We start from the raw sequence: 121,896 nt of genomic DNA on the forward strand, positions 1-121,896 counted from the left end.
CCATTGTAGTGACAGCCATTGTGTGAATATGTTTTTGTCACTGTGACCTTGACCTTTGACCTAGTGACTTGAAAATCTATAGGGGTCATCTGGCAGTCATGATCAATGTACCTATGAAGTTTCATGATCCTAGCTATAAGCGTTCTTGAGTTATCATCCAGAAACCATTTTACTATTTTGGGTCACCGTGACCTTGACCTTTGACCTAGTGACCTGAAAATCAATAGTGGTCATCTGCGAGTCATGATCAATCTACCTATCAAGTTTCATGATCCTAGGAATAAGCGTTCTTCAGTTTTCATCCGGAAACCATTTTACTATTTCGGGCAACCGTGACCTTGACCTTTGACCTTGTGACCTGAAAATCAATAGGGGTCATCTGCGAGTCATGATCAATGTATCTATGAAGTTTCATGATCCTAGGCATAAGCGTTCTTGAGTTATCATCCGGAAACCATTTTACTATTTCGGGTCACCGTGACCTTGACCTTTGACCTAGTGACCTGAAAATCAATAGGGGTCATCTGCCAGCCATTATCAATCTACCTATCAAGTTTCATGATCCTAGGCATAAGCGTTCTTGAGTTATCATCCGGAAACCATTTTACTATTTCATGTCACTGTGACCTTGACCTTTGACCTAGTGACCTGTAAATCAATAGGTGTCATCTTCGAGTCATGATCAATCTACCTATCAAGTTTCATGATCCTAGGCCTAAGCGTTCTTGAGTTATCATCCGAAAACCATTTTACTATTTTGGGTCACTGTGACCTTAACCTTTGACCTAATGACCTGAAAATCAATAGGGGTCATCTGCGAGTCATGATCAATCTACCTATTCAGTTTCATGATCCTAGGCCTAAGCGTTCTTGAGTTATCATCCAGAAACCATTTTACTATTTCGGGTCACCGTGACCTTGACCTTTGACTAGTGACCTCAACATCAATAGGGGTCATCTGCGAGTCATGACCAATGTACCTATGAAGTTTCATGATCCTAGGCCCAAGCGTTCTTGAGTTATCATCCGGAAACCACCTGGTGGACAGACCGACAGACCGACCGACAGACCGACATGAGCAAAGCAATATACCCCCTCTTCTTCGAAGGGGGGCATAAAAATAATGGAAATCTTTATACTCACTCCAAAAATAGGAACATTTTGAATAACATAGTTGAAAACTACAATTTGATGGCATAATACTTCGTGCACGGGCACAGCATGTTGGACACAATGAAAACAATACAAAATACTTTGCAAACAATGAAAAACTTACAAACGAACAAACAACTACACAGAAACTAGTAGTTGATGGCAAATACATTACAATTAGAAGTCAAATACTAGAAGAACGCATATTTTTTAAACGATCTATAAACAAAAATGTTGAAAATAACACCCTCTTAAGAAATACACATCATGCTTTAATTGAAGAGGAACACACAATAATTTGATGTGCCTGCACTTCCAGCTTGTTAAGTGAACAATCAATCGTGTCACATGTTATCTCACATGATGACTCGAATAAACAGCCTCAGACAATGAACAGGAGCAAAATTGAAGTGTACAATTTCGAGTATTGAAAGTCTCATTCTTTAATCAACCATAATCTAATCTAGAAGTAAAAGTGCACTTTTGCCTTTCATAGATGAACTTTCAAAAGGACTTTTCGGCACTACAACAATGGATCAGGTCAATTTCCTTGCTGATCACATGAATAAACTAACCATTTATAAGAATGGACAACTGTATGTCAGGTATTAAATATAACATGCTACCAAACAAATTTATTGACTGTGGATTGCAATCAACATCCTCAAATATGCACCAAGTCATTGATTATGTTACAAGTATTCTTATGGATCAAATAAGAGAAACCAGTAGCATACATCACGAATTAGAAGAATTTAAGTTAGGAGTTCCAGATTTAATCAATGGAAAGACATGTACTCAATGAATGATTTTCTGTTTGCAAGAAATGAATCAAGCTTGTTTGTAACTTTAAAACTTCTAATTTTATAACTGAAAGATCTTTTGCATTTATACAAGGTCGAGTCTTTTCCTGTACCTATAAATGCTACATCTCATGATCTGTAGATGAAACTCAAATATTAAATCTCCCTGCTTTCTTATTGATAACTAATGAGTGGCTAGACCCAATTAAACTGAATGTGTAGGGTCCAGCCTCAAGTATTGTAAAAATAATTTTGCCTAATTACTTCTTGATGTTGTATATTGGCAATCTTTGCAAATGACAAAATCAAGCAATTTTATGCGTAATTTCAGGTATGTTAAAAATGCCATTATACCTACAGCAAACACAACTATATTTAAAACACTATGAATACATGTATACATATCCAGGTGACATCAAATTAACAAAACCAAATTATTTTTTTTGCCCATTAAAAGTTTTTAAGACTTGTTACTTGAAAAAGAACAAGGGCTGTTTGTAAAACATATATGCCCCCCATATGGGCTGTCAGTTGTAGTGGCAGCCATTGTGTGAATACGTTTTTTGTCACTGTGGTGGTAGTGGAGGTGGTGATGGTTTCATGATACCAGGCGTAAGCCTTCTTGAGTTATCATCCGGAAACCATTTTCTTATTTCCAGTCAACCATTTTACTGCCTCATTTTACTGTGACCTTTGACCTAGTGACCTGAAAATCAATAAGAGTCATCAATGCCTTTATGAAGTTTCATGATCCCAGGCGTAAGCCTTCTTGAGTTATCATCCGGAAACCATTTTCCTATTTCCAGTCAATCATTTTACTGTTTCAGGTCACTGTGACCTTGACCTTTGACCTATTGACCTGAAAATCAGTAGGGTCATCTGCTGGACATGACCAATGTCCCTAGGCGTAAGCATTCTTGAGCTATCATCCGGAAACCATTTTTCTGTTCCGAGTCACTGTGCCCTTGACCTTTGACCTAGTGACCTGAAATCAATAGGGGTCATCTGCCAGTCATGATCAATGTACCTATGAAGTTTCATGATCCTAAGCGTAAGCATTATTGGGTGATCATCCTGAAACCATTTTACTGTTTCGAGTCACTGTGACATTGACCTTTGACCTAGTGACCTGAAAATCAATAGGGTTCATCTGCTAGTCATGATCAATGTTCAAATGAAGTTTCATGATCCTAGGCCTAAGCATTCTCGACTTATCATCCGGAAACCATTTTACTATTTGGAGTCACTTTGACCTTGACCTTTGACCAAATGACCTGAAAATCAATAGGGGTCATCTGACAGTCATGATCAATGTACCTGTGAAGTTTCATGATCCTAGATCTAAGCGTTCTTGAGTTATCATCCGGAAACCATCTGGTGGACGGACCGACCAACGGACCGACCGACATGTGCAAAACAATATACCCCCTCTTCTTCGAAGGGGGGCATATAAATTAACAAACAAGTGATGTCATCATCCTTCGAAAACGAGAAAAATTGCCATATCTAGTCACGAGTCTTTTTTTAAATAAATTGTCAAACAAGAGCTGTCACCATAGAATGACATAATTATGCCCCCTATAAACGGTTTGATAGAAGTTATAGCATTTTTCGAAACCGAAACGCAGATTTCGAAACCTAAACGCGGACCCTAAGTTCAAGGTCAAGGTCACAGGGGTCAAAATGTTTGTGCGTATGGAAAGGCATTGTCCATAAAAACATGCACACCGAATATGAAGGTTATATCTCAAGGGACATAGAAGTTATAAGCATTTTTCGAAACCTAAACGCAGATTTTGATAGCTAAACGCAGACCATAAGTTCAAGGTCAAGGTACAGGGGTCAAAATTTGTGTGTGTATGGAAAGGCCTTGCCCATATACACATGCATACGAAATATGAAGGCTTTATCTCAAGGGACATAGAAGTTATGAGCATTTTTCAAAACCTCAACGCAAAGTGTGACGGAAAGATGGACAGTCCGATCACTATATGCCCCCTTTTCTTCAAAAAGGGGCATAAAAAACATAGGCAAAAGGAAATTACAATCTTCGAACATAGAAATCATCAACAATGTATGCTGAATGAAAAATAAAGAAAACAAGAGCGTCAGAGGACAGCGCGCTCGACTATTCGAGTGCTTGACAGTATAACATAAGCCATCATGGGGAAATTAATCAAATTAATCAATTAGGTCAAGGTTATTGTTCAGGTATATTTTCAACAATCTATTGAGCATTTGTAAAGACATAAAACAAACTAATAAGATTTTTTTTCAAGTTTGATAGCAATAGCTTGGGTGGGATGTTTGGATGGTCCTTCTAAAATAAAGTAAATAAACATTTGTTTCTTTTTTTAAACCATATTTCAAAGAAAAAAATGTGGGTTGGGTAGGGGGAGGGTTGAGCGGGGGTATAATGTGGGGCGTGGTCATTTATTAGAAAGTTTTCAAAAATATAAAAGGAAAACAAAATTGTTTATTTATTTTTTTTTTGGGGGGGGGGGGTGTGCAGGGATTCTGAGTTCGGGCTTGGGTAATTGTTTTGTTTGGGTGGAGTCAATTGTGGTATTCAGGTAAGTGTCGTATTGTCAAATTATGAATAAAATCTTATCATACATTAAGAAGTTATGAAAATTTAACTAAAATTTATTCTTGTGACCTTGAGAGTCAAGGCATTCAAAGGTTGAGGTACAATTTAACTTGCCAGGAACAGTACCCTCATGGTATTAAGTTGACTTTAGAAGTCAAGTAGATCTAAACACAAAATTTAAGAACATATTCAGTTACATGTACTTAGACAAAAAAGGGCCATAATTCTTACACAATGCTTGATGCAGTTGTCTGCTCTTGTTTATAGATTGGGATCATGTTGGTAAAACAGTTTGCAAAATATGAAAGCAATATGTCAAGGGATATTGAAAATATTTGAGGTGGTACGCAAACTTTAACATAGATTTATCAATAATATGCATATTCTAAATGGCCATAATTTTACAAAATAGCTTCATACAGTTGTCTGTTTTTGTTTATGGATTGGGGTCATGTTGATAAAGAATTTTGCACAATATGAAAGCAATAGGTCAAGGGACATTGAAAGTATTTGAGGTGGTACGCAAACTTTAACATAGATTTAACAATAATATGCATATTCTAAGTGAAAAAAGGGCCATAATTTTTACAAAACGGTTGATACAGTTGTCTGCTCTTATTTAAAGGTTGGGGTCATGTTGGTAAAGAAGTATGCAAAATATTAAAGCAATATGTCAAGGGACATAGGAAATATTTGGGGTTGTACGCAAACTTTAACATTAATAATATGCATATTCGAAGTGAAAAAAGGGTCCATAATTCATACAAAATGCTTGATTCAGTTGTCTGCTCTTGTTTAAAGGTTTGGGTCATGTTGATAAAGAAGCATGCAAAATATTAAAGCAATATGTCAATGGACATAGGAAATATTTGGGATGGTACCCAAACTTTAACATTAATAGTATGCAAATTCTAAGTGTACAAAGGGCCATTATAATTCTACAAAATGCTTGATACAGTTGTCTGCTCTTGTTTAAAGGTTGGGGTCATGTTGGTAAAGAAGTATGCAAAATATTTACCCCCTAAGCAATATGTCAAGGCACATAGGAAATATTTGGGTTGGTACGCAAACTTTAACATTTGTACGCTCACGCTCACGCCGACGCCGGGGTGAGTAGGATAGCTCCACTATATATATTTCATATATAATAGGCTTTATAATAATAAGCTAAAATGGGGGTCACCAGTGAAAACGAAAAGTTCCCGCTTTACAATCAAGGTTACCCCCCTTTTCCAGAAACGCTATACTGAATTTGAGATTTTTATATGTGAGCATTAAGATGAGCTAAATGTTCAAAAATTATTATAAATAGATAAAAAAGAGGAAAAGCCTATAATAAACCCATAAACATACATACATCTCATATATCATGTGTGAGATGGAACCTACTCAGTGCAGTAAGATTTGCTAACCTTGTTTGAAATTGCACGTGAAATGCGTTCTTCTATAAATAAGACTTGAAAATGTTATAGGGAAATTAGAACATTAATAATTTAAGTAACAAGGCACATATAATCATTCAATCAAACACGTTTAAAGGAAAATAGATTTATCAATGTATCAATGACTAGTGATACTAGTGATATTAAACATTAAACTTATTATGACAAACAAAACAAATACACGATTGTCATGGTAATTCTTTGAAGAACTTCGACAGGTTGGAATAAGTGTCTCCAAAAGACGCTTGGCATTGGTGACCCTGGGCTGACCATCAAAGTTATTCATTATAAAAATGTTCTTGAGACCATCGCGTTCAAAGATCATTTTAAAATGCATAAGGTTGAGTCCAGAGCCAGCTATAATATTTATGTTGTTGCAGCATTGAACACATGACTGTAAACAAGAACACTCAGTTACTGCAAGTTCCTAGCTTTTTTATGGGTTAAATTTGAGTCCATAATCTGTCTGGTTTCATTTCCTCCTGCACAGGTAATCAGCATACAATGTATCACTGAAATGTTGAAGTTGATATTTGACTAGTACATGTACTTATATTCAGACAGGTTCATAAGATCATCAATAAGTTTCAGTCGAACAAAATTATGCACAATTGCAAATTGTGTATGAATAATTTTAACCATTTGTATTTATTAAAATAAAAATATTTGGTCTTTTCTTATTAATTTGGCTTCAATAAGCCTTCTCAAAGTTGTTTCTATAAATTGACAACATTTTCTTCAAGTTATTTAACAAAATAAATATATACAGATGTCAAATACACAAGCACTTGTATAGGAGTAAGAACTGATATTAGTGTTTCATGAGAAGTGTGAAATGATCCATTATGATATGCGTCATCGTTTTTATTTATTCAAACATTCACGACATAGCATGTCATTACTAGTATTTTATATGATAAACCCCTTTAAACTTGATTAATAAGTAAGTGTAAACACCACATATCCAGTAGGGATAATACATGTATTTGGTATTAACATTTGGATGAAGAATGTATATACATGTATACATTCTTCATCCAAATGTTAATACCAAATACATGTATTATCCTTACTGGATATGAAACTGACTATTAACGTTACAATTTATTTATTACTTAAACCATTGGTTCTACATTAACAATCACATAAATCAGTGAAATATCTACTTCGTTTCCATCTTATAAGCCTGTCTGCTATAAAGGAGATAGTTGAAACTTGATGAATGAACGTCCTTCCCGTATGTATTTCCATTTTCTTTAAGTTTAATTGATCATTGGAACATACAGTGTTGACAAAAAGTAATTAACCGTTCCTGGACCACCAATGGTATTGATCATTGCTGAAAAGATAATAAATATGCAGCATTTTAATTTGAATACCCATAATACATAATTTAGGTGATCACACAAAAAGTATATCATTTTCAGAATAGTAATTTTTGTATTTGGGACATAATATACTTTTTTGTTGTTTGTTTGAGGAAAACATCAATACTCGGTCATAAAATTCAAATATGCTGTCCTTGATTTCCATGCATTTACAACACAACTTTTTCCTTACATGGCACATTTTCGGTATCGGGTCCGTTCGCCCTAGTTACACGTTCGCCCTGGGTTCGTTCGCCCTATATTATCATTTCCATATCGGGGTATGAACACAATGTACACAATATAAAGTGCATCATTTATTATTTTATATATAAGCTGTATATATTAAATTAATAAATTATTTGTACATTAATATGTGTATTATAATCATTAAGATTATGAGATTTTGAGTGTAACTTCTTGCGTTGTTTATGGTTCTTTCATTCAGCAATATATAACCACCGTCTGTCGGATTATCTATATTCTTGTAATCTTATCGATCCCTGCATAAGCAAATAAATTTAAAATTCATATAAACATCATTAAATCTCAATAAAAACATCATCAATATTCAATTTACTAAACTGATCAATTTCCAATAATTCTCGCGTGTATTGCGCTGTGTGAAGTAGTCGATTAATTAAGAGATTAAAGAGATAACGGTCTGTGTTAATTGATTGATTGAGTGTCGTTTTAACCTAATTTAGTTAACATTGAGAACAATTACTAAATCATATAGAAATTAGTTATGTATAATATGATTATTAAGTTGAAACTATTAGTATTATCCTAAAGAGTATACTAAATATTGATGCATGCATAAATCATGTTTATAAAACAGAACTGTTATTTATTTTTTTTAGAATTTATCTCTAATATGATTATTACAGAGGCGTATCCAGAAATGTTTGAGAGGGGGGGGGGGGCTCAAGCGGGGAGGGTGCGGGAGGGGTGCCCCCTCTCGTCGTTGATTTTTTTTTGAAATCGCACATTGAAATGATGCAATTTCCTGCTATCTAATCAGCATTTGGATGATAAAAGTGCATGTAAAACAAACAAGAAATTGAGTTCAGACATCAAGTGTGACAGACACACAGACAGACAGACAGACAGACAGACAGACACACAGGGTAATTCAAATGTTTCTCAAACCAATAAAGTGGTGGGAGACATTAATCTTTATCCAGAATTTTTTAACAGTGTTAGATGGGTGGACCTCCTATTTAAATGATAAAGTTTCATAAAGTAATTCTTCATTTTTGAGTCCTTTTTAATTTAAAAAACTATGGATGAACATCAAAGCAGTTACCCGGTAGCCCAATTTGTATAAAAAAATATATTGCCATTCATTAAGTGTGCTGTTGAATTTCACTGGCAATAACTTGTTACTCATGAGGATTATCACTCTCAAGAGCTAATACGAATTATATTCATCAAATAAACTTACCGAAAAATTAATGATGATTGTCCATTGCATTCGACTAAACTCTTTAATTGCTACATATTGAAATATTGTATTTCACAAGTCCCATGTGGCAGCCATTTGTAAACATTTACCAATTTAAATTCATCATAGAAACTTACCGAAAATATAATGATGTTTGTCCAATACGTTCGTCTAAACTCTCTAATTGCTACAAATTGAAATATTGTTTTTCATAAGTCCCATGTGGCAGCCATTTGTAAACATTTACCTATAGCAAAATGTATCGATGAATTTCATTAGTTGGCAATAACAACTATGTATGAGTATTGGTGTTGCTTCATTCTACAAATTCTATATCTTATATACTGGTATATATATTCATTCTACCATTCATACCCCCACTCTCACTGTATAACATGTGTTGTTGTTGTAAAAATTATAGGAAGTCTAAATATTGTACTTAATATTGTACTTTGTCATATTGCCAATATTGTATTTCTTATATACGTGGGTGAAAATAAAGTTCTGTTCTGTTCTGTTGAATGTATCTCCTTTAGCCTATCAAATAGCGCAGTTTTTCAGTTACGGTCAATGAAGCGTGCAGTTAAGCTAAGCTGGCGAAGGTTAGATCGTCTGTACACATGCCTGGGGGCTAATCACACAAATCGACAGCTGTTTATGGCCTAATTAGGGGCAAATGACAGGAAATACACAAGTTGATTGAAACTGTAAGGGGCTCATTTTTGTAAATCGTATCTAGCCAGCCAGCTGGGGGGGGGGGGGGCTTTAGCCCCCTAGCCCCCCCCCCCCACCTAAATACGCCTCTGTATTAGCGTATGATTAAGTAAATAAACATAAATTATGTAAATGAAACAGAGCGGTATATTTGAAATTGTGTAGAAATTGGCCTCAAAGAAAATGTTCAATTATAATAAATACATTAAGGTATAAGATTATTATTTTTTAATTATATAAATATTAAAATGGTAAGCAGCGCAACTTAAAGGCCAATTTCGTAAATTATGTAAACGGTCTCCAAACGGAGAGATACAGGTAAAATGTCAATTTATATTATAACCTTAGTCGATTTCGTCCGCCTTTTCAGTTAAAAAGACCATTTATTGTATAAGCAAACCAAAAAGACCGATATATATGATAAATGACGTCTTCGGTTTTAGGTTTCTCTTCCGCAATGAGGCCTATCGTCAGGCCCAACGGAATGATGGTTTGCATTTCATATGCAAACAGTGTGAGGAAAGAAACTGGCCAGAAATCACCGACACCGATGCAGATGAAGATGAAAGAGCACTCACCAACACTGACCAACAATCGATGGGCAACTCAATTTACGAGAACGCTTCATTAATGATTATGAATTTCATAAAATGTGCTTAACTATATTATACTCGATTGCCATGTAAGATAATACACATATTTCCAGAATGCTAACAAGAGTTCCACATTCTGGCGGTGTAACGTATTGTTTTAACATATTTAAATTATTCATTAAAACATGGGACGACAATTTCAGCTTTTATGGAATTTTTCGTTTAAATGATGTCTCCAGTTAAGTAGAGGCAGAAAGTGTAGTCCCTGATTAGCCCGTGCGAACTGCACAGGCTAGTCTGGGACGCCACTTTACGCACATGCATAATTCCCAGTAAAGCATTATCGTATTTATGTTTTGTTATAGGTCAAACAGTGTATCAAGGAACAGCCTCATGCCCGGGCAATAAAGGTGTAACATAAAGTTTTCATTAATTAATATAATAAACAATTAGAGAAAATTACTGGCCTTTGACGGCTTTGTTACAAACACGCTTACACGTTAAAGAGCGCCGTCTTGATTTTGTACACATGTTGGCAAGTGTGTAGCTTAGTTGTCATTTATATATTAAAATGTTTAAAAGATAACAAATTTCGTTATATCTATTGCTTCCCTGCTTTGATAATAAAATTTAGGTCGAACGGACCCAGGGCGAACAGGATTGAGGGGGAACAGGATTTAGGGCGAACAGAAATATTCAAATAAGGGCGAACGGGCCCGGATTCCACATTTTCTTTTTCAAAATGAAAGCAAATATGAGCATGATTATGTGGTAAAAATCACTGACAGGGTGCGCTTTTCCTACAAAATCTACTTTACTCTAATTATGAATAATGAAACTGTTATACTTGAAAAAAAAGCAAAATCTATGTACCTTCGGATTCCTGTTTCGAGCTTTGTGTTGACAGCAAAACAAGGCATTCCTGTCTTGAAAAGTTGAAGACTCTTCTTTACGTGATGGGTTTTGCCGTACGATAACCCGTTCACATGGCTACAGTCATCACACAAGCATAAATCCACTTTATCCCCTTTTACTTCTCACCAACAATATAAAATGTTGTAAGTGACACGGGTTCTAAACGTTATTCTTCACAGTGGTCAAAATTTTCAAGCGTTTCCACGAATCGTTTTTTTTTTTCATAAATATCAACACTGCCATGCATTAATTGACGTTTATCATTAACTCCAGTCACATTAATATGAACGATAATAACACATTTATTAATCTTTCTCTTTCAACATAGCAAATTGCTTTTTCTTTAAACGACCAATCTGGCAGGTACAATTTCGGCCATATTTGTTGTCTTTGTATTTAGCGGATCCTACATTTAGTATTTATAGAATATTCGTAGTTTTCAGCACATTCCCGGATAACGTTCAGATTGACGGATATGTACGAAAGAGATATTGCACGTAGTTCAATAGAGTGCTAATACCTTAAAAAATGTATCAGAAAAAATTATTCGTACTGTCTCCGTAGACACTCGTATATTTTCGGCCTAGACCGTCAAGTGAGGAACTTATTCTCGCATGAATATGCAAACAATAATAAAAACTATGCCGTACCCAATGCTTAGGAATTTTGCTTCTATAATATTTTTTTAGACGTTTTATGACACTGTCATGTTATATAGTGATGTTCTGTATTCACAATGCGGGTTATTGAGAACTTCTTTGCAGGGACCTATTTGTTTGTATAGGTCCCTCTTCTTTGATTGCGCATGAATGACCGCCAAGTGGTAAATCGGACTTTTCCAAATTCATTCATTCGTGGTTGTTTTGGCAGCCAGCCAAGTCAGCTTATCTCAAAAAACGGTATTGAGTACTATGGCCTAGGGGCTTTCGCCCCAGGCCAAAAATCATACATACGTTGGGAATGAAGCAGATCATAAACCATCAAAAGCGGGACCAAATATCATTCGCCTTAAAAATAAAGGAAATGCTTGTTTACCGGACGGGTGTTCGCCTTTGATTTGCAATTTGCAAATAAAAAAATAGTTTTGAAATTATTTCTAGACAAAGTTAACTAATCATTCTAAAAATCCATCAAACTTGTAATACAACTGTGAAGCTACCAAAGGTGTATAGATGATTATGTACACTAATTTGTTAATGGTAAAATGTGTAGTTACAGTAGCATTGATGCGAATGTGTCGGGTAAAATTTTCGAAACGTGGTTTACTCTCATAAATTGCTGCCGTCTGTCTATTCTACGTAAGCCGTTGAAAAAGTCTAGTTGTTTATAGATTCTTGTTTCATATTGACAGCAGTAAACCAGTTTCAAACTACTCTTTACGATAATGAGAAATATTAATATTGTGCAACGTACTTTGGTTGTCGAATATTGTACACCATTATAACGGTATTTTTTGCTGGGATATTTTACGACCAAAAGGAATTTTTACTTTATGAGAATGAGTTCTGAATTTTTGTCAACAAAAAACTTTCAGCTGATACTCGAATTTAATTCATTCTAAATTGGTAATTCTGTTGCCTTTATGAAAAAATGAACTTTTTTGGCTCTATGATTTGGCCTGAAATGCAATGTGGTTGTTTTTGTTAACATGTGTGTGCTCGAGTGTGTTTTGTTATAAATAATATGTTATACCTAGCCGTTTCAAGTCGATGCCTCTATGTTTTATAGGTTTTCTGTGGTCTATTTTATGTTGTCAAATATCGTGTAGACAAATGGCCACTTGGATTTTAATAAACGACATGCGGGTGTTTACAATATTTTTTCTCCTGATTTTTTTCTTTGGGGTTTCACTGTTGTTGTTTTTATTTTTAAACTTCAGAGCATTGTTAACATACCGCTAGAATGATTTACAGCGTTCAATATATATAGGATCTGGCACGAGTTGTCATATCATACCATATTTTATTAAATGAGTTCAGGAATTTTGTTAGTAAGCGAGCCTTTGGCGAGCTTACTAACGAATTTCCTGGACGAGTTTTATAAAATATGGTATGATATGACAACGAGTGTCAGATCTTTTTTATCACATGCTTTTAAATGAGCAAATTGAATAAATATTTACGCAAACATAATGATAAATCCCGAATGTTGTTTACATTTCATGACGTCATTTGACGTTGCAACGTCATTTCAGCAAAAAAACAAAATGTGATTGGTCAATAAACGAAAACTAAGCCAATGAAAACGCTTAAAAATGTTGTATTAAACATGTGTAATATAAAAAATATGTAATGGTTGTATTACATGGGAAACAGGGTAAAGCATGTGATAAATATTCAAAATATAAATAATTACTACTTTTCAGACAACGTCTCCAACGCTTTAATAGCCTTCATTGCTACATGTAACGTTAATGAATAGCGGAAAACGATAACAAATATGTAATGCACACGGGTATTTAAACATTACTGATTTTTTGCGGTAAATATGCAATTCAATTAATCGTATTTTATTATACACAACATACGAATTATGTTCATTCTCAAAACACTCTTGACGTTGCAAATCGTACGCACACTTTGTTAAATATATTAATTAGCGTGTTAATCGATTTATGTTGACATTTAACCATGCGCCACGCGTTTATTTTACAGTTTTCGTCACGAGGTTATATGATTTATTTGACATTGTTACGGCATAGTTATTGATCATTATTAATTGTTTTAACCTTATCCAAATGGAAATAAATCAATCGATACAAAATTTACTTTTTATTTAATACATTTATTAGTTAGAACTGATTCTCAAAAATAACACTATTTTCTGTACAGTACGTTTGACGCTTGCTATTTATATACTTAAGTTTAACGGAAGTCTCAACACACAAAATGGAAATTGTATTGTCTTAGTTAAAATTGATAATGTTTAATTTTATTAATTTAACCAAAGGAAGCTAGAAAAGTGGCAAACCTCTTAGTACAGTCACCCACAACAAGTGTATATTGTATTTGTTATATGTATAATGTATCTTATCACCTGCCAAAGAATCACACCGTACGTTTTGCTAGCTTATTATGTAGGTGTTTAAAGGGATCTTTTCACGCTTTGGTTAATTGACAAAATTGAAAAAAGTTGTTTCAGATTCGCAAATTTTCGTTTTAGTTATGATATTTGTGAGGAAACAGTAATACTGAACATTTACCATGGTCTAATATAGCCATTATATGCATCTTTTGACGATTTTAAAACCTTAAAATTATAAAGCGTTGCAACGCGAAACGATTGAATAATTTGGAGAGTTCTGTTTTTGTCGTTAAATTTTGTGAAACTACGAAGATTGCTTATATAAGGTATAAAATACGTTATGTTTGTGTACTCGGCGGAATAGCTCAGTAGGCTAAAGCGTTTTTACTTCATGACTCTGGCAGGACTCCAGGGGTCACTGGTTCGAAACCTGGTCCGGGCAATGTTCTTTTCCTTTTTTTAATTTTATTCTTGATTTTTTACTGGAGCTTTTACGATCCAATGTTTACATTTATCGATATAAAGCATTTAATGAATAAGTTAAAAAAAATGCCAAAATCTGTGAAAAGGCCCCTTTAAATCTCATTTTGTAAATGTCCGGTCCTTTATGTATGCGCTTAAAATACAATATTGTTCGCAAATCTTTATGATATTATGAGTGCCTGAGAAAATATATACCGGGTTTAATGTTTACTAAATAAGAATATATACATATCGTTTCTGACCTCCTCGTATTTCAGTTACCTTTCTTTCAACCAGCAAACGTGATACGTTTTGGTGTTTACTCGTCGCTCAATATAATGCGAAAAAATCTCATTAGTTTTTCTTATATAATTTACGATGACGAGACACATTAAATTTGCAAGTATAATAGCGTATATTGCATGATTTAACGTATCAAAAAACCTCTGACATTAAACTGTACGTATTTTATATCATAATTATGTTATAATTATTATTTATTATCCTTCGTGGTTATTTCAAACGAAACGGTTTTTATTTGCATAATTGATGTACATCAGCACAGCGTGTTCAGTCAAAAATTGTCCAAATTTATCAAAAGGTTATGTGTTGGCCTTTCTGAGAAGTAGTTTAAATAATTTAATAAACATTACCCAGCAGAGGCACGTTGGAGAATTGTGATTATTTCAGCCGCTAATTCTGTCATGCATGACTTCTCAAATTAAAATATTAAAATCTGATTTGGACCTAACATGTTGATCATCTGAGTATCACTTTCTTCTTGTTTGTCAGTTATATAGAAAAATTAGAAAGGAACATTTAAAACCATATTTTCAAAGGTGGCCAACGTTAAATAAATTTTAAATTCTAATGCAGTCGGCAAATAAAAAAGACAGTATAAACCTTGCTAAATATATTTTAATGCTTATGAAATGTGTAATGTACGGCGGCATAGAGGTGACATTCACTTCTCTTTTTTTAAATGCTCTCCTCTTTTTTCTATCTCGTGGCCACGAGTTAGCTATGTCGTGGCCACAAGATAGAAAAAAAGGAGTGCAATTTAAAAAAAGAGAAGTGAATGTCTCCTCTATGCCACCGTAGTAATGATATAGAAAATCAGTTATAATTGTTAACTTTTACAAGACTAATAGCCATCTTAATTGATTTTTCGTTCAATATATTTGTATCATTTAAATAATTCTACAATTTCCTCGTGTTACAGTTGAAGATATTATTATATTGATAAATGCTGTATTACTGTTTTTTATGCAAACTTCTCTCATTGAATCAATGTATTTATATTATTATACACACAGCGTAACTTTCTGTTTTATGGCAAACACGCATTGTATTATGCTTATATGCTAATAAAGGTTATTGTTGTTGTTGTTGTTGTTGTAAACCTTGATCCTCAACATCGCTGGATTGTAAAGTGATTAATTTCCTTCAAAATTATGACGAGTAACAAATGAGGACGAATAATGAACCTTAAATTGATTATAATCCCCTGAACTGGGGGGGGGGCGCTATTTTGTTTTCATAATGTGCCCGTTGTTAAAGGAATCTTTTTATGTTTTGGTAAATTTACAAAATAAAAAAAATGTTTCGGATTCGCAAATTTTCGTTGTTGTTCTTATGATATTTTGTGAGGAAAAAGTAAAACTGAACATTTACTATGCTCTAAAATATTTTATATATACATCTTTTGACGATTTAAAAACCTGAAAATTATAAGGCGTTTCAACGCGAAACGATTAAATAATTTGAAGAGTTTTGTTGTTGTCGTTAAATATTGTGACACTACGAGAATTGGTTATATAAAGTATAAAATACCACAGTCACAGTATGAGCACGGATGGCCGAGTGGTTGAAGCGATATTTGTATACTCCATGGATCAGAGTTTCGAGTCCGGTTAAGGGCTACTTTGTTTTCTTTCTTTTATTTTATTCTTGTCTTCTATGAGAGCTTTTTAGATCAAATGTTTTTATTTATCAATATAAAGCATTTAATGACAAACTTCAATACATGCTAATATCTGTGAAAAGGCTGCTTTAAGCGGCCGTATTTAAGGCGAACTCATTAATCTTACCACGTTTTATATTCGGTTAAATACCATTTTAACTCAACTAAGTGTTTCTTGTCATTCAGAGTGTCATATTGTGACATTTCCAGTTACTCGTTTCATAATTGTTATTACAAAATGTTAATTAACCCCTACAAATAATTGTTAAGTTATAAAAGTGACAAGCAAGGAAAAAACTTAAATTTAATAGCAACTGATCATTTCCTTTTGGTGAATGGTAATATCCACACCAACACTATAATTGCACTGGAACACGGAATTTATTCATTTCCATACATAGTACTCAATTTGTTCTCGTGTAAAAACACATATATTTTACTAAGACATTTGTTTTCTTTAAATAATACTCTCTGTATACTATTTAAACATTTTTCTACATGCCCGTCTATTTTATAGACCATTTATTTGAACATGTAAGGTTACACATAGCAAGCATTTGTGTTTGGTCTTATTCAGTGTCTATGCTTTACAAGAGACCGTTGTCTTTTTAGGAAAACAATGTTCTTTGATCAATTTCGTTTTGCTTTCAATCGCAAATTATTGTGAATATAAGGGCAAACTTAAAGAAACTCCACAGATTTTTCCGAAGTCCACTAGAGTATGGACCCAATGTACACATCATGGTGTATATGGGGGTAATATAGTGTGTGCTTATGTGAACTGGTTTCGCCTTTTACACGATTAAGCGTTCTAAATCACTAATCCTTCTTGAATACTTGTAGCCTTTATTAGTGCATACGTACAGCTAAAAGTTATTCCTTATAAAGCCAAAAGCCATGTAAAAAATATTTCTCGTGTATGTCTATGAAATCGAGATACCTGTTACATCGACATCAATTATCGTGTATTTTGTGGAGAAATGCTCAAAACAACAACAAAACCTTAATCAAAACCGATATCAAACCGAAAGCGGAACTTTTGAATTGACAATTCAATCGATCTTATGGAGATCCCGAAGATAGTCGGTGTTTCATGATTGGTTGATTCGACACGCGATCTATCTTGCGGAGGATTCTGAACATAGTCGACGTTTAGTTATCGTATATATTTAAATTCGAAATACTCGGAGCTGTCCGTTGCAAATACTTCCACTTTTTTATACCGATGGCAAATTTAAACTTCAATAAATATTTTTATTTTGAGAGCGCAAATATTAAACGTCACAATAAATTAACATATTAAGTTATTTTAATTTCCACATTAGGGATATATGTAAGATTTATTTATGCAAGAAAGTAGTTTATGTTGCTCATATCACAGATGAAGTGCCGAATGTATGCCAGGCGGCGAGTGTAAATGATAAAAACTGTATCAGTTGCAACTCTCAAGAATCAAAGGGTCAATAGCTGGGAATTGGATAATTAAATCACATCTTATACAATTGAAGTATGATTCATGGATGTCACATTACATCCGTTTTGAAATAACGGGATTATATCTGATTCACCATTGGCGTCTGTATATCCGTCCGCCCTTCTATCTATGTCCGTTGAACTGTCCGTCTGTCCTTGCTTCTTTCGGCTTTCTTTCCTTCTATTTATGTCTGTTTGTCTGTCAATCCTTCCATCAGTTGGCATTAACTTGCCCCACGTAGAACGCCTGCATTGCCTTTGTACACAATGCATTGTTTCTTGTGTTTAAAAAGTGTCGTCTCGAAATGTTTATAATCTACAATAATACAATAAAAATGCCTCTTTTCAACCAAAAATATGTATTATATGATTGTTATTTCTTCAATTATAAACACATTTAAGCTTGGGATATTTGTCACTCACGTGACAAGCTCTATCTGATAATGAACGTCAATGTATTAATTTCGATGAAGCTATTTACTTGATAACAGTGTTATTACCCTCTCACTATCAGTCTTGAGCAGTTTGCCTTATATAACGTCTTTGATTCCATTGGATACCAAGTAACACAAGCTTATAAAGATGATTTCGCTAAGTGAAATCAGAATAAATTACGAACACGTCAAAGCTTTTTTATGTTAAATGGTTGTAAATGAATACCTTTACATTTATTCTTAAATGTTGAGTTTCGATCTTGTTATTATATTGTTGTACTATGTTAAACGTGAACAAATATTGTACAAATGTATTTTGTATCGTGTATCTATTTTCAAGTTGTATATAATTGTAGTAGGGCGATTTCCATAAAACCCATTGAATGTTTACTACATTTTGGCATATGAAGGTATCTTCCCTTATAATTTGTCTATAATTTTTAAAAATCATATTTTCAGTATGTAATTTTTTATACATGATACATATATTTTATTCTTAACAACTCACACACAATTATATAAAATCAACAACTCACACACAATCATATAAAATTACACATATAATCCCGACATTATATACACAAATCTTAACACATTTTAAAAACATCAAAGATGTTCAAGCCATGGTTGTTTTATATGTGGAGACGAAAACGCCGATCATAATCTACTGTTACATTATGAAGCCTGTCATATATGAGACTACATTTACGTAGAATGCCTTTTCGTATAGGTTTTCTTAACCTCGATAAATTAACAACTAATTTTCCAATAAAAAATACCAAAAACACGCAATATCAAAGAAAACACAATTATTTGCGAAAATCTCAGAATGAAAACACAAGATGTAACAGAGTTATTGAAAAACTTTTGTTTTTATATCATAAAACTGTTTGATAAAAAAAAACTATTTTTCCTTTCAGTTATCGTGTAAAACAACATATGTTTTGAAAGATATCTTCATAAATGAGTTTATTTAAGATAACAAAGAAAGTGACATTAAGGAAGCATGTAAAAAGCATATTTAAAAAATTGATGTACTCTTACACAAAGGTTACACATGACATAGCAATTAAATAATATGTTAACGTATAAATGTGTAACCCAAGGATAGCAACAATTAGTTTAGACGTCTAATACAGTTGTTAGTCATTCGCACATGTAAATACATATCTGTTGAATACCAAGAGCACCTTCACATTTTTGTATTCAGTTGTCTTTATACCATGCAGCACATTTTGTGTATGTTCAAATAGTTCACTCAAGTATAAGCACATGTTCATCGCATCTCGCACGTATTCTTCGTGTGTTTATTCCAGACGGAAATCACGGGGTATGCAAGTGTATATTTGGATCTGAAATAAATGTCATAACTGAGGACCATTGAATGTTGATAGAATGAGTTAATGAATCGTAAACATGATTTTGGTGATTTGATGAATTAATACAATTCTTCACGTATTTGTTTCCCTATGATTACAGGCAACACGGTGAATTGAGCACTTAATTATGCACGTAATTATGCACGTCGAATGCTATTTTTGTCATTGTCATCATATGATTTAGTGGACATTGTTACGGCATATTTACTTGTCATAACTTATTATGTTTACCTCAACCTAATTGACATCTATAATAAATTAATAAATTAATGACAAAACTTCCTCGATATGTCAATAACGACAATGAAGACGTGTCTCTAAAATACGTAGACACATAAGTTATAACAGACGGATTGGAAAACGTTTGCTGTACAAACTCAGTCAATTTGATGTGCGATATCTTTACATATGCACACAAACACCGAATGAACATTGTATTCTCTGTGGACCAAATGACAAAGTCGTAAATTCTTATTTAAAACAAAATAAGCTCGAAAAATTTCCAAACCGTTTGTCTCATACACATATACAACTATTTTGTCAACTTCGTTCAAATCACAAAATAGTTTTATTATAGCTTGTACGTTAGTTGTGTAAATGAATCACGATGTGTACGTTCCCAGTGCTTTATTTATTCGCCGTTATTCAAGATTCGCCAGCAATACTAATCATATTGTCTGCTTTATATGGCTTTACAATATACAGTTAAATTTATTGAAAATCTATAAAATTGTCAAGAACCCACGATACTATGGCATTAATATGAATTCGTAAAATTATTTATTGGTATTACATTATATCTCACCTCCTACAAAAATGACCTAATCCGATTGGCTTAGAGCGGTCACGTGCCCATGGTGTATTTTCATACATCACATGTAATTTCCATACACCCCGAGTAATCGAGTTGTCTGTCGGTTGAGATATAATCGTTACACGGTTAGTAACTGATGGTACTATATAAATCAGAATGCTCGAGTATGGTATGAAAGTACTGAGGGTGTATATCCCATACCCCATCAGTTACTAACAGTGTAACTAATAGTATCATATGCACGTTCACTGTATACTTACGTCAACCATTGCGCCTATGTAACTTCCATACAACGGACATTGGCCTAACGTCACCGCAGAGTCGCGGATTTCAATCAAACCTGAAAGAGTACGCAAATGATTTTATTAGCAAGTAACTTGAACACTAGAAATATGTCCAAGGATTCTCACATGTTCCAATTTTTACATAAACCCAAATGATGTCGAAAAACATAGACCAAAATAACAAGGTGCACAATTTCACATGTTGTTTTATATAGTTACACATGCTGATGTTTGTACTGAAGCTTTATCATTCTAGTGGTAAGCGTTTTATTTTAAGTGCGCGCATCACAAAAAAAATGGGCAGACGGCTTACTATGTATATGGTATATGTGAGAATGCATACTTTTTTGCTACGGACTTCTATGTTAATGGTATATGTACGAATGTATACCTTTGGTTGATACGGGCTTAGTTTAGTTTAAACATATTTTATTTCAAGAACAATCATATTATATACAAAGTATGCATACATAGTTACAATTGATTTACATGTTCTGAAAATGGATAAGAACGAAAGACCAAATCTTGTATAGTTCTTCTCCGTACATATTGTTTGCAGGATTGTAACTTTACGATTCAGTGGGTGGTTATAATGTTTAGTAAACATACAATAAGACCTTGTAAACAAAAGAAGGAAACTTGTAATATAGAAGGAAAACTATAAATAAAGGAAACATTTTGTAATACAATTATAAGAAGCGAAACAAGACATTAGGACCGGGATCGGACGAAGGAAGCTAATCAAACGTACCGATATAGTGTGGAACACAGATGTTTGAACAAATGCCTTTTGTTAGTTTTGATTGTATTTTAATTTGATGTTTTTGATGTGACAGATAACTAGGTATCAAAGCGTTTACTTTGCTTAATATACTCATGAACTGCATCAAAAATACGAGTGTTTTTCTCAAAGTCAATACTTTCATCTCCATACAATAATGTGTTAAGAGATGTAGGTGCCAAAGGGGCAATTGTATTGATTAGAACTTCACGTTGTTGCCTGAAACGGTCGCATTCTAGAAAATAATGATATACGGTTTCGATAGATCCACAACTGCATAGGGGTGACTGAACAATATTGCACATATAAAGGTCTTGATTTAATGGACTACAACGTATGGAGCATTTGTTGGCGTCTTTCACCATAGTAGTACAGTGAATTAGATTTAACAGTATCGCTAGAAAGGAGCATTTTAAACGAGTGAAGAGAATCAGCATTACGTGTTTCTAGTGGGAGATTGTTCCATTCTGTTATTGCAGAGGGTACGAACGAGTTTGAGTATGAGTTAGTGCGAGCTGTCACATTTCTAATGTTTGCTCCATTACGTAATGGATACGAGCTATTGCTTTGGACTGTGGCAGGAACTAAAGATATAAGGTACGCTGGTGAAAGGTTTTTAGTAATTTTGTACATGAGTATAAGTTTATGATTTCGGCGCCTTTCATTTAGTTTCTCCCATCCTACTTCTTTATATAGCTCGTTTATGGACACAAGTTTGGTACAGCCGGATACAATTCGCGCAGCTTCAGTTTGAATTTTTTCTAAATCGTCTTTTTCAAATTGGCAGCAATTATCAAATACAAAATCTGAATATTCAAGTATGGGTCTTATAAATGAGCAGTATATGACTTCTAACGCTTTCCTGTCAAGAGTATGTTTAAGTCGACGCATAATATTTATACGAGTCCATGCTTTGTCCTTTATATGTGCAATATGTTCGTGCCATGAGCAGTCATTAGTCAAGTGGAGTCCTAAGTGTTTATGAACACAAACTTCAGGGATAGTTACGTTTTGCATTGTAAGAGGTGGGTGAATTGGCTTGTTTAGTTTTCGAGATATGATGAGGGATTCTGATTTGGACGGATTAAATGTTACTAGCCATTGTTGTGCCCACGTATTTATTCGGTCAATATCAGCTTGCATTAAGGTTGCTGTTTGATCAGGAGAATTGACAATCATATACAGGCTTGTGTCGTCTGCAAAGAGATTAACACATGAGTGGATATTCGACACAATGTCATTTATGTATATTAAAAACATAAGCGGTCCAAGAATAGATCCTTGTGGGACACCGGCAGATATATTTGCGAATCTTGATTCAACCCCTGGAAGAACCACTTTCTGTTTTCTGTCAGACAGATAGTTTGATATCCATTTTAACAAGTCCCCTCGTATGCCAGCGCAGTGAAGATTGTGTAGAAGTCCCTTGTGCCAAACCTTGTCGAAAGCCTTACTTATATCAAAGAAGACAACTCTAACTTCGAGGCCATTGTCCAGGGCTTTACAAAATTTGTCATAGATGTAAGTTGATTGATTTACGGCAGAGTCACCTGGGATGAAACCAGACTGGGATTGGGTGAAGAAAGAGTTTCCATGTAAAAAGTTAAAAATGTGCTTGTAGAGTATCCTCTCAAAAACCTTTTCAAGAGTATTTAACAGAGATATAGGTCGATACTTAGATAGCAAAGATGGATCACCTTTTTTAAATACTGCACATACATTTGCTTTTTTCCAAATTTCTGGCATTTCACATTTGGTCAGACTAGCATTGAGAAGAGCACAAATCGGGGTTTTCAATTGTTCCATACATTCGCGTAAAATTCGATTGTCAATTCCATCAGGACCTGAGGCTTTCCCCAATTTCGAATTCTTAAAGGCGTCTAATACTTCATTTGGCGTTATAGTAATATAGTTTAATGTATGTACACACGGGTTATTACTTGATGGAAGTTCATGATTATTATCGTTAATATGTGATTGAGATGCAAAGTATTCATTAAGCATATTGGCCTTATCTGTTTCATCACTGATAAGATCGTTTGTTCTATCGTCACGTAGTGGTAATATTGTTTTATGTTCTTGGGGAGAAATAAAATTTCGCAATAGTTTCCACCAATCTTTTGACTTGACATTAGATGATTTTAATTTGTTGCTAAGGTTTTCAAAATATTGTGTTTTGGCATCTCGGACGAGATAAACAACTTGATTACGAACAGTTCGAAAGTGTTCCCTATGAGTACAGGACTGTTGACTTAATCACATGATTCATCCACGGGGCATCACCTGTTCGAATACAAACAATTTTATTCGGAATAGACTTTATAGCAGCATCATATATAGCGTGCGTGACATTTTGTGTATATATATTAATATCCTCATCTACTAGCTGTCCCCATTGTATGCCTGCGATGAATGTTCGCAATTTATCATAGTTACCTTGATATGGGCTTGATTTCTGCAACGATTATGCCGAGCGGATATTGGTCTTTACTATGTGAATGGTGAATGTAAGAATGTTTACCTTTGGTTGCTACTGACTTGATTTCGCCTCCAATGATGCCGAGCAAATGTGGATCTTGTTTTGAAACATATCTTCTAACGCCATTCACGATTCCTATAAACTCCATTCCGTCATAAATGTATGTGACATCATTCCATTCGGTGGGCTATTTACAAATGGAAATTGTGGGATATTAAATAATAATAACAAGCTGTGACAGCATTTGTTAATTGAATACAATTAATAAATTTTGTTCGAAAATAGATGCGGTTTTAACATTATAGATGCTCTAGTAATTGATCTCATGCATGCATGCGTGATTCGATTAATACGTCTCTTATAATATTTAACAATTTTTTTAATCCAACAATATTAATGAATCGTGTATACGGTTAAGTTTTTATACAATTCGGTGTTTGTGTGCATGTTAGAACGGTCACAATAAATATGTATACAAATTCGTTATGTCTAAGGCATTTATGTATTTGGGAAAATGTGTTTACATTCTTATAATAAAAATATTATGAAGGAACAGTACATATCATCACGTAAACCTTTTTGTTCGCCCTCGTCTTCGGTCCGTTCAATATTTAGGCATTGACTGATAGATAATCCGAGGAGGTCATAAGTGCTCCATATGTTTTCATATATATTGGTAAAAGCATGTGTTACGATAAATACTATACCTGAATAGTATAAAAATAGTATAGAAAATAGCCATTTTCTAGGAAGAGTCTCACGTTATAGGTAAGCATAATAGCAGGTAAGGGACCATTTTTCGATTATGGCACAATAAAAACCATTGACATTTAAAAGTACTTATCTTACATCATAAATCTGTTAAACATCGTGGCATAAATTAAAACAGAAAACACTCCGTATGCTATAACATGAATAGGTTGTCTGCATTATTAATATTAAAGAACAAAACATGCTAATTGGGTATGCTTTCCGAATTTCGTATGAATCGTAATTGGTTTCCGCGGTATTATTTGAAATAAATTATAGGCGAATAACCATTGGTCGGATACTTTTGTCCAAACTTTGATTGCCAAAAAAAGATTAATAAAGTCACATTACGTACGTCTATCTTGAATCTAAGGTCCTTCTGTGTGTCATTATCTGTCTTAAGAATAAGAACCGCTTCCTTCATGTTGGTATCGTACAGGATGGCGATCGAGGGGCTTTCACTTCCGCAGTTGGAGATGAGAGTCTGAATCCGGTCCCCACCAGGACCCGGTCGGAACTGGACCTTCAGCATGATGTGGTTCCTAGATTTTTAGAACATAGAGTTGGCCTTAACGTAATAAGCACATACACTGGCCTCAACGATGTTATCCTCTTCGGCACATATAGCTCTTCTAGGTGCATACAACACTGGCATATAATGTTAATCAATGAGTGTTTCATTTGAACAAGTATAATTGATAAGGTATGTGGTTTTGAAGGGATCTAAATTAAGCAGTTGTGATTTACAGTCAGATTTAGAGTGTGTGTTGGTTTATATATATCACCTTCCGGTCTTTTTATAAGGCACATGACGCATAGTTTATATTTAAACACAAACTAATCATAAAGAATATTCAATTGAGGTTATCGTAAAAAGGGATAAACACAGTTTGAAAGACCGTACCTCAAAGTAAGACCATATTAATTACAAAGAGTAATTCACCGGTAAATTAAAAGGCTATTAAAGAAAATATCAATTAAATATTATAACATTCACCAGATCTAGGACAGCGCATATGTCCGCCCCCAGCGAAATTAAATAAATACAAGTATAAGCACAATTATACTGACATATCGTTTTGGATTAAATCAGACTATATGAGACGTCAGCGTAACGTGTTGTCTGAATTTGTCGAGCAAAACAATAGGCTTAGGCTAAAAACAGTAACATTATTTCTATGCATATTTTTCACACACAAAAACATCCGACAAGTGATGAAGATTGATGCGTCAGTCGGGCTTGTATTTGTTTTTTTTACCTGAAGTCGTAGTTCTGGTACCGCCAGATTGTCAGCTTGCCATCTCCTCCGAATAACGCGATGCCTGCGAGCGGACTTGAGCTGTTAGTGATCTCCACGTTCTCGTTTCCGATGGGCAGGTTGTTCAGGGATGAATCTTCCACAACGCCGTTGTTGAAATCCATGTGCACCTCTAAGCAATCGTCTGTAAGATGAATTCGTTCATTGGATATGAATGATGAGACACAATTAGACGTTAACATTATATCATACAACCTTTTTGGGGCAGTTTACGAAATTTCTTTTACGCTTATTGACTGTTATTTAATTTTCAATTAAATTAAATGAACAATATCCAATACGTCACGGCAAAACACCGACATAAAGAAACTATTATTATTTTTCTGTAGTGAAAAATCAAAACCATCAAACTATCATTATAACGTTGTTTTGAAAGAAAAATATATTAAATTAAACATGTATTTGGTCTCAAATGTTATGTGTAAGAATGTTCACCTACCGTGGTCTGACACCCTGATGGAACATTCGCAAGTCATCTCGTCAAAGGCGGTGCCCAGTGCACATCGGAAGCGATGTTCTGTTGCCCCGTTCTTGTAAATAAAGTAATACTGGCTTTGTGGGTCGGGCTTGTATCTGCATTCACTTACTGGTCCTAGAATGCCCATTCTCATCGCTTTAGCAGGCTTATAACTCCTTTCCAGCATTCTGTTGACGGCCCTCTCGTCGGCCCCGTTGGCAGGACCAAAGGCAGCGATGCGATTGCCTGACGTGAATTTAGTTGCTTCAGCTGTGGAGCCACTTGCCGCAATGGCCGCCCTTTGTACAGAACTTAAGGCTTTATTGACGACTGCAGTATCTCTTGATGATGGTTGTTCACCGGAAACAGCAGTATTTGCATTTCCAAAGTCTTGCGTAATGACTAGACCTAATGTGCTACTGGTTGGATTCACATTAGGTGATTGTACGCCTCCTATGCTCCTAACTGATGTGAAATCATTACCTTGGGTAACATCGGATCTTGTCATGACAACAGGCTCTCCTAATCTAAATCCAGAACTCGCCATGTTTTGCAGATCCGACGTAGAAACCAATGATTGTTGAGTGTCTTGAACAAAGTTTGGAATAACGCCATCAGCTATCAAAATCGATTTTCCTAGCTTAAAATCAAAGTGATCAGCAGTTTTACCGGAGTTTACGGGACGTCTATCCACCCGAGTGTTACTCTGTTGCTGTACACTTAAACTAGCAGTCGGGACAGGTGCAGAATCAGCCGTTCGCGTTGCTTGAGCTACTAAACCTGTGTTCTGTCGTTGAGATACACCATTGAGCGAAGGATCATTTCCCTGCGAGCCAATAAATTTCTCGAAGAGTCGTTTTTGAACATCGATTGTGTGTTCAAATACTGAATCTACGGATCTCGAAGATCCAGGTGATAAAATCGACGATGACGACATCGATGACGATCCAGAATCTACGCTATGTGTATTTCTGCTCGTGTCCGTAACTATTCTATTTGTTCTACCCGCAGAAGATGATGAAAGGACTGCTACATCTGGCCGAGTCATTACCGTGGGAATAGGGATTGACCTATGGCCGCCTATACCCGGTGCGGCAAACATTGTGTTGACAAAATCTGGTCCTAAATTTGCTCCTTGTCCTTTTCCAGAATTCAATAATACAGAAATTGACGGATTGCTTGATACCATAGGTTTCGGATCGACTGTAAGAGATGCAGTTGGGTTTGATATAGTATTGATATTTAAATCGATGGCATCTAAGGGTCTTACCGCGGATGAACTCAGAATGTTTTGTGTTTGGTAGGGTACATTATTTCTGCGAGTGTTTGAATCTTGAGAAATAGATTTAAGAAAAGTATTCCATTGATTGGCATCTAATTCTTGCTTACGTGTGTAAACTTCTGATATTCCAAAATCAGTAACCGATGGTTCGAAAACTGATGAAGCTTTACCACGACCTACTATGAACATATTGTTGGCATTTATGTTGGCTTTACTCATGTCGGAGCCTATGGGAACAATCTCGACACTTTGTTTTCCAAGATTCAGGGTTCTTAAGGGACCATTTTTAGGATTAAGAAATGAAGCCATAAAATCTCTTGAAGGTTCTTGGTCAATGCTAGATCGATCAACGACATTTTGATTGATTGTTTGGGATGACCCTTCGGCACTGCCGAATATTGAACCTACAATTGGTTGGCCGCGTGGTGCCCCAACGGCGATGCTATCAAGACCTCCTGTTATATTTGCTCGAGACATTTGCCACGAGCTTGGCATAAAGGGCTTACGTGTTTCCGTGGATGCAGCATTAATTTGCTCTGTGCTTGTAGCAGACAAAAGTGGTGTGTTATTATTAGAAGACACTGACAAGCCACTACCGGTGTTAGACATATTAGACCAACTCCTCGCAAGATTAAATGTATCAACACGACTTACACCGTTTGATGGTTGTGTAATCTGCTTACCTACATTCTCTCCAGCAACCATGTTTCTGTTATTGGAAATTAGTTTTGTGTTAGATACACGAGAACTGGAAACAACATTGTTAACCACTGGATTAGGTACTGCAAACGAGTTCGCCGTGTCCTTATTTCCTTTGGATAATTCAACTGTTACAGATTTGCTGTCAACAGGTGAAACTACGGTCGGACCTTCAACTGGTGGAGGAACAAAGTTGCTCATGTCCACCCGAGTTTGCTCTTTTTTGGTTGAAACAATTGAGATTGTGCTTCCCTGATTTGTTTCTTTCAGAGCTTTTTCTGGAAGCGATATTTTACTTAAAATGCCATTTACATTTGATGAGCCTATCGCAAATCCACCGCCGGCATCTGAGTTGACACTAGGTCTTAAAACTGACGATGATGGCTGTAAGGAAAATGTGTTCATCGTTTCCACAGTATTTTCTCCTCGCCCTCTGCCTATTGCAACGGAGCCAACATTTTGGTCCAGATCGGAAAATCCCATTTGAACGCTATTAGATTGAAAAGCCGTTGGTTTGAATTCCGTAACAGAACCGAATTCTTGCACATTAGCTCCCATTGCCCCTAAAAGATAAGTAACAATCATTAATACAGTAACATACAGTTGTACGGTATCTGGTCCAGAAAAAAAGTTTATCAATTCCGTTGAAAATAGATTAAGTATGATTAAATACTAATTATTGTTGACAATGGTTACACGCTCATAATGATAAATGTTGTGAATGAGGTTCGTGGATTTAAAATGAATGAAAATGAAAACTGTTAGTGAAACAAACTATATCCATAAAGCGGCGTTATAAGTGTAAGTATTTTTAACAAATAAGGCAAAAACACATTATGATTGTTCGCGCTGCAAAACATATGTTGACAAGTATACTTGGCTTGCAAAAATATTAAAATACATTCAATCAATAAGCGCATATAAAAAGCAACTTACCGAATTTATGTTCGGTTCTGTTGTTTGCAGTGACCGAGGAAATATTTTCTAAATGAAGTGTATCGTTGACCGTTGTCTGTGTCTCAATTACATTATTCAAGTCCATTATTAGTGGTTTCCCGTCTTGGAGAGTCGCATCTCTAGCAGAAAAGCTTCCTTCGAACGGGAATATTCCTCCTGAGGACAAATCATTGAGGTGAGGTTCGTTTATCTCGGTCGTCGCGCCCGCTTGCTCTACAACGGTTGAACTTGTGCTGTTCGATGAAATGTGTTCATTTGTTTGAATGAAAGCATTTGCGATAGGATTGTCTATATTCTTTGTTTCTATTTTTGCGTCAGAAACTTTGTTGATATTTGTGTAGTTGGCTACTTCGGTTAGATGCTGGCTAGTTTGTACGGATAATACGTCGCCGGTTTTATTTTTTGAAGATTCTTGAATATTAATGTTCCTGCTTTGGTTCGATGGTTTTTTTCGGAATAAAATATTGAACTACTTGTGTTGCTAAACATAGCGCTTCTAAAATCATGAAGCTGTGTTAGTGTTGGTTCTGCAACGTTCCCCGAAGCTGTAATTATCGATTGTACTGTTGGCGTTAACGTCTTTGTTACGACACCGGAAGAAACCGTGTTGACGAGCAATGATCCGTGGTCGTCTAATGAGTCCAATATAGACGGTACTTTACCTAATGGTTTTGATGTAGAAGAACCGGTCTTAATTTGGGGTATTTTTACATCATTAACCGTTGTTAGCGGCAGTTGTACAACGTTCCCAGAAGACTTAATGTTTGACTGCATTGTAGGAATTAAAATCTTCGCTGCGATATCAGTAGTTACCGTGTTGGTGATCAATGATCCGTGGTCGTCTAATGAGTCAAATATGGACACATTAAGTAATGGTTTTGGTGAAGAAGAACCGGTCTTAATTTGGGGTATTTGGTTAATTGTCAACGGTGATGGTGTCCCAATACGTATTCTATTTTCACGAGACCCGCTTAGTATACCGGTAGCAGTAGTTGGCTGTTTTGGCTTGAGTTTTGTATTTGAGGAGAGCACGGACGACTGCGTAACAGACAACATCCCACTCTCCATGTTACTCTCAGTATTTATATTTGTTGAAAAGTCAGCACCGTTCATCGTCATGGAAGTGCCGCCAAGCTGAACGGATGAGTCGCGACCGTCAGTCATCATAGATGCGCCACCACTGATCAATGATGTTTCGCGTCCAGTTGTTATAGATTTGCCGTTTCGCTCTAATGATCCAAATCGACCGCCCATTGTTAAGGATGCACCGTTAACTAATTTATCACGACCCTCACTATTCTTGTTTTGGCCGATGTGACCAGATAATGTGTCTCGTCTTTCAGTTGTAATAGATGCACCGCTTCTCTCAAATGATCTATCTCGACCGTCAATATTGATAGATGCACTGCTACCCTCAAATGATGTATCTCGACCGTCAATATTGATAGATGCACCGCTTCTCTCAAATGATCTATCTCGACCGTCAATATCGATAGTTGCGCTGCTTCTCTCAAATGATGTGTCTCGACCGTCAGTATTAATAGATGTACCGCTTCTTTCAAATGATCTATCCCGACCGTCAACCGTCATGAATTTTTCACTCCGTCCAATCGATGCATCAAGACCGTCAATCGATATTGACGGACGATTCAAATTTCCGATTATCTCTTGCATAAATGCCCCTTTGTTGTCAATAGTCAGTGTATTTGGTTCTTTTACCAGCTCAATATAATTCTTTCTATCAGAAGTCTGTATGTTTTCCTGGATATTATTTGTGGACCTTACAGTCCCTAAAATCCCAGACTCGTCTTTTGTAGCTGTTAAAGATGACTGTGGTTTCGGTTGCGTTGATATTTTTAACATGGTCTCTTCAATTGCAAGTAAGTTGTCGCCTGATTTATTTGTTGGTAACTGTTGCAGGGAAAGCATATATTCCGTACCAGAGTGTGCCACATCTCCAACTGTTGTGCTGTTTGTTTGTTTTATTTGAAGAGTATTCCCTGTTCCTGTGGAAGACTGGGCACTGATATTTTCGCTTGAAGTTACCTTCACTGATGGAGAATTTCCATCATAGTCCACTTGCATCGACGTCTTCATAACTGACATGTTTTGCTCACCGGAAATCATGACTTTATTCGGATTCGTAATCTGATTCTGGTCAAGTCCGGTTCCTAATCCGCTACTCGTGCTTGCCGTTTGCTTAGTTGTTGACTGAGAGACGGATATAACACTATTACTCACACCCGTATTACTTTGCACAGCATTGTTCTTCATCGGCATTTCTATTGGTCCTTTTGAGAATATGCTTGCATTTTGGTTTGAAAAGGTGTTCCTTGTATCCATAGTATTAGCTTTGTTCGTGTCGGATGTTAGTTGACTAACTATTGCCTCAACTCTCTGAGATGTAACGCTAGAATCGGGCCCTTGGTTCAAAATATCTTTCACCTGTTTTTTAACGGAAAACGTAGGTCTTGGGTTTTCTTGTACGTCGGTCGAACCTTTAGACTGAAATGCTATTCCCATGCCTGGTACGTCTGATTCAAAAGGGGGCGGCTCAAAGCTCGACATATCAACTGCGGAGCCGAGAAGTGCAGCTTGCAAGACTGCAAGTTCAGAGGCATGCCCCGAGCCCGGATTGAATGACATCATGGAAGGGTTTCCAGAAATATCAAGCTGACTCATGTCAGCAACGCCGATTATTTCCATCGCGTTGTTTCCTGTCCCAGCATCTGTAAGATGGAGAGTGTTGATTGCATCTTTATTCGCGATTCCTTTAGACTGTTCGATTGTATGTGTAGAGGAGATTTCTTGTTTAGAATTAGTATTTCCAAGTAGACTCAACGTATTGAAATCGGCGATACCTACTATGTCAATGCCACCAGTTGCAACAGACGTTCTGTTATTACCGATCAATGATGCACTTTTTAATAAACTACCGGCGCCGATGTTTTTAAGTTCCTTATTTATAGTCGATGCCTTTGTGTCTATAAGTCCTATTTGACCAAACTGATCTAGATCTGCAACCCCGACTACTTCAAGAGGTCCGTTTGTTGTCATGTCATGTGTTGTTGTCTGCGTTGCATTCGAATCTTGTACATTAGTATTGCGTGAAACAGTGCCGTTGGCAATTACATTCTTAGGAACAAGAATATTATGTCCAACGTTCCCTAGTAATGTAAAGGGCTCATTCTGAACGGTGAAAGCTTGGTTAGAACTTGTTAACGCTGTGTTAGTTGTTGTGCTTAAACCGCCCACTCCACTTAAATCGGTCAAAATGTTTATTGGTAGCCCGTCTAAATATTGATTGCCAAGTGTTCCCGAAAGGTAAATGGTTTGTCCATCGGCAATTCCAGCTATACTGGATGGGTCCAATGCCAATCGGATTGCTCCAGTGGTTTGATCAATAAGGAGATTATCAAACCCAACACCTGTAAACATATACACATAAAGCTGTGTTAAAGGGGTTAATACGAGTTAATTCCGTCCGCCTGCACGCAAGCTAAGCTTTAGTAAAACAATTACAAAACGTACGCAATGGGGTTTTTTTATATCAAAATTACATATTTGCATGTTTTATCGTAGCCTCGCTTATGTGATTCCTGACATGTAAACAATCGATTAATAAATTCAAATGACTTGATGTTAACGAATAATTATAGATGTTTTAACTTTATATCAAATAAGATTACCTATCAGCGTTCTAGTTGTCTGTATAAAAGACAGACAGAAGTTCTTGTTGTTTGTATAAAAGACAGACAGAAGTTCTAGTTGTTTGTATAAAAGACAGACAGAAGTTCTAGTTGTTTGTATAAAAGACAGACAGCGGATACATGTGTTATTTTAGTATATAACATGCAATTACATTTTTGTTGCTAGTAACATATTATCTATAAATATGTATTTCCACGCATGTTTACGAAATATTATACATGCACGTCAATCATGTGTTATTATAATTACAAACACAAATACTATGGTAAGGTGGGACTGATGAGTTATTGACAGTTATTGACAGCCGTGCTGTACACACGACTGAAATTCAACCGTTTGGTCTTTGTTATGAATCATATTTGTGTCATTTCCTAAAATATGTTTATTGAACTCGTCCAGAAAAAGCGTAATTACGCTCGCCACTAAATACAATATTATATAAAATTTCAAAGTCCTACAAAAGTATTCGTTTTGCGTGCCTGTTTCACTATACTTGTGCAGTCCTTTCTGATAAATATCGTATTCAGATATATAGCTACATCTTCATTTGCTTCTTATTTTGTGTTTGCCTTTTTTCTACAAATAGTATAACGACTATGACTGTTTTGGCTTTTAGTCGTTTTGACTTGAGATGAAACACATCTATACAACAGCAACAAGGTCACGGTCAAAATTAAAAATGTATAATTATGCGTTTGTAAACAATGTGAAAACGAAGATGTATGTTCCATAAATGCTAAACAGTCTGATATGTACGGTGGAACAGTTTTCTGAAATAGATTACTCATAGGTTAATATGTGTTTCGCTCTTAATTTAAAAATGTAATTGTAATTTATTTGGAAAGGTGACACGGAAAAGACAATGGCGGATAATTTAACGCCAAACGCAAAAGCTTTTTTTATTTAAAATTACTTTTTTGATGACTTATAATGATGAGCAGGGACATGGCATGCACCATAGCAATATTTCAAATAAATTTGACAAAAAAAATCAAAAAGTAGTTCCTTTTCAAGTAAGTGCGAAAGAATTATGTTATTATTTCCTAAATAATTTCTATATATAATCACCTAGCATTGAATAAAGTTTACTTTCAGACCTGTGTTCTGGCCGGATTGTTGGGTCATACCAGGCTGTGCCGGGGCTGTGCCTAGACCTGTTGTGAACAAAGGGTTGAGCATTTCGCCCATAGCTGTGTCCACCATCAAGTTTTCTGAAAATAGAGGACATCGTAATTAATTTTCATTAACTTGAAACGGTACATCGTTCATATTTTTATAACTTCCAACCTTCCCGATTCACGATGGTTTATAGAAGATTGTGTTTACATTGTTCGCTCTGATGCGTGTTCAGTCGTTGGTCATTTTCAAAAAACTTGTTACATCACAAATATTTTTTTTAATATATGACTTTGAATCATTATCAACACAATTATTAACCTTTGGTCATTATATAAGTTGCTTTTTTCAAATGTTTATCTTCTGTAATAATAATAAAAAAATCATGTGTTGATATTGTCAAATCGCCATCTTGAAAATAGATTCTTGTTGAGCCGTGCTTTCTGATTGGCTATCTCAATTTCAAGATTTGCATACTATAAATAGCCTTAAAACTGAGATTGCAGTGGAGGTTAACAAACGTCAACAGACGATTAAGTATGAAAAATACTGATAAACAGACGATTTTGTGTTACTTAGGAACACTTTATGAACAATACATAATAGAGGAAATATTTGATGAATTACTATATTGACCTGTTTCGTCGCATTTTATCATTAGCAAAACGATGGTGACCGTGTCAAAACTCTTTCCGTTACGGACTGCATCATATGCAAACGATCAATCAAGGGAGTTCACGCAATCTCCATACTCACGACTCAAAAAGAACCCACGACCCAACAAGCATATAGCATACACATTCCTGCACCTATTGCATATATTCATAGGATGGTAAAATCAGTACATTTTTTTAAAGATTGTGATTTGATTGAATGAATATGCATCTTGTTGTACGCAGACATAGAATAGTATTATAATACGACCATAGTTACCAATCTCATTTTGTTCACTGCTACTACCATACGCATAGGTAGTGTGGTCGATAAAACGTATATTGTCAAAGAACAATAATAACTTTACTTAGAAGAAACAAAGACAACGTTTTGTTATTATTAATTTAACACAACCGATAAGCTTTTTACTACTTTTTCTTTTTATTCCCTTTAGTGGGAGGTTCAATGGCCATTTTCGCTAATGGACTAAAATGCAAAAATGACCAAAAACAATGCCAATAATGCGTGTTTAACGTTATCTTCATGTGGGTACAACCGCATGCGATGTTCGACACTTCTCCTAACCAAAACACAATTGAGCCGCGTTCTGAGAAAACTGGGCTTAATGCTTGTGCGTAAAGTGTCGTCCCAGATTAGCCTGTGCAGTCCGCACATGCTAATCAGGGACGACACTTTCAGCCTTAATTGGATTTCTGTTAAGAAGAGACTTCATTTAAACGAAAACTGTTATAAAAGCGGAAAGTGAAGTCCCTGATTAGCCTGCGCGGACTGCACAGGCTTATCTGGGACGACACTTTTCGCATATGCAATAATGCCCAGTTTTCTCAGAACACGACTCAATTTAATGTACTGTAGCCATTGTTAAGGAGATCGGTCAACTATTTCCACGTAAGAGACCCATACAAGAGGTTGTTTTTTCTTAAGATCCGACATTTCATAAAACTATAAATTATAAGCTTATAAATACATGTCGTAATATTCATACAATGCAAACATAGTCAAACAATCTAAATATTCCTTTTTACAATCATAGAATTTTTACAGATATTTTGATTGCTTTCAGGTCATAAGAAACTAAGGTGGCATACAATCTCCACGCAGAGTTGTCGTTCCTTGCTCTCACATGCACCTCTGCGAAAGGCTCAGCATGCCATATTGCCCAGACACTGGGTAAAACCGAACAAACGCATTCAAAGTATCTTTGATTTGGATTTTTTAGGATCAGAGGCGTAAAATAATGAAATAGGAATTTTAAATTTACGATACATCGTGCAAAAACTTGCGAGTTTTAATGAAACTTGTTGGAACTTTTTTATTGCCCATTTACGCAGATGGAATCATTCCACGCACTTCACAAATATAAACATTTGTACTAGGTGCTATACACCGGGCACTAAAAGACCCAGGGTCACCTCTGGAACGGGCTGTCTTCTGTATCTTGCACTATCCCCCGTAACCAACTAACACGTCTTTCTGGGGGCGATGGTCATATGGGAGACAATCCCGGTGCACTCGATAAAAAAACAACAACAACAACTTTTTTTGAGTGACGTTAGGCATTGCTTCGACGTATGTATTTATGTAGGTTTGTTAACATCAAGAAAACCATATCAATTTTGTAATAATGAATTAAGACTGATATAAGATATTATTGTATGAGATGGTTTTCTTCAATGCAGTGAATGTAATGTAACCGTCGTGCAAGAGATCGTTTAGTATACTGTTACCTCCACGATGAACGCTTGGAATGATGATGACATGAATGAGACGCTTTCATAAAAATAGTCCGTTTTGAGCCCATCACAGAGGTGAATGTAATGTAACCGTCGTGCAAGAGATTGAGGTGGCATTTAGGTGACATTCACTCCTCTTTTTGTGTAATTGCAATCCTCTTTTTTCTATCTCGTGGCATCGACTTAGAAACTCTCTGCCACCGTCAGTCGTAAAATATTATGTTTCTCTTTTAAATAATCTTAGTTTCGGTGCACATCCAGCGTCATTTTTGGTAGTCGCTGTTGCGATTATTATATAAGTTGTTATCGCGGAAATATGTTTGCATATTAATAAATATATATTTCAAGGAGATTGTGAATATTCTTTTCATGAATATCATCGTTAAAGTTGAAAAAAATCTTAAATATAGTTTTAAAAAAACACGGAAACATAAGTGTTACTTAAAATAATCACACCAAATAAATAAACCTGCCACTTTTCTGTACATTTTCTAGACAAAAGAAAAGTAAACCATACTTCGACTTAAAATATGCAAACGTACAGCAGACAGAGCGGTTAAGATTTATCGATTAATTAATAATCAATAATATATCAATGTCATGATATAGCCCATGACTGCATCGCGATATTTCCTCTTAACACACTTTCTTGGTAATGTCAATTTTTCTCTCGTTGTCGTCTTATTGATTTTCTCTTTTGTTGATATTTGTAACGTTGGGTTGAAAAATGTGTTAAATTTGATGCTAACAGTTGCTTTATTATGTTAACGTTTGATGTTTGCACACAAAAGAATGCATATACTTAATTGGTGAGGTATAAACGAAGTTACATTGAAAGCGTACACTTTTGTGGTGTTTTGCGCCCTTTTCTCACATAAATGCGAACATTTTATTATCAACATGTGAATTCACTGTTAAATGTATTACACACATTCAAATATTTGAAAACATTTAAGTGTACGCGCATACCTTAATTGTATGCGTATAAAACATTTGCATTTGTTAAATTGATACATTCATTTAAACAAATCAATGCACCCTTAAATGTTAGCACACAGTTTATGTCTGAACGCATTATCATAAAAGATAAATGAAATTATACAAATGAATTAGTGCGCATATTTTAATTTGTTCATGCATATACAACAAATCTAGCTCCACTTTTTTGTTGGACAGGATGACGCATATTTATATACTTACATGTTCAAGCGCAACTAAACTAATCTATGAACACGATGAAATGTATTTTCGAACACCTCAAAATCTATATATGGAAAGAATGACATATATTTGCAAACTCCACTAGGTCTATTTATGGACAGGATTACATATTGTTATCAAATTTCACTAGATCTATTTACGGAAAATGCTTCATATATGTGTAGCGTTCAATTTATATAATCATTGACAGGATTACATATAATTTTGGACACCGCTTAATCTGTTTATAGAAAGGAGGACATAAATTTAACATAAAAGTCCATTAAATCTATTTAGGAATGTCATTTGTTTATAAACTAATAGATCTATTTTACGACAGGATGACGTTTCGCCACAAAAGTAATTATGCACAATTCATCAGTAAATGCATTGTTTTATACGCATATATGTATGAGAATACCTTACATTTTATGCAGTCTGTCTGAATATGTCCACGGTCGGAATATATTATGATACCGTGTCTACATGACATAAAAACAACGTTCTCTGGTAACCTCGAAGCACCGGTTTTGCATGTAAATGATTCCTATTTTTTTTGCGATAGGGAAAACGTATTTTTCCAGCACTCAAATTAAAATTATTAAGATGCATATATATCCTAATGACGATATTGTTCTTATAAAACAGATCGGATTCTTTCATAAAATACCTGTCTGAAAAATCGCTTGCGCGAATAATCTACAGAGGTTTCGTCACTATTTTTGCGCGAATGTCAACCATGTCATTTCATTTTTTTTTTAAGTTAACGCAACTGTATACAGGAACAAACCGATTTGGAATTAAAAGCCGTACGGTTGCATTTTGATAGAGGAACGTATAGGAGCCTTTAAAGGATGGGCAGCTTCCTTAGCAGCCACGGTCTGGGAAAACCGGGCTTAATGCTTGTCATTTCATATTAGCTTGTGCAGTCCACAAAGTTCAATCTGGCACGACCCTTTCCGCCTGGACTATATCGCGGACCATAACGTTTCGATATGTAATGATTACTAAGTAACGTCTAACAACTTTTTCTTAAATAACAATATGTGTTTGTGAAATACTATGCCCCCCCCCCAAATTATTTGAAATTTGACCTTGAACTTGACCTTTCACCACTCAAAAGGTGCAGCGCCATGAGAAACACATGCATGCCAAATATCAAGTTGCTATCTTCAATATTGCAAAAGTTATGGCCAATGTTAAATTTGACGCAAACAAACCAACAAACACACCAACAAACAGACAGGGCAAAATCAATTTGTCCCCAAGTATATAGACAGGGGAACATAAAAAAGTGCTGACGTTGAAATCTTATCAACGTACAGACTACGCAAACATCTGATAAGGCCAAACAATTTCTCAGCAAAAACATAAAATAAATGCACGTTTAAAATGCCGTAAATGTCACAATTTCGATATATATTAAGGTGATTTATAGCCCTGCATTTAAATTTAAAAACTGCTCATCGATCAGTGAGTGTTTTTACAAAAGCAATGCGGCGGAATAATGGTTTTCACTTCGTCTATGGTGAAACATTATGTATACTGTTGTTGTTTTTTCCAAGCACTTTCAGTCAAGTTACTTAATTGCCATCATAAAAAATAGCAAATCAGCAATAAAAGATAGAATAATTAATTGGATAAGAATGCGACAAATTAACAATAAATTGAATTAACAGGAAACTCTTAACATACGATAAACTTAAAAAAAGTTAATTTATTTTACTTCGTCTAAGATTTGACATTGAAAACAACCGATTACTCTTAATTCTGACTTGCATAAAATACAATCAGTTGAACAGCTGTTTTGTCACATAGTTTTCTCACCTCTCAGAAGTGTATACCGTTTCAGACAAACTATTTAGATATTGAGAGCTCTATTGTTATAAAGCTTTTATTATTAAAACTATTATTATTATTATTAGTAGTAGTAGTAGTAGTAGTAGTAGTTGTAGTAGTAGTAGTAGTAGTATGATTATTATTATAATTATTATTGTTATTATTATTTCTATTATCCCCACCCCCACGATAAAGAAAAATAGTGTTTTGGGGCGAACGTGTGTTCCGACGACGTATGAAGTCTAAAAATATCATTTTACAATACGACGTCAATTCCCCCCCCCCCCCATTCCCTCCGAATCTCCGCACATGATTCTTATTATTACAAACTGTCTACTTACACGACGATTTAATTACACGTCTATAGGCGCAAAACGAGTAAACGCCTACTAAAACAAGTGTTCACGGCAACGTGAGTGTTTCTTATGGCTTTTATAGTACACAGTTATGAGCCAGTTGACATTAAAGTGTCGTCAGTCTCCAGTAGTGACGTTTTACGTGTAAAACATCATTCCATTTATATTAACTAATATTTTGCTTTTCAAAAACGTTATTCTATGTACAAAGAATGGACTAAAACGCAAACAAAAACGCATCGAAATCGTACAATATTTTCGTCTTGGAATTTAATGCCAATGCTTTCTCCAACCGCTAGTGTTGCCTCTAAATAAAGCAGTTACTACTATCAGTTTAGTTTATTTTCGCTCAAAGAGTTTGCGAACAGGCTCAACCACAGGTGGTTAGCGTGTGGCTATGATATTAATTAGTGAAAACATCATTTTGAATGATAAATAATCATATTATAACGAAAAAATAACTTTTCTGAAGAAAAAAAATTTCACTATCAAATATATATATATATTTGATAGTGAAATTTTTTTTCTTCAGAAAAGTTAATTTTTCGTTATAATATGATTATTTATCATTCAAAATGATGTTTTCACTAATTAATATCATAGCCACACGCTAACCACCTGTGGGCTCAACATCGCCTAGATTTAGTGTAAACAAAATAAGTAAACAATCGAATTTGAATTATTAATGACTTATGTCATTTGGTTGTGTGTTGTGTTTTGAAGAATTTTGATTTCGTGATACATGGTAGTAGAGTTATATTGGGCGCACTCTACTCTATCGCCCGATATTAACCCATTTTTGCCTAGTGGAATCTCCCATCCTTTTAAATTGAATCAATTTATTTCCAAAATTAGGGATGTCTAGTATATTTATTTCTATATTCAGAATATTTCTTACAGAAATTCCTTTAAGCAAACAGCGTAGACCCTGATGAGACGCCGCATCATGCGGCGTTTCATCTGGGTCGTCGCTGTTTGACAAGGCCTTTTTTTCTAAACGCTAGGCATAAATGGGTTAATTTACAAGCCATGTATCATACCTTATGGGGTCTGTAAGAAGCCGTGTAATTAATAACTCACATTCTCTTCAACATAAGGGGAAATTATTTAAACATAAATATTAGATGAACAATGAATTTAATTCACAAATATCATTCACACGAGTGCAAATTATTGTTTTGCAAAGATATCGTTAACTTGATGAAAAATTATTCAAACAACTGAAATGTACATGCAACCGTGCTTTTCGGATCAAAAAGTGTAGCGGGCTTTTCTGATCAAAAACTAGTAACAAATACATCATTTACATGTTTTATTTTCTTAAATGCGTGTTACATTTACGTAGGTTGTATTTTGAGTGTGCTCTGTTTCTCGTTTGCTCAACAACTGCAGCTCTTTATAAACACCAATATACATTAGCAGCAGCCATAAATATTTCAAGCACACGTGAATTCTGTCACAAGTGGCAAAAACTACCGGCAAAAAAAACAACTAAAGTGGACATGAAACAACATAAATCAACATTGTTCATGCCATCCGAGATATTAAAATTCACGTTTAGTCGTCAACATGCTTCTAAATCGCGCTGTCGGTTGACTAAGTATATGATTTTGCGGTAAGTTGACAATAATTGTCGTTCAATTCAACTTTGTACCGGTGTTTTTGTTGGCGTTTTTGCATTTTTCGTGGCTGTGGGTCTTCTGTGTGATGTGCAAAGTCATTTTAAGAAGCATTTAGGTTAATGATCGAGGAAATGTGTTTTAGACAGGTCATTTTTACGTATCTACAGTAAAATTTTGCTGTAACACACTGAACATACGTAAAATTCACAATTTATGGATTTTATATTATGAGAAGGGATCTAATCGTGAAAAAGATACACGCACATGCATTTGCAGATGTATAATTTATTATAGAATATGAGAGAAAATCATGCATGTTGTCCTTTATAAAATGTATAATGGCTTTTGATTGCATTGATTAAAAAATATTAGTTAAGTGGTTGATTGAAAACATTCACAATATTAAAATTCTAGTCGGATGCATACGATCAATTGTAAACAGCCGTCAATTATGTATTTTATAGACGTATTTCCAACTAGATGCACATACAGAATATTTATTAACTGATGCAACAAATCAATTAACTAAAATCGAATTACGCATTTACATAACAATCAATAAAACATGCTGTTATAATGTATTCATTTATTTTGCCCAGTCAATGTGTGTCACTAAAAACTGAAACCTTAACCACAAATAATTAACATAATTACCAGAGTAAAAGAAACTTATCCAAGGATTGTTTTCGCGTTGCGGTTTTGTTGTTGTATAATGCTGTTGTTCATGTTGTTGTTTTTTAAGAAATTTAATATTAATATTTTGACTACGGCATCATGCCGCTTACCGAAAACACATCCATCAATCCATACATAAAGCTTGTCTTGAAATTAGTTTAAAGCCCACAGGCTTTGTTTTGGCCGTTCTAAGGTGGTCACCTCAGCTTAATTGAGTTTATGTGTAGGGTTGTGTTTTATACTTTGTCCTGTGTCGTGTAAAATAGTGTTTTATACATTGTCATGTATCGTGTAGGGTAGTGTTGTATTCATTGTTTATGTGTAGGGCAGTGTTTTATACATTGTATATGTGTAGGATATGTTTTATACATTGTCCTGTGTCGTGTAGGGTAGTGTTGTATACATAGTTTATGTGTAGGATATGTTTTATACATTGTCCTGTGTCGTGTAGGGTAGTGTTTTATACATTGTCCTGTGTCGTACACATGTTATATTGACTGCTGGTATCCTGAATGTCTCTCTTAATAATTGGTTCATTATTTATACTTTAGAAGTATAGTAACTTTCTTTAAATATATTAACGGAATCCGATGAAAACACAGCGTATCACTTCATCTATTGTTATGACCTTAATTTATAGAATGGCCCATTATTTATTTATCTTAACACATTTTTCCTTTTTAATATACCGTTGAACTGAACAAGAGCCTTTCAAATAAACGTTTAGAAAAACGTCACAACAATATCGGATATTTTCTAGTTTCCTATCTTTGAAATACAGACTTTAAAGCAGCAGTTAATCTAGTGCGAACCATGCGATAAATTACCATATTAATTTAATTTTCATCTCACAATTAACGGTTATGACAACTTGGCGGCGCAGAAAACTAAATGCAGTGCAAGACGAAAATGGTAGATTTATGTCTGTGTTAGGCGTATTTAACACTTTGTCACAGTATATCAGACGCAATTTGACACCTCAATGGTGTACTATATGCATTTCTGCACCGCAAAATCAGTAATTGCTGGCTCCTAAGCTGCCAGACATTAGCAATCATTGATCATTCGTCTTCAAAAAAAAATGACGGACAGCTGTTTTTGAAAGAAAAAAACACACACGTTATTTCAGTAAGTGCTGCCTGAAAAGAATCCATCACTCTTCTTTTACAAAAGCATTGAAATAATATATTGGCATTCTGCCTAAACTGTAATTAACATTTAATAAAATAAAAGGAAAATGTACTTGTGGTATTCTCATGATATTGTTTACATTTGGTGTCCTATTTTCCCGTAGACTAAGATGGAAAATACTGTAAATTTTTATAATTTACTGTTATTCCGTTCTGATGTGGGTCATGCTTTTAAAGGGACCTTTTTGTAGATTTTGGCGTGTATTGAAGTTTTTCATAAACTGCTTTATATTGATTAATGTTAACATTGCATCTAAAAAGCTCCAGTAAAAAAAGAAGAATAAAATTAAAGAAAGAAAAATGTAACACTCAACAAGGCTCGAACCACAGACCCCTGGACTAAACGTCTAACGCTTAGACCACTAGGCCATCCGTGCTCTTAAAATGAGTGATGCATTTTATACTTTACATAATGAATCCTCGTAGTGTCACAAAATATAACGACAACAACAGAACTCTCCAAATTATTAAATCGTGTCACGTTGCAATGCTTTAAAATATTCAGGATTTTAAATCGTCAAAAGATGCCTATAATGGATATTTAGAGCATGGTTAATGTTCAGTATTACTGTTTCTTCACAAATATCATAACTACAACGAACATTTGCGAATCTGCAGTGTTTTTTTTATTTTGTCAATTTACCAAAACGGGAAAAGGTCCCTTTAAACAAACCGTTTATTCCTGGAAGAAAACCTCTCTGTAAGGTTTAATAATACGTGTATATGTATAAGAACATTTACAGTGCGTATAACATTTTGAATTTATTTTGACAGAAGCAAATTAACTTGCTAATCATTTATTATATCATATTTATACGGAGGACATGTCAGTTTTGTTTCAAACATCGATGTGACTATTGCAAACAAGGGTTTCTATCTTTTTAGTCGTCATAAACCTTACCAAAATTACATGTGAAAATACCAATATATTTTTAGTTGCAGTTATGGTCATTAAGCAATCCGAATCTCTCGAGTAGTTCGTTTTGATTGGCGAACGGTTCGCATTAGTTGGATTATAGTTCGTGTGGAGTGACGAATGATCCATGTGTATTGGCGATTGGTCTGTGGGTGTGTTGACGAATGTTCTGTGTTTGTTGACGATTGGTTTGTGTGGGTATGCGAGTGGTTCTGCGGATTGGCGAATGGTACCTGTGAATTAGCGAGTGATTCGTGCGGATTGGCGAATTTTCTGGGTGTGTGTTGACGAGTCGTTTGTGTGGATTGGCGAATGGTCTGTGATTGTTGACGAATAATTCGTGTGGATTGGTAAATAGTACGTTTGAATTTGCGAGTGGTTCTTGTGTGTTGGTGAGTGGTTCATATTGATACACGCATGGTCTGTGGGTTTTGTCAAGTGGTGCATGTGGATTGGCGAATGGTGCGTTCGTTTTAGCGAGATGTTTGTGAGGATGGGCGAAAGTTCCATGTTTGTTAGCGAATGGTACATATGGATTTGCGTATGGCTCGCGTGTGTAAGCGAGTGGTTCGTATGGATTGGCTTATGGTATGCGTGTTAGCGAGTGGTTAATAACTTCATATGGCTTGACGATTGGTCCGTGTGTGATGGTTAGTCGTTCGTGTGGAGTGACGCATGGTTCGGATAAGTTAGCGACTGGCTCGTGTGGACTGACGCATGGTTCGGATAAGTTAGCAACTGGTTCGTGTGGATTGACAAATGGTTCGGATAAGTTAGCGACTGGTTCGTGTGGATTGACGAATGGTTCGGATAAGTTAGAGGTCGCAGTGGTGTAGTGGATATGGTGTCCGCCTAGCGATCGGAAGGTCACGGGTTTGATCCCGACTGTTGGAGAATTCTTTAGATTTCCCCCATATACACCAAGTACTGGTTCTAGTGCCAGGAAACGGACACGAGAGCGATTCAAATAAGACTTAGGCTTTCTATGCAATCGAACTAAAATAAATAGGTTTAAACTAAGTCAGCGACTGGTTCGTGTGGATTGACTTATGATTCGGATAAGTTAGCGACTGCTTCGTGTGGACTGACGAATGGTTCGGATAAGTAAGCGAATGGTTCATGTGGACTGACGAATGGTTCGAATGAGTAAGCGACTGGTTCGTGTGGATTGACGAATGGTCAACTTCAGTTGGCGAGTGGTTGTAATGAATTGGTTTATAAAGGTGTGTGTGTGTGTTGGCGAGTGGTTCTTGTCGATTTGCAAATGGTCCGTGTGTATTGGAGATTGGTAATGTTGTGTTTGTAGAACAAAGGTTTCCTCATGTCCGAACTTTAAGTGATATATCTCTATATATACAATTAATTGTAATTATAGTTCAGAGAGAACTTGAACGAGATAGAATTCTATAAGTTTGGAACGGTAAATGCAAAGTATAGTAAAGGTTACATAAATGCCAACGAAGTGGAGTACTGCATAATTTATACATTTAGCTTTTGTATGACTATTGTAACGTGCTGTCGGATTTTAAATAGAATAATTATTTGTTACCAAAACGCATATGTTGTCTTCAAAGGGAAATACTATCGGTATTTTATATTATCACTATATTGTGGAAATAAGCCGATTTATGATTTTCATATTCGTGTGATCCATCATATAAATACTTATGTCACAGACAATGATCAAAGTGGTGATATTTTAATTTATCAAATTAATAAATATTGAATGGATGGCGTTTCGTGCTTGAATGTTAAAAAGTCATGGGTTAAAATGGATTTTTAGAATCACAAATTGACATAAAATATATGCTAATACAGAGTTAACAATCAATCAAAATCAAACGTCAAAAGTATAAAGAATCTATTCGATATACCATGTATACTTAATTATAACTAAGTCATTGTTCGATGGAAATTTGACTTTTACGACGACATACAAAATTACCTTGACAAAGGAAGCCAGATTTTACCAGCGGGAAATCCCCACATGTTGGTGTTGTTGATTTGTTTCTTTATGAAACTTTTGTATTTAGAGTTATGATGGCATAGTTATAAATAAGATATTTACCAGTCAATTTAAAATAAATGTTAAAAAATATATAAAATAAATAGAAGATATTGTGGGATTCGTTGGATTATCGATTTTAATTCACGAGTGATCATAGAAAAAAATATTTTCACGAGTGGCACAGCCACGAGTGAAAATATATTTATTTAATGCTTTCCGGTGGTTTATAGAGAAATATCAGTGAATTACAACTGATAATTTCACTGTTTCAAACAATGAAAATTATCAGTGAAAATTATCGATAAATTTCACTGTTTACTGTGAAATGACGTCATTATTTTGACGAAATGACGTCATTATGCCAACGACATTCTTTAGTTAAACTCTTTAACAATGTATATAAACTGTGAAAAAGCATGAAATAAAAAGAAAATTTGTTGGATTCGGTGGAATATCGATTTTAATTCACTCGTGATCATAGAAAATATATATTTTCACTCGTGGCTGCGCCACTCGTGAAAATATTAATTTCTATGATAACTCGTGAATTAAAATCGGTAATCCACCGAATCCAACAAATATCCTCTATATTTTATATGATTACGAGTGAATTAAAATCGATAATCCACTGAACCCAACACATTTTCTTTTCATTTTATGCTTTATTTCACAGTTTGTATACATTGTTAAAGAGTTTAACTAAATAATTTCGTTGGGAAAATGACGTCATTTCGTCAAAAAAATGACGTCATTTAACATAAACAGTTAAAATTATCGATAATTTTCACTGATAATTTTCATTGTTTGAAACAGTGAAATTATCAGTTTTAATACACTGATATTTCTCTATAAACCACCAGGAAAGCATTAAATAAAATGGTGTTCCGGGAAATATTCCACTAGATATGAAGTCTTTTTAAGTAATTTTGTAATCGCTTAAAAATTATTTGTGTATTTTTTTCAAATTTCGGATACCAGAAGAACTTTGTTATGTTAAATAATGGAGAACTGATTAAAATAAATTAATATATCAAAACCTCTTCTAGATATAGCACCACCCTATCTCTGAAACAAATGTTGCAGTGAATGAACGCTGCAAGATGTTACTTCCGCTTTTTCGATGAAAAACATTAAATCACACTCACATGGTTTTCTTATGATCGTATAAACGTGGAAGGTTCTAAATGTAATTGACTTCACGTATCAATAACAGCTTACTTACAATAACGTTTAGGTTATTGCGATGACGTCACGAGGCGCTCCACGGAGTGGCGCGAAAGTATGATGATATTTACGTTTCCAAACGAATGTTAACGGTCGAAGAAGGTAAAGTTAATGTAAAATATACAAGTTTTTTTTCCAATCCGATTGGTCATCGTTAGTAGAAATATAAATATTAAAATAAGGACAAAGATGATAAATGGACGTGCTTTGAAAGTTCTTAAAAATTACCATGGAATAATATAAATCACTAAAACGCATAGGGAATTTCTGTCGATATGTCAAGCAAATCAATTGTGTCTTGTTCTGAGAAAATTGGGCAAAATGCATGTGCGTAAAGTGTCATCCCAGATTAGCCTGTGTAGTTCGCACAGGCTAATCAGGGACGACACTTTCCGTTTAAATAGGATATTTCGTTTAAAGTCCCTTTTTACCGAAAATCTAGTTTAAGCGGGAAGTGTCGTCCCTGATTAGCCTGTGCGGACTGCACAGGCTAATCTGGGACGACACTTTACGCACATGCATTATAACCAGTTTTCTCAGACCGCGGCTCAATTGATTAACAAGATTAACATACCATTTCTCAGGCTGTCAATGCCTGAACCGGGCAGTCAGTGTGCAAGAGAGTGGGTTTATTTCTTTTGATTGTATGCAGAATTATTCCAAAAATTTGGTTTAAACATATTGATTCAACAATGTGTTTTATAAGATAAATAAACGCATCTAAAGTTTATAGGATTGGAAAATCACGAAAATTTAAAACTTGTATAAGTGGTTTTACATAGTCTGACTAGGTTACTTTCCTCTTTTCTTATAGTACAAAGCCAAACAAAAAGATTTCTCTCCGAAATAAACACACATGATAACAAAACATAACGCATATTTTTGCTATGAAAGTAAACGAAGTTAACTCATTTATGCCTAGCGTCTAGAAAAAAGGCCTTGGCAAACAGCATCTGGATCTGCGCTGTTTGCTTCAATGAATTTCTGTAAGATATATTCTAAATATAAAAATAAATATACTAGACATCCCTAATTTTGGAAATATTGATCCAATTTAGAAGGATGGGAGAGTCTACTAGGCATAAATGGGTTAAAATAAAACGCAAGAGTTTGTATTTATGCAATACTAACCCAGAATGGCACGTATTTTTATCAAATTTAAAATTTACTGCTATTTATTTTTTTACATTCGATAACAAAGTACACTCAAACGATTGAACGAGTATGAATCGATACGCGACAAAAAAACACCAAATTCTAATATGTTATGTGAATCTATCCTACCAAAAAGCCGTCATTTAAACATATGCGATATATTTTAACACTGTCTATTCCTTAATCGCCCGTTCTTGTTTTCAAGGCTTGAAAATACTCATAAAACAGTATTATTCAGTATTATGCATAACACTTTTTTTTAAACTGACCTTGGCCATAAGAAAATCCCACAAGCTGCATTGCAACAAATATTCCCAAATATAGAACCTTTTTTTGCATTTCCATGGTAACAACAACTATCCTTAGAATGAAAATCCGTGCGCGTCCTTCGATAACTTCCACCGCTAACGGACAAAGTTTCGGCGCAGCGTTTACTTGATAGATCACGGCCCACTGACGTAAATAACGTCGACGTAAGTCAGTTGATAACGGTTTCGACACCGGTGGTGAAGCGTTTGACGAAGCGAACGTCGTTTCTGAACGATATGGAGGAAGTGATAATCAAATAATATTATGTGAGTGATAATTAATTGTAAAAGCAATTTGAAGTAAATTCTGAAAAATTATGGTGCCTTTGTTATTAACTTTGTCGGTCGACGCGTGTCGATTCCTTGACGTTTTATGACCTTAATTAGTTTTTTGCTTATTAGTTTGCGGTATTTATACAAAACGCCATTGTTTGAGACCACATGTGATTTATTTTTCATCAATTACGAATGGAAATAATTTCGTGAAAACTCTAATGAATAGACTTAAAGTCTATTACGAATTCCGGTTCTGTTCTACGCAGAACGAATGCTCATAAATACTTTTAAATTAAAGAATCAATTTGGCATCTGTATCTTAATCCCATGATGAAACAGTATTTAAATACCGGTGTATGTTTAATGCTTTATAAGAAGCCGGCTACTGGGTCTGTTCAGGAAATATCTGATAGTACTGATATTCGAAACGTATAGGATCGTTTAATATACCATATGGGAATCGCTATGGTAAAGTCGGGCTTAAAGCTTGTGCGTTAAGGTTCGTCCCAGATTAGCCTGAGCTGTCCGCACAGGCTGATCAGTTTCGACACACTCCGCTCTTCCTACCAAAACTCCAGTTAAGCCGGAAATCGTCGTCCTTGAGGACGAGATTTAAACCACATGAATTAAGCCCCATTTTTCCAGAGCGAGCCTCTTTTTTATTGTAGCATAATGCTGTTACCAAACACACAGCCAGTTGTATGTGGTGACCGAAAATAAAACGAGATTGAAAAGCGAAAAAATCGCTTTTTCCATAACCTTTGTAGCAATTGCACCTTATGTCATCCGTTAATGGACATCAATCGAGAGGCAATAAAATTAGCAACACCAAATTCGCAGAAAATCGGCGCGGTAAACATCATTAACCCTGTAATTGTACGCGGTAGCATGTCCCAGTGACATCTGACAGCGATAGCCTTTTACAATATCGTTATTCTGATTAATTTGTGTCCTTTTATAGAATTGCGACATCATTTTCGATATGCGTTTATCGCCAAAATACTGATTCTTGTTAGTGAATTGTTTGCATACGTGTAAATATTAACGCAGTGAATATGTTTGTGGCTAATACAATGAATACGGTATCTATAACACGCCTATAGGCCAACAAACCTCTATTTGTTGTGGACTAATTTCCGATTTACATCGTTACAAGAATTATTGCCTAAACGACTGGGTTATGTATTATTGTTCAAAATAAGTGGCCGCAACTTTTTGTCACCACGCGATATTCATGTGACATGACAGTATTACAAAAAATAGTGTTTGCAACAAGACGTTCCAAAAAATTTAAATGGCATTTAAACGACTTTTGTTAATCTACGCGCATCAGCATGTGCTATTCATTTATATAGTTGTGCACAACAGTTTACAGTCGGAATTGCAGGTAGTGTGTATGACTCAACGCGATTTGAAATCTTTAACTACGATAATATCAATTGATCGCTATCAATTCGAATTCTCTACACTTTTGAATAAATATCCGGACATTTATTATGGTTATTATGTTTATTGATTTCGCTTTAAACAAAGGTTTATTAAGAGAATACACATCAATTAAAAATATATTGTAAAGGTGTAATGTCCCCGTTTCTTTCAAAAGCCTCGTTCTGGGAAAACTGGGCTTAATGCATTTTTGTAAAGTGTCGTCACAGATAAGCGTATGCAGTCCGTTGAGGCTAATCAGGGGTGACGTTTTCCCCTTTTATGGACTTTTCGTTTAAGAAGCCTCTTTAAAACGAAAATCGAAAATACGCAGAAAGTGATGCACTGTATATTATTCTATGCGGACTTAAACTGATTATCTGAGACGACACTTTACAAACATAAATTTAGCCTAGTTTTGCCATAACGCGGCTCATAAAATGGTTTATACAGAATGCCTCAAGTATCTAGCCCTTGGAAGTGTATTCATACAGGACCCGTTTGATAAATTTGTGCACATCCATGTAGGATTCCAATCCGAAGTGACACTTGGGCATTTGCGAAGCCGGAGGCTCATTAAAGACGAGGCAGTATAGTGAGATCCGTGGAATTTAAGTCGAGGCAGTATAGTGAGATCCGTGGATTTTAAGTCGAGGCAGTATAGTGAGATCCGTGGAATTTAAGTCGAGGCAGTATAGTGAGATCCGGGCAATTTAAGACGAGGCAGTATAGTGAGATCCGTGGAATTTAAGTCGAGGCAGTATAGTGAAGTCCGGGGAATTTAAGTCGAGGCAGTAAAGTGAGATCCGTGGAATTTAAGTCGAGGCAGTACAGTGAGATCCGTGGAATTTAAGTCGAGGCAGTATAGTGCGGTCCGGGCAATTTAAGTCGAGGCAGTATAGTGAGATCCGTGGAATTTAAGTTGAGGCAGTACAGTGAGATCCGTGGAATTTAAGTCTAGGCAGTATAGTGAGATCCGGGCAATTTAAGACGAGGCAGTATATTGAGATCCGGGCAATTTAAGTCGAGGCAGTATAGTGAAGTCCGGGGAATTTAAGTCGAAGCAATAAAGTGAGATCCGTGGAATTTAAGTCGAGGCAGTATAGTGAGATCGTGGAATTTAAGTCGAGGCAGTATAGTGAGATCCGTGAATTTCAAGTCGAGGCAGTATAGTGAGATCCGTGGAATTTAAGTCGAGGCAGTATAGTGAGATCCGGGCAATTTAAGACGAGGCAGTATAGTGAGATCCGTAGAATTTAAGTCGAGGCAGTATAGTGAGATCCGGGCAATTTAAGACGAGGCAGTATAGTGAGATCCGTGGAATTTAAGTCGAGGCAGTATAGTGAAGTCCGGGGAATTTAAGTCGAGGCAGTATAGTGAGATCCGTGGAATTTAAGTCGAGGCAGTACAGTGAGATCCGTGGAATTTAAGTCGAGGCAGTATAGTGCGGTCCGGGCAATTTAAGTCGAGGCAGTATAGTGAGATCCGTGGAATTTAAGTTGAGGCAGTACAGTGAGATCCGTGGAATTTAAGTCGAGGCAGTATAGTGAGATCCGGGCAATTTAAGACGAGGCAGTATAGTGAGATCCGGGCAATTTAAGTCGAGGCAGTATAGTGAAGTCCGGGGAATTTAAGTCGAAGCAATAAAGTGAGATCCGTGGAATTTAAGTCGAGGCAGTATAGTGAGATCGTGGAATTTAAGTCGAGGCAGTATAGTGAGATCCGTGAATTTCAAGTCGAGGCAGTATAGTGAGATCCGTGGAATTTAAGTCGAGGCAGTATAGTGAGATCCGGGCAATTTAAGACGAGGCAGTATAGTGAGATCCGTAGAATTTAAGTCGAGGCAGTATAGTGAAGTCCGGGGAATTTAAGTCGAGGCAGTATAGTGAGATCCGTGGAATTTAAGTCGAGGCAGTACAGTGAGATCCGTGGAATTTAAGTCGAGGCAGTATAGTGCGGTCCGGGCAATTTAAGTCGAGGCAGTATAGTGAGATCCGTGGAATTTAAGTCGAGGCAGTACAGTGAGATCCGTGGAATTTAAGTCGAGGCAGTATAGTGAGGTCCGGGCAATTTAAGCCGAGGCAGTATAGTCAGGTCCGGGGAATTTAAGCCGAGTTAGTACAGCGAGGTCCGGGGAATTTCAGTCGAGGCAGTATAGTGAGGTCCGTTGAATTTAAGTCGAGGCAGTATAGTGAGATCCGTGGAATTTAAGTCAAGGCAGTATAGTGAGATCCGTGGAATTTAAGTCGAGGCAGTATAGTGAGGTCCGGGCAATTTAAACCGAGGCAGTATAGTCAGGTCCGGGGAATTTTAGCCGAGTTAGTACAGCGAGGTCCGGGGAATTTCAGTCAAGGCAGTATAGCGAGGTCTGGGGAATTTAAACCGAGGCAGTATAGTCCGGTCCGGGGAATTTAAGCCGAGGAAGTACAGTGAGCTCCTAGGAATTAAAGCCGATGCAGTATAGTGAGGTCCGGGGAATTTAAGTCGAGGCAGTATAGCGAGGTCCGGGGAATTTAAGTCGAGGCGGTATAATGAGGTCCGGGAAATTTAAGCCGAGTTGGCAAAGTAAGGTCCGGGTAATTTAAGCCGAGTCAGTACAGTGATGTCATGGGAATTCAAGCCGAGGCAGTATAGTGAAGTCCGGGTAATTTAAGCCGAGGCAGTATAGTGAGGTCCGGGGAATTTAAGCCGAGGCAGTATAGTGAAGTCCGGGGAATTTAAGCCGAGGCAATACAGTGAGGTCCGGGGAGTTTAAGCCGAGGCAGTATAATGAGGTCCGGGGAATTTAAGCCGAGGCAGTATAGTGAGGTCTGGGGAATTTAAGCCGAGGCAGTATAGTGAGGTCCGGGGAAAGCTCTCATGGACGTTTGTGTTTACCTGCAACGTCCATGGTGCGTTTTTGAAGCCCCTTTAACCATTGTTTTATACGAAATGACTTTAGACACCTACGATTCACATAAAACTTTCAGTCGTGATAAGTCCTAAGTTAACCATAAATGAAGTGTGTGTGTGTGAGTGTAAAGCGAATGCATATATCGTTTGCACCTGAAACTCTCTCCAATAACCTGCAATCGTACAAAGGAGTCGTGATGTAAACCCGTTCCAGAGACCCATGAAGCCTCATTACACAGTCTGCACAGGCTAATCAGGGACGATACTATCCGCCTAGACTGAATGTTCGTTTAGAAAAGACTACCTTAAAACGGAATGTTCCATAAAAGCGGAAAGTGTCGTCGCTGATTCTAAGCGCCGACGACACTACGCACATGCACAAATCTAGGCTTATTTCCACGGATCCACAAAAAGGTGACAATAATTTAACACATGTTCATAACCCAGTCGAACCTGAATACAATCTTTAAATACCGTGTTCTTGCGACAACTCTGTTTGAATTACCTTGATAGGTGGTTGTGCTAAGGTGATTTTAAAAAACAAAAAACAAATGGTCCATCGAACGCTGGTGAATCTATGACGACCATATTACGCTCTTGATACTGCAAAATAAATAATTTTCGTCGGCATGAAATTTCGTGTGTCTTTTAATGGCCTCTTTGTGGACAAAATTGAAAAAAGAGAATTTGCGTTGGTCATATTCCGATGTATTTTTGTGAAATTCATGGATCGATCAACCCACGAAATCAACGAAAATAAATGCCCCACGAATGATAATCCTTTTTCAGTACGTCGATTGTTACGTTTTTGTAACAAATATGTCGTGTTAACCGCAGTGTCAAAGAGTTTGTTTTGTGAGGTCATACGCTAGCGGCCGATCCGACGATGTTCAAGGAGCGTCAATTAAATATTTATTCGTTGTTCTCTCTATGAGATTTCTGCTTATTCTACGTTAACTTGTGTTCCTATTGCGTCTTTAGCCAGACAATTGACTTTGCCGAAGATCACCCAGGCAAGACGCATAAGAGGTTTAATTTCAAATGAAGCAATCATGTTAGGAAAGTATTATTTTTCCGAGACCCGTCTAACAGCGATATTGTGTCAAAAACATTCGTCTTGTTGATCACTCAGATGGACACAACGGCGCTCTGCACAACGGTAGCCGTGATCTGCAGATCCACCAAAAATGACGTAACAGGCAGACATGCGTAAACTGGAGCTTACTGTGTTTAGGTGAGTTTAGTTGGAACTTACTTCCAATATGGCATCGTTTTCGTGAAGGAGTACCGGATATTTTCACCCGGAAAGAAGTCATTTTATGTTTCGTTTAAATGAAAACGACGCCATCTTTGAAGAAAGTTGCAACTAACCTCACTTAAACCCAGTAAGCTCAAGTTTACGCATGTCCCCTTGGTTAGGCTTCCCTTGATCTGTCGCCTGAGGACGTCGCGTAGTGGAAAGGACTGCAGCAAGTGTTCTGTTGCCATGCTGCCATTCTGAAAGGGACACTGGTCTGACTGGTCAATCCTGAACTTGGAGAATATGTAGTCGCATCAAAAAGTATATCAGTTGTTGTAGTGAACTTAAGTTGATTTAATATTGACAGCAAAAAAACGTGCCCCAAATTGGCTATTTTTTTTTTGCTATTATTCGGCCTAATTATCTTAAAGGCATCAATAAATCCGAGCCACCTGCGTCGTCGTTCGTCAAAGTAGTACTCTACAGCATTACATGTGCGATTTGATATCCTTTTAATGATACCAAAAACGTCACCATTTAATTTCATGGATTTGATACATGAGGTTCGTTATTTGAACTGACGTACGGGAAATTGTATCATGATTAACGACGAAGTAAAACACAAAGTATATTACAAGTATTTGGTAATTATAAAAATCCATTAGCATATCGTGCTGCCATATGTGAACGAGGCGGTTATTGACATTCATCCACGTGTCAGGTCATGTCATAAAATTAAGCACGTGTCGTTTTGTTCTGATGTTACTGTCTGATAGGTGATATTTTATAAATACAGCCAACATACGTTTGAATGAACCGAATATTTAAATCGGTAGTCTTGTATTTTCTTCAACAAACCAATTGAAAATAGTTTCATTATTTAAAACGTACATGAACTCGAAATGTGTAAAAATACAAGGTCACTTTGTTCTATATAGATATTTTATGAATACATTCAACACAGGTTTGAATGCAACAAATATTTATTTTTATTCAATATAAGACATACAATGTATACATGTATATGATCATAAAACAAAATGATTATTGTTGCATTTTCTTTGGCACACCAAATGGAAATTTATATGAATATATAGAAATAAATAATCGGTGCATCGAGGAGAGTTCGAGCCAACCGGAAATTCGAGCCGAGCGAGTTCGAGCCATCGGGTTTCGACTGTATTTTCTTTATTTAAAACCTATAAAAACTAGAGCTTTGTCACAGACGTGACGTATAGCCCCACATGCTGCGTTGACACAGACTATTTTGCATGCTGTCCTCATAAAACAAGAGAAGCTTATTTATGGCGATTTTTAATAAGTATTATGGCATAATCATTTTGGGCCATTTTTGACCTTTGAACTCAAAGTGTGACCTTGACCTTGAAGATATCTACGAAATTCTTTCCCGCGACACACCGTCCAACGATGGTGAACAAATGTGCCAAATGATTTTAAAATCTCACGATGAACGACATAGTTATGGCTCAGACAAGCTCATTTATGGCCATTTTTAACCTTTAAACTCCAAGTGTGACCTTGACCTTGGATATATCGACGTAATTCTTTGGCGCGACACACCGTTCAATAACTGTGAACAAATGTGCCAAATGATTTTAAAATCTCACAATGAACGACATAGTTATGGCCCGGACAAGCTCATTAATGGCCATTTTCGACCTTTGAACTCAAAGTGTGACCTTGACCTTGGATATGACGACGTAATTCTTTTGCGCAACACGCCGTCATTTATGGCCATTTTAGATCTTTGAACTCAAAGTGTGACCTTGACCTTGGAGATATCAACGTAATTCTTTCGCACCACACACCGTCAAATGATGGTGAACAAAGTGCCAAATGATTTTTAAATCTCACAATGAACAACATAGTTATGGCCCCGACAAGCTCATTTATGGCCATTTTCGAACTTTTAATTCAAAGTGTGACCTTGACCTTTGAGATATCGACGTAATTCTCTCGCGCGACACACCGTCCAACGATGGTGAACAAATGTGCCAAATGATTTAAAAAACCTCACAATGAACGACATAGTTATGGCCCAGACAAGCTCATTAATGGCCATTTTTGACCTTTGAACTCAAAGTGTGCCCTTGACTTTTGAGATATCGATGTAATTATTTCGCGCGTCACACCGTCCAACGATGGTGGACAAATGTGCCAAATGATTTCAAAATCTCACAATGAACGACAAAGTTATGGCCCGGACAAGCATTTTACCTTTGAACTCCAAGTGTGACCTTGACCTTGGAGATATGGACGAAATTTTTTCGCGTGACACACCATCCCATGATTGTGAACAAATGTACCAAGTCATTTTAAAATCTAACGATAAATGACATAGTTATGGGCCGGACAATCTTTTGGTTTAAAACGCACTAAGTGAACCTGTGACCTAGTTTTTGACCCAGCATGACCCATATTCAAACTTGACCTAAACATTATCTAGATACAACTACTGACCTAGTCTTGCGAAGATCGGATCAAATTTTTGGGACAGACAGACAGACAGAGTGACTCCTATATAGCCCCCATTACCAGTAATGGGGGTATAACTATAAATGTGTCCATACGACAAAGGTTATGGTCAGGGGTTGTAAGAACGATAAATACAACGTGTGTACCTGCTTAATTGTTTATATACACGATTCAACGTTTAGGCAAGTGTCAAAGATGTCGTGTAGTGTAGCACTTTGGTGTAAACCCAAATATGGTGTTCAACGCGTATTATTTGTTTGCAGTTTGGTACATATAAAGGGTGAAACAGAACGCACATTGATATAACCTTCTATATTGTTGTTTCCATGGTTCCATGATCATGTCGTTTCCATAGTTCCATGATCATGACCACGATGGTCGTCCTCATTCATAATCTTCATATTAATTAACATCATTGTCTGCGTCACTATTATCATTAACCCATTTATGCATATCGTCTAGAAAAATGGCCTTGGCAAATAGCGTAGACCCAGATGAGACGCCGCATGATGCGGCGTCTTATCTGGGTCTGCGCTGTTTGCTTAAAAGAATTTCTGTAAGATATATTTTCCTATATATAGAATTAAATATACTAGACATCCCTAATTTTGGAAATATATTGATCCAATTTTGCAGGATGGGAGATTTCACTAGGCATAAATGGGTTAAAATCAAATTAATCATCTCGATCAGGAAACTTTTTCCTAATCCACAGATTTTATCGTAATTAGCGTTCGTCAAAAATTCATTTCAATCCATATAAGTAATGATACAATGTAATGTCGGCTAAAATATTGTCAATGATCATTGGCGATGTAAGTGCTTGCGCTCATGCCGAATTATACGTAAAACAATGGACGTTTTTAGACCGAGACAGATTCAAACACATACAAGTATAAATATATTACAAATTATTTACAAAAAAATGTGGTGCCTGGTAACGTTTTGAAGAATTACTTACAGTACTGTTAGTCACATCGATATATGTTATTTTTCTTCAACGATAAGGGTTTTCAATAAAGGTTGAAAATAATTTGCAAATCTCAATTCGGTGAACGATTAAGCAAGCTATATATATTTGGCCTCCGAGGGAATATTCAGCCTACAAGTAATCATACAGTGAGACTTTTTCATACTTGCAAAATTATCTACGACAAAAAGGGTAAACATCAAAGAATTTGGGGAAACGGGGCTTTATATATGTGCGTAAAGTGTCGTCCCGTACTAGCCTGTGCAATCTAATTAGGGACACTTCTTTATTTTCCGTTTAAATGATGTCTCTCATTAGCGAAAATCCAGTTAGGGCGGAAAGTGTCGTCCTTGCTTCAGCGGACTGCACAGGCTAATCTGGAACGACACTTCCGCACAGGTTCAGTTTTCTCTGAGAGTGGCTAAAATGCTACACCTTAGCAGTCTTCACCCAAACGATCCATTTCAATGTGGAATACAATATCGGCTTACAGAAAGATGGAAGGATGTACGAGCGTTTACTGGGTTGTTTATTTAATGAGTTGTTTTAAAAGGAAAGCATACTCAGAACTGAATTGGAGACAAATGTTTGCACACACAATCATACACACGGACTTTATGAACAGTGTACCTATTGGTTTAGGTTACTAATACTTACTATACATTTAAAATGTATTACGCCCAGGTAAATGTCCAATAACTAGTCAAATAATCAACTGGACATCCACCCCCCTCTCCAATTCCCTAAATAGTAATTACCTAGGAAAATGTATGTAAGTTATTTTTCTAAGTAGATCTTACATAACCATGTCATGTGAAAATTATATTTATATGACTATAGTGTTCTGTATACTCATGTGTTGCAATCTTCGAGTTAAATAAAGTTACGTTCTGTTCTGGTTCTAAACTTGTGTGTGTATTTCGAAGTTTATGAGATCCTTCAGTGCCTAATGCTGCATTATCGCAGACCATAAATGAATCAAACCACTCCTACCTAATTAATCTAATTAACACAATTGACACACACAATTTTGTACTCATTTTGAACTAAAATTTAAAGCTGCAATTTCCAGCTTTTTAGTTAATACTGAATTATTTTAAATTTTGATGTGGTCCTTAACTGGGGGGAGGGGGCGGAATACCTGGAAAACACCGCACCTGTCCTGCATGTTGACCACCAACCAAACTCACATGGTTCCGGGAACATGAGAAGAGCGTGTACCAACCACTGAGCTTATTGAACAACAGTCCAGAACTTTAACATACGATAGTTAATAAATAAACATCAAAACTGACAGAAGGCTTGTCAAACAAAGATATATATCTTAGCACTCAGGTTCCTATTGGCAACATTAAATAAGTATTGGTTAAGGATAAACTGGCAATCTAATGGCACTGATTGATAGGTGTAATCACAACTAGCAATGTATCCATTTATTTACTGCTAACCATATGCCTAGAATACAAATATATAAATAAATGCCTAAAAAACATTTATCAAATTAGCGCAAGTAAACAGATACCACAACAGACTCACATGTATCTAAATTCAATACCACAACCGTATGCATTTAAAACACAAAATAAACAACTGCAAACGTATTCCAGCACAATTTTAAACATTCCATAAAAATATCACAATATTTATTTGCATACATAGGTACCAAACGAACATATTCAGTTAGGTGGAGCATACTCACGCATTAAAAGTTTTAGGAGCAAAAGCATTTTAACACATGATGACATGTTTAAGCAAAACAAACGATTAAAAAGAATGGTATGCAATAGCCTCTGTCCACCAAAATCAATTCAAAGTCATCAGATCTAATGAAAAGAGGTTCTTTTCACTGAAAACTATTTCTTTTGTACAAATGCATTTAATCAAATTATTTCATAAAAGGCTTGGCGTGAATGAATTGACGACTATCTACTGCTTTTTGTACTTAATCGAACAACTGAACAGGCATCACACGGCGACGCTTCTGCAAGAAACCATCCAATAAAATAATTACCGATTATCTTTATTAATGTTAATTGGCACAATTATTTCATGTTTTTTTATACAACATAAAAAAGTTCTAGGTTACATATCATAAGAAGTGCACATTTGAATACCTTGGTATGAAGGCATAGAATAATTAATTATTCAAACTAAAATCCACCAGAACACTTAAGTGCAAGGTAAATACTACAGTTCAAGGTCACAGCCATGAGAAAAAAATCAAGGTCAAATGATAAGAAGAAGCCATGAAGAAAATACCAAATTTCGACTAAAGGATAATATTATTAAGGAAACAGAATCATAAGGAGCCATAAATACACCAAAGTTCATTGTCACAGGATCTAAAGGAGCTATAAATACACCAAAGTTCATTGTCACAGGATCTTAAGGAGACATGAAAACACTGAAGTTCAAGGTCACAGGATCTAAAGGAGCTATAAATATGCCAATGTTCAAGGTCACAGGTTTTTAAGGAGACATGAAAACACCAAAGTTCAAAGTAACAGGATCTTAAGGAGCCATGAAAACACCAAAGTTCAAAGTCACAGGATCTTAAGGAGCCATGAAAACACCAAAGTTCAAGGTCACAGATTATTGTTCAAGGTCACAGGATCATAAGGAGCCATGAGATGATGAGAAGCATGCCTCCATAGGGCGTAATCTTTCGGATGCGGCCGTCTTTTGTTATTGCCTGGTAGTAACAGCTCCCGGAGAATATCAGCATCCCTGTTGCCATCGTGCAACCGACCTAAAATAAATCATGGCCTGTAGTGATATAAGAAGCGACAACATTTACAGCAACACAGACATAATAAGAATTAGAGCACCACATAACGCGTGCCAACACTTGGCTATGGGTGCAGTTTTTAATAAATAAAGTTTGTCAGAATTTTTTTTTTTTAGAGGTCACAGTGACCTTGATCTTTGACCTAGTGACCCAAAAATGGATGTGGCGTGTAGAACTCATCAAGGTGCATCTACATATGAAGTTTCAAAGTTGTAGATGGAAGTAATTTGATTTTAGAGACAAGTGTCAAGGTTTTAGCATGACACGGATGGCGGACGACGAGCTGGCTCCATGGGTTTTCTCCGAAAACAGCCGAGCTTAAAATTGTTGAATTGATGTCTCCACCAAATAAACATTGTTTATGAATGGCTGCACTTTCCAAGCTTGCTTTGCAAAATTCTGAACACAACTACAAACATCATACATAAACAACAAGGGAGAATTTCTCCTTATTGATCATAATACACCCGTGAAGTTTCCAGATGAAATGTTGTATTATATTCAAGATATGGCCCTGAAAAGTAAAATCTTACAAAAACAATTAAGGGCAATAACTCTTATTTAAGAAACTCAACGTGCTCGTATGGTTCTTGTGCATGGCACTTCTCCTCATTGACACCTATACATATACAATAACAAATAAATAATACAGTTTACTCCCTAAATACCAAAATGCTGTCAGGAACAAATTTTCTGTTTTCAGGAATATTTGGTTAACTGAGAGTTCAAGGAAAGTTACAATAATTCATGTGTTTTTAATTATTCAAATGCGCCATATATGCAGACACGATACTAATACATGAGCTGCATCAAATACAAAATGTTCTTATGCCATCTGTGACCAGCGTAGCTCTAGACCAGCCTCCACATTCACACAGTCTGGTCAGAAGCAAAGCTGTCTGATATAAAGGTAATGCAAGGTTTTGTGGTAGCTCTAGACCAGCCTCCACATTCACACAGTCTGTTCAGAAGCAAAGCTGTCTGATATAAAGGTAATGCAAGGTTTTGTGGTAGCTCTAGACCAGCCTCCACATTCACACAGTCTGTTCAGAAGCAAAGCTGTCTGATATAAAGGTAATGCAAGGTTTTGTGGTAGCTCTAGACCAGCCTCCACATTCACACAGTCTGTTCAGAAGCAAAGCTGTCTGATATAAAGGTAATGCAAGGTTTTGTGGAGCTCCTGACCAGACTGTACAACACGTGCAAGCTTGCCTTCAACTATTGCAGGCTGCATAATGGCTTAAGACCTATTTTGCATGACACTTCTCAAAGCATGACTATAACACATGTTAAGAAATGTAGAATACATCTAAATCATTCAAAATGTATGACCAAATGAAGAACAAAACAAATTTGAACCCACCACAATTATTCATCAGCCTTGTTGAAACTAATTATGCATTAATTATTATTAAATGTCCTATTTTAGAATTGCACATTTCATTTTCCACACAATCTCCGCAAGTCTGTTCATCCTCGCAAAAAGAGAGTAAAACTGCAAAAGGACCATGAAAAAGTTTTATTCATTACCATTAAGACATATTCTGGTCAAGCCACCAATTTGTAGTTGAATAGCCAGTAAATTTGAATTTCGGCCAATCATTGTTTTGAGGTTATCAGATCTGATGGCTTAGGTAATGGTTTCTGTATTTTGCCTAGTCCTATAATCCCACATATTAAACTGTGTGAGGGAATAGCGCAGAATGGTATTTTTATATTGCAATCTCATAGATTTGTTAAGTAAGTTATTCAAATGATTTAGATAATAGGCTAAATTAAACATCATACCGGAGTAAAATGAAAATGGCTATACATGTTTTCAACCAATATAAAAACCAGGACAGATCCACAAGTAACTAAGGTTTTATGCTCTTTGCTACTCAACTTAGGGTTGGAAAGGTATACTTTAAAACTTTACTCTAGTAAGACAAGCCTTAAACTTAATATGATTTTCTAAGGGACTACAAAAGTGTCAAACTGCCTAGCTGAGTGGTAAAGGGTAAACCCTCTCCCACTCGGAAGCCAAGTGAAAAAGGAAAACAGCATAAAACAGAACAGTCTGCGAGTAACTCACAGTCTGTTCAGGTCTTATGCTGTTTGCTGCTCATCAGTATCTAAGGGTTGAAAATGAAGCTTTTAAAATTTGGATCTAGTAAGAAAGTAAAGTAAAAGTAGTAAAATTGAACTTTCTGCAGGACTACAGATGCGTCAAAATAAGTATCAGAATGGTAAAGGGTTGTACCAAGTTAGGATTCCTTGTCAGTGGTACAGCCATCATTGCCACCGAGTGAAACAGATGCATCTTGTTTCCTGACTCAAATACCTGAAATGGTGAAAAAGTAACTGGTAATACAAGGTTTGTATGAGGAAATAAGTTATCCTAACTTCATCATATTTGTACACAAGTCCTGATTGAGCAAATGCACAATCCTACAAACATGACCAATGCACAAAGTAATATTAAGACAGTTGAGAATGTGTTTTATGGTGTGTATACTTCTTGTAAAAATACATGATATCATAAACACATTAATTACACAGTAATCAAAGATTAATAATGACAACAATTCAGACCCCTTGTTGATGTTAATACAGTAATAATACATATTCCAAATTCATGTTGAAAGATTTGTTTTGTAATGAAACTAGTGTTAAGCAAAAATATTATGCACGGTAAAAATATTTTAAATATTGTGGGAACATACAAACATAGAAAGAAAAACTTTAAAATAATTAACTTATTGATTTTACAATTAAAAGGAGGCTTAACTGGATTTTCACCAACTGCAATGGCTTATCTTGGGTAACATTTTACGCACATACACTAAGCCCCATTTCCCCAGCGTGAGGTTAAAATGTATGCACATTACAAAATAACTATTTCAAGTCTATAAGAGACAAATGTCATTAACACTAACTATAATTCCGAAGAACCATTCTTTTTATTCAATCACATTTAAAATGGTTCTTGGTACATGTTATGAAATTATAAACTATAAAGCACATATAAAGCACACAACTAGTAATCTCTGTTTGGAAATGCATCCATCGATGAGCCAATGAAATTAAGATAAGATAGGGTCCACAGATTCGTCTTATAAAACATCGTACGACATTTTCATCTTACGATGCAATTTTTGAAGCTCCATATATACGTAACCGTCACATTTATAATTACATTTGTTGAACATTTCCATCTATTTCCAAAGATGTCAAATATCCATTATATTTGAAACATACATATCATAATAACTTATATTTTAAAATTACAAAATGCAATTGTAAGTTAACAATGTCGTACGATCTTTAATAAGACGGACCCCTGAAGATTGCAAAAAAAATTAAGAAATCTAGAGGATGATTAGGCTTCATATGTTGAATTCAACATATTTGACCTAGTTTAAAAAATAGGGAAATATATAATGTGATTTAGCAAATACCGGTACATATTGACCTGTAAATCTACATAATCAAACAATCACAACTAACTTGGAAATGTGAGGACTCTTAAAAGCTGTAACCCAGATTTTCAAAAAAGTATACAAATGTATAGATAATTTTGCCTTTTTGACAAGCTGAATTACCAAATTGAATTGCCTATTATATAAACCGATTTTTCCGTCTCTTTTGAAAATATTAAAAAATATCTTGCAGAACAATCAGAAGCCAACGTTTAACCTTTGTAAATGAAGCAATATACATGTTTACATTTTAAAGCAATCTTCAGATATCATTAGCTATTATGTTTAAATTTGCTCGCCAAACAGCAAAAACATTATAACTTACAAATATCATCATTTTTTTGTATATTTTTGGATCAATTATTCTTTGCTGAATTGAAAAACGGATTGATTAGCAGCTATGAAACAGCATCATAGCATTAACATTTCTGCACTGAAAAACTATAAATAAACAAGCTGTCTTTTATCTTAGATTTTTTTTAATCATTGAAAGTATACTTTACTCACATTCTTAAGTTTTTGTTCTTCTTCATTCCCTTCATGGTTAAAAGCTGAAAAAATATACCATCGTTTATATAAACAACAGCTGTCAAGAGGACAGCGCGCTCAACTATTCGAGTGCTTGACAGTATAACATAAGCCATCATAAGGGAATTGTTAGTTTAAACCTATTTATTTTAGCTCGATTGCATCCGAAGCCTAAGGCTTATATAAACACTCTCGAGTCCATTTCTTGGGCCTAGAACCAGTACTTGGTGTCTTTGGGGAATATCTAAAGAACGCTTCTACGGTGAAGATCGAACCCGTGACCTTCCGGTCGCTAGGCGGACACCATATCCATTACACCATGGCGACCTCAATACCACAATGGGAAATTGTTCATATTCAATAATTTATTATACGATATTTCAAAAAAAAAAGGGGGGGGGGGTTGAGAGGGAATATAATGTGGGGTGTGATCATTTATTAAACGATTTTTCAAAAATATTTTTATTTTATTTTTTTTTTGGGGGGGGGGGGGGGGGTAAGGGGGGGTATAATGTGGGGTGTGGTAATTTATTAGATGATGTTTAAAAAAAAATGGAGGGGGTGAGAGGGGGGTATAATGTGGTGTGTGGTTATTTGATGATGTTTAAAAAAAAAATGGGGGGGGGGAGGTTGGGGGGGAAGGGATTCTGGGTAGGGGCGTGGGGTATTGTTTGGGTGGAATCCATTGTGGTATTCAGGTAAGTGTTGTTTGAACCCGTGACCTTCCGGTCACTAGGCGGACACCATATCCATTACACCATGGCGACCTCAATACCACAATGGGAAATTGTTCATATTCAATAATTTATTATACGATATTTCAAAAAAAAAAAAGGGGGGGTTGAGAGGGAATATAATGTGGGGTGTGATCATTTATTAAACGATTTTTCAAAAATATTTTTATTTTATTTTTTTTGGGGTGGGGGTGGGGGTAAGGGGGGGGGTATAATGTGGGTTGTGGTAATTTATTAGATGATGTTTAAAAAAAAATTTGGAGGGGGTGAGAGGGGGGTATAATTTGGTGTGTGGTTATTCGATGATGTTTAAAAAAAAATGGGGGGGGGGGAGGTTGGGGGGGAAGGGATTCTGGGTAAGGGCGTGGGGTATTGTTTGGGTGGAATCCATTGTGGTATTCAGGTAAGTGTTGTTTTGTCAAAGTAATAATAAAATGTGATCATAATTAAGAAGTAATGGCAATTTAAGCAAAATGTTCAATTATCTAAGTGTAAAAGGGGCCATAATTATGTCAAAATGATTGATACAGTGGCCTGCTCTTGTTTATAGGTTGGGGTCATGTTGGTAAACAAGTATGCAACATATAAAAGCAATATGTCAAAGGATATAGGAAATATTTGGGGTAGTACGCAAACTTTAACATAGATTTATCAATAATATGCATATTCTAAGTATAAAAGGGGCATTAATTATGACAAAATGCTTGATAGAGTTGTCTGCTCTTGTTTATAGGTTTGGGTGATGATGGTTAACAAGTATGCAAAATATGAAAGCAATATGTCAAGGGACAATGAAAATAAATGGCGTAGTACGAAAACTTTAACATTTGCTGCATATTCTAAGTGGAAAAGGGGCCATAATTATAACAAAATGCTTGATAGAGTTGTCTGCTCTTGTTTATAGGTTGGGGTCATGTTGGTAAACAAGTATGCAAAATATGAAAGCAATATGTCAAGGGAAAAAGAAAAAACTTGGGGTAGTACGAAAACTTTAACATTTGCACGCTAACACTAACGCAGACGCTAACGCAGATGCTTATGCCGACGCCGGGGTGAGTAGGAAAGCTCCACTATATATATTTTATATATAATAGTCGAGCTAAAAACAAAAAAGCATAACCTATGTCACAAGAATATCACAGTGTTTTTATTTGGACATATTACAAGTACTTGAATTCTTACATATTTTTTATAAATGGTACAGCGGGATTCCCAATGGTCATGGCACTGAGATATATTTTTTTGAACAGCATGCATTCAATGTTCATGTTGTTAGTGTTTGGCAGAGAGAACCTGACTCAAGGCACCGACTTTGTGAGAAATAGGCTCAACTCATTGACAATCAGAGGACCAGGCTTAATTCCCTGATAATGCTTCAGACGTTGTCACTTTTATACAAAGCACAGATTTGGTATTAGCTAAGAAAAAAATGTTGTTCCTGTTCAGAAATTAACAGCCACAGGGTAGCTACCATCACCTGTCTAAACTAGAACAGGTGGTTGTCTTCTCACTCTGAAAAGGACACAATAGACTAAACCGCTATCATGTTTTGCAAAGTCAGAAGAAACGAGTCACTGTGACCTAGTGACCTGAAAATCAAAAGGGGTCATCTGCCAGTCATGATCAATGTTCCTATGAAGTTTCATGATCCTAGGCGTAAGCATTCTTAAGTTATCATCCGGAAACCATTTTACTGTTTCGAGTCACTGTTACCTTGACCTTTGACCTAGTGACCTGAAAATCAATAGGGGTCATCTGCCAGTCATGATCAATGTACCTATGAAGTTTCATGGTCCTAGGCCTAAGCATTCTTGAGTTCAGGCCTTTTCCGCCCTATGCCACGGGTCCGAATTTCGGCCCATTCCCAATGCAAATCTGGTTTGTTTTTTTTTCCAATTGTTTTTTTTTTTCCAAATTCCAAAAAAATAAAAAAAAAAATTTTTTTTTTTTTTTTTTAACCTTTAAATATATAAGTTAACCTGATTCCAGTATAGAAAATAGAAAAATATTGCATTATTAAATTATCTGTTGCCTTGAATTTGTTTAAACAGTAAAATATGTTAAATTAATCATTTAAGACTTTCCTTATTTTCCTCAAAGTCCAACGTTTCGCACTATTTTTTCCCCCTCAAAAAGGCCAGGCCCTTTCCCCCTAATCAGATAAAAAAAATGCACTTATCACTCATGTTCATAAAATTTTAATAATATGTTATCAAAAAAGTCATTATTTACCAGTTAACGGCTTCTTTAAACAAGGGCTGTTTGTAAAACATGCATGCCCCCCATATGGGCTGTCAGTTGTAGTGGAAGCCATTGTGTGAATACGTTTTTTGGCACTGTGACCTTGACCTTTGACATAGTGACCTGAAAATCAGTAGGGTTCATCTGCGAGTCATGATAAATGTACCTTTGAAGTTTCATGATCCTAGGCGTAAGCGTTCTTGAGTTATGATCCGGAAACTATTTTCTAAGTTGAGTCACCGTGACCTTGACCTTTGACCTAGTGACCTGAAAATCAATAGGGTCATCTGCGAGTAATGATCAATCTACCTATGAAGTTTCATTATCCTAGCCGTAAGCGTTCTTGAGTTATCATCCGGAAACCATTTTAATTCTTCAAGTCACCGTGACCTTTATCCTAGTGACCTGAAAATCAAGAGAGGTCATCTGCGAGTCATGATCAATGTACCTGTCAAGTTTCGTGATCCTAGGCGTAAGCGTTCTTGACTTATCATCCCGAAACCATTTTACTGTTTCGGGTCACCATGACCTTTACTTTGGCCTAGTGACCTGAAAATCAATAGTGGTCATCTGTGAGTCATTATCAATGTACCTATGAAGTTTCATGATCCTAGGCCTAAGCGTTCTTGAGTTATCATCCGGAAACCATTTTACAATTTCAGGTCACCGTGACCTTGACCTTTGACCTAATGACCTGTAAATCAATAGGGTCATGATTTATCATCCGGAAACCATCTGGTGGATGGACATACGGACATACAGACGGACGGACCGACATGAGCAAAACAATATACCCCCTCTTCTTTGAAGGGGGGCATAAATATAACAAACACTATTTACATGCAATTATTTTTCCCAATTGAGCCAGTTTTGCGTTTATTTTTTTCCCAAAATGGGGTTTTTCATGACGCGAAATTCCCTAAATTTCAGTGTGGCGTTTTCCCAAAATGGAGCGGAAAAGGCCTGAAGTTATCATCCAGAAACCATTTTACTATTTCAAGTCACTGTGACCTTGACCTTTGACCTAGTGACCTGAAAATCAATAGGGGTCATCTGCCAGTCATGATCAATGTACCAATGAAGTTTCATGATCCTAGGCCTAAGCGTTCTTGAGTTATCGTCCGGAAACCATCTGGTGGACAGACGGACCGACATGTGCAAAACAATACAACCCTCTTGTTCGAAAGGGGGCATAATAAAAGCATTATAGTGAGCTTAAAAGATGGGTGGGAAAAAATATGCCCCATAAACAATTGGTTCAACTTTCTACAATAACACTTATTTCCATCAAAACTATTTTCAGTTTACAAACGCCAGTTGTTGATGAATTGACCAGGGCCCGTTGGTGAATACGGGCCCTGGTGCAGTCTTTGACCACACTGATCTAGATTGAAACATGATCTTCATATTGTGAAGATAAACATCCTGACCAAGGTTCATCACAAGTGAGTCATATATGTGGCTTCAAGAATTACTTAATTTTTACATTCATCTGAGCCAGATTCAAACGGGGCTTCGATTTTGTCTAGATAAACATTCAAACCTAGTTTCATCAAGCTTCATTCATTTTAAGTGGTAAGAGTTTTTGAAGATTAAACCCGGTGACCAAGTTTTTACATGCAAATAACCCATTTTGTAACTTGGCCTAAATATTGTAAAGATAAACATTCTGACAAATTTTCATCAAGATTGTGTCACATTCATAAATATGGAATCTACAGTGGAAACAAGGTTTTCCTTTCTAAAATATGACCTGGTGATCTGGTTTTGGAACACAGATATTGTCAAGACAATCATTCTTTAGAAGTTTCATCAAGTCATGGTACCTCTAGCCTGATATCAAGGTTTTTCAAGATTTTACCTAGTGACCTACATTTTTGCATGAACATACCCCAGATTTCAACTCATTCTAGATTATGTCAAGATAAACATTCTTACCAAGCTTCATCAAGAACTAGATTAAGGTAGTGCACCCCTAATGGGCACATATCCAAATATAATCTAATTATTTTCCTAATCAGCATCATTTCACTGAACTACGTGCAAATTTGTAGGTAGGCTTTCCACGCTTTTTAAAAAAAGGGCTGTTTGTAAAACATGCATGCCCCCCATATGGGCTCTCCGTTGTAGTGACAGCCAATGTGTGAATATGTTTTTTTGTCACTGTGACCTTGACCTTTGACCTAGTGACCTGAATATTAATAGGGGTCATCTGCCATGCATAATCAATGTACCTATGAAGTTTCATGATCCTAGCCATAAGAGTTCTTGAGTTATCATCCGGAAACCATTTTACTATTTCGGGTCACCGTGACCTTGACCTTTAACCTAGTGACCTGAAAATCAATAGGGGTCATCTGCGAGTCATGATCAATCTACCTATCAAGTTTCATGATCCAAGGAATAAGCGTTCTTGAGTTATCTTCCGGAAACCATTTTACTATTTCAGGTCACTGTGACCTTGACCTTTGACCTAGTGACCTGAAAATCAATAGGGGTCATCTGCGAGTCATGATCAATGTACATATGAAGTTTCATGATCCTTGGCCTAAGCGTTCTTGAGTTATCATCCGGAAACCATTTTACTATTTCAGGTCACCGTGACCTTGACCTTTGACCTAGTGACCTGAAAATCAATAGGGGTCATTTGCCAGCCATTATCAATCTACCTATGAAGTTTCATGATCCTAGGCATAAGCGTTCTTGAGTTATCATCCGGAAACCATTTTACTATTTCGGGTCACTGTGACCTTGATCTTTGACCTAGTGACCTGAAAATCAATAGGGGTCATAGTCATGATCAATCTAGCTATCAAGTTTCATGATCCTAGGCCTAAGCATTCTTGAGTTATCATCCGGAAACCACCTGGTGGACCGACAGACCGACATACCGACCGACATGTGCAAAGCAATATACCCCCTCTTCTTCGAAGGGGGGCATAAAAATATACCGATTTTTTTCAAAACCACCCTCACGCTCGGCTTTTGTCCAGTTTATTTTCACCCCTGGCGTATATAAAAGTTCCATAATTAATTCAAATTTCCAAATATGGGCATGCAGTTGGTGTGTACAGATGCAGTAAAGGTGTTTAAAGTTTAAACAAGATGAAATAAGTATTCTTTTACAGACATTTATTTTTTACAAATTTTTATCTATGGAATGGCGCCATGAAATGTAAGTGATTTCAGCCCAGTAAAAATTGGGTCGGTTAAAAACAAAGTGTCATAAAATTCAAAATAGTATCATTTAAGTTATATTTTAAACTTAGTTTTTATAGAAACACTATATACAGCAAAAATACCAAGAAATAGACAGATTTACCGTTTACTTTTTTTAAATAAAAATAAAAATGCAACATGCATCATTCGTATTTTCAGCAGTAAATTACCCAATTTAGCCATAACGTTGTAATTTTAAAAATTGAAGGATGTGCATACAATTTTCAACATATTTAACAATAAACATAGCTTATATGCTATATTAAATTAAATTACGTAAGAAAAGAAATAAAAGGCGTCGCAAAAAGTATGCGATGCCGGCAGGATTCGAACCTGCGCGGTAAGAAACCAAAAGGTTCAAGTCCATCGCCTTAACAACTCGGCCACGACAACTTCACATCAGTGCAATTTTAAATTAAATATCCATAAGTAAACAGGTAAAAAGGCTCGTCAATCTTTGAAGAAATCGCGACATCATATTTTTATGTCCCCCACTATAGTAGTGGGGGACATATTGTTTTTGCCCTGTCTGTTGGTCTGTCTGTTGGTCTGTTTGCGCCAACTTAAACATTTTGCAATAACTTTTGCTATATTGAAGATAGCAACTTCATATTTGGCATGCATGTGTATCTCATGAAGCTGCACATTTTGAGTGGTGAAAGGTCAAGGTCGAGGTCATCCTTCAAGGTCAGAGGTCAAATATATATGGCCAAAATCGCTCATTTTATGAATACTTTTACAATTTTGAAGATAGCTTTTTCATATTTGGCATGCATGTGTATCTCATGAAGCTGCACATTTTGAGTGGTGAAAGGTCAAGGTCATCCTTCAAGGTCAGAGGTCAAATATATGTGGCCCAAATCGCTTATTTTATGAATACTTTTGCAATATTGAATATAGCAACTTGATATTTGGCATGCATGTGTATCTCATGGAGCTGCACATTTTGAGTGGTGAAAGGTCAAGGTCAAGTTCATCCTTCACAAGGTCAAGGTCATCCTTCAAAGTCAAACGTCATATAGGGGGACATTGTGTTTCACAAACGCATCTTGTTCAGATGATAATTGGATCAAAGTCAATATTTATAGTGAAAATAATGTATTCTAAATGAATTATGTAAACACATATCAAAATTCGAAGTTTGAAAAAAATGAAATGCATCTCTCGGAAAGAACCGATCATTGAAGATTGGCAATGATCGTAAAATAAATCGCTGGAAATCATTAGAGGTGCGCTACCTTAAATAAAAAATCTGGCCTTTAGAGGGGTAACAAGACTTTTCTCAGACTCTACCTGCTGACTTAGTTATAAGAAGTGTCACAAGGACAAATTTGGACCTGTTCAGTTTGGTTTAAAGTCACTGTGATATGTTTATTAGATTGACAGAATTTAATTCTCAGAAACACGTCATGTATTATAACTACAAATATTAATCCTACAAACTGTGAAAAAACAATCAGATCATAATGTGTGCCAGTCTTATTTATTATGCCTCTTTTAAATTATATTGTTGTTCACAGATTAAACACAAGTAAATACATGTTAAAACACTGTATTATGTGAATTGGGAATAAGACATCAAACTGGGAATGGACATCAGTTTGGTGATTTTCTCAAACAAAACTATTCATTTCATGATCTACATATATTTTTGTAATATATTATCTATAATTTAAGCTTAATAACAAATTTTCCATGACTTTTTCATTAACAGTGATTGAATTTGTATCATTTAAAGTGTATTTTTAAGCTGTGTCCATGCGCGGCATGGACACATTTTCATTTCATGAGGATTTTTTTTTAATTAATAAAAAATCCACTTTTGAAGTAAAATAAATTTAAATGATGCTATTATACATGCAAGTATATGTTTTAATTATAATTTGCAAAACTAGATAAATGCAACATATAAAACTGTATATTATGCACTTTTGATAAAACACAATTTTTTCCCAAATTGATGTCTTATTACCAATTCACATAATACAGTGTTTTAAGATGATAGTGTGTATATAAGAAAGAGAACTTGAACATTAAGGGGAGATAGAAACTGGCGGAACTCCGTAATAGAACATTGTAAATTTATGTGTACATCTTGTTATTAAATATATCGTCACAACTGTATTCTGTGTTTGAGCTAATTCCCTTAAAGAAGTATTATTCACAAGGACCGGGAACTTCCTTTGTGAAAGAAGCATGTGACTCCGATTCAAACTCAGGCTATTTATTACTTGATGTCTCCATCATCCAAACACTTGATAATCAACCTATTGAGAATTTCGGAACTGAATTTGGGGAAAATGCTTTAATATAGGAAATATGACCCAATAATGTCTCAACAGTTGGCTGAAAAAAGCTCTGACCTTATCCAAGAGCTTCAAGTGCACTCCTAAAACAAGAATATCAGTAAAATTGATGGATACTCCCAATGATGCTTTGTAGATATATATATAGGTTAATTGTGTGCGAAAGGCCCTGTGAGAAACTGTAACAAAAGTGTGATGGCAAAAATCTATTATTAGCCTTGGTGACCTTGACCGCAGTGACCTCAAACCTCATCGAAAGGTAGAGGTCCATGCAAGGTACCTACATGCAAAATATGTAAGAGATCTGTAAAATATTGAAGGCGCTGTGAGAAACTGTAAGAAAAATGTGATGGATTAAGGTCAAACTGGCAACTGTATGCTTCCCATGTATATATTCTATTTATATCAAATCTCGGGTCTAGTCCATATAAACGGACTCCCAGAGCCTTTGATAATTTTTGCTATGGCGGCTCTGGGAGTCCATATTCACTCGTTCATAAAGACAAGAGCAAATCTGCGCACAGATTTCGTGCGCATAACTAAGCAGACGTCGTTCGAGACAAATTGAGGAAAATAATGAATAAACTTCATAAACATAAATTGACCTGAATGGCAACCTACGGATGTTATCCTATGCATGCACCCAATAAAAACACTACGATGTTTCAACACACTTTTCTCGCTGACATGTTTATGTTTAAATTTAAATCAGTGTATTCTGTATCGAATACCACATTGTTATCGACTTTAATAGGCTCCAACACATAACCCGAAGTGCAAAATATTGTTGTACTGCCACCTAACCAACAGTGCTTTCCACAGGATTTTTGACTGATGCCCCAGGGCTGATAGGGGTGGTTTGGGAGGGGTGTCTTCTCCTGACGTTGATTTTTTTAATTGAACGTGTCAATTGACGTTCTGTGGTGCGTTATAGCTCAAAGAAAAACAGCGTCAAAAGACGCCATTTGGTGCGCTATGACACTTCAAGAAATTCCCTAAGTCATTATAAAATATATATTGTTAAATTGTTTTAAAACTTTCCAGCGTTGATAGCAAAATCCGGACTCGAACGATTCCCCAATATATCCGTTTCAACCCGACTCTATTACTGTATACTTACTTCTTTTCAAGTTTCTATTTATTACCCTGATAATCCCGTTAATTCTGTTTTTAAAAATCACTTTCTGGTAAATATTAACGATAAAAGCTCTCAATTATTTCTTTAACACAAACCTTGCCATTTTCTATAGTATCAAATAAATTTTAAGTGACTATTTATAAATTTGATAAAATATTGCCTCTGAACATGCGTCGATCCCCTGACGTGTTGTGTGCTTGTTAAAACACTCAATTCACGCACGCTTTCTATGCAAATGACGGGACGTTGTACATGCTGCATAATTTTTGCGCTCTTTTTAATTGAGAAAAATATTCGACACAAAATAACTGCACTGCTAATTTGAAGCAAGAGTATTTCAACATTGTGGTAATATTTACATTCGGAGTTGTGTTTCGGATTAAAAACGCGTTAACATCGACTTACGGGAATGGGTTTCCAATTACAAATTTAATTATTCCCATTTGAGATTTCAACAAATATTAACAGATGCGTTATGAATTCGACGATAATTTGTTTAAACACTTTACGAGTCGAATAAATGTTTTGACGGAATGATGCATGAAATTCACGTCCACGAGGATTACGGCCAGTTGCCATCATCAGTCTTCTAAGTGACTGTGGCAATTACATGTACGTCTTGAGTCGTCCGCATGATTTAACAGCAGGTATTGCCTTCTTACTGCTGTCGCTCATACAAAGCGTGCGCTGTCATTGGCCAATATTGACTTTCTAATAGAGCGACGCACCGCCTTTAGGCGGGCGTTAGTTGGATAAAGCGACAAAGGATCGTAAATCGGCTTTCAAAATTTTAGGCCAAGTCGATATCGCTTTGATCTAAAGCTGCATTAACTGTCAGAATACACTGATGGGAAAATTTCAGGCGCCCCGCGGACTCTGATTTCGAAATTCAAGCCCCCCGCTGAGGGACTGTTAAATTGCCTGTGGAAAGCACTGAACCAATATTGGATCAATTTTCCAATATGGCGGATACAGCGTGCGAAAGAAAAACTAAGTAAATAAAAAACTATTATTTCTTGCTTTAATGGTACCATTTGGATGAGTTTGTGGTTTAGACAGGTAAACTTTAATAAGTTCTTGTAGTTTCAGTTTTCCTTAACCCTTGCATTGTTGATAATATTTTGCACCCATGGACAAGAGAGAGCGCATTGCAACTCTCAGGGTTAATACCTTGTCTTTACCCACTTTCTTAGCTCATTTTGTGTTTGGTTTCTTCTTAGTCTTTAAACTCACAATTTTTTACGGCAGTTTTTTTATTTTTTAGATCTACTTATAGATCAAGATCAGCGGCCTATTGCACAATATATTTAAATAGCATGAATACTATTAGAATATAATACTGTGATTTCATTAACTTATTAGCATGCATATCATATCTATTAACTTAATTTTGCTATATTTTATTTCCATATTGTAGCTGTTTTATACTTGTTACATGGTATCCGGACAAACGGCACCCGGACAATTGGCACCCAGTGTTTTTTTGCATATGCGGACAGTCGGCACCCTGTAAATTTGTCAACCCAGACAATTGGCACCCGATTTAATTTTATACCCGCACAAACGGCAACCTATTTAAGTCCCCGATCATAGCCATATATAAGCGGCAGGTGCGCCTAGCAACGTAAAATCGTATAATTTATCTGCCTAATAAGGAATTCGCATTTTGTTTAATTATTATACGTTACAGTAATTGTTTCAATTTATCTTAAAGACGATCAAGATTCAAATTGTGCGTGTTTGTTTTTTTAATTTACTCTCGCGCAAAAATAAATGTTAAGATATAACTGAATTATGCATGAAATGCACAATTTTCACGAGGACAACATTGATGTTTTCATGAAAAGTCTCTAAAGTAACTGTCCACGATTTTATCGTGGAGGAGTACACAATATGGACTGAATAGTGTGCGTGGTGTAACAAAGGCACTGAAACTATAGATTGATATTGACACAGGGTTATTCAAGCATGACTAACCACAACCGCACGAATCTTCAGATGTGTAAACAACTCCTTTGCCCTTACGCAGAGGTTAATTATAAGGTAGTATATTAAAGCCAATTAACAACCACATTAAACAATGCCAACTTTTCGGTTTGACTGCGAACGTGAAACAATGGATATGATAACAGGACCCCTGTTAATTGATTGATTTTGACACGAAGCGTAGTCACCTTTTTTTGTTTATTTATGCGGGTATGTGTATTAAGTACACAAACCTGATTTATGTAAAGTTTATTTCTCGCTATACGAGACTAAGAATCAGTAAATGTTTTTTTTCCAATAAAGACATTTGAATTGATTTGATTTGTAGCGATCCGTCAACACATTATCGTACTGATTAGTCTGATCCGCTAATTGGTTGAAAAAAAATAGATCGCTTATTGTCATTATAAATAATACCTGATGGACATTGCGATAAAAAGTACCATCTCCGTGTATTGCGGTGTTTTCAAATTATATATTGTATACATATTATATTTGGGCAACAAAAATGCAAGCCAGTTGTAATTTCCATCCGGTAATGTTATTTGTTGTCAAATAGTACATGTATAATCAATTGCAAATAAAGCAAATCGCCTAAAAATGTCAGCAGCTGATTATCAAGCTAATCGAACAAAATTAAATATAATTTTCTTTCTTCTATTTAAGATTATTTTCATTTGCGGTTTGTTGTTTTTGGGAGAAATCATAAGTGAAGGAATTTTTTAATTGTCTTTGATGTTTGTTAATTGTTTAGAGATGTTATTAAACCAATTAGCAGATAACGATAATCAATCCACACTTATATTGGGTTTATTACACAGATTGTTGACGGGATTTATAATCATCTCTTTTACCAAACCAATTAGCGGATAAGACTAATTTGTTCAACAAGGTGCTGACGTGCTTTATCGATCGCCTTTTATCGGGTGCTGTTTGTCCGGGTTTACAATCAAATCGGGTGCCGATTGTCAGGGTCGACAAATTTACAGTATACAGGTGTATGCAAAAAAACACTGGGTGCCGATTGTCCGGGTGCTGTTTGTCCTACAATCTTGTTACATTTATACACATGTTTATATAATCGGTTCAAGGCTTATGTTGTCTATTTATGTCTTGCTGACTCAAAATAAATCTTGTCTTATCAGCAGCCCATTGGGCTATAAAGCTGAGAGTTGAATTATTGCAACTACTCTCGGGTCAGGGCTTTTTTACAATAAGATAATAAACCTAAGGTAATGCCCTTGAGGTTTGACATAAAAACAGTGAAAATTAACCAAATGTTCTTTAACAAAGAATGCACTAAAGAATAACCATGAGCTCCGTATGCAGCCATTGCAACCGCGACAGCGCCGGAAAGACCTGCAACTCTGACAAAATTATTCCCAGCCATCTCACGTATGTCGATCAGTGTTTTCACTTCTTTGATAACCTCTCGAGAAACCTTTCCGATTTGTTGTTGCTCCTTTCGAGTAAAAAATATGTTTGAAACTGCGCCTACGATATTGTTGACTTGCTCCATGACTTTGCTATTGCATGACAAAAAACATATGTATACTTGACACTTTCGGTTTAACCGGTAGCTTGCTTACGAAATAAGTGTCGCGAAAATATGTGTTAATTGTTCGACCTCCTTTTGAAGAGCATCGAGTTGTGCTTGATTTGTTGACAATTTGTTTAGTCTCTTTTCATTTTTTCCTTATATGGAAACGATAAGATCCTAAATGTTAATCTTTCATAGTATTTTATGTAAATTATATACTATATTTTGCTAGGCGGTACTTATTTTGCTGTCCAAACAAAATCACTATGACGAAATACAACCGGTTGGGCTTGATAGTTAAGCTTTTAATCAGGTGCCAATATCAATCTGCAAAGTTGTAAAGCCATTGTCAAATTACTATTTTTTTGGTGTTTATTCGTAAAATTCGTCGAAAAAAGCAGACAGATACATGGCGTTCAATTGGCAACGAATAATGAAAATCGGTTGTCACCGTGGATGCACACTGGTTTATCAGAGAAACCTGCAACTCCGGCCTCTGACTTGTCAGTTCCAGAGACGGTTTGGTACAGAAAAAAGAAACAGTTTCTTTGTGACAACACCAATTTACTATGTAAATGCAGGTATGAGCCTCTGATTCACGAACAAATCATGTTCTTCGTTAATTCTGTAAGGCAGTTATATTATTATACTTTTAATCTTGTGAACGACCCGGGCAGTGAAAAGTGTACAGCCAATGTCGCACTCAAACATTTTCAGTGCCCTCACACTACTTATGGGGAAGGGGTCCGCAGTCCTTAGGAGGGGGAATTTTTGCGGCGTTTCCCTTTTTGGGGGATTTTTTTACTTACGGGGGGTACTCTCTCATTATTACATTTGTACATGTTTGCACTATATTCATTGCATTTTTCATAATTTAGTATGTTTGCAAAGATTAAATTGAAATAGAATTGAGATATAATAATCACGAGACACAAATTTCAATTAAATAAAAAAAAAAAATTTTTTTTTTTTAGGAGGAATTTTTCCCCCCAAAAGGGGAAAAAAGTATACTTTTCAGGTGGGGGACTGCAGACGAAATTCGGCGGCAGATTTAATAGATTGAGGGCCCTGATTTTCCATATCAAGACAAGTGTTCTGCCTCTTATGCTAGCTGGGACACTTAATCAGCTTATGACCAATCCAGCCAAGTGATTGGAAAGTGAGATTCTTCAATGCCTTATTTGAATTCTTCCTCTAATTCAAGTCACGAGGATCAGGGTATGGCAAATCCCAAGGAACTGTAAATTCTACTGCCCCATGCTAGGTACCATTGTCAGCAGGCAAAACAAATTCACTCAACCTCTACCCTCAACCTCTACCCTAATGGGACTAAGTTTATACCATGAACAACACCCCCTTTTGGATATGTTTTTGTCCTGGAATACAGGGATTCGGGGTGTTGGGTTACTTGAGAGTCCCGCACATGAAATTGTCTCTAAAAAGTGTCAACTAGTCCAGAACTATAACTCAAGAGCTTACTGGGCGCCTTACACAGCTTATTCCCAATTCTGCTTAAGTACTGTGACATATCTACTGTTCTGTGTTAAGCCCCCCCCCCCCTTCCAGTTGAAGAAGGTAGCTTATAGGGGTGAATATTTGATAAGGTTCCATTTAATGTCCATATTCAACAATTATCTAAATGGTAGACATTTAACAGAGATAAATTTCATAATTACAATGTTAAATAATATGTAAACAATATAAGATAAGAGTTCTTAGCAGATCACACGCCAGCAATTTTTTTCCTTCTTTATAAAGTACCGGTAAACGGCACTTTCCCAATTACGAAAAAACTACAAATTTCCCAATTGCTGTCCAAAAAAATCCCAATTTAAGAAAAAAAAAAAAAAATATTTTTTTAGTTTCCCTATGCAGCTCTATGGTTTGAACCTAGGTAAATATAATATTAACAGCTTGAAAACACTTAGTTATCAATTTTAAAGTATTTGGGAGCATAAAATTAAATACACCAATTTCCCAATTTGAGGGTTTCACGACTCGATTTTTCCCAATTTTCAGGCTTTCACGACTCAATTTTTCCCAATTGGACCGGTACGGGTACTTTTCCCAATTGGACAAAAAAAATCGCTGCACGCTTCAAGCAGTTTTATGCTTTGTGGAAGCAACTAACCGCCATGTATTTTAGTAACAGTGTGTTGTCCGAATTCTTAAAGGGTAATTTTCTTGATTGTTTTATAAAAGAATGTCAAACAAAAAAACAAAAAACAACCATATGGAGCTAAATATATTTAAACTTAACTTAATAACAGTTACATTAAGTAGCTTTATATGCAGAATATTTATAAATGGTCAGTTATGGCTCTGTCCGTAATTTTTCAAGTCGACACTGTGACGAAGAAAATTTCATCTACCGCACGGGAATGATACGGGGATACAACTTTTTCCGAAAAGTAAACATTCTTTCAACCTTTTACGTCATAATTAAGCAATAAACAGAGCGCAAAAAAAGTGAAAACCATCAAAAAGTTAGTAAAATTGTGAACGTACTTTTATTCAGTGTCAACATTGTTCTTCCATTTTCTTTGATATTTCCACTTCCTGTTCTTTTATGATTTTCAAATATAATGTATTCTAAGATGCCACAAAATAATGTGTGCGCAATGTGTTTTTGAGACAAGTAGCATGCTGTTTGTGGATGATCAAATGCCTGAATGTCATCACCGTTACAGTCCACACCGTTAAGCTGAATGAGTAACGGTGATGACAACATCGTAACGGTGTGCACAAATATATACACACATTATGGTGTGAATAAACTTTTTCATATCGCCGATTGTTTTTCAAACAACATCGCAAATTTTACATGGAATTTATCAGACAAAAATGGAGAATTAATACAATTGGAATCAGTTCTGTCAGAATTCCAGAATGTCATCACCGTTACGTTCCACACCGTTACGCTGAATGAGAAACGGTGTTGACAATATCGTAACGGTGGAGAGAAATTTATACAAACAATATGATGCGAATAAAGTTCGTATTCATATCGTCAATTGTCTTTCAAACAACATCACAAATTTTACATGGAACTTATCTGACATACTTTCTAGTAAAAAAAACAATGCGAATAAACAAGAATATAAAAGTATAAGATAATCTGTCCACACCGTTACAAATGTGACAACACCGTTAAGCCGCATAAAAAAGAAGACTTTAATATACATTTAGATTCAACAAAAACTGGAAACCTGTTTTAACATCATAAAGTCTTCAAAAAGGTGTCCAATGAAAGAAGAATTTAGTATATAAACATGTTCCCAAACATTTTATAGAAATTCTTAAAGTTGTAAAACGTAATTAAAATGTGTATTTACACCGTTATGCACTTAACGTTCTGATAAAGTCATTGACGATTTGGAATTGATGTAATAGCCACTCATGATCACTTTATACCATAAAACAAAGCCAAAAAATTCATTTAAATTAAGTTGAAATAAAATAATATTATCAAACAAGTATTTATGTCCGTAACGAAGTTCTCTTCACAGCTTTTGACGTGCGTCAAATAAGCCTTCATAATCGCGATCTGGGTCACATCAGGTCGTGCCCAGCTTAGGTTGACATCCGTCTGACATGTACCTAACTGATAAACGGTCTGTCGACACTGCTTTACTAATTGTGTTTTGGAATATTTTTTTTATTAAGAATGGAACCTTATCAAATATTCACCCATAGAAGTACCACTGTCCGTCATGTTTTGATGGATTTTGAAATAATTTGCAACAAATGTTAACCATAGTAAGTTAATGCGTAGCACCTGTCTTTGCCCTTAACCATATAAATTTCTTTATTTGCTTTAAAATTACCCTTTATTGATGAATTCTTAAATAATTTGGCACAAATTTCAACCATCATAACCCTTTACCACTTATATACGTATTTTGATGTACCTTTTAGCCTCTTAGAAAGTTACATTTAATTAAAGACCATTCTTACTGGATTCAAGTTTTAAAGGTTCCATTTCCAACCCTAAGATACTGATGAGCAGCAAACAGCATAAAACTTTAACAGACTGCGTGTTTATTTTTATTTTAAAACATGAACAAAAACCCATTATTGGTATTATATAAAAGCGTCATCCTGAATTGCGTATATTATATATAATAAAGTACTATTCTTGAGCTTTCTCCTATGTATTTTGTGGTTTTGACGTGGACTCATGATCCATGCATAAAAGCATGTCAAATAATTATATTTTACTGCTATCATGCATAAAGGATAAAATACAACTTGGATTTGATTTACACACAAAAAGTGCATTTGTATATTTAACTCAAATTGTTTTATAAGTTTTATAAGTATTATGGGAACCATGAATCTGAACTCTAGACTGTTTACACTACATCTGTATCATTAGGCTTATGTGCTTATTCACATGCATTCTAAATAGTAACCCTTTCGTTTACAAGGGATGTAACTGAGTTGAATGAAAATTACAAATGCATGTGCGTAGCCGGAAAATTTAAGAAATTTGAAATTAAGAGGGAGTGTTTTATTTTTCCATAGCGCGTAATGGTAATTTATATTGTTTCTCAATGTATATTGATATTGCTAAAGTAGATGTAAATTACAAGAGATAAAGGCTGAACCATGACACCATGGGAGCCAGCACTATACATTGATCTTTTATATACATAGCACAGATCATGCATTAGGGCAATTTAGAGTAATATATTATCTATACACAGTTTTAACAAGCTTGATTCTATTAATTATTAATTCGAGGTAACTCTCGATTTCGCTCGAGCGGGAGTTTCGACGCTTTCGGAATATGACTTTTTCGGACACAGCTTGTCTTACCAGTCTGTAAATTCTGAGTAGTTTATTTGCTTGGCATGCTCATTTCCTTTAAACAGCGTGAAGATTTTTCCCTCGAATGACCATGCCCTTTGGACGGCGCTAGGTTGCTTGAGACGGACGGAAGCCGGTACTTCTGCGTTAGTTTTGTGAGATCTTCGTTCACAAATATGCCAGACCCTTTGAATTGTTTTGCATTACGGAGAATGTCTATCTTGGTTTGTCGTCTGACAAATCTTACGATAACAGGCCGATTCGTATTGGGTTTATATTTTCCAAGCATGTGGGCTATGTCTATATCACTGGGTGAATGGAGCTACCCAGGTGTGCATTTACGAGTGAGACGACTTTATTTGTCACCGCCACCGATGATTGGCGATCCTGATCTTCTGGAACCAGGGCGATTCTAACGTTGTTTCGGTGACTATATTGCTCGGTGTTATTCGCAAACTCTTCGTGATTAATTGATTCACCGGCTTTCTTATTTTCTAGGTTTGAATTTTGTTGTTTGAGATCTTCAATTTGTTTGGTTTTTGTTGCGTTTTCCTGTTTAAGTAATTCAATTTCCCGCTTTTGTTCAAAAACGTCGCTTTCAAGAATTTCAATGCGACGAATGACGTTTCCAAGAAGCTTTTCTTTTAATTGTTCAACTGTTTCCTTAATCATATCTTTTATGAAGGTTGAGTCGTCTTTTGTGAGAACGCAGGATAATTTGTCGCTTATTTCATCAAGGCGTTTTTCAATAGTTTTTTCACTTGAATTGCTAGTTTCATGTTGGGTATTTGTTACAAATGTGGTCATTGTTTTCTGCTTTTTCGATCCTTGTTTTGATTTGCTTTTTGAATTTTTAGCATGACTGTTATTTTTGCTTGAAGTTTCACTTTTCTCAAACACTGACGTTTCTAGCAAGCTTGTGTTTGTAGACGTTTTGCTTGCAGTAGACGAAAGTGTCCGCTTTCCTGCGTTCATTTTCAATTACTTGAGCGTCTTTTAATGAGAGAAAAGTAGGCTTATATTTATGATTAACGGTAAATGCTGCGGCTTATACAAGTTTGATTGCAGGGTTAATTTCACAAATTTGTCCTCTTCATGCGTGACGTTTAATCAGTCAGGTAGAGCGTGATGGATGAACGGTACTGTCTAACCAGCTCGAACCGCTCAAACCGGCCCAGAATGTTTACCGGTAATCACAAAAAATACCCTACCCGTTTTTTTTAGCGTAGAAAAACGTCAGTCAGTTTATCAAAATACTTATTTTGTTTCACATAATTTTTTAGGTACATTTTTTTTTAGGTTAGTCAGTTATATTTACACTTATTTCACACTTTTCCCACTTCAAATCCAACTGATTGCACATGTTATTTTAAAAATTGAACCCTAAATTTTATTGTTTGCTGTTAACACCGGAACGGGATTTCATTTGGAAACATGTCTTGTTTTAAATATGCATCATCTCCTCCGAATTATTTTATGTAGTTTTTCACACTTTTATACATGTTGATCTAAGTCTGTTTTTGCTTTGTATTAACGGCAATGATTAATTGAAAATGTCAGCCTCCGAGCAATTCAATCAAATAATTATATGGCATGTAGGAGGAGCTTTTATTTAGTTAATTTGCTAGTGTGGTTTCAATGATAAAAAACAAACACATACACTACACTGCTACTCCAATATAACACAGAATTGATATGTTGGGGTTTAACTCTTTCACACTCAGAGGCAAAGTGAAAATTGCTATGTGCAAACAGCCTAACACCAGAACAGCTTGCGAGTAACTTGTAGTCTGTTCAGGTTTTATGCTGTTTGCTGCTTACCAGTATTTAAGGGTTGGAAATGAAGTCTTTAAAACTTGAATCTAGTAAGAAAGGTCTTCAATTAAATGTAACTTTCTAAGGGACTACAAACACGTCAAAATATGTATCTAAGTGGTAAAGGGTTAAAAAATGTATAGGTGAATGATAACATGATAATATACATTGCACATAGTGGGCTGAGCACTAATCTCATAATGTGGTAACTGGTTTCGTTAATAACGCCAGTGCGGGGCTGTTGACAGTGGTATATTGGAATTGCAGTGTATGAGCATGCAGACGTTATTTTGTTCTTTTACTCATTACATATGTACACATATTTCAGCGCCACACATGGGTCATTTATACTCCAGTGTCATAGCGGATGCTACAGCGCGGCACAGGAATATCAATGGTCACGATGTCACCTTCTCAGTTGGCACTGATGAGCATGGCCTGAAGGTTGGCAGCTTTATGTAGAAAATAGTTAAACAGTCCATGTAATAAAAACATAATGTTTATTGATTTGTTTTCTATTATTCTTATTTGCATTTAAAAGTTATGAACAGTGAAACAAAAATAAAAGTTTAAGAAATTGTGCGTGTCTATTCATTTAAAAGTATGAGCTTTACTACTCCATTTGTGTATGCCTATTTGAAAATCATCCATTTTATGGCAGGGATCTAGGTAACATATATAGCAGTGTAAAATATCTATAAAAAAATATTGAACAAAAGCATGGCAACATCAAAGATACTTTAAAGCGACTTGTTAACATATTTATTTTTTTTCAAAATACATGTATATTGATGTATACATACGTGCTACAAATGTTCAGTTGAAACTTCATATGTCTTGGGGAATCTCTTGTTTATTAACACACATAAATGAATTTATATACAGACTTATTGACTACATTTTAAAAGGCTTTTGCTTCAAACATTTTTCCAAAATTGGTATCATTTTTCAGATTCAGCAGGCATCTAAATTACATAACTTGGAACCAGAGGTGTTTGTTTCACAAGTGTCGCAAATGTTCAAGGTAAGTTTTTTAATCTATCAAATTAAAGACTTTTTATTACAAACTTATTTTTATGTCCCCCACTATAGTAGTGGGGGACATATTGTTTTTGCCCTGTCTGTCTGTCTGTTGGTCTGTTGGTCTGTCTGTTGGTCTGTTGGTCTGTTTGCGCCAACTTTAACATTTTGCAATAACTTTTGCTATATTGAAGATAGCAACTTCATATTTGGCATGCATGTGTATCTCATGAAGCTGCACATTTTGAGTGGTGAAAGGTCAAGGTCATCCTTCAAGGTCAGAGGTCAAATATATGTGGCCAAAATCGCTCATTTTATGAATACTTTTGCAATATTGAAGATAGCAACTTGATATTTGGCATGCATGTGTATCTCATGGAGCTGCACATTTTGAGTGGTGAAAGGTCAAGGTCAAGGTCATCCTTCAAGGTCAGAGGTCAATTATATGTGGCCAAAATCGCTCATTTTATAAATACTTTTGCAATATTGAAGATAGCAACTTGATATTTGGCATGCATGTGCATCTCATGGAGCTGCACATTTTGAGTGGTGAAAGGTCAAGGTCATCCTTCAAGGTCAGAGGTCAAATATATGTGGCCCAAATCGCTTATTTTATGAATACTTTTGCAATATTGAAGATAGCAACTTGATATTTGGCATGCATGTGTATCTCATGGAGCTGCACATTTTGAGAGGTGAAAGGTCAAGGTCATCCTTCACAAGGTCAAGGTCATCCTACAATGTCAAACATCATATAGGGGGACATAGTCTTTCACAAACACATCTTGTTCAAAGTTGCATAACAAGCCATGTAATACGGTTCTATGTATTTGTGTATGCCATGATGCCGTTATGTGGATATAATTGTCGATTTTTCAGACCATGTTTGATGGCTTCAGCATTGCCTACACAGATTTCATTAGAACAACAGAAGGAAGACATAAAGAAGTTGTTCAGCATATATGGGTAAATGGACTTGTACAAGTAATTGCACATGTGCATCTTGATGTGTGAAAATGGGGCTTAATGGATGTGTGTAAAGTGTTGACCTAGAATAGCCTGTGTAATCCACAGAGGCTACAGGCTAATCAGGGACAACACTTTCTACCTAATCTGGATTTCTTTAAGAAAAGACTTACTTTAAACGAAAAGTAAACAAGTTGAAAGTGTCGTCCATGATTACCCTGTACAGACAACGTTTTAAGGTCATGTAACATCGCTCCACTGCACTAGTAAATGCATATTGAATTAATTGTTGTGCAAAAAGAGTTGTTGTCCCCTTCTGGTTTCACCGGAGGGGACTTATGGTTTGCGCTCTGTGTGTCCGTCAGTCCGTGTGTCCGTGAGTCTGTCACACTTTTCTGGATCCTGCGATAACTTTTAAAGTTCTTAATATTTTTTCATGAAACTTGAAGCATGGATAGATGGCAATATGAACACTATGCACATCATTTCATTTTGTTCATTTTGTTCCTACATCAAAAATTCTGGTTGTTATGGCAACAAATAAAATTAAAATAATAATCTGACAATGGTGGAGCCGGTAGGGAACATATATTGCTAGGCAATAGTCTTGTTCAGGGAATGGGTCAAGGACATCTCTTCTGTAACCATTCAGACAACTTGTATGTAAAACCAAAACAGAAGTTGTCATTGGTTCTCTTCAATTTGGCACGCGTTTCTCGTCTGCACCACAAGATAGCAGCCAGAATCAGGACATTATTAAATGGACCTTGTTCTGTGAAAATTGGGCTGAATTCAAAGGTGTTAAGAGTCGTCCCTGATAAGCATGTGAAGTCCACACAGGCTAATCAAGGATGACTCTTTCAAACTTTATGGAATTTTTCATTTTAAGGAAGTATCTTTTAAACGAAAATCCAGTTTAGGCCGAAAGTTTTGTCCCTACCGGTAATTAATCTGTACATGACAGTATAGAAGCTTAGTGTTTTTCCTGGTTAGCTAAATGAAAAAAGTGATTTGGCCAGGGCTATTCTGTGGTCTATTTTGATATTGATCGCAGTTCTAAAGTTTGTGCAATTATTAACACTTATATAATACACTAAATAACATTCTTGTTATTAATTATACCCCCACAAACGAAGTTTAGGGGGGTATATAGGAGTGAACTTGTCTGTTGGTCGGTCTGTCTGTCGGTCCGTATTAAGTGTCCACTCTCTTATTCAAGTAGTTTTCATCCGATCTTCACCAAACTAAGTCAGAAGTTGTATCTAGATAATCTTAAGGCCAAGTTAGAACATGGACCATGCCAGATCAAAAACTAGGTCACAGGGTTTTACACATTTAGCATGGTGTCTGCTCTCTATTTCAAGCAGTTTAAATCCGATCTTCACCACACTTAGTCAGAGGTTGTAACTAGATGATGTGTAGGTCAAGTTCGAACATGGGCCATGCCGGGTCAAAAACTAGGTCACGGGGTTACTTAGTGTGTTTTAAACCTCACCATGTTGTTCGCTCTCTAATTCAAGTAGTTTTCATCTGATCTATACCAATCTAAGTCAGAATTTGTATCTAGATGACCTTAAGGCCAAGTTCGAACATGGGCCTTGCCTCGTCAAAAACTAGGTCACGGGGTCACTTAGTGCGTTTTTTAACATTCAGCATGGTGTCCTCTCTCTTATTCAAGTAGTTTTCATCCAATCTTCACTAAACTTGGTCAGAAGTTGTATCTAGATGATGTCTAGGTCAAGTTTGAATATGGGTCATGCCAGGTCAAAAAATAGGTCACGGGGTATCTTAGTGCGTTTTAAACCTCACCATGTTGTCGACTCTCTAATTCAAGTAGTTTTCATCCAATCCTCACCAAACTTGGTCACAAGTTTTATCTAAATGATCTTTAGGACAAGTTTGAACATGGGCCATTCCGGGCCTAAAACTGGGTCACGGGGTCACTTAGTGTGTTTTTATGTCCCCCACTAAAGAAGTGGGGGACATATTGTTTTTGCCCTGTCTGTTGGTCTGTTGGTCTGTTGGTTGGTCTGTTGGCTGGTTTGCGCCAACATTTGCAATAACTTTTGCAATATTGAAGATAGGAACTTGATATTTGGCATGCATATGTATCTCATGGAGCTGCACTTTTTGAGTGGTGAAAGGTCAAGGTCATCCTTCAAGGTCAAATATATGGGTCAAAATTGCTCATTTCATGTACACTTTTGCAGTATTTCAATATTCAAGATAGCAACTTGATATTTGGCATGCATGTGTATCTCATGGAGCTGCACAATTTGAGTGGTGAAAGGTCAAGGTCAAGGTCATCCTTCAAGGTCAGATGTCAAATACATGTGGCCAAAATCGCTCATTTTATGAGTACTTTTGCAATATTGAAGATAGCAACTTGATATTTGGCATGCATGTGTATCTCATGAAGCTGCACATTTTGGGTGGTGAAAGGTCAAGGTCAAGGTCATCCTTCAAGGTCAGAGGTCAAATATATGTGGCCCAAATTGCTAATTTTATGAATACTTTTGCAATATTGAAGATAGCAACTTGATATTTGGCATGCATGTGTATCTCATGGAACTGCACATTTTTAGTGGTGAAAGGTCAAGGTCAAGGTCATCCTTCAAGGTCAAATATATGAGTCAAAATTGCTCATGTAATGTCACTTCTGCAATATTGAAGCTAGCAATTTTATATTTGAAATGCATGTGTATCTCATGGAGCTGCACATTTTGAGTGGTGAAGGGTCAAGGTCAAGGTCATCCTACAAGGTCAAACGTCATATAGGGGGACATTGTGTTTCACAAACACATCTTGTTTATTATTCAGCATGGTGTCCGCTCTCTAATTCAAGTAGTTTACATCCGATCTTCACCAAACTTGGTCAGAAGTTTTATGGAGATGATCTTAAGGCCAAGTTAGAACATGGGCCTTTCTGGGTCAAAAACTAGGTCAAGGGGTCACTTAGTGCGTTTTAAAAATTGAGCATGGTGTCAGCTGTTTTTTGTGAAGACGACATGCAAAATAGTATGTGTCAATGCAGCATGTGGGGGTATTCGTCACGTCTGTGACAAAGCTCTAGTTTTGCTTTGCTGTGAACTCAAAATACATTCAAAACTATAATTTGTTGTAAGACCTTTGATAAGATCCTGCACTTAATGTGTTTGGGCAGAATCTTTAGAAAGCCTGGCAAGTATTGATCAAACCCAGGACCATGGGGTCAAAATGTGAATACCTTATCCACTTTACCAAAGAAAATTGTTTTGAAATACATATAAGCCTCGTTTTGGAAAAATGGGGTTAAATGCATGTCGTGTCCGGTGTTGTCCCAGATAAGCCTGTGCCAACTGATCAGGCTAATCTGAGATGACACTTTATGCACATCCATTAAACCCCATTTTCCCAAAACGCTGCTTATTTGATAAAACCTCTTTGCAGTCTGAGCTAATGAGACAGGGGTTTATCTACAAGGGGGAGTACTCAGGATGGTACTCGGTGTCAGACGAGGCATTTCTGGGTGAAAAAGACGTCCTCGATAAGACTGATGATCAAGGGAACAAATTCAAGGTATTTTGTTCAATATCAGGCCTTTTCTTCACCATTCTGAGGAAAATGCATTTTCAGCATTGGGATTTTCTTTGAACAGACCATTCTAGCTAGCCTGTTCCTTAAGATAAAATGAGACTAACAAAACAAACAGTATTATCTGTATTTCACAGACCTTTTCCTAGCATATCTAAGGGTCCATTAAACTGACCCATTTTTCGAAGTTGAATGGTAGAAAAAGTAATAGTTTTTCCTCTTATTGGGGAAAAACTAATTTGATATAACTCAATATAATAATTAAAGTATAAGAAAAACAAATTAGTTATGTACTTTTTTAGACGTTATTGAAATGGCCTAGCCTTCCATTTATTATCGACAAAACTGAAAAAGGGTTAAAAAAGTTAGCTTTAAATTTGGGTAATATTGCCTCATTTTAAAGAAATTCTCTTAGGTAAAGGGACCTTTTTCTTGGGGGGAAGGGGCCTATATAAAGCCATTGCTTAAGAAGGAAAAAAGCCCTGCTTATAATAGCTTTGTCATTGATTGTGTACTCAGGTGTCTGCGGAGAGTGGACATCCTGTTACCTGGCTGAAGGAGGAAAACTACGTGTTTGCACTGAGTCAGTTCAAGGATAAGCTCAATGCCTGGCTGGACAAGGGAGGTAATTACTGAGTCAGTTCAAGGACAAGCTCAATGCCTGGGTGGACAAGGGAGGTAATTACTGAGTCAGTTCAAGGACAAGCTCAATGCCTGGCTGGACAATGGAGGTAATTACTGAGTAAGTTCAAGGACAAGCTTACAAAATGCATACATGCCATACCTTCTGATTTCTGCGGGGCAGTCCTGCTTTTGGGATGTTTGTTCTGCTATGGGGGCATAAGACTTGTCCCAATTGTCCCAATTAAATTACATCACGAGATATAGCACAAAACACGCGCCAGACTTAATATATTCGGAAAAGACGAAAAAAATATTTTGAAAATTTTGGAGCTACGAGGTTTGAGAACGACAGCGACGATATGTAAACATAGAACATTATAGTATGGTATATTCTTTGAGTTTGGTTATCACATGAAATCCCTTGAAAGAACGTTCACACATGATGTAGTTTGTTACGGATAAAATGTTTTAACACAAATGCCACAAAAACAGGTAAATATTGTAATTTATCATAACTTGATATATAGAATCTTGCATAAGTGGTCGTTTTGTATTGAATTTATTAGACAAGTCATCTAAATAAAGATAAAAACGAGGCTTGCCGAGTTTTTTTATCTTTATTTATATGACGAGTTTAATAAATTCAATACAAAATGACCACGAATCTAAGATTCTATTTATATTATGACCAACACATTTTCTTTTTATTTTATGCTCTTTTCACTGTTTATTCACATTGTAAAAGAGTTAAACTGAAGAAATTCGCTGGAATAATGACGTCATTTTGCGTAAAAAAATTGACGTCATTTCACAGTTATATAACTAGTGTAATAACACCCGTGTAATAAACACAATTGAGCATTGCGTAATTTTACTACTGGAGTGTAGGTCATGTTATAAACATTCTTATTAAATATTTCCTTCTGTATGTATTGTTCATATAGTGTTTCTAAGTAACACAAAATCGTTTATTTATGAGTATTTTCCATGCTAAGTTGTCTTTTGACATTTTTTAACAAGTAATGAACCTCCACTGCATCGTCAGTTTTGAGGATATATATATAGTATGCAAATCTTGACATTAGAACAGCCAATCAGAATCCATTACTCAAGAAGAACATTATTTTCAAGATGGCGGTTTGACATTATCAACACAATAGTTTATTTTGATGTTTACAGACAATAAACATTTTTAAAAAATGCAACATTATTTGTATATTTATAAAATATTTGTGATGAAACATCTTTATAAAAATTACAGACGACTCAAGGGGAAAATTGCATACAGGATTTTTTACTGAATTTTTTTTTAATAATAAATATTGCATTTCCTCGAGTCATTATAGATAGCATTTAAACTTTTGTTTTCAGTGATATATCCCAAGAATTTTGAGACAGATGTTCGTTGCTATGTCAATGACCTTTGTGACCTCTCTGTGTCAAGGTCACACTCGAGGTTGACCTGGGGTATCCAGGTACCAGGCGACCCTTCTCAAACAGTAGGTACATATACTTTCATTTGTTTCATCATGATTTATGTCCAATTGTGTGACATCTTTAAGGGCTGTGGTGGTTAGAGGGGGGGATGTGAAATTAAAATTGAATTTGAAAAAATCAGATTTTAATTTTATGTGGGTTGACAAATCATATGGATCACACCTTGTATCTGCTTAACCATAAATAAAAAGGGCTTAGCAATTGTGTTTTCTCTATTTTCACATCAATATTAAGCTATATACTATGTGTAAAATGCTTTTTTGTCCATTTTATACCATACCAAAATTTATTTACGAGTCTATGTTTGATAAAAGTTTAATATTTCACCATTTTCAAATGTTTGTTTCTGCTTTTCATTAGTTTTATTATTTTCAATTTCCTTATTAAATGCATTTAAACTAATATTTGGGCCGTGCTATGTAAAAAAGGGGTTTTATGCAAGTGCGTACAGTGTTGTCCCATTAGCCTGTGCAGTCTGCACAGGCTAATCAGGGACCAAACTTTCCACTTTTATGATGTTTTTTGTTTCAAGAAAGTCTCTTCTTAGCAAAAATCGAGTTCAGGCAAAAAGTGTCGTCCCTGATTAGCCTGTGCAGACTGAACAGGCTAATCGATGACTTCATTTCACCCACTTGCATTTAACCCCCTTTTCACAGAGCGAGACTCATTTTTGATTTCAAGGTTTTCCTTTTACTCAAACCTTGATTTTCTACTTCCATATTTGCTTTTTACTGACGGAAGGGTTTATCTCTAATGTTGTAAAAACTTGTTGCCCTACCCTTTTGAAGTTATTTAATATGAACATATTAAAGTAAATTTGCAAAGGCGTAGTATGTTTTATTTCCAGATCAAGTGTTGACTAAAAGCTTTATTTTGTATTTCCAGATCAAGTGTTGACTAGAAGCTTTATTTTGTATTTACAGATCAACTGTTGACTACAAGCTTTATTTTGTATTTCCAGATCAAGTGTTGACTGAAAGCTTTATTTTCTATTTCCAGGTCTATGTTTGGCTGGATGCTTTGTTTAACTACCTCACTGTGTCAGGATTTCCCACAAAGTCACAAAGTGTCTGGCCCCCAGATGTGCAGGTGATAGGAAAAGATATTCTCAAGTAGGTTGTCATACCTGTTTGGTTTGGAAAAGATATTATACAGTAGGTTGTCTTACCTGTTTGGTTTGGAAAAGATATTCTAAAATGGGTTGTCTTACCTGTTTGGTTTGGAAAAGATATCCTCAAGTAGGTTGCCTTGCCTGTTTGGTTTGGAAAAGATATTCTCAAGTAGGTTGTCTTACCTGTTTGGTTTGGACAAGATATTCTCAAGTAGGTTGTCTTACCTGTTTGGTTTGGAAAAGATATTCTCAAGTAGGTTGTCTTACCTGTTTGGTTTGGTAGAAATATACTCAAGTAGGTTGTCTTACCAGTTTGGTTTGGAAAGATGTTCCCAAGTAGGTTGTCTTACATGTTTGGTCTGTAAAAGATATTCTCAAGTAGGTTGTCTTACCTGTTTGGTTTGGAAAAGATATTCTCAAGTAGGTTTTCTTACCTGTTTGGTTTGGAAAAGATATTCTCAAGTAGGTTGTCTTACCTGTTTGGTTTGGAAAAGATATTCTCAAGTAGGTTTTCTTACCTGTTTGGTTTTGAAAAGATATTCTCAAGTAGGTTGCCTTACATGTTTAGTTTGGAAAAGATATTCTCAAGTAGGTTGTCTTCCATGTTTATTTTGGAAAAGATATTCTTCAATAGGTTGTCTTACCTGTTTGGTTTCCCCAATTGATTGGAAAAGATATTCTCAAGAATGTTGCCTTACCTATTTTGGTTCCCCCAAGAGGGTTTCAAACATAATACCTGTACAAGAGAAATATTGAGTGTTATTTTCACATATTTGAACTTCCTCTTGCGTGTACATCATATCGTTTGAGACTGACACACATACATATGTTTGTTTGATTATTTGGATTTTCAGGTTTTTATGCCCACAATATATACAGATGGGGAGAGGAATATAGAGATTGACATGTCTTATCATTCTTCTGTCCTTCTGTCTGTCTGTTGATATGTGTGGGGTTGACCCAAAAACACGTTTGTTTTACATAAATAATTTTTCCTACAAAGCTTTGATACTTGCATGGACGATGTTTTTGAACACCATCAACACACCAAAATCATTGACCTACTTTTTCATAAGGTCCAAAATCTTGGTTGACCTAAAAGTTTTCATCAAATATCAATACAGCTCGATACAAAACTATGATACTTGTTTAAATGTCATCTCTAAAAACTCTAAGAAAGGTTAAATAAAAAAGGCAAGTGAATGAATAATAACAACGCTTCCACAAGGTGCATAATTATGTGTTTCTAGAACGCAGAATCTTGTTTAAGCAGTATTTCAGGCAACCTATTCAGAATTTTTCTGGTTACTCTGTTTAGTGCACATACTTATGCCACTAACTAAAATTTGCCCTACTTGAATCAGAGGTACGAGAGGGAAAGGGTGGGCGTAGAAATGATTTCTGGACAATTTCCCACACAGGTTATGTGGCTGGGTTGGGAATTAAATATATGATACTTGGATTGGTATTCCAGCTCTCTACCAATAGAGCTAGATAGTGTGTGAGACCTGCACATATTGATGTTGCTCTATTGCCAGGTAGTGAGACCTGCACATATTGATATTGCTCTATTGCCAGGTAAAGAGACATGCCCATATTGATGTTGCTCTATTGCCAGGTAGAGAGACATGCACATATTGATGTTGCTCTATTGCCAGGTAGAGAGACATGCACATATTGATGTTGCTATATTGCCAGGTAGTGAGGCATGCACATATTGATGTTGCTATATTGCCAGGTAGTGAGGCATGCACATATTGATGTTGCTATATTGCCAGGTAGTGAGACCTGCACATATTGATGTTGCTATATTGCCAGGTAGTGAGGCATGCACATATTGATGTTGCTCTATTGCCATGTATTGGGACATGCACACATTGATGTTGCTGTATTGCCAGGTAGTGAGACATGCACATATTGATGTTGCTGTATTGCCAGGTAGTGACACCTGAACATATTGATGTTGCTCTATTGCCAGGTAAAGAGACGTGCACATATTGATGTTGCTGTAGTGCCAGGTAGAGAGACATGCACATATTGATGTTGTTCTATTGCCAGGTAGAGAGACATCTGCACATATTGATGTTGCTGTAGTGCCAGGTAGAGAGACATGCACATATTGATGTTGTTCTATTGCCAGGTAAAGAGACATCTGCACATATTGATGTTGCTGTAGTGCCAGGTAGAGAGACATGCACATATTGATGTTGTTCTATTGCCAGGTAGAGAGACATCTGCACATATTGATGTTGCTCTATTGCCAGGTAGAGAGACATGCACATGTTAATGTTGCTGTATTGCCAGGTAGTGAGACATCCACATATTGATGTTGCTGTATTGTCAGGTATTGAGACTTGCACATATTGATGTTGCTCTATTGTCAAGTATTGAGACATGCACATATTGATGTTGCTGTTTTGTCAGGTATTGAGACATGCACATATTGATGTTGCTCTATTGTCAGGTAGAGAGACAAGCACATACTGATGTTGCTCTATTGTCAGGTAGAGAGACATGCACATATTGATGTTGCTCTATTGTCAGGTAGAGAGACATGCACATATTGATTTTGCTCTATTGTCAGGTAGTGAGACATGCACATATTGATGTTGCTCTATTGTCAGGTATTGAGACATGCACATATTGATGTTGATGTATTGTCAGGTAGAGAGACATGCATATATTGATGTTGCTCTATTGTTAGGTATTGAGACATGCACATATTGATGTTGCTCTATTGTCAGGTAGAGAGACATGCACATATTGATGTTGCTGTATTGCCAAGTAGTGACACCTGCACATATTGTTGTTGCTGTATTGCCAGGTAGTGAGACATGCACATATTGATGTTGCTGTATTGTCAGGTAGAGAGACATGCACATATTGATGTTGCTGTATTGCCAGGTATTGAGACATGCACATATTGATGTTGCTCCAGTGTCAGTTAGAGAGACATGCACAAATTGATGTTGCTGTATTGCCAGGTATTGAGACATGCACATATTGATGTCGCTCTATTGTCAGGTAGAGAGACATGCACATATTGATGTTGCTGTATTGTCAGGTAGAGAGACATGCACATATTGATGTTTCTCTATTGCCAGGTAGTGAGATATGCACATATTGATGTTGCTCTATTGCCCGGTAGTGAGACATGCACATATTGATGTTGCTGTATTACCAGGTAGTGCCACCTGCTCACATTGATGTTGCTGTATTGCCAGGTAGTGACACCTGCGCATATTGATGTTGCTGTTTTACCAGGTAGTGAGACATGCACATATTGATGTTGCTGTATTACCAGGTAGTGAGACATGCACATATTGATGTTGCTGTATTGCTAAGTAGTGAGACATGCACATATTGATGTTGCTCTATTGCCAGGTAGTGAGACATGCACATATTGATGTTGCTCTATTGCCAGGTAGTGAGACATGCACATATTGATGTTGCTGTATTGCCAGGTAGTGAGACATGCACATATTGATGTTGCTGTATTGCCAGGTAGTGAGACATGCACATATTTATGTTGCTGTATTGCCAGGTAGTGAGACATGCACATATTGATGTTGTTCTATTGCCAGGTAGTGACACCTGCTCATATTGATGTTGCTCTATTGCCAGGTAGTGAGACATGCACATATTGATGTTGCTCTATTGCCAGGTAGTGACACCTGCTCATATTGATGTTGCTGTATTGCCAGGTAGTGAGACATGCACATATTGATGTTGCTCTACTGCTAGGTAGTGAGACATGCACATATTGATGTTGCTGTTTTGCCAGGTAGTGAGACATGCACATATTGATGTTGCTCTACTGCCAGGTAGTGAGGCATGCACATATTGTTGTTGCTGTATTGCCAGGTAGTGAGACATGCACATGTTGATGTTGCTGTATTGTGAGGTAGTGAGACATGCACATATTTATGTTGCTGTATTGCCAGGTAGTGAGACATGCACATATTGATGTTGCTCTATTGCCAGGTAGTGACACCTGCTCATATTGATGTTGCTTATTGCCAGGTAGTGAGACATGCACATATTGATGTTTCTCTATTGCCAGGTAGTGATACATGTATTGTCAGGTAGTGAGACATGCACATATTGATGTTTCTCTATTGCCAGGTAGTGAGACATGCACATAGTAATGATGCTGTATTTCCAGGTTTCATGCTGTGTACTGGCCAGCATTCCTCATGGCAACGGGTCTAGAACCACCTAGAAAGATCTTCTGTCATTCACACTGGAGGGTTGACAATACCAAGGTACAGTAAAACATTGTTTATAACATGAAAGTGCTCACTGTTAAAAAATATAATTAAACATATATCTACAATATTTATATATTTATTTATGTATTTAAATATAGTGATAAAGATCATGCTTATATAATAATAATGATAGTTTATGTAACTATGCATGTTTCATATATATTTTAAATATAAGTATGTAGTTTGCACTCAAGTCTTTAACGGCCTCTTCCTTAGGGCATCACATTGTTTATCTAATCAGTGCTGGATTGTCTTTATTGATAAGCATTTCAGCTTCAAATGTCTAAATATGCATGAAGATATTCACCGAATTATTTAAAAGTATGCGGTCAATAATGTGGAGCAGCAAGTACATGCTCATGTTGTGGAGAAGTGGGGTGAAATAACCATTTAATAGTAAATTTGAAATGTTACCATACATGGCTTAAGGCTTGTGTATGTTACTGATGTAAGTAGGGTTGAGCCAGAGTGTGATAATCATATTTTGTTAATAAGTGTTCTGTTGAAATACAGTTTAACGCTCAACAAGCAATTATAGGTTCCTGTTGGGCTGAGCAGAACTGGGGTGTCTAAGTCTAAATGAATGTTTGACATTATAGACCACATGATTAATTTTCTCTGGCTTCAGATGTCTAAGAGTCTAGGTAACGTTGTCGACCCATTTGCACTTAAGAACAAATATGGCGGCCAGGCGGACGTACTGAGATACTACTTGCTGAGAGAGGGAGTGCCGCACCATGATGGAAGTAGGTCTTCAATCAACTAAGCCTCGTTCTGGGAAATCTGGGCTTAATGCATGTGGGTGTCATCACAGTCTGCGCAGGCTAATCAGGGACAAAACTTTCAGCCTATACTAGATTTTAGTTAGAATAGGCTTCATTTAAAGGAGGGTCCTTAAAAGCGGAAAATGGTGTGCCTGATTAGCCTGTGAAGACAGCACTGGCTAATCTGGGACAACACTTGCGCTCATTGATTAAGCCCAGTTTTTTTTCCAAACGAGGCTCAATTTAACTAATACACATCATAACTTTGTAGAAAGTCCAGGTTTTGCAATGAAGCAAATAATTCCTGATCATCTTTTTTTTTTCTTTGCAATCTCTTTAAGTCCAAGTTATATTGGTTCCAGGGGATCAAAGGTCAGACTACAATAGTTTTTGCTGATATATGCCCTGTCTGCTTTACTATATATGGAGAGGATTTGTACATATCATTGCTCAAATAAGGAATTAGCTTAAGCAGAATAACAGAAGGGCTCACCTACCTTTTTTTGCCCCACCCTTTTAAAATATGCCTCAGCCTTTTGTCCACTTTTATCTGTCAATGTTCTGTTTCAGAAGTGACAAATGTTTTTTTTGCTATTGCTTGATAATTTTAAGGAGTAACATGCAGAATTGCTTGATATTAAAATCAAAATATATTTAATAAATAACATAGCCCTTGAAATTCTTCTGAATGTACAACTGGATATAAATACTTAAGTGGAACAACATTACTTAGTCACTTACAAGGTACAAAGTTTACCTTCCGACAAATTTTCACGGCTAAGGTCACCTTGTCCTTTTTAGCTCATCTATTTTTTGGACAAAAATTATGAGCTATTGTCATCACCTTGGGGTCGGCCTCGGAGTTGGCGTCAGCGTCCGGTTAAGTTTTGCGTTTAGGTCCACTTTTCTCAGAAACTATCAATGCTATTGCACTCAAACTTGGTACACTTACTTACTATCATGAGGGGACTGGACAGGCAAAGTAAGATAACTCTGGCATGCATTTTGACAGAATTATGTGCCCTTTTTATACTTAGAAAATTGAAAATTTTGGTTAAGTTTTGCGTTTAGGTCCACTTTTCTCAGAAACTATCAATGCTATTGCATTCAAACTTGGTACACTTACTTACTATCATGAGGGGACTGGGCAGGCAAAGTTAGATAACTCTGGCGTGCATTTTGACAGAATTATGTGCCCTTTTTATACTTATAAATTGAAAATTTTGGTTAAGTTTTGTGTTTAGGTCCATTTTATTCCTAAGTATCAAAGCTATTGCTTTCATACTTGCAACACTTACTAACTATCATAAGGGGACTGTGCAGGCAAAGTAATGTAACTCTGACTGGCATTTTGACAGAATTATGTGCCCTTTTTATACTTAGAAAATTGAATATTTGGTTAAGTTTTGTGTTTAGGTCCACTTTATTCCTACAGTATCAAAGCTATTGCTTTCATACTTGCAACACTTACTATCATAAGGGGACCGTGCAGGCAAAGTTATGTACCTCTGACTGGCATTTGGACGGAATTATGGGCCCTTTATACTTAGAAAATTGAAAATTTGGTTAAGATTTGTGTTTTGGTCCACTTTACCCCTAAAGTATCATAGATATTGCTTTCATACTTGTAACACTCACAAACTATCATAAGGGTACAGTAAAAGGACAAGTTGCATAACTCTGGTTGTCATTGTTATGGAATTATGGCCCTTTTTTGACTTAGTAACTTTGAATATATGGTTAAATTTTGTGTTTCGATCCATTTTACTTCTTAAGTATCAAGGCTATTGCTTTAAAACTTCAAATACTTTCATGCTATCATGAGGTTACTGTACCTGGCAAGTTGAATTTTACCTTGACCTTTGAATGACCTTGACTCTCAAGGTCAAATTATTAAAGTTTGCTAAAATTGCCATAACTTCCTTATTTATGATAAGTTTTGATTGATACTTTGACAAAACTACTCTTACCTGACATACCACAATAGACTCCACCCAAACCATCTCCCGAGCCCTCACCCCCTCCCCCCCCCTCCCCCCTCAATTTTTTTTTTTTTTAAAGATAATCTCACAAATGACCACCACACCCTCACACTATACCCCCACCCCCACCCCCCCCCCACCCACCCCCAATTTATTTTTTTTTCTTTTTTTTTTTTTTTCTTTTTAAGATCATCTCACAAATTACCACCACACCCTCATACTATACCCCACCACCCCCCCCCCCCCATTTTTTTTTAAACAGTTATGTTTGAAATACCGTCCAACCATCGCACCCAAAAAATCCCCCCCCCCCCCCTGATTTTTAAAAAAAAAAATTTCGCTTTTTGGAAGATAATATAATAAATGTCCACAACCCCACAATATACACCCCTCTTCAATCCACCCCTCCCTCCTTTGTGATTGAAAATGAGAGTCCCTTCACCTTTAAAAAGAAAATAGATGAGTGTTCTGCACCCGCAAGGCGGTGCTCTTGTTTAGTCTCCTGTGCCATTTTTAAGTCGAGCTACATGCCTAGCTTAAATTTTAAACAATATGACATATTGTTTTTGCCACAAGAGCCACATGCCTACCTTGAAGGTCAGAGGTCAATCAGTAGAACAGTTTTTGTGCATGGAATTATTGATGCCCCTGTGACATTTATCACCACAATCAATAAAGGTTACATTGATAGTAAATTTAAAACAAAATGTCTTTCAGACTTCTATGAAAAGGTAGCCATTGAGCATGTAAGTGACTGTGACATATTGAACCACTATGAATAAATGTAAATTTAAATCTTATTTCTTTTTACTTCAGACTTTAATGAGAAGGTAGCCATCGAGTATGTGAATGCCGACATAGTAAACACACTGGGCAACCTACTGCAACGCTGCACGGCCACCAGTCTAAACCCAGACCAGATCTACCCCAGAAAATATATGGACGTGTACCAGTCTAAATTCAACACTTCTGATAGGGAGACTTTTGAAAACCTGGAAATGCTTGTTGGTAGGTGAATAACATCAATTAGGGATATTTAAGGGACTTGTTCACAGTTTGATAAAATGATGATTTTTAAAATTGTCATTTTCAAAAAAAAGTGTATGCATTATGTGTAAACAAGCGAAATAATGCTCTTGACTAAGAAATATGTTTGAAACATTTGTTCATAAATGCATAATCATCATTCTAAATCTTAAAAACAATAAAGTCTTTATAAGGCTTTTCCCCCAAAAAACTGAAAATATGACGAGTATTAATATAGCCATTATGTTTAGGTCCCAATATAAAAGGCTTCATAGCGCAATGATAGCCTGTTGGCCTCTTTCTTATAGAGGACTTAGGTTCCAATTCCATGGGATGGCAATATGTTTTTTTCTAGCTATTATAAGAAGTTAGGACTATTAAAAACATATGAGATTAACTTTAGAAAAGACCTTCATGGACATAAAATTTTCACAGATTAGCACTTATTACAAGTAAGGTTAGCTTTGATTTTCATGGGTTTAATGTTTAAGAAATGACTTCCATTGAACTTTAGATCATTTGTAGGCATGGGGCATGGCCAAAGCTCTTGGGTACTTTACAATTGAGCAGGTATTATGGACATCATATTTTTCATGTTCAAATTTGGTACATCTTCATACGAAGGATGCAACTTTATGACAGTGCTGTAATTTAAAGAATTGCATGTCATGTATTTTTATACTCCCCCAAAAAATTTTGGGGGGGAGCATATAATCACCGCTTCGTCTGTCCGTGAGTGTGTCCGTCCGTCCGTGCACAATTTTTGTACGGCTATTTCTCAGCTATTAATGACTGGAATTCAATTAAACTTTATGGGAAGCGCCACTACCAAGAGGAGACATGCATATTATCAGCCGGTTCTGGTCGGATGATTTTTCACAGAGTTATGGCCCTTTGAAATTTTCCATTAACTGTACATATAGTGCAATTCTTGTCCCCCCAACTACTAGACGTTTCCTTTTATCTGAATATATAGTGCAATATTGTGACAAAAAAAAACTTTGGGGAGCATCACCCGTCTCCGACAGTTTCTTGTATTGATATTGTAACTTAAACAAAAATGGATTATTACATACATGTATTTTACCTTGCCAATATCCTTCCCTGATATCTTGTCAGTTTCCTTACATGAAACCTTGTACATATCTTTACCTGATACCTTGTCAATATTCTAACCTGATACATTGTCAATATTCAAGCCTGATACCTTGTCATAATCCTTACCTCTTACCTTGCCAATATTCTTGCCTGATAAAATGTATATTTCCTTACCTGAAACCTTGTCAATATCCTTGCATGATATATCATCAATATCCTGATATAGTGTCAATATCCTTACCTGACTTCTTGGCCTGAAAAATTGTCAATATCTGTACCTCAAACCTTGTCGATTTCCTCACCTGATACCTTGTCAATATCCTTACCGGATATAATGTATATATCCTTACCAGATACATTGTCAATATCCTTACCTGATATCTGTCACTATCCATACCTGATATATTGTCAATATACTTACCTGATACATTGTCAATATACTTACCTGATATCTTGTGAATATCCTTACCTGATACATTGTCACTATCCTTACCTAATACCTTGTCCATATCATTACCTGATACCTTGTCAATATCCTTACCTGATACCCTGTCAGTATCATTAACTGTTACCTTGTCAATACCCTTACCTGATGCCTTGTCAGTATCATTACCTGATACGTTGTCAATATCATAGCCTAAAACGATTTCAATATGCTTGCCTGATAACTTGTCGCTATCCTTGTTTGATACCTTGTCAATATCGTTACCTGATACCTTGTCACTATCCTAACCTGATACCTTGTCAATATCTTTGCCTGATACCTTGTCAACATCCTAACCTGAAACTTGTCATTATCCTTAGAGGATACCTTGTCAATATCCTTACCTGATACCTTGTGAACATACCAGCCTAATACCTTGTCAATATCCTTGCCTGTTACCTTGTCAATACCATTGCCTGCTACCTTGTCAATATCCTTGCCTGTTACCTTGTCAATATCCTTACCTGATACATTGTCAATATCCTTACCTTGTACATTGCCAATATCCTTACCTGATACCTTGTCAATATCCTTACCTAATACATTGCCAATATCCTTGCCTGTTATATTGTCAATATCCTAGCCTGTTACCTTGTCAATATCATTGCCTGTTACCTTGTCAATATCATAGCCTAATACCTTGTCAATATTCTTACATGGTACCTCGTCAATATCCTTGTCAATAGTCTGCCTGGTACATTGTCAATATCCTATTACCCATTTAATTTCTTTGCAATCCTACCACTGTTTGGTGCAATGTGTATTGTTCTCAGACTTAAAACTTCAGACAAAAAAACAACAACTTTAAATCAGATATTCACATTTGTATCAATAGGAGACCATAACTGATTTCAGAGTGTAATGAATCAACTTCTTGTATCTATCCTACTTATGTATATACGTTTTAGAATTGGCATACATCTTTAGAGAAGGCCATGCATTATGTTCAGTTATAACGTTGTAATTGATATAGACTTCCCTTTTATCAGAAGCTGTCAATAAGCACCACAAATACCTTCTGTTATGATATTGTTGTTGATATAAGGCTTTTCCTTTTTTCAGAAACGTCCAATAAGTACCACAAATACCTTCTGTAATGATATTGTTATTGATATAAGGCTTTTCCTTTTTTCAGAAACAGTCAATAAACATTACGACAACCTCAACTTCTACCTTGGCATCGAGAGCATTATGTCCTACCTGCGATGGTGTAACGGTCTCACGCAAGCACACGCGCCATGGAAACTTAAGAACTCAACCAATCCTTCCGACATTGAATACGTAAAAACGGTGATCCACATCTCGCTAGAGACACTCAGAGTGTGCGGGATTCTGCTGCAGCCAGCGATACCTGCTATCAGTGATCGACTGTTGAGTCGGCTGGGAATTCCCGCGGAGAAACGGACTTTTGAGCTCGCTAGAAAACCATATTTGAACTCGCCAGATTTTTACCCTTTAGGTCCAAATGATGGTGTTCTTTTGAAACGATTGGATGTGCCTAATAGCTGATACTGTTAGAGGGTTCTTAATTGTTTGTGTTTTATTATGATTTGATGTTTTTGCAAAAATTGTCATTGGGTGATGTTTGAATACCAAACGTGTATATGTGTGTGTCAAATGACACATTTATTGCAGTTATTTAAAAATTTGTCCTAAAGTTATAACAAGATTTTTATGCCCCCGGTAGGATGGCATATAGCAGTTGAACTGTCTGTCAGTCTGTCAGTCCGTCCGAAAACTTAAACATTGGCCATAACTTTTGCAATATTGAAGATAGCAACTTGATATTTGGCATGCATGTGTATCTCATGAAGCTGCACATTTTGAGTGGTGAAAGGTCAAGGTCATCCTTCAAGGTCAAAAGTAAAAAAATACAATCCAAGGGAAGTCAAAAGCTTTAAAAGGGAGATAATTTCTAAACCTGCCAAATGATATATTGAAATTTTATTTCAAAGCGGCGCAATAGGGGGCATTGTGTTTCTGGCAAACACATCTCTTGGTTTTTATGTTTTATATCACAAGTTTTGCTCCAATAAATGAGTGTAAACAATAAATAAGAATAACTATGTTTAGCATTGTATTACATCATGTTCACTCCAATTGTCCTAAATTCCCACACTCAGGTCAATATGCAAAAATATCATGTATTTTACTCAGATATAGTATGATAAGACATTTTACAAACGAAACGTGATGGACTCGATCTGTTGGTGACATAAATAGGAGTTTCACTGATTATTAACTCTTTCAATGCTGGAACCGAATTTTGAAGGCCTTTGCAAACAGTTTGGATCCAGATGAGACGCCACAGAACATGGCGTCTCATCAGGATCCAAACTGTTTGCTATTGAGAATTCTGATAGTATTCTTTGAAAAAAATCGAAGAAAATGCTAATTTTAGAAATTCAGCAGACGACATTTTAGCAGACGACAAATTTCCCAGCATGCAAAGGGTTAATTATAAGTTGAAAGGTTAGGTAAGCTGCTAGTCATACTGAGAGAGACATTTAGTGTTTGAACCCTGCACAAAGAAGTTAATCACAACAAAGGTTATTGATTGTGAAACTTTTTATTAATTGCGTTGTGACATGGATGTATGATTTGGGTTATGACACATTTCACAATCTCATTAGTTTCTGGTAGCGATTTGCAACTGTATTAAAATTCTACACAATAGTTTTAGGTGTAGTCAGCTCTCCTTCATGTTATACTTGAACATCTGTTGACAATATATCTTGTAACCTTAATACACACTTCAAACTACGTGTAGTTACAACAGTACAGCTGGCAAAGAATACTCCTTTAGTGTAAGGTTATGTTATCTAGAATTTATTCTATGCAAAATTTGTTGCAAACTAAATTGGTACTGCGGTGTTCTATCACATTATTTTATTAATGCCACAAAAATGATCCATGTATTTGTACACGATTTTACTTACTGATAACAAATATTTTGTATACCACCTGCACAATTAAGCAGAAAAGCTAATGGGGTATACTGGTTTCAGACTGACCTTCATTGTCAGACTCTGACTGCTTGTTCCAGACCATATCTTGAAAACTGTTAGAATAGAGTAATCCACTTCAAACTTCACAGGTAGATTAATCTCATTGCAGAAAATTTCAGTGCACAGCCTTTAGGAGACAACTTCAAGGTTCATATTTTTATACTTTATGCCCTTTGTTCATTTTATATTCAGAGCTTTTTTTTCTTGATTTCGGGAAAGGTCCTGGCCTTCCATTTTGGGGAAGAAATTAAAGACAAAATTGAGGAAGGGGGAAAAAATCCCAAAGTAAGCTTTAAATTTGGGGAAATTTGTCATCACTTTAAAGAAATTCTCTTTGGGGAAGGAGCCTTTCTCTTGGTGGAAGCCTTAAGGGGCCTTTATAAGGCACTTGCTAAAGAAGGGGAAAAAAGCCCTGATATTTCAATTTTGTCCTGAAGATATCTCAAAAAACAAAAATACCTATCATCTTGTAACTTTAGGTAGATCTCATTGAGGAGATGTTCAGAGAAAAAGAACCATAACTCTTCCTCCCCCATAATAAAAGAATTTCCCTTTGTTAATGTTTGTGCTTAAAATTTGTCCAGAGCAAATTGTGAACATTAAAAGAAATATCCACTTGAAAATGAATTGGTTGGTAGATCTTTTGGAGAGAATGTGCACAATCATGACTTGCTTCCTTTAATATTTTGAGAGTTATTGCCCTTTGTTAATATATCACATTCAAATTGTGTATATCTTATAAACTATACAAGTTATCGAATTGACATTGCATAGATATGATATCAATGATGGGACAAGCAGTTCACAATTAACATACATCCTTCCTCATAATTTCTTAGAAATTGCCATTTTAAATTGTTCTTCTGCACTGTTCTGAGCATATACCAGTATTAACTACCGGTATAATATGAGATATCAAGGCAAAATTCATGAAGCTTTCATTGTTGGGATGTCCTCTAGCAAAGCAGTGTAAAGTGTCTATCAAAATGCCTTTATTTTGATTACTGCTAAAAAGGTTCAAAAGACAAAATTTAATTTAAAAACAACATTATTGTTATATGATTATCACCGAGTTTATTATACCAAGATTTTTAAAACCTGGGAAAGCATCTCTAATATAGATAATTAAAAGAGACAAAGTCTTTAAGCAATTATTTACTAAAACTAAACATGTATTGGCATTAGTGTAATGGAGTTGGTTTGATCTGCAACTAGCAAGAAGTGGCTGCCATTTTCTGTGAAGCACTTCAGCCAATTTATTTTAGAGTTATGTTGAATTTCTCCTGTGCAACAATGAGATGTTATTTCACTATTCCTATTGTGTAATGGCGCTGCATGGCCGTTTGTGGACTGCACTTCAAAGGATTCAGTCTCGTGCATTTTTGCCAAATCCCACAATCTGATCACACTGTCATTTCCACCCGTGACAAGCTTGGTGTTTCCAATAAATACAACCTGCGAAACGCCTTGAGTGTGAGCATGAAGTGTACAAAATTCTGAAATATTCTTCTTACTTGAATCAAAAATGGAAATGTAACCGTTTTCCAGCGCACAGGCAAGAAAGTGGCTATCAGAAGACATTGAAAGATGATGGACAAATGGAGGATTCACCATGTATGCGCCAAGCTCCGATGGTGCATCATGAAGCTCCTGCATGTTAAACTGGTTTAACGTTTTGGGTCTAGAGAAATCCCAGTGAATCAAATTACAGTCCATTCCACCTGAAAATATTTCCCAGGGCTTTTTTGACCTAAAACATACAGTTGCGCAAATATTGGTATGCTTTCTTCGCAGTGTTTTATAGAGTCGCTTTTCCTGCAAGGATATAATTTTCACTTCTCCTGTGTCATCACATGCTGCCAGATAATGTTCTTTTTCGTCAAGAACAATCTGGTTCACTTCTTCCTCGTTGAATTGAAAGCTTTCCACGCTTGATTGCATGTTTCGAACGTCAAAAACCTTCACCACTGTGCCTATAGCTGCATAAAACATGTTGTCATTTTGCTTGGAGATGCACACGCTGGTACAAGCGCTATCTTCGTCAGGCGAGTGTAGTTTGTGCACAAGTTGACAGTCACTTGACCAAATGCACAGTTCGACCCCTTCTGCTCCAGAGATGATGCGAGAGCCATCACTGTTGCTGTCCACACATAGGACCCCGTCAGAATGACCTCCTTGAAGCTTTGAAAAGGCTGCCTCTGCATGAGCCATAATGAGTGAATACTCTGAAAGATATACAAACCATTTACAACAACAATATAATACATGATCTGAAATTAAAATGACCAATTAAAACAGTTTTCTGTAAAGTTCCATGAAGACTGGTTGATTACGTGTGACTTGGTTAACTTATCTCCATGATACAGTATAACTGAAATACTGTTGAAAATGGCAAAAACAATCCAACCCAAGTACACGTTTACTTATTTTTTTTTTTGTAAATATTTCTAATCAATAAAAAGTGGTTAGTAGACAACAGAGAACTGCCAACTGTCTGACATTGCTCTGGTATAAGTCGTATCGATATATACAAATGTATATATAAAACATTAACACCGCGAATCAACATACATCGAGGGTAATTTATGGCTCGTACAAACCCCAAACAGAGACATTCACTCGATAACGAGATTTTCTCCCGATCCGAGAATCCTAGCTTTAATATTCTTGTCCCTGATATCTTGAAATCACTTAAAAAGTATGTAAAAAATACATTTAACCGGAATAAATAAATCTTAAAGAAAGCAATTGTTTTTACGTTGCACAGACGTGACAATCTAAGTGTGAAAGTTTCCCGTTCAGATTCACACCTATACGATATTACTCACACCTATCCGCCTATATGTTATCAGTGGGACAAAACGACCAATGCCTCCGTGCTCCCTACACAAATTTCAGTGGCACGAACTGGTAGTGGCACGAAACGTCCATCACCCTTAACTATCGACTGTATCATGGAAGTATTGTTTCGATGTGTTTTGATGTTTTATTGAATTTATTTGGGAAAAGTAAAACCTTTATGTTACGATAATTAATTATTGTCTCATTTAAGAGAAACCTTTTCGAAAGTACCAATGCGCTTCTTGGGTGCGAATCACTTGCCAGTATCTTGTATCATCAGGATACCTGAATTCGCAAACGTTTTGTTTTAAAGGTTGCATTACACTAAATCATTTGTACTCGTCCGTGGTCCATCGAAAGTTGTGCCTATTTCTAAAGAGTTAATTTTCTCTCCGGATTTTTAAATCGATTAAGCAATCGCACCCATGCTTTTGTGATTATTTCCAGCATCCTATGTGTTTCCACAATATTTGACAGGGCCGTACCCAGGATTTTTTTACTGGGGGGCCCAACCGGGGAGGGTTTGAGAGGGGTCCCCCCTCCCTATATATATACTTTTTTTTAATTTGGCACTTTGCAAGGTGAATTTTAGTGCTCATAAAAAATGTATTTTGTGATATGAATTAATGGAATATAACAAGTAATTCAGTACATTTCGGAAGTCTTAAACTTTAAACATTGGTGTGAATTCACAACAATATTAAAAGCTTCAGATTTCCGAAACTTACAAGTTTAAACTGACAATTATCCACATCAACTCTCGTATTGCTTCCACCATTTTTTTCATAAATCAATAACGTCACAGGGTTTTTTTCATCTGATTTTTTTGGGAAAGACCTTGTCATTTTTGAGGAAAAAAATGCGCGAAACGCCTAATATTTGGGAGAAATAATGAAAGTCTTAAATAATCAATTTAACATATTTTACTGTTTTCAAACAAATTCAAGGAAAGAGATGATTTAATTATACAATATTTTTCTACACTTGATCAGGTTATCTAATATAATGAGATCAATTTGTTGTTTCAATTTTCATTTTTTTACCAATGAGCCATTAATAGGTTGATATTACTCAATTCTCGGTACTCAATTATTTTAAATACTGAATTCTGCCAAATTTTTATCTGTTGCTTGGCAAATTTATGAATCTGTTTTTCTTTTAAACAAACATGTTAACTATCTCATCGTAGTCTTTTTCTGTGATTTCCTTTCAAAAATTATAAATACTCAGTTTTAATACCTTTGTCAGTGTTTTTGTTCCGGTTCAAATTCAGGGCCCTATTCTCAATTCAAAAAGTATATATTGGGACCGAACAATTTCCAATAAAAGGTTTAAAAAAAACTTATAGAAGGGAAAAAATACATCTAGGGCCTTCTCAAAGAAGAAAAAACTTGCGACGGCAATTATCAGACCATAGTCTACGAACTCCTGTAGCAGTTGCTTCCATTCGCTGCACGTATCAAAATACATGTTACATCAACCATCGATAGATGAAGCATTCATGATCACAATGGGGGACTGATCGGGTATGTGTGTACAAGGCGATAAGAAAACATTGCCTAGAGGCTTATCTCGATTGGCGAGCGTTAATCCCCTTGTTCATCAGGGACAATAAAACATAGCTGCTCTTTTGTTTTGAAGGAAAGTATACTGTGGGCCCTTGCACGAGAGAAAAACTGCAGTGGGCCGATTATTAAAAAAAAAATCATAGTTCGATAGCCAGCTGGGGGGGGGGGGGCCCGGGCCCATGGCCTGGGTACGGGCCTGTTTGAAGCATTCCATTGGGGATTGCGTTGAAAGATGAATGTTCCGGGTGCGTTTACTGGAGTACGGGGCTTTTGGCGAAATTTCACTTCCGAAACTCTGTTTTCAGATTGTGCTTGCTTGAAGGCAAATTTCCATTTTTTAGAAGTTGCGAGAATAAATATTTTTGACTGCATTTATTGAAAGAAGACAGATTTATCTTTCCAAAGATGATATATACTGCGAGTACTGCGTATTGTTTGGTACGACGTATTGATGTAATAAAAAACATGCCGAATATCTGCCCAAAAACTTCTTAGTTCCAGTGCCGAATGTTTACAAGTTTTTGTTCCACTTTATAATCATAATTTTAGAGAGGATACCAATACCAATTAGTAACTTAAATCCAGTTTTAATCACAGGTGAAGGGCGCGTGGCCAAGTCACTTTAACACTATCAATTTGTCATAAAACAACTTTTTTATCATATTGACAAAAAAAAAATGTTGTTTTATGACAAATTGATAGTGTTAAAGTGACGTGGCCACGCGCCCTTCACCTGTGGTTTTAATTATGAGCATGTATATGTCTTTGTTATCATCATAGTATACAGTCCGGTAATTGAAAGGCATTTTAAAGGGGACCCTCTCTTATACATTATAAAAGGATTTAAATGCAGTATTTACGACGGTCGCAATTCAATTAAAAATACAGGTTAAATACAATTAGTGAAAACAGATTAAACACCATAGCTTTACATTGATCAAGAGGATGACCCTAGTTTATGTTGTGTGTTTGTATTCTTTAATGTTCAGTTGCATAAAAAAGTGTCCACATATCACACATTACTTAGTAATTCCTTTAAACAATAAAAATTTGTTATAGACCTTGGCCTGTAATCGATTCACATATAAGTCTTTTGGCAATACATCTTGATGCAATGAAGTGCAAAATACAGCCAAATCTGAGGAATCTACAAACAGCTCGCTTTCGATTTACATGCGCCGTTTGGCAGGACGGGAGAAATGCTCATGTGAACTACGTTATATATATTCAAAAGTTGATAACATATTTGGTGATGTTAACGGTATTTTCCAACGTAAAATTCTATAAGTTTACAAATTGAGCTAGTGATAAAATCAATCTTCCTAAACTTTAAAGTTATCACACAGATAAAGATAACGTGGAGTTGGAAAAGTATTAAGATGATTGTTAATCAAAACGATAGAGTCAATATCAATTTTTCGTTAGTCAGTTCTGAAACTGTAAATTTAAGAAGATATCTTTAGAAATAAAATAAGAAATGGCAGTATTTCTAATGAATCAACCCTTAATATAATAAAAGGGGGTTTGGCTTTCCTTATTAAAAATTTAACTGTTTTTATCCACCAAAAGTAAATCCTCAAAATTATTCCGCGTAGCATTTAAGTCACGAAACAACAATACATAAACAAATGCCTTTTTTACAGTTACACATCTTTTAATATTATAATGTAATGTTATATAAATTGTTATTGTTATTGATGTGGTACAATGTAATGTCTAATATAACCACTTATTTGTACCGTTATTGTTTATAATATTGAGTTATACAATGGTCAAAGCCCTCGTTGAAGTGCGTAAAAATGTAGTATTGCAACATGTTTTGCTCAGGTTCGCGTTTTGTGATTAAGACATAACGTGATTCGCACTAATATTGAACTACTAAAATGAATTCCATTGAGCAAATCATGTATATGAGTACCGGTAAACAACAAAAGCTCTCAACTTGACAATATTAATCAAGTTTTACTCAGCCTTTATCATGTCAGGACTGAACATTTACAGAGCTTAAAACAATACATTAATTGTGTCGTAAAAGAAATGACATAACCAAAAAGCTTACACAAAACCATTACAACGTCAATACAAGGGTCGGTACTTACTTAAATCATAGACAAATGTAATTTACGAACATATCGACTATTTCATTATGTCGCGGACTATATTTTAATACATGCACACTTTGCCAAACCTGGCGTGTGGTTTGAGAGCCTGGCATATATGTTAGACGAATGCAGTGAGGTCCCATCTCTATAAATAAAATGTACTTTAGTCAAATGCAACAGGACTTTCCGGTTAGAGCAGTAGTTGGTACACGCACTTCTCACCTTACCGTCTCGCGTTCCATCCCCGCCTTCGACGCATTAAAGCTTAGTTGGTGGTCACTATACCGAACACTCCGGTCCCCTTCTAACTCTCCTTAAATATCTTTCAGTACAAACAAATTTCAGGAAATGGAAGCCATAATTCAAAATTTGTCCGAACTATCGTGAGTCTAGTTATTAAATTATGTATAAATCAGGGTCCTAATATGCAGCCTCAGGGGGCAGAGGATCAAATAATATTCGAGCATATTTATACGCAGGCTAATGCAGCACTCTAGCCAATCTGTAGTCAAGTGGTCAACAGACTTCATACTTGGAATATCTTCGATCCCCCTCTCAATCCTAAACTCACATAACACGTTTGCATTTTATTGGATTTTTCACATCGGTCACTAAATGGCCCATGGTTGTCTCTGTAACAAAGCATCGTCTGAATCTCGTTCTATGTACCGTTAGTCAATCAAACATGTCTTCTAGAGGCGACAGCCATACGGGAGACTCCTAGTTGTTCCATTCTTTTACACTAATGCAACACTTCGATTTCAATAACATGCAGTCCATGCTGCTATGGAAAAAAACTTCATACTCATCTCCATTAGTTGGCATAGTTGTAAATATTAAAGGCATTTATTATTTATAGTTTACTTTAATCGACATGCATTAGCGTTGAACCTCGTGTTCCGATCATATCTTTTCCCGATAGGAAGGTTATTACCTGGTTCCCCGTTGAATATAACCGTTGACTATAATATACAACAGGTACAGGCTAATGTATCGGCGATTTGAATTGGATAACGCGAAGACCAATCGGAACGTTGTTTATTACTGTCGGGAATTCATGACGTTAACGTTTATCCGCTAACATGCACGCGACGTCATGTATACTATCGACGTCACTTTTCATGTTGTATATTAAACAACTTCGTTCATAACGTCTAATAAAATGTCGAAACTAACGCAACTGTTTTCGTATTTCGCAGTTTTTTAAAACCATACGATCATCATACGCAATAATAACGAGCTTTTATTCTTACCTGTCAGCTGTCAAAAAGTTCGGGAAATGTTTTGTTTCCGGTTTGGAAATGGTACACGGATTACTTCCCCTGAACCTCGTATAATCTCGCGATATGTTAACCGGTCCAAATTTGGACCGGTAAAATTAGCCTGTACCGATCCCTACATTGTGTCACACCGGTCGCTACTGACCTGTGTGAATGCGCGCTAAGCATTGTGGGAAACGGACTTTTTTCCATCATGGCGTTGGTAAACTTAATAAACACGGAAGTGAAAAATGGTAATTAATTATTATCAAAAACAGGCCCCATCAAACCGGGCCAGCTGTAATATATAGTTGGATGCAGTTTGTGCTTCAAAAGGAGCCACTTTTCATGTCAGTCTATTGTTTGTAAGAATCACTAAACACGTAACTTAGACGATTTACAGACGTTTCGCGCCCAAGTTATTTCGCACCCTAGTTATTTCGCCCCCAAGACGTTTCCGCCCTGGTCGTTTCGCACCTGGTCGTTTCGCCCCCATACTAGCGGAACACTAGTTGTTGAGTAGTTTAATTGGTGACCATTATATAATTTTAATAAGAGGATATTTATCACGTCAATGAATAAACTTATAGTCTAGACTCTAGAGTAGTAACAAAAAACTAAAAAGAAATAATTTTCTGACCTATTTATTCATTTGACATACAATAACGTAGAATAACAGTGTTAAACAACGTGATAACACATACGATATTTCAGTAGTTTAGTTACATACAACGACAATGAAAGCATTCTTTATTGATATATTTTATGAAGTACATAAACACAACAGCGTATAAGCAACACAAAGAAAAGTCCGTAGAGTCTATTTGTTTATTTATTTGGCATAAAATAACGTAGAATAACAGTGTAAAACATCGCGATAAACACATACGATAATTCAGTAGTTTAGTTACATAAAACGACAATGAAAGCATTCTTTATTTATATAGTTTATGAAGTACATAAACATAACAGCGCATGACAACACGAAGAAATGTCCGTAGAGTCTATTTGTTTATTAATTTGGCATAAAATAAGAATTTAAAACAACGCGATGAACACATTCGATATTTCAGTAGTTTTCCGCAGGCACGCAGGTAGGTGAGTTAGACAGCGTACATTACTCCATGTCTGGCGGTCCGTATAGTTTTCCGCAAGCACGCAGGTAGTGATGGATTATATAATATTTTTTTATAATAAGTAAATGTATATCGTTTTATTAGTAAATCAAGTACATAATAGAACAAGTTGATTTATCATTTCATTATTAATAAATAAATAATAATAATAACCCTAAAAAAACGACATTTTATAAAATCATTTTTACTGTGAAGCGAATACACGACGATTTTTATCTGATAGTTAAAATAACATTATGCAATAAACATCGGATTAGCGGCAATGTTCTAACAGATAAGCTATCCACATTGAATGGCATGTTTATAACACCTGTTCAGACTGTTAATCAAATATCCATTTAGGGAGCACTTTAAAAGAAAACTGATTTGTTTATTTATTGGCAATCGAAGGCGGGTGTCAGTAATTGATTGTTGCCCAAGCACCACTTTATTATTTCCATTTACAAAGTCATTTTTAATTGAATTTAATAAATAGTTTAATACTAATAGAATATCACGCATACAATAAACCAAATGCTTTATTTCCATACATTGTATTGTATAAAATATGAAATTGCACTACATGAATATTTTTTGAATATAATAGAACAGAACACATAGTTTATTCGAGTATACATAGCACACAATAATAAATTACAGCAAAGCACATTTATAAACTGAATGAGTCGTAATTATTTACATTACAATATATAGCAGCACTGTTATTTTTTTAATACGAATCTCCAAATGATTTCACATTTCGTTTTCTACAAATGGTAAGCGCTATAGCTACCATAACTAACACCTGTTTTATCACATTTACATAATGAGGGAATGAAATACATTATTTATTTTAGACTCATGCTTCAGGGTACTTTCTTTGATGATTATATAATGGTCACCAATTAAACTACTCAACACCTAGTGTTCCGCTAATATGGGGGCGAAACGACCAGGTGCGAATCGACCAGGGCGGAAACGTCTTGGGGGCGAAACATCCGAGGACCACTTAGACTAACTAAACATGTTGCAAGACTGTATCTTCGAAATAGTAAATAAATCTAAATCATAAATAAATATTTATAATTAAATACCTGCTGAAATTTGAGAACGTAAACGATTTAAAATAAACGCTGTGAACATTACAAGAAATCTTACATGTAGGCCTAATGTGTGAGAGGATTAGTCAGGGATAAAATAAAATGGAGTTCGAAGGATCTAACATTTTGAGGAAGACGTCATGGTATCTTGGACATTTGGCACTTTCATATATTTATTTAGTAGATACTGAAAATGCTGAATGTGCTAATAGCAACATCAAAGACAAGCAGGTGAGATTTTTACAGCTTTATTTTTCTTGACATAATATTGTATGTTTTCCATTTAATTTATATGCCAGTGTTTTTTTTAACCATTTTGGGAATGGTTTCCTGTCATTTCCCCCCCCCCCCCCCCCCCAAGACGTTTCCTCCCCAAGACGTTTCCCCCCAAAGACGTTTCCTCCCCAGACGTTTCCCCCCCCCCCCCCCCCCATTTTAGTTTTAGTGCAGATGTTTCCCCCCCCCCCCCAATAAATTTATAATTGTTCGGTTGAAGTATAATCTTTGTTAATTATCAAAATTATTATTTTGTTTATGAAGTCTTTAATTAACTTTTAATATCTATGAAGCAGCTTGTATGGTTTTTTGGTTTTAGAATTGTTTTTTGGAGGGTTTAACTGTGTAATGATTGCATGTAAATCATTAGTAAGTGCATGTTGGTGTACTAGTGGAATACATGGAATATCCTCAAAATCTTACTGAGTATCTTATACATGTTGCTCAACACAAATGCAACCAAGAATAATGTGTAATCAAGACCCGTTTTGAATACACAATTAACACCTTATTTCAGTTTGAGTGAACCTGGGCAGGGTTGTGCAAATGTAGTGTTTGTTGTTTTTTATCCAATTGCATATGGTCAATTGGTGAATTGAAAAATGGTAAAATCCAATTTAAACTAGAAATGGCGCGGCAGAGGCCGACGCGTATCCCCACGCCGAATGTTTGACCTAGGTGTGCCCCAGGGTTGGTAATGGGGCCATGCATAGCTGAGATTGACCGTATTGTCATAAGAGAAGTTCATCATCAATTAGAAGTGAATTGGTGTAGAAATGAAGAAGTTATAGTAAAAGGCAATTTTGGGTGGGTGTGACATATGTGGGCAGGGCGCCCCAGGGTTGGTAATTGTGCCATGCATAGTTGAGATTGACCGTATTGTCATAAGAGAAGTTCAGTATCAATTTGAAGTGAATCGGTGTAGAAATGATGAAGTTATAGTAAAAGGCAATTTTGGGCGGGTGTGGTCTATGTGGGCGGGGCCCCAGGGTTGGTAATGGGGCCATGCATAGTTGAGATTGACCGTATTGTCATAAGAGAGGTTCAGTATCAATTTGAAGTGAATCGGTGTAGAAATGAAGAAATTATAGTAAAAGGCAATTTTGGGTGGGTGTGGTCTATGTGGGCGGGGCGCCCCAGGGTTGGTAATGGGGCCATGCATAGTTGAGATTGACTGTATTGTCATAAGAGAAGTTCAATATCAATTTGAAGTGAATCAGTGTAGAAATGAAGAAATTATAGTAAAGGCAATTTTGGGTGGGTGTGGTCTATGTGGGCGGGGCCCCAGGGTTGGTTATGGGGCCATGCATAGTTGAGATTGACCCTAATGTCATAAGAGAAGTTCAGTATCAATTTGAAGTGAATCCGTGTAGAAATGAAAAAAATTATAGTAAATGGAATTTTTTGGTGGGTGTGGCCTATGTGGGCGGGCGCCCCAGGGTTGGGATTGGGGCCATGCATAGTTGAGATTGACCCTAATGTCATAACAAAAGTTCAGTATCAATTTGAAGTGAATCCGTGTAGAAATGAAAAAATTATAGTAAATGGAAATTTTTGGTGGGTGTGGCCTATGTGGGCGGGGCGCCCCAGGGTTGGGAATGGGGCCATGCATGGTTGAGATTGACCGTATTGTCATAAGAGAGGTCCAGTATCAATTTGAAGTGAATCGGTGTAGAAATAAAGAAGTAAATGTAAAATAACCTAAAAAAATGAGTGATAATTTCTGACGCGGCCCCACCCCAACCGCTATAACTTTTGACCCAGGGGTCAGATCAAAATTCCAAATAGTGCAGGGTCGCACATATGCTCATAGCTACCATGTGTGTAAGTTTCAAGGTTCTAGTGCTTTTAGTGTAGGAGGAGATAGTGGCCAGGACGGACGGACAGACAGACGGACGGACGGCGGAGATAACCACAATATCCCCACCTTTTTTTCAAAAAGCATGGGGATAATTAATTTCGAAACTGTTTTCCTTGTAACAGTTAAATATGATAAATAAATATTTACTTTGTAACTGTCAACATTTTTTTCATGCATTCATATGTTTATTATCAAATTATTGGACGTCACTGATATTTTATTTTTTCGGCGTAAGCTGTATTAAGCCAGCTTTTCACCCTGACTTGACCTTTGTAAGTCTCCAATAATACTAAAATAAAATTTCCCGCGGCTAGGTACGAATGAATACACTTCATTTATTCCATTGGCTGATTTGAGTATAACACCAGAACATTGGAAACATATCCGCGTCTTTGTAACACTGTTTTACTGCATGAAACAATTTTATCTCTAATGAAAAGGCTCAATAGATAGAACAGTTTTACAATCAATTTTCGACATAAATACAGTTTGTGCGTTCACCTTTTATTTTCAGAGAATTACCAGCGCAAAAGCGTTTATACTAAAGGCTATGTTGTCATATTTAGAACTTACTTGCATTGCATTTCATTCCGCGAGGTTTCGGGTCAATTCGCGGCCATTTTTGAAAGTCAGAGTTTATATACAGTTCATCACCGGAGTTCGCAGAAGGGGTTGCGATCATTCAACACCGGTCTTACTGACAATACCGTAGTGACTGTAATGCATTGCATTCTAATCCGCAAGGTATCAAGGTCAGTTTGCGGTCAGTTGCAGAAATCTTTATATAAACGCCGTCTCGTAAACTTTGTGCACTTGAAGTCTGTTTTGATCAGAAAGATACTAAATAAAGATATTCGGCGATATTATTGTGGTATGTCAATCATCGATTTTTAATATGGTTTCAACATTTGCATGATAAGGACCAATTTTGATCAAATTAATTAGAAATTTTTATCCATTTAGACCAGTTTATTAAGCATGAGCACAATAATTCACTATACTATAATTATGCAATTAAATAAGATTCGAGTATTGCCGGCTGACCTATATGCACTCGTTTATTTTCATGTTTCTTGTGTTTTTTTATTCTGTAAATATAGATATCTGAGTAATAATATCACATAAAGCAAAATAAGACACGAAATCTGGCGCAACACCCCGTAACTGATTTGCTTATGATGTAGCTAAGAACTGCGCAGAAAAAAGGCATCTGCTACTTTTTATCTCATAGAGATAACTTTTGATCGTTCATAAACATCGACCACAATCAACGCCGTACATCTTTTTTAAAGATATTTCTTGTTACTAATAACTCATTTTAGACTAATTTAAACAGAATTGAACTTTCCTTGCACATTATTTCATTATTAATAATATAATTTATTAGCAAATGTAATAAAAACTTATTGATATAAGAAACACAAAACACAATTACCCGTTTTTATTAAATGAATTTGTGGAATTTTAGGAAAAATTAATAACTTTATGAATTAAAAAAAGGTAAATTCAAAGCAATTTATTAATAATAATTAAAACAGTGATAAACTATATAAAAATGTTTGTGTATGATAATGTGCTACTCTCATCTTATGAATGACTATCCCCCTTCAAAAATGTCACCTAATCTCATCAATGCTGATTAATGGGCCTGTATATTGCACCATAAGTACCCCTTTATACAATAGCTGTTATCTTGTTATATACACTTGCTAATCCTATTAATGCTTGTATATTGCACCATAAGTGCCTGATATATTGTTCAATGGTAGGTGTGTGTTGTTACTTAATATTAGTGAAAACATAACTTTCCTATTATTTGCCTGCTTTTTGAAAATATTTTCATCGTTGAGTTTCCTTTAATTTTTAAAGAATATTTTTGAGAGGTAACACCTGAGTACTACAAATCAATGTAAAATGTTCATACTAGCTGTATTGGGACATTATAATTGAAATGTTACATAACAATTTTATTTACTTGTCTCAAAATAAATATCCCAATATGATATTTATTTATTAAAAATAATTTGTGTTTCAGTTAAAACTTGGATATAGTTATTATTCTTCATTAAAAATCACAACTATTCCACTTTAAATGACCATCAAAGAACATCAAAGCTGTGTTTTTACTCAATTTTTCAAGGATCTCAATAAATGAAAGAAAAAATTCAGGTACTTATAAAAACAATTCTAATTATATCTATTTAAAGGGGCCTTTTCACAGATTTTGGCATTTTTTTAACTTATTCATTATATGCTTTATATTGATAAATGTAAACATTGGATCATAAAAGCTCCAGTAAAAAATCAAGAAAAAAAATAAAAAAAGGAAAAGAACATTGCCCGGAGCAGGTTTCGAACCAGTGACCCCTGGAGTCCTGCCAGAGTCCTGAAGTAAAAACGCTTTAGCCTACTGAGCTATTCCGCCAAGTACACATTGGTGCCGTATTTTATACCTTATATAAGCAATCTTCGTAGTTTCACAAAATTTAACGACAAAAACAGAACTCTCCAAATTATTCAATAGTTTCGCGTTGCAAAGCTTTATAATTTTTAGGTTTTAAAATCGTCAAAAGATGCATATAATGGCTATATTAGAGCATGGTTAATGTTCAGTATTACTGTTTCCTCACAAATATCATAACTAAAACGAAAACTTACGAATCTGAAACAACTTTTTCAATTTTGTCAATTTACTAAAGCGTGAAAAGATCCCTTTAATTGGTAAAATTTGTTTGAGGCTTCCCTAAAAACAACAATAATAAATCATTTCACTGATCTATTGATATATCTATTTGATAGGCAGAATGACAAACAGAACTAATGTGGTTTCTAGGGTCATAAATCTGGCCCCTAAGCCTTAATTGGTAATAATATGCATGCAGTGTTATGTCTCTGAAAGTGACAATGAAGCAAATCTGCCCTTAGGCTATTTCATTTCACTCACACAAAAGGAGATAACTTGCTATTAATTTAATAGTTACTTCTAACTTGTCTCCTTTCTGTATTAAGAGGGTTTTCATATTTTAAAGTTCAATTGGTCTTCAAATGAATAAGCAATCAAAGTTCTTGATTTTGCCAACAAATAATGTTTACCAATTGTGGGTCTACTCTACTTTCTTTTAATAATTATTTCTAATTATGTTTTTTTTTTAATTTTTATATCAATGGAAAATAA

At 35.9% G+C, this 121,896-nt stretch overlaps 4 protein-coding genes and 1 long non-coding RNA gene across 14 annotated transcripts; 2 read left to right on the forward strand and 3 right to left on the reverse strand.

The window, feature by feature from the left end:
• Positions 1-18,863: 18,863 nt before the first annotated feature.
• LOC127836592 (asparagine-rich protein-like) lies at positions 18,864-34,498 on the reverse strand. 2 transcript variants are annotated; one of them, XM_052363251.1, is made up of 7 exons: positions 34,389-34,498; positions 26,625-27,845; positions 26,126-26,309; positions 25,222-25,408; positions 24,159-24,303; positions 20,833-20,912; positions 18,864-19,731 (listed from the first exon to the last, which is right to left on the reverse strand). In XM_052363251.1, the coding sequence occupies exons 1-7, from the start codon at positions 34,492-34,494 to the stop codon at positions 19,687-19,689; spliced, it is 1,968 nt and encodes a 655-aa protein (XP_052219211.1). In that variant the 5' UTR covers positions 34,495-34,498; the 3' UTR covers positions 18,864-19,686. The 2 variants fall into 2 exon arrangements, with proteins under 2 accessions (XP_052219211.1, XP_052219210.1); XM_052363250.1 differs by lacking the exon at positions 34,389-34,498 and having other exon boundaries at positions 26,625-28,789.
• A 25,527-nt stretch (positions 34,499-60,025) lies between these two features.
• LOC127836600 (transmembrane protein 256 homolog) lies at positions 60,026-78,653 on the reverse strand. 2 transcript variants are annotated; one of them, XR_008028836.1, is made up of 5 exons: positions 78,320-78,653; positions 65,364-65,407; positions 63,638-63,718; positions 61,157-61,356; positions 60,026-61,072 (listed from the first exon to the last, which is right to left on the reverse strand). XR_008028836.1 is itself a non-coding variant. In XM_052363270.1 (4 exons), exons 1-4 carry the CDS (start codon positions 78,525-78,527, stop codon positions 61,213-61,215), a joined length of 477 nt encoding a protein of 158 aa, XP_052219230.1. In that variant the 5' UTR covers positions 78,528-78,653; the 3' UTR covers positions 60,026-61,212. The 2 variants fall into 2 exon arrangements, 1 of the variants encoding a protein (XP_052219230.1); XM_052363270.1 differs by having other exon boundaries at positions 60,026-61,356.
• Positions 78,647-105,663, forward strand: LOC127836593 (methionine--tRNA ligase, mitochondrial-like). 3 transcript variants are annotated; one of them, XM_052363252.1, is made up of 12 exons: positions 78,647-79,129; positions 85,504-85,619; positions 86,128-86,199; positions 87,075-87,161; positions 90,591-90,719; positions 91,254-91,359; positions 92,730-92,857; positions 93,855-93,967; positions 98,132-98,231; positions 98,866-98,983; positions 101,800-101,991; positions 104,727-105,663. In XM_052363252.1, exons 1-12 carry the CDS (start codon positions 78,958-78,960, stop codon positions 105,098-105,100), a joined length of 1,707 nt encoding a protein of 568 aa, XP_052219212.1. In that variant the 5' UTR covers positions 78,647-78,957; the 3' UTR covers positions 105,101-105,663. The 3 variants fall into 3 exon arrangements, with proteins under 3 accessions (XP_052219212.1, XP_052219213.1, XP_052219215.1); XM_052363253.1 differs by lacking the exon at positions 78,647-79,129 and adding an exon at positions 79,482-79,707; XM_052363255.1 differs by lacking the exon at positions 78,647-79,129 and adding an exon at positions 80,832-80,959.
• Positions 96,450-97,974, forward strand: LOC127836601 (uncharacterized). 2 transcript variants are annotated; one of them, XR_008028838.1, is made up of 4 exons: positions 96,450-96,590; positions 96,671-97,750; positions 97,831-97,870; positions 97,911-97,953. It is a non-coding gene; the product is annotated as an uncharacterized LOC127836601 (long non-coding RNA). The 2 variants fall into 2 exon arrangements; XR_008028837.1 differs by having other exon boundaries at positions 97,831-97,974.
• Positions 105,664-106,877: 1,214 nt separating the features above from the next.
• On the reverse strand, positions 106,878-109,793 carry LOC127836598 (WD repeat-containing protein 53-like). 5 transcript variants are annotated; one of them, XM_052363264.1, is made up of 2 exons: positions 109,658-109,793; positions 106,878-108,824 (listed from the first exon to the last, which is right to left on the reverse strand). In XM_052363264.1, exons 1-2 carry the CDS (start codon positions 109,758-109,760, stop codon positions 107,764-107,766), a joined length of 1,164 nt encoding a protein of 387 aa, XP_052219224.1. In that variant the 5' UTR covers positions 109,761-109,793; the 3' UTR covers positions 106,878-107,763. The 5 variants fall into 5 exon arrangements, with proteins under 5 accessions (XP_052219224.1, XP_052219226.1, XP_052219225.1 ...); XM_052363266.1 differs by having other exon boundaries at positions 109,672-109,749; XM_052363265.1 differs by lacking the exon at positions 109,658-109,793 and adding an exon at positions 109,428-109,651.
• Between the last annotated feature and the right edge of the window lie 12,103 nt (positions 109,794-121,896).

This window comes from Dreissena polymorpha, chromosome 6 (genome assembly GCF_020536995.1).
Source record: "Dreissena polymorpha isolate Duluth1 chromosome 6, UMN_Dpol_1.0, whole genome shotgun sequence".
Taxonomy (NCBI): Eukaryota; Metazoa; Mollusca; class Bivalvia; order Myida; family Dreissenidae; genus Dreissena; species Dreissena polymorpha.

Excerpts from the sequence above, each read along its gene's own strand:
- LOC127836598 (XM_052363264.1), bottom strand. The coding sequence starts at position 109,760 with ATGCAACCTTTAAAACAAAACGTTTGCGAATTCAGGTATCCTGATGAT. Across the intron at positions 108,825-109,657 it reads GCATTGGTACTTTCGAAAAG|AGTATTCACTCATTATGGCT; the intron begins GTTTCTCTTAAA and ends TATATCTTTCAG.
- LOC127836600 (XM_052363270.1), bottom strand. The coding sequence starts at position 78,527 with ATGGAGCAAGTCAACAATATCGTAGGCGCAGTTTCAAACATATTTTTT. Across the intron at positions 63,719-65,363 it reads AAGAACAAAAACTTAAGAAT|GTATTTGAGTCAGGAAACAA; the intron begins GTGAGTAAAGTA and ends TCACCATTTCAG. Across the intron at positions 61,357-63,637 it reads TGACAAGGAATCCTAACTTG|GTCGGTTGCACGATGGCAAC; the intron begins GTACAACCCTTT and ends GATTTATTTTAG.
- LOC127836593 (XM_052363252.1), top strand. The coding sequence starts at position 78,958 with ATGGCGTTCAATTGGCAACGAATAATGAAAATCGGTTGTCACCGTGGA. Across the intron at positions 79,130-85,503 it reads AATTTACTATGTAAATGCAG|CGCCACACATGGGTCATTTA; the intron begins GTATGAGCCTCT and ends CACATATTTCAG. Across the intron at positions 98,232-98,865 it reads GGAGGGTTGACAATACCAAG|ATGTCTAAGAGTCTAGGTAA; the intron begins GTACAGTAAAAC and ends CTCTGGCTTCAG.
- LOC127836592 (XM_052363250.1), bottom strand. The coding sequence starts at position 28,629 with ATGGTTGCTGGAGAGAATGTAGGTAAGCAGATTACACAACCATCAAAC. Across the intron at positions 25,409-26,125 it reads TACCAGAACTACGACTTCAG|GAACCACATCATGCTGAAGG; the intron begins GTAAAAAAAACA and ends CTAAAAATCTAG. Across the intron at positions 19,732-20,832 it reads ACATAGGCGCAATGGTTGAC|ATCCAAATATACACTTGCAT; the intron begins GTAAGTATACAG and ends CATTTATTTCAG.